This window comes from Leuresthes tenuis, unplaced genomic scaffold (assembly GCF_036924035.1).
Source record: "Leuresthes tenuis unplaced genomic scaffold, fLeuTen1.0.hap1 SCAF_5, whole genome shotgun sequence".
NCBI lineage: Eukaryota > Metazoa > Chordata > Actinopteri > Atheriniformes > Atherinopsidae > Leuresthes > Leuresthes tenuis.
Window position 1 is genome coordinate 31912906 of NW_027325359.1, and position 121771 is coordinate 32034676.

The 121771-nt window shown below is 40.5% G+C and overlaps 4 protein-coding genes across 5 annotated transcripts; 1 reads left to right on the forward strand and 3 right to left on the reverse strand.

Moving 5' to 3' along the window:
- Window positions 1-3814: 3814 nt before the first annotated feature.
- cpne2 (copine II) lies at window positions 3815-62381 on the reverse strand. The gene is made up of 16 exons (XM_072386671.1): window positions 62168-62381; window positions 56736-56929; window positions 44193-44372; window positions 43864-43938; window positions 40997-41068; window positions 40307-40390; window positions 40034-40123; window positions 39766-39864; window positions 38018-38104; window positions 35663-35722; window positions 20462-20595; window positions 18957-19011; window positions 18542-18593; window positions 15618-15751; window positions 10216-10452; window positions 3815-5058 (listed from the first exon to the last, which is right to left on the reverse strand). The coding sequence occupies exons 2-16, from the start codon at window positions 56910-56912 to the stop codon at window positions 4951-4953; spliced, it is 1644 nt and encodes a 547-aa protein (XP_072242772.1). The 5' UTR covers window positions 56913-56929; window positions 62168-62381; the 3' UTR covers window positions 3815-4950.
- Window positions 62382-65388: 3007 nt separating this feature from the next.
- On the reverse strand, window positions 65389-96265 carry nlrc5 (NLR family, CARD domain containing 5). The gene is made up of 56 exons (XM_072386675.1): window positions 96186-96265; window positions 94706-95055; window positions 93702-93749; window positions 92439-92528; window positions 91468-91659; window positions 91136-91290; window positions 90559-90690; window positions 89174-89489; window positions 88630-89077; window positions 88315-88477; window positions 87503-87633; window positions 84854-85085; window positions 84524-84765; window positions 82988-83071; window positions 82822-82905; window positions 82637-82720; window positions 82448-82537; window positions 82200-82250; window positions 82090-82119; window positions 81449-81532; window positions 81131-81214; window positions 80899-80988; window positions 80441-80521; window positions 80065-80148; window positions 79399-79482; window positions 78993-79082; window positions 78796-78831; window positions 78662-78691; window positions 78485-78568; window positions 78327-78410; window positions 77334-77423; window positions 77069-77128; window positions 76681-76767; window positions 76465-76548; window positions 76238-76327; window positions 76050-76115; window positions 75235-75318; window positions 74909-74992; window positions 74669-74755; window positions 74499-74558; window positions 73347-73391; window positions 73127-73210; window positions 72951-73034; window positions 72784-72867; window positions 72488-72562; window positions 72204-72287; window positions 72035-72118; window positions 70669-70755; window positions 70474-70557; window positions 69308-69391; window positions 68009-68092; window positions 67845-67928; window positions 67683-67760; window positions 67295-67378; window positions 66937-67020; window positions 65389-66808 (listed from the first exon to the last, which is right to left on the reverse strand). The coding sequence occupies exons 2-56, from the start codon at window positions 95037-95039 to the stop codon at window positions 66727-66729; spliced, it is 5820 nt and encodes a 1939-aa protein (XP_072242776.1). The 5' UTR covers window positions 95040-95055; window positions 96186-96265; the 3' UTR covers window positions 65389-66726.
- Window positions 96266-103223: 6958 nt separating this feature from the next.
- LOC140307689 (myosin heavy chain, fast skeletal muscle-like) lies at window positions 103224-113493 on the forward strand. The gene is made up of 40 exons (XM_072386673.1): window positions 103224-103267; window positions 103556-103777; window positions 103853-103996; window positions 104094-104250; window positions 104343-104370; window positions 104451-104559; window positions 104647-104739; window positions 104820-104883; window positions 104970-105068; window positions 105159-105262; window positions 105386-105524; window positions 105648-105766; window positions 106009-106158; window positions 106245-106415; window positions 106521-106824; window positions 106958-107022; window positions 107114-107201; window positions 107301-107418; window positions 107506-107629; window positions 107860-108000; window positions 108083-108334; window positions 108424-108666; window positions 108750-108926; window positions 109006-109151; window positions 109241-109331; window positions 109418-109807; window positions 109909-110035; window positions 110129-110247; window positions 110329-110525; window positions 110744-110927; window positions 111025-111190; window positions 111280-111404; window positions 111513-111821; window positions 111906-112109; window positions 112190-112315; window positions 112398-112568; window positions 112671-112775; window positions 112874-112969; window positions 113074-113205; window positions 113393-113493. Exons 2-40 carry the CDS (start codon window positions 103571-103573, stop codon window positions 113411-113413), a joined length of 5805 nt encoding a protein of 1934 aa, XP_072242774.1. The 5' UTR covers window positions 103224-103267; window positions 103556-103570; the 3' UTR covers window positions 113414-113493.
- Window positions 113494-114919: 1426 nt separating this feature from the next.
- Window positions 114920-118207, reverse strand: LOC140306700 (protein NLRC5-like). 2 transcript variants are annotated; one of them, XM_072385296.1, is made up of 5 exons: window positions 117869-118207; window positions 116868-116915; window positions 116397-116486; window positions 115426-115617; window positions 114920-115249 (listed from the first exon to the last, which is right to left on the reverse strand). In XM_072385296.1, exons 1-5 carry the CDS (start codon window positions 118200-118202, stop codon window positions 115020-115022), a joined length of 894 nt encoding a protein of 297 aa, XP_072241397.1. In that variant the 5' UTR covers window positions 118203-118207; the 3' UTR covers window positions 114920-115019. The 2 variants fall into 2 exon arrangements, with proteins under 2 accessions (XP_072241397.1, XP_072241398.1); XM_072385297.1 differs by having other exon boundaries at window positions 114922-115250; window positions 115433-115617.
- Between the last annotated feature and the right edge of the window lie 3564 nt (window positions 118208-121771).

The window sequence follows — 121771 nt, forward strand, 5'->3', positions numbered from 1 at the left end:
AACATCTCCAGAGAGTCGCCAAGAACCCACAGAGAAGATGGCACCCCCATATTTGAGGGGGCACCAAAGGATCAGCCACCTGTCTCACGTCCTTTCATTAACTGGAGCTGTCATACAGGTAAATAGCCACTAGAGGGCAGCATAGGGACAAAGACAGTTTTAATTTTCTGTTTTTATTTTTGTCAGCTACTGAGACAATTTAGTTTAGTTTGCCTGAATTTTTTTTTCTATTTGTACAACCTGATCCCTGCTTTCAGATGTTCTATCACTGACTGAACCACAAAATTAAAGTTGTAGTGTGTAACCTTAAAAGTGGCATAATATAACTTTTCATGCCTTTAGTTTAACACAATTTTCTGAGCTCTTACCTGTCATTAAAAATTGGGCGTTCAAAGTAGCAACGAGAGTGAGGAGAGGACCGGTGTTGTGTTGAAAACACACCTAATCCACAAAGCAGCAGGTTGTCTGAGTTACAGAACGTAACTGTTCAACTAGAAAGCTTCAGTTAACAAAGTAATGTGGGAACAATAATGTTCATCTTTCAGAGAGTAACAGCAATAACTCCTTAGAAGGTGGTGTACGTCATCTTCATTAGCTAAGCTGTTAGCGTTAGCTGCTCCTAAAGGAAAAAGTAAATCGATAAATAAACCATGAGGAATTATTTCTGCTCTAAATTGACCCGGGGGGTGAATGTGAGCGTGGATGGTTGTTTGTCTCTGTCAGGCCCTGTGATGGACTAACGACCTGTCCAGGGTGTACTCTGCCTGTCGTCCAATGATAGCTGGGATAGGCTCCTGCCCCCCTTGGATTAAGCAGTTATAGAAAATGGTTGGATGGAATTATTTCTCAGATACTTCCATTTCCCTGCTCTAAGGTTCAGGCTCTGAGAGTTGGAACTGATCCCTGTTTGTGGTTCAGTTTCTTCAGGCTCTTGCTGGAACATTAGCCTCAGATATAGTTTATCCACTGGGCTCTTATGTCCTCTAATGCTGCTGCTAGATGCAAGATGCATGCTCCTCAGTACAGCTGACAGCAAAACATTTCCACCAGAAGCTGGCTTCATCCGTCCAGCAGGGTGGATGTGGAGCATGAGACAGGCTTTAATCTACGGTGCGTTTACACACGTTACCTGTTACATTATGTTACTTTGACTCACATATAAAACAGGTTTCCAGGACTGCCTTGGTTACCTCTCTCTGGTGTGTGAGGAAGATTCTTCGTTTACAGGAAGAAACTAGAATCGGTTGGATAAATATCACTGAAACCAACCTAATGCAGTTCCTTTAATCCTATCAACACGTTCAAGCCTCTGTATTAAAAATTAAAAACAAAAAATATGAAATATACCAGATATTCTTTTAAATCCAAATGTTTCATGTCACCTTTGGAGAATTGCATCGGTTGCATTTGTTAAAACAGATTCAGTCAGACTCAGTAAAAGATGAGGTTAAAACCATATGAACACAGGTTAAAGCAAATGAAATAAGAGAAAACCAAAAAACAAAGACTGAAGATGACATCACTGCTGAAAAAAGAGGTAATTTGAGATGTAAAGTGTTGAACTAAAATGTTTTTTAACGATCAAATTACGACACGTGAAAAAAATCAACCAAATCACTGTTGCATTGTTTTTTTAATCTGCTGTTCTTTCAGTCACCGCCGAGAGTTTTGTGTAACGGTGGCTGTCTGAATGCTTGTTGTGGTTCTGCACAGCTGTGGCTCAGAGCCACACAAACAGCCGTGAAATTAATGTGCGACGTTGGACTACAACAAAACAAATTCAGATAACTGGATTAAGGGATGTGCATTCAGTCCTCATTTAGACCTTGGCAGGAGAGTTGTGCATCTATAGCTGAGCTCAGTTCACTGATTAAGATTAAAAAACAGGGTGGCAGTCAATGTGCGAGATATTGAAATATAAAATCACTAAGGCAGTGTGATTAAACAACCTGAACAGTTCGGTGTTGGATAAACAGGTTCTGTGGGTGTGTGTTGCTAAAGGTATGAGACTGCCTCAAAGCTTCTGTTGGTGCAGTGTGAAGATGAGACCGGTAGATCATTTTATCCTGTGTTCCTGTTGAATAAGAAGGTTTGTTACAGGTCAGCTCATTGTTATCTGTACGGCAAACACGGATTTCTGGGTGTAACTGAGAGATGAAGCTCAGCGTCACTGGTGAAGTTGTGAAGGGAGTTGCCTTGACAACAAAAAATATACGACCAACATGCACACAAAAGGAAAAAAAAAAGATACCAGTTTTGAGTCATACGAAACATCTGTTGGAGCAGTAAGTTCAGAGCGGTTTGGGTCAAAGGCAACAGCGCAGGCTGGCTGATTCGATGGAGTTACTCCCTCTCTGTCATACTTATAAATTAAATTTCCTCTGCCCAGTCCGTGGCAGTAGCAGGATGATGTTCGCTGTCTCTTGGGTCCAAGCCAAAAAAACCAAAAGGCCCAATAAGAGGCGAGTCATGTGGATTTAAAGACAGACAACTTTATTCCTGCACAACAGCACTTAGTGGCTGTTTGTCTCTTTACAGTTTTCATCTCTTTCTACTTAGTTTGGTTTCCAGGTGCTAATTTTTCTGCCCTTCTTTGAATAGTTTTGTACTTCTTAATAGCTGTTATATTCATTTTGTTTTAATGTGTAATCATTTACAGCTACGTGGTTGTTTTGTATTACAGCTTTGTTTTGGTCAGTGATCCGCTTCTCCTTTAAACTAAACTCAGGATGTTAGACCAGGTTCCAGGTTTAGTAGAGGTTAGGACCCAAAAACAGAACTTCCAGAGGAATAGGGTGAAGAAAGATGGTGATGATTATAGGTTTCTTTATCAAAACTAACAGAAGGCGCTGCAAAGGCAGGGTAGTAACCAAAGACAGAAAGTAAAGAGCTAACTAACAGGACTGGCTGCTGGAAGGACGAATGAAAAAGAAAGAAAAAAACTGACATGGAAAGGAAAAGCAGGAGGACATATACTGAGGGAGTTAACCGGTGGCATGAGGCAGGTGGTGATAACTGGCAAACTGATGTACAAGTGGATCAGAAAACAGGAGTAACTTAGAACATTGAACAAATTGAGGAAATAAAACAAGAATACAGGACATGAAAAGATCAAACATGAACTAAATCAACCGCAAATCCAACGTAAACCAACCACAACCAAAAACATAAGAACAATAGAGCTGGTCGGTCCCGAAATCACTCGTTATCTTCGTACTGAATCAGGAATCACGAGTCTGAGGTCTCTAACTCATTCCTGTGAGTCCTCTGGCTGACTGCTGCTAAGTCCACAAGTAATAAGTCAAATATTGTAATAAACAAGTGGTTAAACCCACTGCTTTGTTATGTGGCTGATATATTTTATCCACGTGTTGTGACGAATATTTATCATTATCAGTAGTGGTCAACAGCACTGACTCAAAATTCAAATACCCTTTAGTCACTTACTGTCACTTACTGGTTTAGGCAATAAAAATATTTTGGTACATAATTATATCCCTGAATGAACAAACAACTCATGGACACATTTTGGGAAAGAGTCTCAGTCTTTTAAGAATTTAGCTTCTCAATGTGGTCATTTTGGGTTTTATTTTAGTCACTCTCGTTCTCTTTGAGATTCTTTTGTTTGTCATTGTAATCATTTAGCATCTCTTGGTCATTTTGCTTCTGTAGACATTTTGCATCTCCTTTTGGTTGCTTTGCTTACCTCGGAGGTCATTTTGCATCATCTTTGTGACAATTTAGCACGTCATTGTCGTAATTCTGTGTCTCTTACCGCCATCTGTGCTGATGTCCACTGAGACAAAACAGGCCCTTTAACTTTTCCTTCACTTTATTAAGTGTGAACATAAACACATCTTTAGAAAAATCAATAGAGACACATTAGGTACAAATATGCACAGCAATACACAATAGTTTAATTACACATTTCAGCACCGCATAAAAAGTACAATAAACATGGCAGAAACATTGTTTTATCATTACAGAAACAGCATAATATAAATGTACATTCGATATATGCATATCAGAAACTCCTCTGCTCTTACTGCCTCCAATCAGTAAAACATAACAGTTTTATCTTTCTTTATCAGGTAACATTTAGTTTAGTTTCAACAGAATGTCAATTATTTGCATCCAATAAATAATTTCTAAATACAAAAACATGCATTTGTGATGATCAGCATCAGTTTGTAAACAGTTAATATAGGCAACATGCAGGATCAACTTTTTTTTTTTTAAAAACCAGCAACACAGCTCCTTATTGTTCACATAGTATCCTACATCCATCCTGTGTTAGTGCTACAGCTGCCACTGTGGCCTCATTCTTCTACAATTTAATTATTTTTGAGCATTAAAGACGCTCCTCAAATTTACAAAAAATACAAATAAAAACCATCCCCCGGTGAAGCGTGAAGAAATAGATCTCTGTTCAAACTCAGACTGCGAGTCTGCCAACAGCACAAAAGCAAACAGCCTCCATCACATCTGCTTCCTGAAAAGGATCCACACGACAACTGGAGAGGATTCAACCACCGATACTGTTTACACAAGGGAGCTGTATGTATCACATGGTCTCCATTACAAGACACACACATGCAAAAAGCAAATAAAAAGAAAAACTTTTTGAAAAACTAGATCCTGATGGATGGAGGTATTTTTCATCCCCAGAAAAAGGGCAGAGCTTTACCTGCATGCGCTCCAAAGGCCCTCTCCACAACATCATCACAGATCTGTTTGTTGATGGATTCACACTGGAAACATTCTTTAACCAGTAAAACTTTACAGATAAAATGGAAAAGATTATTTTTTTCATTTTCTTTTTTTTAGTTCCACATCTCATTTTTGGTCACGGCTGACATACACACTTTCATTCTGTTTTGTTTTCCATTAACGAGAAGAAGGTTTTGTCAAGCTATTGTACAGCATGTGGGCTCTGGTCCTCAGGGCGGCTCACTCTGGCGCCGGGTTAGTGGGCGGTAGATTCCGCTGCTTAAAGTACTGAGTGACCTGCTGGGGCAGCTCAGCCAAAACTGATTTGGCAAGTGTCTCCTTTGGTGCCTTCAAGAGAAAAAGAACAAAACAAAACATTAAAATTCCAGTGTGTTGGACACATCTCATGACATCCATCCATCTGTCCACTTTCTATACCCGCTTAATCCAACTCAGGGTCGCGGGGGGACTGGAGTCATCGGGCGAGAGGCGGGGTACTCCCTGGACGGGTCGCCAGTCCATCACAGGGCCACGCAGAGACAAATCTACGCTCACATTCACTCCCCAGGTCAATTTAGAGTCACCAATTAACCTGACATGCATGTTTTTGGGCGGTGGGAGGAAGCCAGAGTATCTGGAGAGAACCCACACATACACGGGGAGAACATGCAAAGGTCTCTGTGATTAGAACCAGGAACCTCTTTGTGGAACCCATCTAATGACAACTAGTGACAAAATGAAAGATTACAAACCAGGTGATTGGAGATCATTCTATTTTGTTTCAATAAAGACTAAAGACTGTTGCAAAAGCTACACAAGCATCTATATATATGAATATATAAGTATGGCTGACAAGTGTCACCTGAGAGCTATTTTGCTAAGTAGTTGTAATTCAACAGAAGAGCCCCAAGGAGTAAAACCAACAACAGCTGTGGTGGACAGCCACGAGAGGAAAATGGAGGGAGCTCTGCTTTGGTAATTGCTTTAATCTCTGGGAATATCTGGGATATCAGCTCCTATAAACGGTTAATGAGTTATCTCGTTTAAAAGAAACAAAGGTCATCTGAAGAAAGCCAATGAACTTTATGGCAAATCAGTAGAAAATGTCTTCTTTCACAAGGGGACTTTGTGGAAAATCTCCACAATAAGTGGGAATGCTGCTGACTACTGAGTTCTCACATGCCACCCCTCCAGAACATCTCTAGAATCTTTCAGGACTGCAGTGTATGTGTGAAAGCATTTGGGGCTTTCTTCTGTTAGTCATCCATGCGATAATTAAATGCATTTGCATGATGCCCGTCTAGCAGCTGGCACAGCCTCAATCGAACAACGAGTAGCTGCCTCGTGGTCCATCATTATTTCCTCAATAGACGTGCTTTTCATGGCTGAGAGAGTCTTCACACATTCCCGGCATCTGAGAAATCCCAGGAAGTCCCAGCGGATTACGTTTTTTTATTAAACCATAAGAAAGCACTTAGTGTGGCTAATGTGATGTTTAGCTTGATCCAAAAATCCCGATACTCTGGGACAAAGAAAAAAAAAGCTGTCATGCTATCACACTAGTACCTGGCTTAGGTGTCCTGTTTGTCGATCACCTTAAAAAAAACACAACCTGCTCTGACTGGTTGATTTCACAGGCCTGAGCTGGCAACGTCCATCATTCCACGTCAGCTGCAAGGTGCTTTGAGCTTAAAACCTTTTAACTGGATGATGCTTGAACAGTCTGAAAATGCCTGCTGTGAATCGCATCTTCAAGTGTTTTATTCCCAAGTTGCTTTATCGATCAAACGTTGCTTTTCTCATTCTTTGAGCATTTTTCTTTTCTTCAATTGAAATATTTATTCAGAATGTTTTTTGATGGAAACTTTCAGTAACCCTGGTTACAAACAGTCCGTCTTATTATCACTTTGCTTGGTTCTGACTGCAGCTCATCAGCATTTCTAATAGCTGTTGGAAAGTAAGAAGTATTCCTGTTTTCTGATCAATAAAACTGAAGATAAAAACACTCCCTTTGTTACTAAACTACATTAAACTCTTCACTAAGTCGATTTTGATGCTAGTTGTTTAATTAAATTTTATTTGCTATAGTTTTACTTAAAGGTGCACTACAGCACAATCCTTATAAAAAAAATATGATTAAAATATTTCAAATAGTGGAAAGTGGGCTCAAAGTATTGTCATTACAGTCATTGTTGTCTTCTGTATCAATGCTGAAAGACTTGTTGCTTGATGTAAGCGTGTGAAACATTTAAGCCACACAAAAGACAAAATGTGTGAGAAACTGGAGTTGAGTACGGTGTCTGGGTTGTTTTGTTGTTTCATGAGGACACGGGCTCCTGATTGGGTTCAATTTTTCAGTGTGACATCACTTTGGTCCTGATAATGTCTCCTCTTTCAAACCAACCCATTCTCAATCCCAACACACTGGTTTTGACCCTTAAAAGCATCACTTTTGGACATGCTAGGCTTCGCTGGATGAAAGATGCTATTCAGTTTCAGGTGCATCATTGTGTACTTTAACACCTAACCATGGCGTTTTTATAACCTTACCCAAGTATTCTTAAAACTTAAGGCTGGGTACGTGATTTTGTGATTCCATGCATGGGAAGCTTTCCCATGCATGGAAATTTAATCAGTCTACAGCAAACTGTAGAGGTTTGTGTTCATTCTGAACTGTTTTTGTTTTGTTCTGAATGGTGACTGATCCCAGCCCGTGTGCAGATGGCGTGCTCAGTTCATGTGATTATAAATACTGGCACGCCCGCTGTCGGCTTCGGACCCGGTAGACCATGATGGACAAGTGAGGATGATGAAATTTATGTCACACAGGCCTCAGGCATGAGTGGATGTGGAAAACACAAACTGCCTTCAACCTTAACCAAAGTTTTTAATGTGTAACAAAGTATTGCAGGAGCAGAATGAAAGTCATGAGTCACATTTTGGAATCAGCTGCTTATCCCCCTCCTACTCTCTGACCTCCTTATGCTGTCGGTTTTACTTAATGTGAAGCGAGCATTGTAGAATAATGTTTTCCTGCTGCCCGTTTTCTTTTTGCACAGCTAGTGTGTCACTTACTGATCAGAAAGATAACTGGGAACATGTTGCTGTCGAGCAGTTCTCCCTGTATCCGAAAGTGATGCTAAAGAGGTACCTATGCATTGAAAACTGGCTCAAAGGGCTCTTGACCAAGTATCAGTTCTTGGGAATGAAAATTTGTCATTCAAGGGATTCTAATCATACATGGGCTGTGCGTGCAGGGCGTACAGTCTGAGCAGCAGAAGCATTCTGTTTATTTGTTTTTGGGTGATGCATTTTACTCTCCTCAGTTGGAACGTCAGTGAGATGTTGGTGGCAAACAGTGTGTCACGGATAGCAGGGAAACTGACCCAAAAGCAGAACTAAGAAGAAGGAGTAGGAGTTGAAGACTGGAGATAATCTCTGAAGCTTTTAATCAAACAAAAACGAGAGTACACAAAAAGGAGTGGAGTGAAACCATGATCCAACAAGGCTCAACAGAAGACTGGGAGTATAAATGATGAGGGAATGACAAGGGGATTGAAACCAGCTGACACAGCGGGCCAAACAGTGTGCAAAGTTTTCAGAACTTTAAACTACTTTGCTGGGCATCTACATCACAAATGCTGTCAATACATTTAGCTTATCATTTAAGAGTCTGTCCACACACCCAAACCATTGTTCTCTGCATGCTTTTACTGTTAAAACATTTTCTTTTCTTTTTGTTTTACTAAAGCAGAAGTTATGAACTTTCGGTCTTATGTCAATAATTAGTAATGAAAGTTATCCTGGCAGCACAGGACCTCATTTCGGGTCGCTCTAATTTCTACATTTCCTCTTTGTCTCAGCTTCATTTAGCCTGTTTTAGTTTGTTGCCGTCTCTCGCCCTCCCACCAACAACCTGGAATGAAGCCAGTAAACACTGTCTGTTCTTCCCACTACAGTGGAAGTCAGCTCGCCCACCACCAGCCCACACAAACACAAACTATATGCAAAATAAAATGACAAAAACACCCACGATGCACTAATGAGTTCTCCTATGGACAGCCTGAAAATGAGCACACGCTAATTAACCTCCGTGCTCACCTGCAGCACACATGCACAGACCCTCAATAACATAAACACCAGTCATACGCTCATCAGATCAGCGGCTCTGCTGAGGCTGAGATAACCAAGCAGTTACCCTCAAACAGCCAGTCCTGTGAGCTCTCTCTGTGTTGTAAGTGATAAACTAGAATCTGAAGCAACAGGTGGCCATTTACATTTACACTCAGACAGTATGACGTCGCGTTCTCAGGAAAAGCCTCACATTGCTGATCTGAAATGGAGTCAAAGTGAAGCTTAAATAGTTTGGTGAAAGAAGGACTTCAAACCTCACTGGGACTGTGGGCGATTTATTTTCACCATTCTGGGTCCCAGACAGGAGGGCATTACAGGAGTGTGTTATAGAAGTATTCATTAGTGTCATTGTGTTGCTCAGAGAGAAAAATGGCCTAAATCTGCAGGTATTTTTTGAGTGATAAAAATACTTTTTTTCACAACAATCTACTCATAAGCCTTGAAATTAAAATCAGAGTCAAAGATCACCACTAAATATCTGACCTCTTGGTTTTGATTCATTTCTCTTTCTCTGAGTATTTGAACCAAATTTTATCATTTCGTGGCTGAGCTGCAAGAAGTTCTGACATCCAGGCTTTTATATCTACATCACTATCAATAACAAGTGAGTCCACCGGCCACATAAAGCTGGATTTTAGCAACACATATTAGCGAGCATGGCCTGTACAAGCTCAAAAGTAATGCCAGGAATATATTTGCTTTTAATTATGGATATGCATATTCATCATGGCTGCCTTGCGTCATTTGTGCACATTCCCAAAAAAATAACCGCTCACTCCCAAGCTACAATATGTAGGTGAGCTGTAGGGGCAGTGTTGGGGCCATACTGGACCGGATGTAAGGTCGGCAAAAATGGGGGAAGTTTTAAAGACGAGCTTGTAGAGAAAGTCTGCAATTACTGCAGTCTTTAGGATGTAACGGAGTAAGTTGTTTAGGTAGATTAGCAGATTCCTGGCCTTAAGGTCCTAAAATGAACCTGTTCAAATAAATATTTTCATGCTGCTTTTATTCCCCAACTCCTGAGGAAAATATCTTCAGTCTGTTTGATTCCAAGGAGGTACGTTACGTATATTTTGAGCTTGGTTGTTGAAGACTTTTCCATGCATCTCTTTCAGTGCTGCTTAGTCTAAGTCAGTGTCTTTAGTCTGAAGGTGGAATGATTTGATTAGATGAGCAATCTGAGTATCAATGTCATCAGCAAATTTCAACCTATCAGATCAAGGAGGCATCACAACCGAAGCAAGTATGTGAGTATGAGCTTTAATAGTTGACACACCCATAACTGATGGCTTAGAGCCTGGCAAGATGGATACTTTCTAAAAGTAAGCCATATTATTATGAAATAAGGAACAGATGGAGAGGAATACTCACGTTACGGAAATCCCTGAAAGGGACGAACTGCACAATGTCCCGGACAGCCTCTTCCCCAGTGTTGGACCTCAAAACACTGGCGTCTCCATCTAGGAACTCCATGGCAGCAAAATCTGCGTTTCCAACGCCGATGATGATGATGGACATGGGCAACTTAGACACTTGTACGATGGCGTCGCGCGTCTCATCCATGTCGCTGATGACACCGTCTGTTATAATGAGGAGAGTGAAGTACTGCTGCAGAGGTGAAGAGAGGTGGTGGAAAGGATGAGAGGAAGAAGAAAATTAGAAATCAGAATGAAAGTTTAGAAATTTGGCTCCATTCATCCACCGTCAGTTCCTCAGAAACAAAAGAATCCAGAAATGAACAGAATGATCAGAAGTGAACAGCTGGGACCAAAGCTTCAACTTATGCTTACCCGTGTTTGTACATCTAACCTCTTTCTGTCCAGTTTGTTTTAACTCGTGTCATATCGTGTCTGAGTTTGAAGACATCCTGTGAACTCAACCTGATTTTTCTGTCATTCTTCTTTTCAAACAAACACGATAAACAACTTACTTTAAGGATCTGTGTCCCATCAACAAAATACATTTGTGGGAGAAAGAAGTCTATTTTTGTATGAAATTCTGGCACAAATTTTTGTTTTAAAGACTCCATATATATATGAGCTAAGCCATTGCTGTGCAAACACAACATACCAAGCAGATCAATCACAGTTGTTGATGTCTGCAACATGAGGGCTCGGTCTCACAGAAAAATGCGAAATAGTCGTGAAACATATGACTTTGTATTTGTATTTGTGCTGATGAAGATTAAATCTGTACACACCTGCAAAATAATTTGTCAGTAGGACATCAGGTTTGTGTGTCTGGCACACTTTCTGTTCGTGGGTCAGCATAGGCAGCCAGTAATCCAGAAAAAAGAGATTTTGACTGGATAAATCATTAGGCTACAGTGTCTGTTTTAATGCAAACTGTTAGATTTTCCTAAACATAACCACCTTGTTTTAAATACATTATCCAAGTTATTGTAATTTGTAAAAATGTGAGGAAACTGTGACTTAAAGTGATTTGAAAACACCACTGGTCACCTCATCGTGTGTAGCATCGACTTTTTCACCAGTTAGATGTGATGAAGCTGCTGATATGTGACTAACTGATTAGTTGTAACTGGAGTTATAGCATAAAAATACACACAAAGAGATAGATTAGGTTTATATGAAGATTTCTGCTTGTAGTTACAGTCAGGGAGGTGCACACTGAGGAGTGGGCTATTATTTAATAGCTCACTCTTTAGACTGTGAGTAAGGGCAAGCTGGCATCATGGAGCACACCACTCTAACCAAAGACGGTGCGGACGCTGTGACGTTGGCTTAATGCGAAGCCAACACCGATGTGGGTCTGATCCTCCTCTGTTTGATCTGAGTGAATTACAAAGAAAGAACAGCGGTGGGTAATTGAGGACGTCTTTTTTGCTCAGATAAGCCGCAACTGTGAAAAGGGCTTAAGGGTTTGACAGCTGGAACGTCGGCTCTGTGGACCTGACAGGAAAGAATGAATTCAGCTGTTGTGAGGCAACATAACGGCCATTTACTCTGGGTACAGTACAGTAAAGTTGTTTTGTAGAAAAGGCTGTCCCCTGACTTTACACACACACTTCCTTCTGTACTGTGCTGAAGTCGACACTTGGCTCTTTTTTGCACGCAATGTGCAGCATACTTCTGGTCTGAGGTGTTTTTCTGTGTTTTCTTTGACATAAACACAAAGAGGCATAGCACAATGCAAATGGTTGATAAGAACAGACAAGGTGAAGACACACACTGTCTTTACTTGGAAGAAAATCAAGTCACACACACACACACATGCAGCACAGGAATGGCACTGAAGCCTGGCTCTTTAATGTGCTAGCAGCAGCGCTCATTAGAGAATCATTATCACACAGGCAGACAGGGTCGCTCACACACTGGGACACGCACAGGACTGCACTGGCCTGCAGCATGAGCGTGTATTTGTATGTGCTCAGAGTCTGCAGGTTCTCTCATTATGTGAGGAACAGAGCAGCGGCAGATTTGTGTAGCCTAAAACCTTCCCACCCACTTTCTCCAACCACTACCTCAGCATGTGGTCCACGCACACACACTTACGCTGCAGCTGTCACATCTCATTGTGTGTTACTCATTCCTATGTTTGAACTCACTGTAATATAAAACAAGAAAAGGGTCTGCAATCATTTCCTTACAGAAACAAAGGGATTCTGGCACACATCACACAGACGAGTACAATCCTTTGTGTGTATTTGTTCTCCACATGGTGACAGGGTACAATTAGGGACAAAAAGCACCGTGGGAGCATAATGATACCCAGCTACTGCATTCTCCTCAGATATATACGGGAGACATGCCGCTGGATATGTACCATTTGTTTAAAGTCTGTAAATTCAATGCTTCTGTGAGCGTCACCCATCTGCACACATGTCAGGTAGGTTATACAAATTACATGAAATGAGCACGACCTCTGAATACTACATTATGTGGTGGAGGCAGTTAATGGGTTAAAATGACATGTCAGTAACATGGAAAGCAACAAGCTTGTCCTCCATAGATTGTTTGGTGTTAAGAAGTCACGCTCCTTTTACAAATTCTTCCTGTTTGGTGCGAAAAGACCTAGATAGGTCCTGGTTTCTGTTCCACACAGGGTCAAGGTATCTTGTAGTCCCTCGCCTTAGGGGTCTAAATGTATCATATTTGTCTCGACCCATTAAAATCCCAACAATAAATCCCTGAGGATCACTAGACTGTTCAAGACCAGTATCCAAGAAGGTCTTTCTGTATGTCTTTGCCACTCTTTGTTAAAGAACTCAAGGTCTTTTTCTTAGTTTCCTCCTGGACTATGGCCCACCTTGAAACGCACTTTTTTTTGATAAATAGATATCAGGACACCTGTGGTTCAGAAGATCAGAAGTCATCCAACTTTCATGAGATTGGTCGCTCCATCCCTGGCTTCTCCACTCCGTAAATCTAAACGCCAATGATGTCCTCAATGGTCTGTGAATGTTTGTATGATATAGAAATGTGTATAAATGAAGTGTGAAGCATTTGAAATGGTCAACAAGACCAGAGTGTAAGTGAGTAGTGAGAGCAGCTTTATTGTGTCATCTGGGCTTTATTTTGTCTTGTCATTTCCTGTTTTCTTTTGAAAGATTAACTCGCCTCTCGTTTCAGGTCACTTGTCCTTCCTCATGTGTCGCCAGTCTGATTGTCTCCACCTGTTCCCCACGTCCCTCCATATGTACTTATAGTCTCCCTTTGTCCTGTGCCAGTCTGTTCGTTACCATCCTTGCTTTACCACTGAGTCTCCAAGCCTTGATTCATAGCCATTTGAGTTCTGCTCCTTTTTCCTCCAACAGAGTGATTTTGATTTGTAAGTTTTTATTGTACCACAGATTTAGTTAGCTCATTTAAGATTTCATAGCCTTTTGTTTCCTTCATTCGGAGTGATTTTTGTTTTGCTTACATTTCATAGTGCCTCCGGTTTTCAGGTACTCTTACTCTTCAGTAAGAGAGCCTTTTGATATTGATAAAGTTTATAGTCTTTTTGTTTTCCTCCTAGAGTGGAGTAATTATTGTTTTTGATCATTTTTATAGCCACACTTCTTCCTCTGTATTTATTGGAAGAAGTGTGTCAGAGATATTTTCATAGCCTATATTTATTTCTCCGTCTTGAAGAACTACAGTAGTGAAAATAAAGACTACTTTGTTATTTGAAAATCCCTGCATCTGTGTCCTGCTGGGTCGTGACATATTGGGAATTCAGCTGTATTAATATACACTTAAACTTAAAGTACAGAGTCCATCTAAGTCTATATGTGGTGGATTTCAACATCCATTATATTTTCTAAGTGTTTAATTCTGTTTGATTTCTTTCAGTTTTGGCCAGACTGACATGTTTGCATGCATTTAATAGTCGTGTTTTAGTCCGACTAATAGTATAGTGTGTTTCATTCTGCAAACAGATGTAGATAGGGCAGAAGTTGTCACTCTAGTCTGACACGTATTAGGTGGCACTGTGATCCACATGCCACCAGCCTGAGCCAACAGATGCACACACTTCTCTGTCCCATCAGCCATAAGAGAAGATAAATCATGAGCACAAACTCCCCTGACAGGCCTGCACTACAAACATCTCCTCAACTACTGGTGAGTAAACAAAGAAGGTTCAATGGTTCCTTTTCTTTAAAAAAGTCCACATCTAGTGCAATAGAGCAGGAATGGGGCATAAAAATTAAATAAAGTAAACAAAAAACAGGCAGAAGATCTTGTAAATAAGATGAGGATGAAGCAGCCAGTAGACTATACAGTCATTGAACCGTCAAATTTAACTGAGAAAGGTACAATTCTTTGAGTAAAAAGAAGAAGCTCTTCAAAATCACTTTGGAAAGAGGCAGTAATGAGCCTGCAATACTGAAATAAAATGGGGAAACTATCTGAAGAATTGTGTGGGATTTTCCAAATCAGCGGTAGTCTGACAAATGTGTGGCTGTCTTTCCTCGTCTAATTGTTGTACTAGAATAAGGAAAGGATGGATATATGGTCAAGTGGGTTTATTTGCTTAAATTAGCACACAAACTACAGCTCTTGAGGTACTGTTAAACCAGCTGTGGACTGAGGACAAAGGTCTTAAACATCTGGTCTCCAAGATGTCACCTTTTATAGTGGAAAAAAAACCAAAACAAGGAATTTGAACTCTAACTTCAAGAATTAGAAGTGAGTGTCCAAATCCTCGTTCATCTCCCCAGAATATAGACTTTGCTGGTCATTAACAGTTCATGTTCAGTAACATGTTAATGAGTAACCCGAAAATTCACACTAAAAAGATATTCAGTATGTTGACACCGAGGGCTCCTAAGCCAAAGATCTTCTTCTCCTTCTTTAGACTTATGCTTATCTGTAAAAACTGAACCTGATTTAAATAGATTAGACATTTTAAGCTGGGTCCTTGCTAATAAAAACAAAAGCGGATCAGAAGGGAAGAACTCAAATGTAACTATGAAATCTAAAAGACGTAAATCATCAAAATATCAATTTGAATTTAAGAATCTAAACAATATAAGCCCTTTTAGAGGAAAGCTAAGTGTGCTGTAGTCTGACAAAAAAAGCCCAAATCATGTTGTTAAGAGCACACCGGCACACTGTTTATGGACAGGTGTGTCAGAGGAGGTTTGGGATAGATTTGAGGTAATGGTCTCAGCATCTGTGTCTGGCAATAAAAAACATATTCGGCCTAATACATATGATATAAACAGCACAGAAGAGCTGAGTCTCAAATACAACCTGATTTTACCAGCAGTTCTACTCAGCAGGTTCACTGAAAGGCAGAGAAACAGGAGAACTGTTGTCACTCACCGCTGCTTTGTCCTGTTGAAGGGCTTGGGTGGCAAAGCGTGCTACGTGGTTGATGATTGGAGCAAAGTTCGTCGGGCCGTAGAAACGAATGTGAGGGAGGCAGGCAGAGTAAGCCTCGGCAATGCCCTCCACACCTGGAGATGCAGAATGTCCCGTGACGGGAGAAGAGGAAGGCATGATGAGAGGGAAAAATGTGTAAAAATAAGGGCCAGAAACTTTGTTTTTCACCTACACTGCTGTTTCAGACTACATTCAGACATGATTCATTTGGGAAACTCGACCCTCTACAGCTACCTTAAAGGGGAAGTTCATTTTTTTTAAACTTGGACCTTATTTCTGGCATGAAATACGTTCATCTACTCACTGATAACAGTTTAGTAAAAGTCGACCCTCTGCAGCTACCTTAAGGTTAATGTGACTGAAACTTAAGCCTTGCACAGTGCTGAAGTGTCTCTTTATGAGATATCAGTTTTCTTCACATGCATCTAAATTTGTTTGAAATATACACTTTGTACAACAAGAAAGAGAAAAAAAATACAGTTTAAGATATTTCAAATAGATGAGATCAATAAAACATTTGGTTGTCAGATTAGTTAAGCTATATATTGCACTTATTGTAACTGCAGTCCAACTTGAGGCTGTACGAGCCAAAAAAGAGGCCGTTTGTGAAGGCAGATGTTTTAATAACAGCAAGTGGTGCATCCATTCTGAAGAAATACACTTTACTTAATGTTTTTGACCCAAAGACAGTGGATGGCTTAGAATCTACACATATTTAATGTTTTGACTCAGATCTTCTCGAGCAGAAGGATCAGTGTAAACTAATTTATTTAACACGATTCCTGTCTCTGTCAGGCGAAAATATGTGTTACCTAATTTTCTTCTGGGTCTCACAGTAGCGCTCTCTGCAGTTGGCATTCAAATTGTTTGCTCTTGTCAATACACACATTTGCGTCCCACACGTTTTACATACTGATGGACAGCAACAGATGCAAATGTATACTGTACAGGATATTAGGTGTATTTACTTTGTGGGTCGTTGCAGAAAAATGCAGAATGACGACAATCTAAAAGTCTATGTCAAGATATAATAAAGAATGAAAGGCAAAAGAATGTGTAGTTGTATAGCAAATATGCATTTCTTTAGTTGCATCTATGAAAAACAGCAAAGATAACACAGTTTGACAGACAGAAAATAGGATTTCTGCAGCAACAAGGTGATTCCCAAAGAGCTATTAGCTGAAAACTTGGCATATCTCAGCATGGTGTGCAGTGTGTCCTTAAAACATTTGAGGAAACTGGACAAGTGGAGGACAAAAGAAGAAGTGTCAGGCCTAAAAAACTATTTATGAAACTACTAAAAGATTCGTCTAAGAGGATTCAGGCTGTGTTGCCAGGCTCTTTGCCTTATTTACTATATTTACATCCATGTTTGCATGTTTCAGTAAATCACTGCTCCTATTCCCTGCTTTCATTGATATGTTGTTCAAGACATGCACTGTACCATACATACAAACATATATACAAAGAAAACATACAAATGCATAGACAGATGGATAAATCCATAAAATACATGAACACAAGAAGCATAACGAATGACAGTGAAAGAAGATCTTTAGATTGGAGTGAAAATGAGCAGAAGTATCGTACTATCTAATGTCAGCTGGTAAAAAGAAAAAGTCTCTTATCGCCTGCAAATAATAAATGCAAAGTGGGAATGTGAGGAGCAGTTTGGTGCCATGGTGAGCATCAGCCTTCTTACTGTTGTTAGTAGACAAATATCCAAAATAACACGTGTAGGTGATGTGTTAAAGAGTTATTTACTCAGCGCAACACCTGCTGCTGTCCCATGATCTGCAGATGAATGTCTGTCTTTCAACACTAAGGGTACAGTAAAATTGTTTCATTAATTCTTTTTTTTTCCTTCTTCCACAACCACAAGCTACCCCAGCCTCTCACCAACTGCACACCAGTCATAGCGGGGTGGGGATTCAAACCCTGGTTTGGGTAGGGGGTAATGAAAGTATAGAGGGTGCCAGAGGTGGAGGCAGGTCAAGGCACACTAGCAGGTTCAGCAGACAAACTCACCTAAACAGTCCCACAGTCACTAAAAATGCCAGCAAAAACGAGGCCATACAGGCCAACTCACCTGAAATGGCCACCTGGTTTCAAAAGGCTCACATGGGCCACACCCTCCACTTAAATATATCCTGGATTTCTTCCTTCCAAGAGTCTGTTGACCCTAAGTGCTCCCCCTGCTGGACCCCCAGATACTATTGCTTGGCTTGACTTGGCTTGACTTGACTGCCTCATCTGACACTTCCTTCACTATTTTCCTCACACTCTGTCCACTTACACCCAACTCCCTCAACAATGAGACAACATACTTCGCAACAAATCCTCTACATCCTACTTCCACTGGACAGATCCTAACTTTCCATCCTCGCTGCTCTGCTTCTGCCCCCAACTCCACATACCTAAGCTTTTTCCTTTCATATGCCTCCTAAATCTACCTGCATCTCCCAATCACAAGCATCCTCTAAGCTGCCTTGCCTCCTTATTGTCTTATTAACTTTCTCCCCCTCTTGAACAAAATGAATTGCCACTCTCTTTACCTTAGACTCTCCTAAATTCACCTGCCTTCGTTTATCTTCAATACCTGCAGTTAAGCTTCTTAATACTTGGTTATGTCGCCACGTATACCGGCCTAGTGACAGACTAACCTAAATATGCCTTAGAGTTGCAGTACCTGAACATAACGGGTCTCCATTTACCCAGAGTTTTAGGTTCTGGGGAATTGGCAATACATCATATGTTGCCCCTATCAAAAATGAACTTTACAGCAGACATGATAGGACGCACTGATACTGTCAGAGGTATGGTGACATCTGCGTGACATCTGCAGCTTCGACACGACAACTCACCTGAACAGAAAGGGTTGGTGGGGTTAAAGTTGATGGCAAATTCATGTGACACCTACAAAGACAACAAAACATTAATTTTATGCCAATGCTTCAATAAACAGTAAAATACTGGAAAAAAAAAACTACAGTCCACTTCTCCCACATCTTCCCCCTCCCATCTTCTCTCCATCTCTGTACACTCCGTCTTTGTCCTTTTTCATCAGCTCAGCGCCATGGCAACACAGATGGGTTGACAGTTGCGTAATCATCTGAATATGCACGTATGATGCTTACAGTTTTATCTGCGTGTGTAAAATACATGTACAGCACAGCCTTGCTTTGGCTGTGAGCTTGCACATGACAGCCCACCCATGTTGCCGTCCTTCCTTGCTGTGTGCGGCACACAAAACACGTCACAATCGATACACACACTTACCTTCCAGTCTGGTGGGAGTTGGGCTCCAAATCCCAGAGCAGGAAACATTTTGTCGCTGAGGAGGAAACCATGACAACAGATTGGAATGTTAGTTGATTTTATTTTTTCTCACAAATGCAACAAGCTGGAGTTTGACAGCAGAAGAAATCCTGTCACCTTGTTCTGATTGAAACACACTCAAACATTTCCAGAAAAACAAGAGAGCCAGAAGAAAAATGAAGCGAAAAAACAGCTTGTAAGAGAAAGGGTTTGTCTACAATGTTTTTTAAAGTGAAGGTCAATGTATTGTCAGTGACAGGCATCATTTACTGTGTATGAGTAAAAAAGAAAGGAAAACCAACTGTGTGTTGTGGACAGCTTCTCTGTACCGTGATGCTTGCCAAGCTACTAAAATAACATCCCAACCCGTTCATGGTGATGTCCTCCACACCTGTCTCTGCTGCACTTCAACTTTCTAAATATTTGTCGACTTATTTTTATTCTATTTATTAATTTTGTTATTGATCTATATAATAATAATAATTTGCATGGCGGCAATATAATTTCTGCTTGGGGATCAAAAAAGTATTATTTAAATGAATTGAATTAAATTGAAATTATGAAATAGATGCAGTGATTTATTGAAATATGTCCAAACATAAATGTAATTACAGTAAATAAGGCAGAAACAGAGTTTTTTTATCAGTTCTCAGCAGCTTTAAAGTGAATATCTGGTCTGAATAACCCTCTGAGACCAGCTTTCTGTCATTTCTTTAAGGAGTCTTCAGGAATAGTTCTCCAGGCTTCTTGAAGGACATCCCAAAGCTCTTCTTTGGATGTCGGCTGCCTTTTGTTCCGTTCTCTGTCAGATGATCCCACACTGCTTCAATAATGTTGAGGTCCGGGCTCTGGGGAGGATTCATCCCTCCATAAGACCTGTTGCCACTGATTTTCAGTCCACTTCTTGTGTCATTTGGCATAGCTCAGCCTTTTCTCCCTGTTTCCCTTCCTTAAGAATGGCTTCTTGACAGCCACCCTTCCATGGAGACCATTTCTGATGAGGCTTGGGCCAACAGTAGATGGATCAGCTGAAGGTCCAGATGCATCTCTCAGGTCCTGTCAGGTCTTTGCTGGATTTTTTCCTCTTTCTTAAGGACATCACTTTCAGATCCTGTTCATCTGCTGTAGATAGTTTTTTAGGCCTGACACTTCTTGAGGAAACACATTGACATTAGCTCTGCAAAACTCAAGTACTGAAAGATCTATGCTGCCGTCTGTCTTTGTGGAGACACCAACAAATCCTTGTGTGTCTCATGTGGTCTCAACACACTCATCTCACTCCCATAGGTGCAATACATCAACCAGCCCACTCATCTCTTTCATAGTTTTCTACTTGACCTTAGACACAAGAAAAACACACTCTTACAAAAAACACAAGTTATTTAACAGTGAAATGGACCATCTTAATGTAGTTTCATCTGACTGAAATCAATGCAACAACCCTGAAATCTGTTTTCATTACTCACGTGTCATAGTCTTGTATGATTTGTCCAACAGCTAAAATGGCAGAGAGGTACTCGTTGCTTCCCAGCGGATTGATGTAGTGGAGGGAGGATGGCTCTCGAGGGTTCCCATTAGACGCCGTGAAGTCTATACCTACCTATTAAAATAAAGAGAACGCAGAGATTAGAAGGCATCTTAGAGATCCAGTGTGTTGTTGAAGTGCCATGTTCATAAATCTGTGATCTTTGTGAATGCACTTGTAATGTTCTAAAGGATGTGTTGAATGACAGTTGGGTTAAAACGTGACAAGTTTCATTGGACATAAATTAAAAGTGTCACTGGAGGAGCCGCTGTTAGAGTTTTCCCTTGATGCAACACTTCAAGGACAGAAGGAGACATGCGGCAACCATACAAGCTGTGAGTTTAATATGTTTTATAGTTAAATTCTACAGTTTCCACTTTTAGAAATTTAACTTTTGAGGTGGTGGAAATGTGCTTGTTTAAAACTGATTATTTCCACCTTAAAATCCCACAGATAGCAGAAAACATCAGTGTCTGCTGCTGATGTATTGAGAAAAAACAGTTTCCTTGGGCATAAATGAGAGAAAAATGGCGAGATCGTTGTTATTATTAATTTCTATAGGTGAGTATTGGCCATATTTATTATTCTGCCAGGAAAAGAAGATGCACATTTTTGAGCACACATACTTCTTCAGAGCTGGATGGATTCTCTACTCTGGAGGCAGAAAGCTGATGTTCATGTCATGGTTATGCAGCATTGCACTGGGGGATGCATAGAGGTTCTGACAAGAGTCCATGACAAAGAGTCAGAGTCTGTTGAGCCATGTATTCCTTTAACTCTCAGCAGTGATGATTTCATGAGATTCTTCATCAATAAAATTGTTTCTATCAGAGAGAAGATTAATGGAATCCTTCCCATTATTATCACTGATGTATCATCAAGTAGAGCAGCTTTAGAAGTGTCGTTAGAACCTGATTTGTATTTAGACAGCTTCTGTCCCGTTGATCTCTCTGAGCTAACAACAGCAATAGTCTCTTCTAAACCATCAACTTGTATGTTAGACCCAATCCCAACCAGACTGTTCAAGGAGGTTTTCCCCTTAATTGACACTTCCATATTGGATTTGATCAATCGGTCTTTGTTGATAGGATATGTACCTCAGACTTTTAAGGTTGCTGTAATTAAACCTTTACTTAAAAAACCTACTCTTGATTCAGAAGTGTTGGCTAATTATCGACCTATATCCAATCTCCCTTTTTTGTCTAAAGTTCTTGAAAAAATAGTTGCAGTTCAACTTTGTGATCATTTACATAGAAATAATCTGTTTGAAGAGTTTCAGTCAGGATTCAGAGTGCATCATAGCACAGAAACGGCACTGGTGAAAGTTACCAATGATCTCCTGTTAGCTTCTGATAGCGGACTTGTTTCTGTGCTTGTCCTGTTGGATCTCAGTGCTGCATTTGATACGATCGATCACAGCATTCTGTTACAGAGACTTGAACATGTTATTGGGATTAAAGGAACTGCATTAGGCTGGTTTAAGTCATATTTATCTGATAGATTCCAGTTTGTTCTTGTAAATGAAGAATCTTCCTCACACGTTGGAGTAAGTCATGGAGTTCCTCAGGGTTCTGTGCTTGGACCGATTCTTTTTACTTTATACATGCTTCCATTAGGTAACATTATCAGACAGCATGGCATAAATTTCCATTGTTATGCTGATGATACTCAGCTGTACTTATCTATGAAACCAGATGAAACCAACAGGTTGGTCAGACTACAAGCCTGTCTTAAAGACATAAAGACCTGGATGACTCAGAACTGTCTGCTTTTAAATTCAGACAAAACTGAAGTTGTTCTCTTTGGACCTGAGCGCTTCAGGGACAAATTGTCTAGTTATATAGTTACTCTAGATGGTATTTCCTTGGCTTCTAGTTCTACAGTGAGGAACCTTGGAGTTATTTTTGACCAGAATTTATCATTTGACGCACATATAAAACTGGTTTCTAGGACTGCCTTCTTTCACCTTCGTAATATTGCTAAAATCAGGAACATCCTGTCTCAGGGTGATGCAGAGAAACTAGTTCATGCATTTGTTACTTCAAGATTGGACTACTGTAATTCTTTATTATTGGGCTGTCCCACATATTCTCTGAAAAGCCTCCAGCTGATCCAAAATGCTGCAGCCAGAGTTCTGATGAGAACTAACAGGAGAGATCATGTTTCTCCAGTTTTAGCTTCTCTTCATTGGCTCCCTGTTAAATTCAGAATAGAATTTAAGATTCTTCTTCTCACATATAAAGTTCTTAATGACCGAGCTCCATCATATCTTAAAGATCTCATTGTAAGGTATTTTCCTAACAGAGCACTTCGCTCCCAAACTGCAGGTTTACTTGTTGTTCCCAGAGTTTCTAAAAGTAGAATGGGAGGTAGAGCCTTCAGTTATCAGGCCCCTCTCTTGTGGAATAAGCTGCCAGTAAATGTCCGGGAAGCAGACACCCTTTCCACTTTTAAGATTAGGCTTAAAACTTTCCTTTTCGATAAAGCTTATAGTTAGGGATGGCTCAGGTAATCCTGAAAGATCCCATAGTTAAGATGCTATAGGCTTAGACTGCTGGGGGACCTCATCTGTCACACCTGTCCTCACTTTACTCTCTTTTTTCCCCCTGTTTAATTTCACAATTGATTTTATGTACATGTGACATTATTGTGGTTATTAACGTATGTTTCCCTGTTCCAACAGATATCCTTTGAATGGCGTTATGGTGTTTTTCCCCCCTCTTTTCCCTCTTTTCTGTCTTCTCAAACTCCAGCTGGTCGAGTTGGATGGTCACCCTTCCTGAGTCTGGTTCTGCCAGAGGTTTCTTCCTGTTAAAGGGAGTCGTTCCTTTCCACAGTCGCCACAGGCACGCTCAGGACGGGAGATTGGACTGAAGACAACTTTCGGTGCAATCTGTTGGTTTCCTTAGCTAGGATATTAATTTTTTGAATTGGCTCTATATGAATTAATTGGATTATGATTACAATGAATTGAATTCCAATTGGCTTGAATTGGACTATATTACTTAAGTGCCTTGAGATGACAATTGTTGTAATATGGCGCTATATAAATAAAATTGAATTGAATTGAATTGAATAGAGTATTTTTCTATTCTATTCTATTTTGATCAAATGAGAAATCATTCCAGTGTGCAATGAAGCTAAGCAACAAACCTGGGTAAACGTCAGAAAATATAATATAATGCTGTTAGTGTTGAGTGGGTTGCCTCCATAGGAAGATAAAAAAACCATCCTCTCAACCCTAGCAGCACCGGTCATCTAGTCTGTAACCCTTTTTCGCTGTCCTGCTGAAGCTCTTCTCTGTAAAGTCTGTCGCTTCTTTAGTGATGCTGAAATTATGATCATTGCGTCTGATTTGGCCATGAAGTGGAAAGAAAGAGACCTTTTCTGAATAGGAGGCCAACTACAGTGCTGTACTTCTGTTAAGCCTCAGTTTGAGTTAGCTTGAAAAACTTGCATTCAGATATGTATTAATCAAATTGGCAGTATTGAAAAAGCTAATGTCAGCTAATCGCAGACATTACAAGATGGTGATGGGCTGCTCTTGGTTCTTCACTGAAAAGTATTTCTACTTTTTTATGAGTGAATGACATAAAACAGCAGAGATCAGAGTTTAGAGGTACTCAGTGACCCCATCCATCCATCCATTTTCTATACCGTCAATCCGTCGGTCGGGTAGCGGGTGGGCTGGAGCCTATCCCAGCAGTCATTGGGCGAAAGGCGGGGTACACCCTGGACAGGTCGCCAGTCCATCACAGGGCTACTCAGTGACCCCGATCGATAAAAAAAAAAAGACTTCATCATGACTCCAATCACTTCTAATCTTTGGAATTTTATTGCAAAGTTGCACATAAAATATGCTGACAAAACATTTTTCTGTCTTTTATATGACTAAAACCCACTTATTTTTGTGATTCTCTTTCCAGTTAGCTACAAGCGCTTTGTGTATTACAGCCATGTGTAGCTCTGTACTGCCACCTGCTGACAAAATCAGGTAATGCATTCTCTATGTAGCAACATTTCAGCCGGTTTGCCTGACAGTTGGATGGAAGCACAGCTGTTTTTATCCAGTGTGAAGCAAAAGTCTGCAGAAAAAAGAAGAGAAACTGGAGAAGTTTCCATTCACTCGTGAAGCAAATCCAAAGCGATCTTTTTAAAAGCCGCAAAAAAGAAACAAAACAACCAAGACACGTTTCCACTGACTGGACTGGAGTGAAAGAACTAGTCTGTGTAGTGTTGCCAGAAGGTGGCAGGATAGGCAAGGTCACTAATGGTTGTAACTCAGTTGAGGAAGTCGTAAACGGAAAAAAACTTTGAGCAGGAAAAACAACAACAGCTGCGGTGGACATCCACAAGAAGAAATTTGAGAGAAAATTTCTTCTTCTACAGGAATTACTTTAATCTCAGGGATGTAATAAAGCATCTGGGAAGACACACAAGTTTATTGTTTGCCAACTCAGTCTGTAAAACAGCAGGTCAGACACATTATCTTAATTCTATTTTCATTTTTGCCAGGTGACTTACAAGTGTTTCAATCACCCATACTGCACATAAAGTCTTTCTTTGAAACAGGGGAACCTGTTTGAATTATTTTTACCATTTTCATCAACCTGTCTCATTCACATCTTCTAAGTACGAGCCACGGCAGTGGTTACCTGGCTGGTATTTGAGCTGGAATGTCTCATTATCTTTGCTTAAAAGAACATTTGTGGTCCGATTTTAAAGGAGTCTTGCTGGGCTCTCACTCTGCATCACTGATAGAGCTTATTTAAGGGTCTGAACTGATATGATGTGTTACATTTGTGATTCATTATAAGAGATACCGATACAGAAATTCAGCTTACATGACTGAAATGCCTTAATCACTTTTGTTGAGCCTCGAGGACATGCACAATTTATTATTTATAAGTAACACTGAGTGTATAATTTTATTATGGAAAACTCAAAGGGCTGTTGTACAGCTGAGTCTACATAAAAAGCAATGGCCCTGAAACCATACAGAGGTATATTTTTAATAACCTTGAGGTGACATCATGATGACATACAGACAGTATCGACAAACACACACAGATGCTTTAACAACTGTAGCTGACACACATGAGGCAGAGACACAGAGAAAACCAGCCTAACACAGCTCTATATTAAGAGTGACAAGCTTTTCCTCCGGCGGGGAGTAGTGGCTCGTGTGCTGGCAATAATCTGAACAAGAATCTCCACCTTCTCCACCGACCATCTCATTCATTCCATCTGGCTTTGTTTGGAGTCCCATTGAGTGTTATGTAACAACAATTTTTTGATCCAATAAAGATAACGGTAGAAAAAAGGGTGAGACGTGTGAGGGCAGGAGAGAAAACTGGAAACTGGGGTGAAAGGTTAGAGATTAACGAGCAGAAGGGGCAGTGGGAGCAGCAGGAGTGACGAACAGGAAGATACAAGGTGACAGAATTAGGGTGCTTTGGCAAATTTTGTGTAAGTGTGGACATGAGAGCAACATGCAGCTTGGTTCAGGTTGTAGATAAACTAGGAGGTTTCTCACTAGTTCAAATTAATTCTTCAGCTTGATGAGCATAAATTTTCTACCAAGAGTCCCGATCTTCAGGAAAAAGAAGAACAAGGACCTCTGCGGTGGATTGTCTGTTCCCCACAATCCTGATCTAAACATTATTAAGTCATTCTGGGATAATATAAGCACACAGGCTAAATCCTCCGAAAAAATGATCTGCACAAAAGTTACCTCGAGTTGGTGGAGTCCTGTTTTATTCAACCAAACTACAAAAATACATCAAATGAAACCTCAAAGTGTTACAATACACCTTAAACTCTCTGAGTCTCATTTAGTTACTTTCTTGAATTATTTGCAAATCCCCGAATTCTTTTTCTATCAATATTTTTCACAGCAAACAATTTTTAAAATTTTTTTTAAAAACAGGATTCATTCCAGGCTGCACGGTGGTGTGGTGGTTAGCACCGTCACCACACAGCAAGAGGGTTCCAGGTTCAATCCCTGCCTGGGGCCTTTCTGTGTGGAGTCTGCATGTTCTCCCCGTGTATGCGTGGGTTCTCTCCGGGTACTCCGGCTTCCTCCCACCATCCAAAAAACATGCATGTCAGGTTAATTGGTGACTCCAAATTGTCCGTAGGAGTGAGTGTGAGTGTGCATGGTTGTTTGTCTCGTTTGTCTCTATGTGGCCCTGCGATGGACTGGCGACCTGTCCAGGGTGTACCCCGCCTTTCGCCCGATGACTGCTGGGATAGGCTCCAGCCTACCCGATTAACGGACTGTCGGTATAGAAAATGGATGGATGGATTCATTCCAGAGATAATGGGCTCAAAATCTTAAATGCAAGACTCAACATCGAATTGAGACAAATGTTTAGAGACAACAAACTAAAGCCAAAAACTTAAATAGTTGGTGCAATTTCTGTAGAACAGTAATGTTACAATATGTTGTTGTCAGTGTCATACTACCTTGCTTTTGTCATATTATTGATATGGACAGGATGTTTAGAGCTTTTATCGAGTAAAATATTGTCCAATTTTGACTCACTAAGCCAAAAGATTTACACTTTTCTTGCTGAAAGCCTCCAAATAAAACGGGCACCATCAAGTGGCCCGTAGACTCCAACCGAGTGCAGTAATGTGAGGTCACACAAAGCAAAAAGAGCAAAATATTGTAGGACCCAAACTGGAGTCGTCATCACCTGACATCACCTTTTGCAGCATTTCCCGACACGTTGGTGTGTTCACAGCAGACGGGTCTCATGCAGAAGCGCCTCGAGATCACCCGACTCTGTTTTGTTTTAGTTCAGATCAACAATCTGTATTTCCTGAATTTTCTCACAGTAGGGCTCAGATGATGTTGAGCCTTATTCCCTCCTATTCCCCACGGCTAGATTTGATGTTGGTCTGTGTTTGATTTGGTTGTGCGCTCGACAGGTGAGTCATATAGTATTTTTCATTTAATTTGCACATTAATAACAAATATAAGACTGCTGGAAAAAAATCTATCTATCTATCTACAGATCTACATCTGTTTTGTATTATGAAGCTGAACATGTATGCCTCCAAAGTGATACCTGATGGAGCCATAAACCCCTGAACTAACAGTCTGACAGACGCTATTAGTGTGACGGCTATGAATTTGTTGAAAGTAGGAAATGAAGCCATTCTATCTCCTACTTTTTGTTGCTTCAGGCTGTCAGTGACTGCTACCGCATAAGTAGGCTAAATACAACATAAAAACGCAGTTTTAACAAGCAAATATATTGTGATTTATATATATCTCATTACTGTAGATTTCACAGCGAGGCAGAAAATGCCTGTAGCTATATTAAACAGATTCCACTCTTACCAAATTACTGTGAAACACCTGGCGTGACTTTTCTCGGCAGTTTCTTGTTTAATATCAGCCAATTCTTATTCCAGAGAGGATGGAGGGGAGGGTGGGTGGATGAAGGTGTTAGAGCCTGTGTGAACATCTTATTCTTTCTCACTCTGAGAGTGACAACCAGAAGCTGCTGTCCCCTGCCGGATTTTTAATGTGGGAAAGTCTGCTTCAGGCTGATGCTCTTTGATTCTTTTGGTTGTATTTGTGCATTTTTTTTGTTTAATGAACCACAATTAATCCACTGTACGTTTTTAAAACAGTAACAATTATAGCATTGCACCAATGGAGCTCTCACAGCGGCTGTTGGGAGAAGCCAAATACTAAGATTTCACAGTACAACAATATCTTTCAATCTGATGGTATTTCATACTCTCTTACATTGTAGATTTTTGAGTGATGAGTGATAGATAAAACCTTTAGGAGGTCTGCTCAAATACACAAAAGTAATACGAGTTTTCATAATTTCATAGTTTCAAACATCAGCATCATACTAAGAAACTCTGACCATGATTGTTAGAATCTGTGATCTGGACACTGTCATTGCTACACTGTTCCAAGGTGATGCTCAACCACAGTGTCGATCGCTCGTTTCACTCATAATGTATAAAGTAATTATATAAACACATTGAAAAGGTTGAAAACTTGATTGGTGAGGGTGTCAGGATTGGGTGTAAAAGGAGCATCTACCAAAGGTTTAGTCTTGCCAACAAGGATGGGTCATGGCTCACCACTTTGTGCCAAACTCCATCAGAGAATCATCAACAAGTATAACTACAACTATAACAAAATATAACTTTCAGCATCTACAGAGCAGAAAATTGTGAACAGATTCAGGGAGTCTGGGGAAATCTCAGTGTGGAAAGGCCAAGGACAGAAACCACTGTTGGATGAGCTCGGAGCCCTCAGGCAGCACTGCATGAGAAACCGTCAGGCCACCATGATCAATACAGCCACATGGGCTCAGGAGGAGCTCGGAAAAGCATTTTCACTCAACACAGTCCACGGCTGCATCCAGAAATGTGAGCTGAAGCTGTATCACACAAGGAGGAAGCCATATATCAGCTCTGTGCAGAAACACGGCCCAGTTCTCTGGACTCCAGCTCATCTCAGATGGACAGAAAGACAGTGGACACGTGTTCTGTGCTCAGATGAGTCCAAGTTTCAGCTGCTTCTGGGAAAACTGACGTCTGCTTCTACAGAGATGAGAAAGAGCATCCAGGCTGTTATCAGAGAAAGGTTTAAAGCCAGCGTCTGTGATGGTATGGGGCTGCATCCGAGTCCATGGCATGGATGGCTTCATCTGGGTGAAGGTACCACTGATGCAGAGCTGGATGTTGGAGCTCTGGAGAGACAGATGCTGCCATCAAGGTGCCGTCTTTTCCCGGGAGGTCCGTAGTTATTTCAGCAGGACGATGTCAGACCTCATTCTGCAGGACTTCCAGCAGCGTGGCTTCATACACACAGAGTGTGTGTGCTCGGCTGCCTGCCTGCAGTCCACATCTGTCTCCTGCTGCAGATGTTGGAGCATCATGAAGAGGAGAACCAGGGACTGTTGAGCATCTGAAACCTTGGATTAATCAGGAATGGAGACAGATTCCTGTGAAAAACTGCAACAATCAGTGTCCTCAGTTCCCAAAGCATTAAAAAGTGTCATTAAAGGAAGCTGATGGAACACGATGGGAAAAATGACTCTGGAACAACTTTTACTGAGTGTTGCTGTTTCTGTTTTCTAAATACAGTGAAGTTGGACTGTAAAAATACTGAAAATCATTTGGTCTTGTATCTGTTAAATAAAGTTCAAACTATTTAAAATCTCACAGATTTATGTATCTGCTGCATTTTAGTACATCATTTAATGTTTGTCACACCGATTTGACACACCTTTTATACAATCATCTAAAAATGTTCTCTTGACTCACTAAAATCAGTTCCCACCAGTTTTCTACACAACTCTGAATGATATCAAGCATTAGTTACGAATAATAACTTTTTCAGTTGAAATGAGTCTTTCAAAACAGCCCGTCAGCAGTTGCAGGCCGTTGCTTTGTGTTGGAGAGAGTACTGGAGGAATGTTGCTCTCTCCCCACCAGCTCCCACAGCCCACAAGAGAGACTTCCTCCTGCTGGAGATTAGGATTAGAGCCTCAGTAAGACTGATTGAACACCGCAGAACAGCTTTTCTGCATGTGTGTTTTTGTACACAACCTCTTCTGTGTGTATGTGTAAAAGCGGCAGTGTGTACATGAAGAGATGTCATTCTGTGATTGAATGTCTGCGAGAGATTATGCAGAGTGAGTCAAAATCATTCAGCAGGGAAGGTCCATGTTTGAAGATTTGTGTGTGTCTGCGCATCAAAGTTGTGAGTGAGTTTGTGCTCACGTTTGTGTATGTAAATGAGCTAAAACGGAGAAGCAAGAAGTATCTCTGTTGAGACAGCATTAGGAATATGAGCGTGTGATTTAAGAGCTGGCATTCTGTCTTAAATTCGCTCATTATATGTCAGGTGCGGTGTAGAGGGAGGACCCGGATGCAGAATTACAAAAGAAAAAACTTGATTTATTTAACAAAACAAGAACCAAAGGCACGGCTGAGTCGGAAAACAATAAATCTCTTAAACTGTGGAATAAATAAACAAGACAAGACAAGACTAGACTATGGAAACTAAAGGCAAAACCTGACCTGACCAAACCTGAAGAATGTGAATTCGTGGCATGAACTGAGGGAAACCTGGAAACTGAATACTGTGGGGAGGTGATTGGTGATGGGGTGCAGCTGTGAAACATGGACAGGTGACTTAAGTGAACCTAATGTGACAAGGGAAAAAACATGACAAGAAATAAACCTAAAACCTGAAAACAAGGCAAAAACAAAACTCAAAACATGACATTATATCGCCAACTGAATGAGAAAATGTTCCCAATTAAATCCAAGTCTTTACAAACAGAACAAGGAGTGAGCACAGCGGCCTGTCAGTCAGGAAATAAAGGCAACTGTAAACCTATATTTCCAAAATGTTGTGTTAATACTATGAAATTTTCAGAGCTGTGAAATAAAGTGTTAAATTTTCAGTGAGGGTCTGATTCTGGATCAGTACAGACAGGAGGGTGTTTCTCATTCACTTGACTGGATATAAAGACTCCTAATGGCTGTAAACTTCAAAGCTCTTGACAGCTGGTCAATAACAGCTCCCCATTCTGGTTTTTAACAGGTCATCAAAAGCTGAGCGGTGTATGGGAGGAGGAATTAGCTGCTACTAAAACCATTTTATCTCCCAATAAATACAGGGATGATCCGACACTCAGCAGTAAAGTGGCACCTGCATTACAGCCTCTCAAGAGTGAGGAATTTTGATTCAATGTCTCACATAGATGCATCGTCAGGTGAAATTTGGCTAACAGCTGCCTTAAGCTTTCCATTCCTACACCCATTTTACAGCTTGTGATTTCAAACGATGCACAGAAAATATCAGCTTAATTAAATTAAATTAAACCCACGCACAAACCTTCAAGCTGCATATTTCTCAGAGTAGCTGACAGTAAGCTGTACAAACAGCACTGGCAAAAATTCAAAATGTCACATCAAATCTAAACTTACTCTCTTTTCACTAGATTTTAGTTGGTGTATCTCCTCTTATCACCTGGGTTAATTCAATCTAATGTCTCACAGATCGGTGTGTCTTCTTTTCGCTCTAATTCATCACTCCATGACCCTTCAGACTGATCTATTGCTTCTGTGAATAAAAGTTAATGCCCCCTAAAATTCGCCCCCGGTACCACATTGACATATTTTGTCATTGGTGGGAATGCATCCCCCACATTTCTAACCACCAGTTGCCACAACATGACTGTACTGAAACACTGAGGCGAAAAGCTGCATGTCCATGACCCAAAGGCTGTATCCACACCAGCTGATGGTTCATTAAATCATTTGTAGTAGTAGCAGTGGTACAATGAATGTGATATTCAATGAGACCAACATTTGTTCAAACTCAAACCTGTTTGGCTGCCAAAACCAACATTTACACAATGTTTTGATCTTCTTACAGCAACATGCACACTGCAAACATGCAGCCACGTGTCACACATGGACAATTGCTGTTTGATCTGTGAGTTTGATCATTTGAACAAAAAAATTAAACATAAACATAAACACACATTACGTCATTCTGCTTTAATTCTCTGTTCTTAATCTGCACTCAGACATAATCAAGAGCACAGAGCATCACTATGGCAACAACAACTATCCTCTTTGCCTTAAAGCCTCATTTCCAACAAGACGAGGCGAAAAACAGCCTGTGACAGTGGCGACGGTCATTGTCTGTGTCTGAACTTGTGGACCAACACCTTGAGCAACGTAGAAGATCCAGGTGATAAGAGCAGCAGGTTTGGAGAGGTTAAAGCTTCCAGTATCCAGACAGAAATAAGCTTTCGTCTTGTTAAATGTTCAGCTGATTGAGAGTCAACATTTTATCAGGTGATGGATCAGTTGAGGGTCACTACAGCAAACATGTGATGATAACACAGTGTAAGTAATTCAATCATTTTACTATTTCCCTTAAAAAGGAACTTACAGCTGGGAATACAACTCAAACCACTGGTTTCTGACTCAGAGCTGTTCAGCATTCTGCTGGATAAAGCTCAAATTATACCGTAGCCTCATGACTACGAAGGTCCTCGCAGACATATTGTGACGTGAACATCTGCATGTAGTAATTTCATGCCCAATTGGGCCACGCACTGTATGCTCAGTAGAATATAAATAAAACGGTGTGTGCAACCAGTAGGTGTTTAGGAAGAAAACATCAGAGCCTATAGTCTTTTTTTCCAAAACCGAATTAGATTCAGTTAAGATTTCCTTTGATGAATAAACTTTGGACCATTTTTAAAACAACATAACCCCAGGACAGGCTTTTACTTTCTCCCCAGTAATTGCAATCTCAAAGCATCCTTCATGTTAACCTGTTGTCTTGAAAAATTTTGTATACAGTCAGTTTCCTCATCACTAATTTCATCAGTCCAGCAGAACTTCACCTCGACATTCTTCCTGAATGAACTCCAAACGTTTCACACTTAAAGTTCTGCAGCTTTGCAGCTTTCTAAGTGTGGTTTAAAGTGAAAGGCAATCGTCAATCATCAGGAAGTTCTATTGATTGCAGATAAACATCAGTCATGATTACAACAAAGGACAGAGCAGAGGTGAGTCTGGCATGACAGAAATAGCTCTGTTGAGACAGAGAAGGCACTGTATTTACCAGATGAGGGCTGTTGTTGTGTGATGCAGATAATTTCACCCTTCTCAGTGGTTATTCATTTGAGCGCACTGGCCAAGCAACAGGTGACTATTAGCTACGTGTTTTTAATCCATCTAGACTGTTTTGGTGCAAACTGCAAGGCTTTTGAGATACCGGCTGCTCCTCTCTTATAAAATGTGCCAAAAAGTAGATTAAAAAAATTCAACATTAATGTCTCAAAGAAAAATGATTAAAACCGGGTAACGCATACACATCCACAGATTTGTGAGTAGTTTAATTTAGGAGCTATTTTCTCATTTATCAAACGAAAACCATCAATTGTATCACTACACAGAGAGTAATGAAAACTCTTTAAGCCACACTTACATGAGCTTTTACAATATATGTTGGAGGATTTATATCATTGCAATAATGCTACACTTACATTTAACCTCCAACAAACACAATGTAACAACTTAATACAGTATTTCATTTACATTAAAGCATAAAAACATCAGCTAATCTTGAAGCAACGTAACTCAAAAAAGCTGGGACCTGTCCATGTTTCCCACTGTGTAGCATGCCCTTCTTTTAACAACATCTGTAAACATCTGGGAACTGAGGAGACCAGCTGCTGGAGCTTTGGTAGAGGAATGTTTGATATAGGATTTTAGCTGCTCAGCAGTCCTGAGTCTTCTTTGTTGTATTTCAAGTGTTTTCAGGTGGCGAAAGGTCTGGACTGCAGGAAGGTCAGTCCCATCCAGTGCTGGATGGGTGCAGATGTTGCTATAAAACCTGTTTATACCTTTCAGCACTGATGGAGCCTTTCCAGATGGTCCGGAGAAGACAGCAGTGTTTCTGGATCATGTTCACATGTGGCTACTTCTCTGCCTGAAGGAGCTTTAACCTGCATCTGTGGATGTTACGGTGAGCTGTGTTCACAGACAGTGATTCCTGGAAGTGTTCCTGAGTCCATGCAGTGATTTCCAGGACAGAAATCTGTTCAGGTCTTTAGGTCTGTTTTTAATGCAGAGCTGCCTGAGTGCCTGAAGGTCACGGAGTTCTCTTCAGATTCTCTGAATATTATGATGGTATTATGGAATATTTACATTGTGGAACATTTTTCTGCAATTACTCCACAATTTTTTTGCTGAACTTCTGCTCATCTCTATCTCTGAAAGACTCTGCCTCTCTTAGGTGTTCAACTGACCTAGCAGGTTGGAACATGTTCCTCCAGCTGTTTCTTTGTACATCATTGCATGTACATGTAAATATCAGAATGTTTGCATGTACATTACCACAAAAAGGTACTAACAATACAACACATCGTGGTCATTGGTGGGGACAGTGTTTTGTGGGGGATCATTGTTTAGTTTAAATGTCGTGTACATGTTGGTTCTCCACACAGCCCATGGCTGTACGTCTTCACCCCACTCTGTCTGCTTCCTTTCCCATCTACCTACTGTAATAAAGGCCACGAGTATTGTGAATCCTCCTTGCACTGAAATTCAGTAACAACTGGTTATTGTTGCAACTAAGGAGGAAGATTAAAAAATATGCATGGTTGCGCACGTGTTCACACTCAGTCAAGTTCTTATAAGCGCATCCACCAACATCGACTCAATTTTTCAGTCAGACGACAACAAGACATAAGTCATGTCCAAAGCTATGCTTGTATATTTGTATATGTTGTTTTAGATGGTAGCTCTTAGCTTAGCCTCCTACTTGCCTTTCCAAACAGAGAGGGCTTTGATGTAGATGAGACACTGACTGCTCACATGCACTTCACACAACTCCACTTCAAAGAAAGGAAATATCCCCTTAAGGAAAATGACACAATATCAAGCATGTAAGTCACCACATAATCGGTTTTCTGCAACATCTGGAGCCTGTTTCTAGCTCACAAATCTGGGAAATTGTTGCAGAGATAGAGAAGAGGGAAAAAAGCAAAACTGTTAGTGTGTCTGTGTGTGTTTTCCTGCCAAGAATATAACAATTTGATGTATGTGAATGATTGTTGCTGGCCATTAAAAAGGAAGACTTTCCATCGCTCACACAGTTACACAAAAAGGAGTGACATCATCAGGGACACACGAATTTCTCCTGAACGGAGACAAAAATAGACCATGACTCTTCTCTTCCTCACGCCTCCCTCTGGTAAAACACATCTCCATTTCTTGTTTACCTGCTCTATATCCATTCCTCTGTGTTAATCTCACACTGATTTTCAATCTTCGTGTCATCATTTGCATTCACCTGTAATGTTTCCACATTGCAGCATTTTACAATACTCTATTTCTCCTCTCAGATGCACTAATTTTCTCTCACTCTCTACCTCCTGCCTGCCCCTCACACTTTTCCTCTCTGTATGTAAATCATTGCAATCCAGCTGTAACCCTGGGAGATGAAAATAGAAAATCAGAATGCTTTCCATCCGTTTTTCAACAGCAGAGCATGTGGAAACATGTATCTCATTAACACATCACTGCAGAGGCAGAACAACGGGCGTGCTGACATGATACTCACTGTAAACATGAGCTGACATCCTCCCAGTATATAATCCAGAAAGGTGTAATCCCGTGTAATCTAAAAAAGACACAAGTGGTTAGGGTTGATGTGTGATAATTTGCAGGTCATCAGATATATTATTAATCAATTAAAAAACTCATTGACTTGAATGAAAAACCCTAAAATGTGTATTACAATGAAAAACAGCCTGTTTTTCTAATATAATATAACATAATTATCTTGTTTGAGCACAATTTCCACTCCAGTTACAATGAATGTTTAGCATGGATTTTACTCTCATTAGTCTAATCCCTGCTGCCAGCCAACAAATATAATTACTGTATTAGCAATTTTCTTCATTTGTTTTACTGAACGTGTGTGTCCGTACAAAGGCTTTTTCATCATGAAAGAGGATGAGGGAAAAGAATCAATTATGAAAGCTTGTCACACACACACGGCTTTAATGTTGGTCCAACAGCCAGCTGAAGCCTCCGTGTTTCAGCTTTATGTGTCCTCTGTGGGGCTCCGAGCTACAGCACTAATTATTCATTTGCAGGTAGTGGGAAACGCCCAGTTAGACGGCTGTCGTCTGAGTGTGAGAATCTCGCATAAAGCAGATGTTTTTGGAAGCTGAATTATTTTACAGATTTATGTGCAGAGTTATTTCTGTTTCCATCAGCTTTGTATTCGATGTGATAAAAGTTATTGTGCTGATGTTTGAAAACAAAATACATCTCTTGGCCAAAAACAAAAGTATCTTTTATCTATTTTGCCATATGGCCAAATGGACTTTTGGGATTTTTTATTTCAGCTATGAAACAAATCCACCTTCTTATCAGGTCTCAAAATGACGCAAATACAACCTCAGATGAACAACACATTTATTAAACTGTGTCATTATTTATTAAACTGAAACAAAATGTAGAATCAGTGTGTGAAAAACTAAGCGAACCCCAACTGCTTCCACAGGAATTAAAAGGGGAAGTAGCAGCCAGGTGCTGCTGATCAATGCACTGATTAATTGATCATCAGCCAGAGTGAGCACCTCTATAAAAGCAGAAGTTTGCAGCATTCAAGTGTGTGTTAACCCGATGCCAAGGAGGAAAGACATCAGCAATGATCTCAGAGAAGCAGCTGTTGCTGCCCATCAAACTGGGAAGGGTTATAAGGCCATTTCCAAACTATCTGGAGTCCATCATTCTACAGAGAGAAAGATTATTCACAAGTGGAAAACATTCAGGACAGCTGTCAATCTTCCGAGGAGTGGACGTCCCAGCAAGTTCACCCCAAGGTGAAAAAGCCAAGAGCTACATCTCAGACTCTACAGGCCTCAGTTAGCACGTTAAAGGTTAAAGGTCATGACAGCACAATTAGACGAAGACTGAACAAGGATGGCTTGTTTGGAAGGGCTGCAGAAGAAAGCCTCTTCTCTCTAAAAAGAACATGGCAGCACAGCTTAGGTTTGCAAAGCTGCATCTGAACAAAGCACAAGACTTCTGGAACAATGTCCTTTGGACAGACCAGACCAAAGTGGAGATGTTTGGTCATAATGCACAGCAGCACGTTTGGAGGAAGCCAAACACAGCATATCAGCATAAACACCTCATACCAGCTGTCAAGCACGGTGGTGGAGGGCTGATGATCTGGGCTTGTTCTGCAGCCACAGGACCTGGGCACCTTGAAGTCATTGAGTCCACCATGAACTCCTCTGGATACCAAAGTATTCTAGAGTCAAATCTGTCCCACAGCTAAAGCTGGGCTGAAACTGTCTCATCAACAGGACAATGATCCCAAACACAGCAGCAGATCTACAACAGAATGTGTGAAAAAGAAAAGAATCAAGGTGTTGCAGTGGTCCAGTCAGAGTCCAGACCTCAGCCTGACTGAAATGCTGTGGTGGGACCTTAAGAGAGCTGTGCATAAACCAATGCTGCAAACCTCAATGAGCTGAAGCAACGCTGGAAAGAAGAGTGGGCCAAGATTCCTCCACAACCATGAGAGAGACTGATAACGTCACACAGGAAACCATTACTGCAACTCACTGCTGCTGAAGCTGCTGCTACAAGCTGCTGGATCAGGGGTTCACTTAGTTTTTCACACATTGTTTTTGCTTTGCAATCTAAAAGCTGAGATTTTTTTATAAAATCTTTCTAAGACAATACAAATACTCAAAAGGGGAAATGTGCACATCAGTGAAGTGGGAAACGTGTTTTATATGCGATTCCACAGGTCTAATGTGCCAGGCTAATTATAGCCTAACAGTGAGAGCTCTGCAGTATCTGTCCATAACAGTAATTACAATTTAAATGCAACCAGACACTGAGGCTGTATGCTGCATAAATGATATTGAAACCTGATCTCCTCCTTCCTCACCTTACAGGACTTGACAACAATAACTCCTGAGTTCTTATAGTTCTTCTTCTTTTTCTGTTTCTTGGGATTGATACAGTCAAACTCCACCTGTAGAGATAGAGAAGGTGAGAGCAGAAGAAAGAGGGGAAACAATAAATAGAAACAAGAGTGGAGATCATAGCAGAGATGGAAAACGGCGATGGGAAGATGTTCGGAGAGGCAGTAACTGGTATGTTTCTAAATACCACCTACGGTAACTTCCACTTGATTGACAGACAACTGCAGTGCAGTGATACAGTATCCTCTTTATATTGCCCCTTGAAAATGAAAGAAAGATGAGGAATGGGGTTGCCTTTAATACAGAACACAAAGCCTCACACTTTAGATTGGAATGTGTTTGATCAAATGAAATGTTTGACACAGTGACAAGCACATACACGCTCCACAGAAACGCTTTAAGTCACTGATTCATACACCAGGTAGCTCTAAATGCCTCCAGTGTTACTGGAGCTCAGCTAAAGACTGTTTTACATCTCAAAAGCACCTCTCATTTTGTCATCTGTCGTTTCACACTCCAGCTCTCTCTGTCCTCATCCCCCATCTCTCCATCCTGCTTCTGTTGCTATTTGCTTGTTATTCTGCCCCCCCATACACACACACACATCATTACCAAACATGAAGGGTCTCAGTGTGAGAACAAGTCATGAGGCTGCTTTGGCACATGCGCACACACAGAGCACACATCGAGCTGCTAATGAATGAACTGTTCTCTGATCTGTGCATCTTTATAATCTTTAGTAGGCCAGAATAAATCTCAGGAGAATGACAAAACTGCTTGAGTGATCGCGATTATTCCAGATAGACGTCACTAAATCCATTTAAACACCAGATAAAGCAGTGTGAGGCAGATACATGGTCAGTGAAATAATGATGCTGTTCACTGGCTGATGGCACAGAATGATTCACATTTATTTTACCCAAGATCAGACACATCGAGTTATTTTTAAAGTCTCTAAATCAAACCATTCGCCCCCTGTTCCAACTAGATTCATTAGTTTAGCTTTACTTTTTATCTAGAGAACAGGGGTCTGTTAATGCAATGCTTTGTCAGCATTATGGTAAAAATCCTAGAGCTGTCACTCAGTTTGATTTGAAAAAGAGTCGTATTTTGACTCTTTTTGTTTGTGAGTGGGTTCATCTATGGAAGCAGTTATTATTAATTTTCTGTACTCGCTTTAACCCTCTCAGGATCACAGGAGGGGGTGAAGCCTATCCCAGCTGCCCCCGGGCGAGATGCAGGGTCAAACTAGACCTTAGGTGTTAAAAACATTCCAAAACATGCACGTTTTTTAACTGTTTTCAGACCAACGTGGTCACATACAAAGTGATAGGGCTGTGTTATGTCAGAGTGGTTAAAAGTTTTCTGCTTTGTGACCACACAATGGATTCCTCTTAACTCTCAGTTTTGAGCTACCTTGTGTCCTCTAACTGCTTCTGACCCAAAAATCAACCTCAGCATGAAGGACATCTCAACCCTGAGGCTTTCTGGAGCATTCATAAGTGAGGATGCACAGGTGGATCCTTTGAGGACGTCTTTTCGGTGCCAGTGACGTATAAAAGTGGTTTGATGCATTAAAGTTGCAATGCTGGTTTAATTTGAGAAAAATAAACACAAGTTGTTTGGAATGCTGACTTTTATTAGAGTTTGGGTAGATTTCTGGAAACATTCAGGAGTTTGTGCATGGATAAGACAAAACACAGCGTTTTACCTCCACTGAGTTCTGGGCTTCACTCATCTTTGCAGCTGTGGTCTGAAACTCTCCAATGAAGTCGTGGCCTCCATCGTTATCATAATCATAGCATAGCACCTGTCATTGAGCAGAACACATCCCATCATGCATCATTGTGTCCTTCACGAGGTCTGTACAGATTCTTTTGGCGTCTTTGTCCAAATGTCCCTTTTACACATTAACATACATAACTTTATTAATCCTATCAGTTCCAGGACCACAGGAAGCTCAATCTGTCCTCACTAACCTTGATATTTCTGTCCACATCTCCATTGCAGAGAGAAATGAGAGGCACAGTGAAAGGCTTCCACACTGGATCTAATGTGTTCTTTATGACCTGAAGTCACAGAAACAGACACATTATCGGTAAATCACACGTTGCAGCTGAAGCCACGATAGAATAACCAGAATTTGTGTCTGTAATGACAGTTACAACCCTCTGTATGACCTGTTACAGCTGACAATGACAGCTCAGGTAATGACCAGATGAAGATGCTTTTTGTCCCTGGCCGTGACTCACCTCTGTTCTGTGCACCAGCATCCATTTACCATCTTCTCCCTGTTTGTGAAACTCCAGGTATGGGTCTGACTTACCAAAGAAGTCCTGCAGAGAACACAGTCAACATGTCTTTGAATATAATCCAAGTTTTATTGTAATTTTTATTCTCCAATGACCCCTACTGCAGCACTGACAAAACGTAGCCTAAACTCCAGCATGCATTGTTCTTTTTGTGTCCTGGTGGTTTCACAGAGGCGTGCACAGCAGGTACACACCTGCGTGAACTGAAATCATAGAGACATTCTTTCTCTCAGGTACTCCAGTCAGCTCGAATTCAGTTCAACTGAAGCAACGAGAGCAGCTGCTGCATGCAATCAGCTTGGCGAAAGGCACAAAGAAGCACCATAACTTTGGTCCTCCTCAATAGAATCACTGTCAGAATTTCATATTAAAAAGTGTCTTCTATTTAAAACTCCACTGGCCCATGTGATGAATATACATTATTTGTGAATTTTCAGAAAATTTTGTTCCACTATTGATCGCCCTAGTTTGCGGACAAAGGTGAAGAAAGTGGAAACCTTTACAGTAAGTTTTGCCTGTGTGGGCTTTGTTTGTGCATCGAATGTAGCTTGCTTTGCTTGAATAAACTGAAATGAACGTGTGTCGGTATTTGCATCGTGGTGTGTGCGTGTGGGTGTCCGAGCTGCCTACCTTCTTATCCAGTTTACGCCCACTCAGGGTCAAAGTGATGATTCTGTTGTCAGACAGCTCCTGTGCTGTTATCTAAAGTAACAGAACAACACAACAGTGGTTACAGCACAAATACCAGCAACTCAGAACGTTCACACATCCTGACTGTCATAATGACCAGGAGCTACGTCCATACCACCGACAACTGTTGTAGATGCACTGCAGAATGCTTGTGTCAGCAATAATCATTCACTTCTTTTTAATGGGATTTATATTTGTGGTCAGCCGGAAAAGGGTGGAATGCTCTCTTCGGGTCCTTCCCCAAGTGGAGGAGTTCAAGTATCTCGGGGTCTTGTTCACAGTGAGGGACGAATGGAGCGGGAGACTGACGGGCGGATCGGTGCGGCGTCTGCAGTGTTGCGGGCTCTGCACCGACCCGTCATTGTGAAGAAGGAGCTGTGCCAGAAGGCGAAGCTCTCGATTTACCGGTCAATCTACGTTCCTACCCTCACCTATGGTCACGAGCTGTGGGTAGAGACCGAAAGAACGAGATCGTGAATACAAGCGGCCGAAATGGGCTTCCTCTGCAGGGTGCCTGGCCTCTCCCTTAGAGATAGGGTGAGAGCCTCGGTCATCCGAGAGGGGCTCGGAGTAGAACCACTGGGAGGAGACCCCGGGGAAGACCCAGGACACGTTGGAGAGACTATGTCTCTCGGCTGGCCTGGGAACGCCTCGGGGTCCCCCCGGAAGAGCTGGAGGAAGTGGCCAAGGACAGGGACGTCTGGGTTTCTCTGCTCAAGCTGCTGCCCCCACGACCCGACCCCCAGAGAAGCGGCAGATGGATGGACATTTGTGGTCCTTCTTGTGGTGCCGAAAAACAAACGTTCAAGTTTTGCCTCATTCAAAACTAATTTAGCTGCAGGCAAAAGACAAGTGTTGCTTTCAGACTTTGACTTATTAACAGCAAAGCCCACACTCAGACCCACAGAATATCAAAATTTACATGTAATAAGAATAATTAGGCGTCCATAATCAGGGACAGTCAAGTGCATTTCAAACAAAGGGAGATGAAAATGAAATCCCTAAGCCTTACTTTCTCTGACAGAAGTAAAATGACTTTTTATTGTAAATTGAGTGTTTTTTCTTTAAATTTCTGTACAGCATCTAGGCCAAAATAAAAACTGCTTTTACTGCAAAACATATTATCCTCTCTTATATCACATCTGTTACAATGAACATCAGAATGTCTGCCAAAGCAAGGCTGCTGATGTGACTGAGGCACAGCAAATGTTTTAGAAATGACAATTCCTTACAGCAGATACAGTTGAAGCTTCAAATGGAGCTTTATTCAAGCTTTTAGGTTGGAAATGCATTAATTCATCCCCATCCAGTACTGGACAAACATCCCTATCCAGAGCCTTGAGATGACATTTGTTGTAATTTGGCGCTATATAAATAAAACTGAATTGAATTGAATTAAATTGAATAATCTTTAAGGTTATAAAGGGTTCTAAATTAGGTGTGGTTTGCATCCTACTCAACATAACGTGTACAGGTGACCATACATTGGCCTGGTGCCTGTCCTACGTGTTCACAAGCTGACACACTGACGCCTGTTGAAGCCGCTTTTATTATTTGTTTAGAGGACATGACTGTAATCTCATCACAGCAGTTATGATGCGTGCATGGAAAATGGGAAGATAAGATCCACTGCTTACTGGAAAGAGTTTTAATAGCAGGTGTGAACAGATGTTGTTGGAGTTTGTGATCAGATCATTGTCGCTGTTTTCACACATGCACAACAGTCGCTTGAGGCTTCTTTTTTGGGCCGCAACCCAAGTAAAAAAAACCAAAAACAAACGATGGGGGGGTAACACATATGTAAATGTAGCAGCTAATCCTCTGGAGCATTTACTGCGAGTGAGCAGGTGTGTGCGCTGATAAAAGTTAGTGCTTCATTCTCTTTTCCCCTGATCTGTGTGCTGCTTTTTGGTAGACACAGCTTCATCTTCTCTTCTTAACTTATTGTAAAGGAAAATAGCTTTCACAGTATGCTTTTTGCATGATGTCCTGTCCAAGCTGTTAGAGCTCATCTCCCACGTGTGAACACTGTCGGGACCCAACTGCCCACACATTCTCCTAAACATCTCTGTTGTTCATGTGTCAAAACAGATTCAGACACATGTTCATCCAAGGGGTGTGAACAGCAACCAAGAAGTTAAGAAAGAGCCTATAAAGATTGAAGGGGAACAGTCGGCGTCCTTCGGAAGATGTTTAGATAACTTGCGATCGTGTAGATCCATATAACGGAGAGAACGTAGCATAGATGATGCAGCCTCTAAATAAGGCATTATCTGTCTTTATTTCACCAATACTTTAAGAAGAATGAATGAATGAACGTGTGCTATAGCTCTGTTAGCTCATAGGTGCTGTTATGTGGCTACTTGCAGCTATAGGAGAGCTAACGGAGGGATTTCTACACAGGCACTCTACTGGGACCACTTCATCCACACGCCCCCCCTGGAGCACAGCTTATTTACTCCGTGCTCTGTGACAGTCGACTAACTTCACACGGAGTTTGCTACTGATAGTTTTGTGCAACATGGCAGGATATTTATCAGGTTTGGACAACGTGAATGATGACTTTGAGTAAGATGGATGTTCTTACCGGAGTGAATGAGCTGTGCTGCAGCCATGCGTGTCGATGAAGTGGTCCCAGTAGATGGATTATATATGGATCGTTATATGGATCGCGAGTTATCTAAATAGCATCTGAAGGACGCCGACTTTCTCCAAACTGTTCTCGGTGAGTAGATGAACGTATTTCATGCCAGAAATAAGGTGTAGGTTTAAAAATACCGGAGTTCCCCTTTAAAGTGAATTTTTACCGTGATGGATCCTTTGCCAGCTGGCTTCCCATTGGCTAAGATCAGCGGTCTGTGGAGCTTCTTATTGGACACAATCTAGTGGAGAAAAGCAGGACATGAATCATCGACTTCATGTATAAATCAGACAAAAAACACAGAAATAAGGGGTTTGAACTGCAGGATGTCTGTGTCATGTGCCGTCTGCCATATTAGCCTGAGGCTAATCACCTGAATCATTCTAGTACAGTTTAGCAGCCAGCAACAATTTCAAACACTAATACTTTCCCCTAAACAATACTTGTAAACCTTTCTTTTTCAGATCTAAGTGAAGAGAATAAATTAGTCTGTACCACTCCCAGTGTACAAATGAATTCTCCCAGGAAGTCATGTTCGTAGAGCTGTGTGGCGCACTTGTCCTCATCAAACATGGCAAACCGAAGCTTCTGAATCTCCTCGAAGTGATAGTCCACCTGAAACTTCACTCCAAACACTGGGTTCAGGTTGTTTATGGCTGTTTCGGTGCGTCCGAGCTAGAAGACGAGCAAGGAGAAAGACTTTAAAATTAATTTATGTTCTGTGCTTCATCGGAAGCTGAAGGATAACATAATTTAGTTAGCTAACATACCTTCTCATCAAACAGGTAACTGCACTACCTCTAAGTTTAACAGTTGATATTTATTCACATGTAAAATTATTTACACTATAGATTCAGTGTTTCTTTTGAATCTTTAATTTCCCAACATACAAAGCAAAATTCATTCAGCCCCATATCATCACCCTCCCACCTCTGTGTTTCACTGTGAGAACAATATATTTACTATGATACTGCTGTTCATGTGCGGCACACTTTGCCAGGTTCATGCTAGTCATACTAGAACCATCTGTGCAAAACAAGTTTATCTTATTTCATCAACAAAATGTCTTAAAAATTGTTGTTTTTCATGATCAATAGCAAATTTTAATCTGCCCTTCTTAGAAGAAGAGCCAGGAAGGGTTTTTATCTCTATATCTTCCAAAGAGGCTGACATTATGCAATGCTGTACACACAGAAATTCTGAGTTTTAAGTGTTTGGACATTTTCTAGTTTTTCACTCATTTTCAGTCCAGCCCTTTTTTATCTAAGCCACTTAACTCTGACCTATGAACCATTCAGGCAGAAAAAAGGCTCCGAACTCAAGGGATGAACCAGTGTTGTGTCGATAACAGACAACTTAGCAAAGAAGCCATTTTAAATTGGATCTTTAGGCACTTTGTTACTAGCAGCCTGTCACAAAGACACATCATTTGTTCCCATTTCTTTAGTTGCATCTATGAAAAACAGCAAAGATAACACAGTTTGACAGACAGAACATAGGATTTCTGCAGCAACAAGGTGATTCCCAAAGAGCTATTAGCTGAAAACTTGGCATATCTCAGCATGGTGTGCAGTGTGTCCTTAAAACATTTTAAGAAACTGGACAAGTTTCTGAAGAAGTGTCAGGCCTAAAAAAAACTATCTACAGCAGATGAACAGGATCTGAAAGTGATGTCCTTAAGAAAGAGGAAAAAATCCAGCAAAGACCTGACACAGGACCTGAGAGATGCATCTGGACCTTCAGCTGATCCATCTACTGTTGGCCCAAGCCACAACAGAAATGGTCTCCATGGAAGGGTGGCTGTCAAGAAGCCATTCTTAAGGAAGGGAAACAGGGAGAAAAGGCTGAGCTATGCCAAATGACACAAGAAGTGGACTGAAAATCAGTGGCAACAGGTCTTATGGAGGGATGAATCCTCCCCAGAGCCTGGACCTCAACATTATTGAAGCAGTGTGGGATCATCTGACAGAGAACGGAACAAAAGGCAGCCGACATCCAAAGAAGAGCTTTGGGATGTCCTTCAAGAAGCCTGGAGAACTATTCCTGAAGACTCCTTAAAGAAATGACAGAAAGCTTGTCTCAGAGGGTTCAGGCTGTGTTGGAAAATAAAGGAGCTCAGACCAGATATTCACTTTAAAGCTGCTTAGAACTGTACAAACTTACAAATGACTCATATCCCATATTTACATGTATGTTTAAACATTTCAATAAATATCTGCAACAATTTCTTTTATTTCTATCAACATATGGAGAAATAAAGGAAGACTCAAGACTTTTTCTCATTACTCAACATGAATAACCGCTGTCTCTAAAGCTTGTCTTAACTTCATGAGCTAATGAAGTAGATGAGACTAATCTGAGGTTTCACACAGCAGCATGCAACCATTTATCAAATGGTAAATGTGCAATAAAAAACTAAACAAATAGCAATAAAAGACCAGGAGCTTCAAAAATGATGCAGAGTTGTGTGATAAATCTTTATCCACAGCAAGGGTCCATTCATATTACAATCATTTAAGTCAATGTTCCCCAACGTGCTGTGTTCACAGACAGACTGGAGTTAGTGGGAGTCTATCTGCAAACACCACGAGAGTCACGTTCTTTGCTCTGACTCCTCTAAACAAGGTGCTTGGATGACTAATACTCACTGGCCTTGATACTCTTCAGTCTGACTCATACGGGACACACTGTGTTTATCAACCATTAGATGAGGTCAGTGCTTGTTTAGCCTGTCACCACTTCTGAACTGGAGCAGATATAAAAAGCAGTTTAAATGGCCACTGTACTGATGTGATGGAGATGACGGCTGTGAAATAAAAACATCACGGTAATGAATTACATCTGCCTGCACGTGTCAAACTAAACAATGTACATTGTGAGTTGTCTTATCTGATTGCATTGTTTGGGATGTGTAGAGCAGCTACTGCCAACACAGGGAGTGCTGATTACACCAAAACCTATTAGCTATAAGAATGACAATATCCTTGTTTAAATGCAGGATTATTGGTTTCCACACTGTGAGATGATGATGATGCTCTGGGCATTCAGAAATGCATGTAACGTGTAAATGCCTTGGCTAAGTAGCCAGAACACAGCTAAATTTGAAAACCTTTGCTTGGATTCAAATTCCAGGTGTATTAATGGTTCAGTTTTAAGAGTTTATCCAATGATGGAGTTCACAACAGACATATTGTGAGTCTAAAAATCCCAAAACAGTCAGCCCAGTAAAACAGGGAGGCAAAAAAACAGAAGTCCAAGAAACCAAAAAAAAACATGTTTCAGGGAAAAAAAAGCAGCTTTAAAGTTGTAATTCATGTTTGCAGGTTGGCCTTATGTCACTTGAATGCTGCCCTAAACAAAAGGCATCCCTAATTTCAATTAAATTCTATTCAATTCAACAATACTTTAGTAATCCCTGATTTTCTGTATTTTTTTTATTAATCCCGACAGAACTAACTTCACTCCTGCTCAAATCTGTGTCCTGTTGAACCTTTGCCTTTCCACCACCTCTTTCAAATACTGTTTCTACAGCCAGAGGCACAGCTGCACTTTACATGGAGGATGTGGAGAGCAAAGCACTGAGCTCATACAAAGGAACAACACCAAGCCACTGCTTCAGATATGTGGACGAGGCTTTCACGGAGCACGTCAATTTAGTGGACAGAAACTTCAAGTTCGCGAGAGAGGATGCAAAAGAACACAAGCTGTCTTTTTTGGACTGTGCTGTGCACATTCAAGAGGATGGAGGTCTTAACACTGAGGTTAACAGGAAACCCGCACACATACTGACCTGTACCTGCTTTTTGACTCACATCATCCACTAGAACACAAACTGGCTGTCATCAGAACTCTACATCACTGGGCTGAGAGTGTATATACTGAGGCTGAGGGAAAACAAAAGGAGAATCTGCTCTCCAAGAAAGCTCTTCAAACCTGTGGATATCCAAACTGGGCCTTTGTCAAATCAGCAAAGACGAATGGACCAAACCACACTGGTAGAGAAGCTAAGAAGAACAGACGCAAACATACTGTAATTCCATATGTTCCATACTCAAACCCAAGATCATCCTCAGACAGAGACTGGTTCACCCAAAGGACAAAACACCCAAACACAAACCGAGTGGTGTCGTGTATGCAGCGCAGCGAGGAGCGTGTGGACCTTTATATAGAAGAGACCCAACAACAGCTCCACAAGAGCATGGCACAACATAGGAGAGGCACCTCTTCCGTGCACCTACATCTCCAGGAGAAGGGACACTCTGAGGACAGTAATGTACACATTCTGGACAGGGAAGACGGATGGTTTGAGAGGAGTCTGGGAAGCCATCTATGTTATACTGGAAAAACCATCTTTGAACAGAGGAGGTGGTCTCAGGTATCAGTGCAGCACTGCCTCTCCTGCCCAGGCACTTCCTTAACCATTCACACCTTGGATCATGTGACCAAAACTTACCTTTCAGGTAGGTAGACAATTCAAAGGAGATAATGACTCTAACAACACGCATATTGGTCAGGGGGTTCAGTGACCATAACGACCCTCTCTGTATATAAGCTGAAACTCCCCACCATCTAGTTTAGAACTGAAGAATCTCCTCTTCAACTCATCTTGATTTGGGGCATAATTCCAGGAAAGCTGAGTTAGCTGCACTAACAGGTTAACAACTTCCCTGTTGCTATGGTTATGCATCATGAGAGATGTAAAAAAAATAATTAGCAGCAGAAGTACTTCCAGCAGCACCACATCCAAACCAGATTTCCGTGTTTTTACAGAAAAAAGCTCAACAGAAAATTTTAAGAAGATGCAAAGTGAGTTTTTTTTTTTTTTTAAAGAAGAATTGTTAATAGACTTTAATTGTTTTCTGTTTTACAGGTGGATGAGTGCCTCTGAATGACGAGATGACACAAAATAACATGTCACGGTATCAGCTTTGACTGTTTGGCATTGAGCACGAAGTCTTCTTTTCCAAGCTCAGACGTTTTCATTCTCCTTAACTTCTGGAAAAGGCATTTGAGAAAATTCTGAAAAATGTTCTATTCAACAACCATCCAGTTAATGACCCATTCAGAGAATAATGGTTCTGCTACTTAGCTGTTCTTCTCCAAATTACACCCTATTTTTGTGATGCATTATCTTTTTCTTTTCTTCTATTTGACAGCCAGACTGTTTTCAGGAGAAAATCTGCATACCACCAACACTGTTTTACAGATTTAGCTGTTAGTATCACCAGAACGGGTTCGATTAGAAAGAAAGAATATTCATCCAACATACCCTCATGAATGATTTTGTCAAAAATACCTTTACATTACTGACTGTGGAAAATGTTATGAGTGAATATCTGAGAGAAGCTTCGGAACCTAAAGGGGTTTTAGCTTTAGCTCGCTCCGAACGCTTACAGCACTTATCCTTCTGTCTGACGCATGGAAAGAGAGTAGAGGAGAAAGGCTGCACTCCACCGCTTCCACACTGAAATTACTGGGACATCATGGCAGCCCAGCGGGCTGAAGTGTGCAGCTCACATGTGTGTCACAGTGAATTTGAACCTGGCTCACTGGGCTATGGAAATGAATCAGACCCTTGCGGCACTTCATCCTCTTTCCAATCTCTCTTTCATCTGCTCATGTTTGCCATATTGCATGGATGAGGCAACAAAAGAACCAACAAAACAGGTCACTGAAACTGTTTCGACAGAGGAATTGTTCTCAGGAGTACGAGCAATGCCAGACAGCAAAATGAGCAGCTGGATGCAAATCTAAAATTCCCACAGGGCTGCAGTAATAATATGTGATTATTTTATAGTCCAGCCGCCTTATTTACAAGGAGGGGAAAGACACTTGTGACGACATGTTTGCTAAACGTGTGCATGGCTTAAAGATAAGCATGCATTAGGAATTAAAAATGAACCCTGCTAAAAAGGACCAAAACAAGCAATCAGTACAAATCAATATAAACTGACAAGTGCTTCAACTTATGATGTATATATATACTTTTTGGTTTTACAACACATTCTTTCAACGATAAAATTTTGAAACATTAACCCAGTTTTTGCCGGAACGCAGTCAAAAAAAAGTCACAAAACTAATATACAGTTGCTATAATTTACCAAGAGGCTTTTTGAAAATGGCACATTATTGACAAGTGGAGATTATCACTAAGAATAAAGGTTAAATCAAATGAAATCTTCTCCAAAAAAGATGAATTTCTTTCTCAAAATTGCTGCCGCATCATCTTCAATGAGCCAACAGCTGTTTTAATATTTAATGTATTCTCTCTTATAAGTTGGATTTACATGTAAACATTCTTGATGTAGTCATTTCAAAATGTAACCAGTGCAGCTAGCTTTTGACTGACTAAAGAAGCTTAGAATGTTGTGCATAAAGGTTACATCACCCAACTGTGCAGCAATAAAAATGCATGGCCCTCTTCTGCCATGTGTGAACCAAGCCAATCGTGAACGAGCCTGATATGATCGAGGCCTGTTAAAAGGCGACTCCGGGAACTGTCGGGATAGATCTGAAGGTTTAGAGCTGGGCTCATTGCGTGTTCAGATCATGAGAATATGGACATTAGTGTCCTGGACCACCTCTGAATGTGGCCAGAGTGATCAGATGTAAGCAAATACTAAATCTATCTCGAGTGAATTCACATCTGTATTCAGTGCTTTTCATGTCTGATCGGATCACCCAGGAGGGATGTCAGCAACGGGTCTGAGCTGGGTAAAAAAAAGACACTTTACCGTTCAACCTCCAGTGTCAACACTTTGAACAGCCCCATTTTACATCAATTTACAGCTACACGTGTGTTTGGGGACGTCTCTATAAGTCTGCTGGTATATGGAAATCTTTAGGCCACGCCACAGAGTCTAAATTGGATGACGTTCTGGGCTTTGACTAGAACTTTCCAGAACATTTAAATCTTCTCCAGGGTCACAGGGTAACCTTGGCCACAAATTTACTGGCAGACCCCGCCCTTGACAAACAGCCCCACAGACGGTGTTAAAACAGCTTATTCAAATAAAGTTAATGTAAGACTGAAAACAAATAAATACATTTGGACAAGAAAACTGGGTTCTCTTTGGAAAAGGTGTTCTATTTAAACAACTCCACAAGAGAAACTAGCATTTTGAATAATTCATTGAGCCAGAAAAATATACATTTTTGAAAGTCAGATTGGCTTGGCCTCAGAAGGTACAGGTGCCATTAAACATAACATTTCAAAGGACTTCGGTTTGGCCATTTCACAACCCTCAATTTCATCCATCTGAGCCACTCCATGGTGGATCGTTGTCTCGTTATGAGGTCGACTTCTGATTCAGCTTTTACTTGCACGTGATGAGTCCTCACAGCATATGAGAGTGCTGCTGCACTTCCTGTAAGATGTCCCAGTCCCAAAGAATAACATTTCCACCACCGTGCTTCATAGCTGAACATGTCTACTGTAACTGTGGCCAAACATTTGAATCATTGATTCATCAAAAGGCCTTCGTCTGTGCCTAAAAGCCTCCAATGCAGGTCAAATGTGATTCAAGACTCAAGCGTTAATACTCATAAACACAGTAGAAGTTAAAAACACATTTCTGTACAATGAGATTCTTCCTTTGCTGTCCACAAGAACATCCAAAGGTTGAAAATGTGCAAAAAATACAATAGGAATTAAAATACAAAACGAATATACATACTTGAGTATATCAATAGGAAATAACACTTCTGTAGCTGTGTATTTGTGCAGAAGTTCAACAGAGGGCAATAATAACATAAATGTATGAGGTGCGATAATGATATAATTATCCAGATGTGTGCAGTTCACTGAGGTAGAGAAATATGTGTGGAATCATTTTAATTCTGTAGCTCAGAAACCTGCAGTTCTCCGACAACAGCCGACACTCTTGGGCTGAATTAGACTGAAATCTGCTCCATATGCTCAATGACTTTCTTTACAGTTGAACGATTAATTTCAAATCATTTAAAAATATCTAGGCACTCCCACAGAGATCCGCAACCTTCTTTCTGTGCCTTTGAAGGCCTATGGGATTACGCTAGAAGCTAACACGATAACAGCCGACATTTCACAAGCAAACAGAACAGCTGACCCAAAATGTCACAGGTTTAGATACAAAAGCTTCCACCTGGCACTCCATAAGGAAGTTCTGATCACTGGCACCAAATCTGAAAACCCTGACTCTGATTTTATTAAACTTAAAGAGTGACTTTTATTTGAATTTATATGCTCAAATGCATTAAAATGGGCAACTTTTCATGAGAAATATGTTTTTTATTATTACCTTCATGCTGGTGTTTAATTAAACTGGACTTTAAGTGCAGTACTGATTTGTATAGTTTAGAGGTGTAAAATCCAGATATTTGTTTATCACCCAGAGGATCCTGATGTGGCTCCTTAAACTGTGACCTAGATTCACACTGAGTGGGACATTTTGTGCTCTCTGGAGGACAAACCCAGTTTGGTGTCACTTACAGGGTGACATTTACACAGCTACCTCTGCAATAAGATCGGCCTAATTTAAACTGATTTATTTTCAATCCCTGGAATAAAGAAACATGACAAACACAGGTGGAAAAAACCTAATTTCTATGTGTCTCATACAGCAGAAAGGTTACACAAAACATGGCTCAGTATCATCCAACAAATAACGTTTCAAGCCTACACAAGGCTGCACTTTGCAGTCTGTAAAAACGTGTGATTTTAAACCCCACTGCATGCGAGTTCTCACTTGTAGTGTTACAAGCTTATATGTGCGTTCATAGCAAGTGTAGAGATTAGGATTTGGACTTGAAGAGGGAAAAAGGAGTCACAGGATTTAGAAAATTGCCCAAGTAGGCTGCTAACTGGCTGCCATGTCATTTACATAGCTGAGATTCATGTTCTTGTGGACCCATGACAATCTTCCAAGCCTCTCTAGCACCAGTTGTCATGTTTTTATTCATTTACTTGGTGTCGCTCTGTTCTCAGTGACAGTCTCAGCTCTTTGTCTTTCAGCTCTTCTGCTTTTGTCTTTCTCTGATCCTTCCATCTCCATCCTCTTCACCTTTGTCTCCTCTGCCTCTCGCCCTTCCTTTCCTCCGACGAACCCACCTGCTTCACATGCCTCTATCACTCAAGACAGATGGAAATAGACAGAAATTGAGACGGAGGGAGACAGAGAGGCGTCAGGAGTTGCAAAGACGTTCGGAGAAAGGAGCGGAGGGAAAACAAAGCTAACAGGAGGGGATCAGAGAAAGTGAGAAAGCGGAAAGTGTGAGAGAAGCGGCAAGCTGTGGATAAAATCCGAGAAAAGGATCGGGCCTCGTTTCGCCTCCTCCATCGCTCCCTCGCTCCAGGAGCACTAAGCTTTTTGTTTCCCCTGCCGTTGCCATGGCAACTCTTGGCAATTTCACATCGGAGCCACATGCCCTGCTGACCGACAGCGAGCTGCAACCTGAGGCACTCGCCTACACACACACACGAGTGTGCACACACAGAAAAGCCAGATTGCCCTGTTGACCAGCTGTTCGTCGCTGAAAAGCCTTGAAGTCTGCATGCCACAAAACTTCTTCTTCTGCATCTTCAACTTGGTGCTCATTAATTTAATTCATTCATTTAATTGTTTCTACCTCGTAAAAATCCAGCATCATGTCAAAGTATTCAGAATTCTATATTCAACACCTGAATCAGCTGAACTGGTAGATGCTTTAAAGCCTCACCTACATGTTACATTACATCAGAGGTGTCGTGCTCGTGATGAGCATCTATTTCTGCCTCAGTAGCTAAATCAAAGGTCCACCAGCCTCTTAAATCAAAACAAACAGAACTGAAACCAGAAATTTCAACAACTGGAGCTGTTTCCCATCTAAAAGCAACCCTAAGAGAGTGTAGAAACTCTGGAAGGGGATCTCATTGTTTAGGAAGGATTACTACAAATATTAATTGCCCCTCTGTCAGTTAAACTCACTGATGAGCAACTCCTGCAGGACAGACAGAGCAGCAGAAAAGCTGTTATTTCACTGCAGGCTCTGCTAAATGATGGTTGCTTCTAAACACGTGATGTGGGAAAGTCTGATGTGGATGTTCAGATGTTTTTGGACATTTCTACTCCATGAAGTCCACATATTCTTTCTTCAAATACATATATTCCTTTTCACTGTGTCCTCATGGTAATGTCTGGTCTGACTCAGCAGACCTTTCATTAAGAAACATTAAGAAATTACTATACATTGAGCACCCACACTGTCCTGTCAGCAGCAAGATGAGACGTTAAAATCTCCTGATTGTAACTATTTTATCTGACTGTCCTCATGTTGGCTGATTGCTGATGATATTAACATTCATCTGTATAAAAACAGCCATGTTCAAGCAACAGAAAATCATATTTACATACATCTTTACTTGTTGTTTCCTCTCTTTGTGGAAGTTCTTTGGAGCCCCCATACTGAGTCACTCTTTTAAGGTTTCCACTCTTTTAAGACGTTACCTAAAACTACAAAAACGTGTTAAATTAGTTGCGCTTTATTTATGACTCATTGTTACAATGCTGCGATTTACTCAGGCACAAGTTAAAAAACCAGAGTGAGAATTTGTCAATTCTCATGCTCCATTGATGCTCAAAATAAGGACATTTACTGCATCTCCTCCAAAGATCTTTGTTCAGTTTGTGCTCACAATTGTGGAGCCGTTACTGATTGGATTAGTTGAGGTAGAACTTTGAAAGTCGAGGGTTTAATGGCAGAATCTACTCTAATGTTTAACTTACTGCAATTTCATGTAAATTGATACATTGATATAAAAGAAAAGGGTTTAGTTGCAAAGTCAAATGCCATTATGGATAAAGCCACTTGTACAGACCCTGCTCACTAACCTGAGGATCATGGTTTTATGCACGCACTATGTAATGTCTCAATCCATTTCTACCCAACATATCCCCACACCAAAGGCCAACAGTAATTAGATTGGTTTGATAAATGGACCATGAAAAGGTGGTTGGGTTCTGCAGGGGATCTGACTTGTGGATAAACAGATTTGGACCTGGCTATTCAAAAAAAAAAAAGTCCAGAATTTGTAACTTACAAACTCCTGCATGGTGCATCCAATCAGTCCAAAAACATATGCATGCATGCATCAGGTTCAGTAAGCCAGCCCAGCGTGTGGATATATGTCATTTATCTTGTTATTTGGCACAGAAATTCAGTTTTTCCAGGCATGGTCCCGCTTCTTTTCCCTTTCTGCTCTGCATCTCTTTCCTTTCTCTATCGGATGTTGTTCTAACTTGTTAGCTAAATCAAACAAAAGCTAAATGGGTTAGGTAGTTAAATACCTTACAAGATGCCATCACTATCCCAACATGCCACACGTCATGATGCAACATTCACGTCACAGCCTTGTCTCACCAGAATAACTTTAATGTGTACACTTATCATCACAAAGGGAGTTTGTAGAGGGTGATGTTCCTCAAGCTGGTGTTTTCTGTCTGGCAGCGTTCACATGATGTGATGAGAACTGAGACATGTGAATCTAACTGTCTAACGATGTATTTTGTGCCATAAAATGTACTGTGAATCTATCTAGGATTAGGAATCTGTTCGATATGATCAGGTTCCTAGAAAGATTCCTAGAAAGAGGAATATGGTTTAGAAAACATCTCTATTCTAATCACTCAAACAAATAGGATAATTATGTAGTTTCCTCAGTGATTAAAGCCTTCCTCCAGGACCTGTCAACAGTTGTGCTCAGGAACTGGACCCTGGACCGGATGATTTCTTACAGATTCCTGTTTGCAATTAGGTTTTAATTCCCGACTCTAATGTTAACCATTAACTCTTAACACTTAACCCAAGCCATTCACAGGTAAGAGCAGAGTAGAGAAGTAATGAATCTCGAGTGGGAGGCAAGTAGACACGTGCACAGAGTGTGGAAAACATTTTTCAGGATTCACTAGGAGTCTGTTGCACAAAAGTGTTCAGAATATCATAACAGTCTGTATATTTGTGCCCTCTTCTATCCCTTCTTATGATCGTTTGTGCACAAAAAAGATGAGCAAGAAGCAGGAAGTTGACGTCGTATTGAAGAAACATTGAGACTTAGGATGTCATCGTGCTGAAAAAATTAATTCTATGCAGGGAGCAGGTAAACAAACACGTAGTAATTTAATTATTCTTAAGTCCTTACGACATTGGACAAACTATAAAGCTAAAAAGATCAGTTTTCACATTATCCAAGTTAATTTTCTAATAAACTACAATGTGAATACATCTAAAAACCTTTTTTTGCATGAAAGGTTCTTCATTTCTCTGTTTCTTTCCAACCTACACAACATTAAAGCAGCAGATCTAATAGGAAAAGTGGTTTCACCTCTGTTTAATTGTGCAAAGAACTAATTGCATGTCAATTTTAAATCTCCCTTTCGAACTGGCTTGAAAAAAGGGTTTTAAACTTTCCCTGCATCACTAAAATGCCTGCATCACACATTTCTACCTGCTTTTTGCATCTTATCTTATATCCAAATAAAGATTTACTGTAATGTAATATCTAGATATCTAATATCAATCTGTAACATAAAGCATGTCTGCTTGTGTAACTATATGGTGCCTTTAACTGTATCTACAGCACTTGTCCTCCATTGCAATAAAACTCATGAATTTAGCAGTGTTCTTTTTGGCTCAGCATGCCGTGGCTGATGCCAGATGGTCAAGACATCATGAGTTTGGATCTGCTTCACAACCTATAGGCCACTGCTGCCAGAGGAACAGACTACAATCACAATCCTCTTGTTGTTTTCTTTGCTGTTAGAGTTAGTGTTGCAGACGTGGCCTTGCAAGCGCTTTCTGTATCTCTTTTATCCTATTTTCTTCCTCCTCCCTGCAGCTTAGACACAGCATGTTAAAGCACCAGGCGTCATTACTTATGATCCAAAGACTAATTTATCAAATCTCAGCTCAGTCTGCCGTTTAAGCCACTGATTCTGCACCATCTTCCACCTGTTCTCCCTCTTCTTCGGTTCTGCCTTTCTCTGTATTATCATTCTTTCTTTATCCCCCCTACCGTTACCGCACCTCCACCCAGTTTCCATCCACTTCATGGAAGAGAACGCAGAACGGGTCCGACTTGGAGGCTACATCTCGGTCCAGAAGGTTGGCTGCGGTGACGGACAGCTCGACCCGAGTGATGCAGTGCTGAGGTCCAACACTGCGGGTCTGACCAGCAGGGGCCGAGCCCAGTGTGTAGGCCATGATCTGAGGTCACGTCTCTGAGGGAAAGAGAACAGGTAGAAATAAGTCCAATGACCCTGAGTTTCAAACATCCCACACTGGTGGCTTCTCAGCTGATCATAGGAACTCTTTGAGATGTCTTATCATTGCAACATTCTGAGCATTTGGACACATAAAGATCAAAACAGCAGGCTTCAACTGGTCCTCAGCAGAACGATCAGGAGAAACTGACAAGCATGTTGAGCCAGACATAGTAAGCAACCTTTCATCCATTAGACTGTTTGAAAACCAGCTTCTTTAACCATTTTTTTTAAGTTACATTCAATCCAAAGTGTGCTGCTATAGAAAATAAATCTTGTTTCAAAACACTGGTTGTCATACTTACCCCAAATACACCAAACAGGCAACTATTAGACCAGAACTCCAGAAATGCCCCATCTAGAACTGGGGTAAACTAATTTAATGTCACGATTTGTATTTTTTGGTCATGTTTTAGGTTTTTGTCTAAACTTTAGGGCTGCTTGGTGGTGTGGTGGTTAGCACCATTGCCTCACAGTGAGAGTGTTCCAGGTTTGATCCCCAGCTGGGGCCTTTCTGTGTGAAGTTTGCATGTTCTCCCTGTGTATGTGTGGGTTCTCTCTGGGTACTCTGGCTTCCTCCCACCCCCCAAAAACATGCATGTTAGGTTAATTGGTGTCTCTTAAATTGCCCCAAGGAGTGAGAGTGTGTGTGTGGTTGTTTGGCCCTGTGATGGACTGGACCTGTCCAGGGTGTACCTTGCCTCTTGCCCAATGAAAGCTGGGATAGGCTCCAGCACCCCTGCGACCAATGGATTAAGCAGGTATAGAACATGGTCTAATCTTTAGTTTTGCCATGTTTTCCTCAGTCACTCTTACCCTGCCATCAGCTTCCCTCACGTCACCTGTGTTTCTCCCCTCAGTTGCACTCAATCACCTATCACCCTCCTCAGTATTTAGTCCCCAGGTTGTCTCATGTCCATGGCCAGATCCTTCGGTCATAACGGTGGTGTGTGGCGTGGTGGTGAGGAAGGACCCGGATGCAGATATTCCAAAAAATAAAACTTGATTTATTTAAACAATCCAAACAAAAGGCGCGGCTGAGCCGGAATACAAAAAACACTAATCTATGAAAAGACTTGACAAAACAAAACCTGACTTTGACAGCAAGAGTGACTTTAGCAAGGATGACAAATGTTTGCCTTTGTGAAGAAAAGCAGCACCGTCAGTGAAAATTAGTGCGCGCCCCGGTGCCCATCATTGCCAACCTGAACTGAAGCAGATAAAAAACCTGCGACTACAGCACAGTCATGTGACACGGGCCTGAGTGCCAATTAAACACCTTCACATAGCACTCGAAATCCAACGTGTTAGGGTGTTAGAGTTAGGAGAGGCGGTGTTCTTCTCCGAGATCAGTCTTCAAGAGGTAGAGAGGGATGCACCGACAAATGAGAGCAGTCTGGACCTGGTTGGAAGGGTTGGCAGTACATGAGAGGAACGCTGCGGTCCAGAAGGAGCACAGGTAAAGGTAGCTGCTGGGCTGAAACACTGAAGTCAGTCTGTAGGCAGGATCAATGACTTGAGTTTGATTCAAGCAGCCATGGGTAGCAACTTCAGCTCGTTCAGTGCTGGAGGGACATGTGACCTTTTTGGTTGTTGCAAAACCAGATGTGCTGACATGTTCTGGACCATCTTTCTTGAAAGAATGCCCATTGAACTAGGATTCAAATCTTTACCCGACTTTCCCATTTCAGAGAGCACAGATAGCAGGATGGGGTGGTTAACAACATGACAATTTATCCGTAAAGTGTAAGAAACCAGTGAGAATTATTATTAAAAGCATCTCAGATTTTGTCTTTAAATGTCTTGTTTTTTTCAAACAAAGAATCAAAAACCCTAAAATATTTAGTTAACTGTCATTTTAGAGGCAGGAACTGGTAAAAAATTGACCCATCTGTTAGTTATCAAAACAGTTTAAAGCCCTTTAAATTTGTGTTTGCTGTCTATTCAACTGATTTTTCAACACAAAACTACAGCAAAGAAGCATCATGATGTAGTTGTTTTCAACTATAAGTTCCAAAAGCTTTGAACAATGCCAATAAAAGTAAAAACAAATCAACATTTTTAGGTAATCTGTGTCCAGCAGCAGCCGAAAATGAGATTATCGTTTGTCTTTACAAGTCTGACATTTTACAGGAGCCAGTGTTTTTTGTTTGCCATTGCAAGCTAAAAAAAATCATAAATTACTGGAAACACTGCTGTGGAGGGAAAATAAGATGCTGGCAACACACTGGGGGTGTGTATCTGCTGCAGTCATTCATAGAGGCTGATTAATACAAAATGCTGTTACAGAATGGTTTGACATTTGTTGAGGCGAGGCAACATTTTCAAGTCTTACATATTCGCATCAGAAAGGCAGGAAGAAAGTACAAAAGTGAGTCTGAATAATCAATAAGTGCCTGTTACAGTGAGTCACCTGTGGTGTCAGAGCCACTCGAGACTTCAGCCTAATCAGACTAATGATCCCGTTAGGCTAAAAATACCCAATGAATGAGAACAAAACACATTAAGCCACACTGGATGGGACATGGCTGCCCTCAGAAGACCCCCGATCACGGCCAGGATTAAACATCACACACGTGCAGTGCCCTGAGACCAGATCAAAGCCACCGCAGAACCACCGAAAAAGAGAATGGACAGGAAACACACACTTATGCATGCTGAAACACTTCCTTGGTGTATCTAAACTGTTTGTTATAAACAAAAACAGCTTTCCAAAAAATAAACCCTCATGTCTACACAGGTTGTTTTGTTCTCACCGCGGTATGCTAAAGGATGCTGTCTGTTGCTAAGATACAAATGTGTCATAACCAGTGCTCCTCCCGTCCACTCCTGTGATGTCACACCGCTGGTGGTGATGTACAGAGAACACCAGCATCTTTGTGTGCTGACTCCATCGTTCATATTTGGTGAAAAGGCTTGTTTGGTCTGGCTGAGACACTTTTACTCACTTGCTCATCGCTAATGGATTCATTCAGTGTCATTCACTCCTGTGTTTACAGATAAAATTAACAATGCTGCTCCATCAAGGGGCCGGTTACAGAGGAGACAGTGAGATAAACTCACTGGTTTGACAGATAAACAGCGCTTAGATTTAACAGGCAGAGCCAAACAAACAATACTGAAATATAACTTCATATATTAAGTTATAAAGCAGCTGTAAATTCTATAAAAGGAATCAGGAGATACACACACATTCCTCATTTGTTTCAGTTGATCAGATCTGAGTTATGAGCTATGAAGCATCTTTTCCTCGACGCAGCGAGCACAAAAGGTTAATCTAACCTTAGCCTGTGGTTCCCATAAAGTTAGACTGATTAGAATCATAAACTGATGTTTAGACAGAGTTTTCATGACATCATTCAGTAGCAGAACGTTCCCTAAAGGTTTGGGGAACTCCAGCGTTCTCTCAGTCGTGTTGTGCTCTTTACACAAAGTTACTAATTGGTTGTATTTTGTCAGACCAGCGCAGTCATAATTAAAGCAGTCTGATTAAATACAAAACTTTTTTGTCCATCTTATTCAAAGTCGTCGTTCACGTTGTCAAAATCTGATAAATATCCTGCCATGCTGCACAAAACTAGCAGTAGCAAACTACGTGTGAAGTTAGTCGACTGTCACAGAGCACGGAGTGAATGAGGTGTGCTCCAGGGGGGCGTGTGGATGAAGTGGTCCCAGTAGAGTGCCTGTGTAGAAATCCCTCCGTTAGCTCTCCTTTAGCTGCAAGTAGCCACATAACAGCAGCTATGAGCTAACACAGCTATAGCACACGTTCATTCATTCATTCTTCTTAAAGTATTGGTGAAATAAAGACAGATAATGCCTTATTTAGAGGCTGCATCGTCTAAGCCCCGTTCACTCCGTTATATGGATCTCGAGTCATCTAAATATCTTCCGAAGGACGCCGACTTTCGCCAAACTGTTCTCGGTGAGTATCTCATGCCAGAAATAAGGTCTAGGTTTAAAAATACTCGAGTTCCTCTTTAAGGGGGAATTCACAGGGATGCAATGCTTTAACTCGAAGATGGGCGGTTCAAACTGTTGCAACAAGTTAGGACACGTTTCATTTCAGGCATTTTGATTGGCTGAAGTGGGCGCTGTCTCTTGAAAAGTTGAACAATTCCAAACTTTCCATCACAAGTTACACTTTCAAAGTAATGGACCCAGAATTCAATACACCAACGCACGACGTAGCCTCCAGTAAAGTGCACGAGAAACAAGAGCTCTGAAGGGTGAATTGGGCTTTATTGGCACACCACTTAGTAAATGCATGGAGGGAAGAACTATGATCAGGATGTTGTTGTCAGAGTACCTGACAAGGTAGCTGCTTTCCTGATAGGCTGCAATCTGTATGAAGCATGAGGGAAAGGACAGGGCCCTAAGGAGAGCTAATGCTTGATGTGATGTTTTAAGTAAATCAGCTGAAACTGCTGCGTTTAAGCACCTGGGCGGTCAGGTCCTGAAATCATGACATAATTTAACACTGTCAACATTAGTAAAAGTTTTTACAAAGGAAGGTAGATATAAATGTTAGAGGAACGTTAATAAAGGTTGTCCAAAGGTTGTAAAATTATAGATACAATCACTGAAAATGCACCAGTTTCCACAGCTAAGTAAATAAAACAGGAGTAAATAAATAAGTAGAAACAGAAAATGTTCTTGTTGGGAGCTACAGTTTCTGTGCGAAAGCATCCCAAGAGGCCTACACAAACTATACCAACACAATGAACCTGGTACCGATCCTGCTGAAGACATCCACACCTCAGTCACTCTCCCACAGCCATCTCTCTGCAGGAGGAGACCCTCTGAGGGCGGCTCACACTTTACTGCACACGCTCATTAAGTCTAATTACACGTCCTGTCCGCTGTTTTGGTGGAAAACTGCCCCAATAGTAATGAAGAGCAGACTGCAAACAGCAATCATACAGAGATGTGTCAACTTGAACTGAACACTGATCAAACCCCCCGCTGCAGAGTGGGCTTTGTTTCCTGTTCTATTAACATGTGAGATTTTCATCAAAATGTCAGTGATCTTTTCCACATCCTTCCGTTTTTAAACCGCAGTCTGAATGCACTTTTGACTCTTGTGCGTCTCTACAGCTCCTCTGCGCCTTTTCAAAATCAAACAAAACACCATCCTGGAGTTAAATCTCCACAAATGTACATCACAAAAGGAACAAAACGTCGAAACTGACTCACCTCAGTAAATGACGAGCAACTTCTAAACCGTTTTCCACTTGACAGTTTCTATAATTACTACGCAGAGTAAAGAGGAAGAAAAGAAAGCTCAAAGGCACTTTTTCTACAAAGGAGTAAAAACTGGAGTTGACATCTTCAGGATGAGGTTGAGTATCCAGGGAGGCGCAACAGTGTGTGTGCGTAAATCATCCACAGAGCCCGGACTGCGCTGTCTGCAAAGCGCAACGGACGGAAAAAGCTCCATCAAGTTACCAGCATCAGCTTCACACCGGAAGTACAGCACGTTTTCTTTAGAAATAAAAGCTCCAATTCAGATAGAAGAAAAGCGCTTCCGTTTGAGGTTAAATCTGTGAGCAGGTGCCGGTGAATCCAAGATATTTAATGTCTCGTCTTGTTTGCTTAATTCTATTTGTTCATATAAATTAATTTCCAGATTTCAGGCTACAACACATTAAAAAAAAATTGGATCCAGCACCCTCTTCTTCCTCAGCCAGGCCTTTGGAATGTGTGCAGAATGTGGTTTTCCATGGTCTGCTTGAACAATGCATGGACGTCCCTGGAAAAGATGTGGCCTTGAAGGCAGCATATGTTGCTGTAAAATCTCAGTGAACTTTTCTGCATTAATGCTGCCATCACAGAAGTGGAAATGAGCTTTGCCGAGGGCCCTGATCCAACCCCATACCATCACAGAGCCTGGCTGCAGGGACTGGATGCTGCTTTTGCTCTTTGCTCCATTTCTTCCAACAAAGATCTGGAATACTGATGGGTCTGACCACAGTACACGTTTCCACCGTGTGACGGTCCATCCCAGATGCCTCCGAGCCCAGAGAAGTGGACGCCGCCTCTGGACGAGGTTAACATCAGGCTTCTTTTCTGCACAGTGAAGCTTTCGAATGGAACTCTGTATTGCAGTGCTTGACCAAGGTTTCCACAGTAATCCCTTGTCCATGTGCTTCTATCAGCTATCGATGAATGAAGGTTCTTGATGCAGCGCCGTCTGAGGGGTCAGAGGTCACGGGGGTCCAGCTTAGGCTTGCTCCCTTGTCCTTTACACTGAAACTCCTCCAGATTCTTTGAATGCCTTAATGATATTCTGTACTGTAGAGGGAGAAATATGCAGATCCCTTCCAGTCTTTCTCTGACGAACATTGTTTTTAACATTTCAATGATTTTCTCACACATTTGTAAACAAACTCGAGATCCTCTGAACGTCTTTGCATCTCATAAACTTAACATATAGTGAACGCTGCTTTGGTAACAAACGTTTGAAATAATGTTTTTAGGTCATTACTTGCCCTAAATTGTTTCCCACCTCACAATTTTTGGAATATGTTGCAGCCCTGGAATGCAAAAACAGATGTACACAGTCAAATAGATGACTATGGTAACGAGAGTCCAGACAGAAATTGTTAAATTTTTACTTCATGTGTTTTATTTCTTGTTCATAGATCTTCATGTTTGAATTTTAAATTGCTTTTAAAATGCCGGGGTGAGTTGAATGTCTGACAGAAGCTTGATGTGGCAGCAATTCTGATCCTGGGAAATTGATTTTGACCACTTTAAAAGACAATATTAGACTTATAGTTGTACAGTCTCTGCACGTGTCCTCTGATGGTCACGATGCATCTGTCAAATAAATCGAAGCAGCACAAGTCGTATTCAATTCAATTCAATTCAATTTTATCTATATAGCGCCAGATTACAACAATTGTCATCTCAAGGCACTTAAGTAATATAGTCCAATTCAAGCCAATTGGAATTCAATTCTGATTCAATTCAATTCTGGTATTCTGGTGTTGCTGTTCGTTGTTTATTAGTTTTTAATGATTTATTTCATTGCTTCATTTGGGGGAGGTTGATCAGATAAGTGTTTTGTTGTCGTTTGTTGTAGGAGTTTTTCCGTGGTGAAACGTTTCCATTTGGGGGGACGCTGGCGGAGGTCAGAGGCCGGTTGGGGACGAGCAGTCGGTGACGATGAGATCCCACTCGGAGCTGTTTTGTGATGCACTTTTAGTTTAAACCAGTATTATTATCAGAGTGAGAGCGGCTCGCAGTCATGAATCTGTTTTATTTTGTTGTAAAAGGCCCATCGCCCCCCCACCCACCCCCCTTTCTTTGCTTCTTCTTTGGTTTCGGAGGAGGGATGCTACGTCAGGTCACCTAAACTGGAGCTTGAGCGCGTTATGTGCTTCATAAATGGTAGAACTGAGGATTATTTTGTGAAGCCTGTCAGCCATATACATAATTTTTTAATCTTTTAATAAGTTTTTTGTGGGGGAAACTACTGACACTGACTACTAATGTACATTTCCACCTTTTGGCCATTTTCAGTATTACAACCACTGTTTTTTCACATTTAAATTTTGCTCCTTGTACCTGAGAGTTGAGCGATTCCTGAGTAAGTCCAGATATAAAAGCTCTTAATCCTTGCTAGCCACTGTGAGCGTGTGTGGAGTTAACTCTTATTCGTCTTATTTTGAGAGGATATCGTGCATCTGATGGAGTATTTCTAAAATGTGTTGGGTGATAAACGCTGGAAACAACATCATCTTTAAAAAGATTTTCATTTTACACACAATGCTGCATTTGTTCTATCAAAGAATCAAACATCTTAGAAAATAAAATCATATTCATATGCAGCTTCTGGGAGTACTTCAGAGCTGATTTAGCTTATGCACTCTTCTTATTTAACTAAAATGTTGAATGCATAACATCTAACAGAAGAATATTGTTTTATAGAATGTAAAAGTAAATATCCAGAATCCTTTCAAAGCACCACTAATCACTCTGTCCAGCAGCACAAATACGTTTTATATAAAAACATACAACTGATTTACTTACTGTAAAAGAAATGCTGTGTTGTAAATGTTGACTATATTTTAAAATGAAGAAGTGTGGGCAGTTTGCTGCTGTTAAGGAGCACCTCTGACCGAAGAGCTCCATCACAACTGCACCACCAGATTTAACCACAAGAGGGAGCCATAAGAACATATATGAGGTCCTCACTGTGGGCACCTGTGAGGTCAACATGCAAAATATGCAAAACCTGCAAAAGGTGCAAACAAGCTGGCTTCATCTTCTTCACAAACTCGATGTCAATGATGAGTAAAAACTGTAAGATGTTTAAAATTGTGTGTATTAAACATTTTCAGTGGATTTTGAGATGTAGACAGACAAAAAGCCTGTTAAAATGTTAAAAAAAAATCAGTATCCATCAGTAAAATCAGTTTTGTTTAGTTTATGCTCTGTTGGCATATCAAAGAGCTTCATCTTTTAGCATTTAAGATTACAGAAATGACAAGAATCAAAATCAAACTTCAGCTAACTGTAAATATAGAAATAAAGAGCTCACAATATGATATCTGAATAAAGACAAAAACTGCAGTTTGCGGGAACTCACATCATGACCTGAACACAAAACTAAAAACTCAATCCAGTGTCAGTGAGAGAATGGATGGAAGAATGGAAAAGAACACAATAAGCTGCTTGAGTTTCATGATTCAAAGTGAGAAACTAAAGAAATCTCACAGGGACGTCTGTGACTGCTACACAGTGAACTGTTCCCTGTTTTGAGACGTTAAAAATACACAGTACCTAATAATAAATGCCAATATCGTTTCAGAATGTACAAAGTGAAAATGAAAAATCTGTATGAATGACAGATAAATAATTAAAAACATACATATTTCTTCTTTTCCAAAATCAACAGCAGAAATAAATACGCAGTTTTGATAGAGACCACAACCTAAAATGATGATTTCTGTCCTGACTGAGAGTTTGTGAATAATTGTGTTTTCACTTATGTGGCCTCTAATGTAAACACACCACAGTGCAAAATGACTCATTAAATCAGAGTCTACATACATATCTAAATGAAATATCCTCTGTCCCGGCCGCTGACACATAAATCAGGGCGGCCTCTCGTCTCGCAGCAGTTTGGACCGGTGGAGTAGCGTGCACGGACCCCAAATAACAAGCACTCTGTGTCTTTTAATCACAGATGGATGGATTCTGGAGAACCTCTCTAATTCAGTGATTCCAAAATGCTCGTAATTATTGTGAGATTATTGTGCTGTATCAGGGCAAACACAGAGTTACCTAATGGCGAGGAAGACTTTTGTCACAGGTGTGGTACACACCGTGCACGTAATACTCAAAACTCAACCCAATCATCGCCACACCCAGTGTGGAACATAAAATCTGTGAAAAAAGTTGGCACCAGAGTAAAAGGAAGGTGCTGCATCATCGGTTAATTACACCTCTTTACTTTAGTGAAACTTTAGGCTGATAAGTGCAGTCATACTCAAAAACATCTGCTGTCTCACTCCGTAAATAACACACTCAGCTGTGAACCTGTGCTTTCATTCAGGGTTCAGTAGAAAATCTCTATTCTTAAACTCAGAAATGGAAAAAAAATTAATTTCAAACGGAGGGGGGGGTGTTTCTCCCATGGCTGCTCAGCAGTTTGGGGCAGAAGCTGCGTTATCCAGCTGTGTTTCACCTCTGCAGACGCTGATGGATGCTGATTTCGTCTTCACTGCCCAGCAGCACAGATCACATTAGGTGGATGAGAAATTCAGCCTCTTCTCCTTCTGACTGAGCTTCTGGGCTTCACTTGTTGACACTTTGTTCCTCCACAACCTGAAAGCACAGAGGTGGAAAACTGGACATTTTCAACACTAAAGGAGTAAATAGAAAACAGGGCACATAAACAAAGAAGGTGCTAAAAGTACAGGTGTGACCGTGTGAGCTTTTATGAGCACGCTGACCTGATGACTTCCGGAGCAGGGCAGGACCTTAATGCTCTAACAAGGGCCTCCACTCCTATCACACTCACACTGTTGCTCTCCAGACTACAAGAAATAAACACAGGCAGACTTCATAACTTTGAGCATGGCACATAAAGTTAGAGTGAAGCATATTTTAAGGAACATCTAAAATATGCTAAAAGACAGAACTATGTTGAAGTGTTGAGTTGGATTACCCACGATGCATTAACTCAGAACAACTCTTTCCCCAAATGAATCACATCTGAGCAGTTTGGTTCGGTCAAAACAAATCCATCTTACTTCAACCCTAAACATTAATCTCATAGGGGTTCGTGCATGTGGGCTTTATCAGACTCACTCTATGCGGGTCATCTTGTGGCAGAAGGGCAGAACTCCACCCAGTTCGAGCGCCACATCGTCACCGCAGTTATTCCATCCCAGACTAGAACCAGAAGAAGAGAACTGATGAATGACGGCTTTAACACTGTGCTGAAAATGTATGACGATCAGTGCATGATGTCTGGCTTGGTCACGTTGTTTTGCGACAGTGTCTACAGTTACAGCAGTTTCACGTCTTGATCTCATCAAACCAATGATACCATTTAAAATGTCACCTCTACTAATGAGAGGTCACATGATTAAGACCAGCTGTAAAGGTTTTTAAATACACAGAAGTAATAAATAAACTTTACCTACATGTGCTACCCCATCAGTTTATTGGCTTTATGCTCATTTTTCAATCTTACCCCACATCCTGTAGGAGGGGACAATGAGCCAGACTGGCAGCGACGGCACTTAGCTCAGAAGTCCCAACGGAGGTCAGACTGATAGTACAAAAGAAATAATCGGTACATCGAGTCACACAGCAGAACTGTAATTCTCAAAGAAGTAAGAGCAACGGGACTTACTTAATCCTGCTGAGTTTCTTCAAGCTCATTACTGCTTTGGACAGACTTACGGACCCCTCATTCCCAAAACGGTTTTCTGAAATACTAATAAGACACACGTTTAAGAAGAAAAACACCTCGGATTAACTCGAGTTGAAGAGGTAAATTCTGTGTGTGCAACTTACTCTAAGACAGCAAGCTGTGTTAGTGATGGGAGAACAAGGGCCATCCTGGCTGCAGTAAGGTCACCGAGACAGTTACTGGACAGACTGGAGCAGAAGAAAAACAAATATTTTAACTCTATTCTGCTCTTCTACAAATACACAGAAACAACTCCACAAATCGAACATGAAAATGAGTAAAATATTCACACAAAGATCATAAATAGGCTTATAATAAGTGCTGATTGGATCTAAATGTTACAGAATTAGGATTCTTAACTGTATGATTAAGAATCATTTCACAAACAGATTAAAAAACACTTTTTTTTAAAGTTCACTTGCTTCACGTCTCTTCAGGCTTTTTTACTGATGACGTTTGTTGTTTAGGAGGTCGCAAGATGCATGTTAGTTTGGAATTTGGAGCACAAATAAAGCAGGAGGATGTAGCAGGGAGAGACACCAAGCTAACCTACACCTGTACAGTGGAGGTAGCAATGAAGGCTTTGATTTTTTGATACAGACTGAGCCAAAGTAAATCACATCATTGCAGAGTAAAACTGTACAAAGACACAAAGCTGAAAGTTGAGGAAGCCTTGGCTCAAACATTTTCATTACCAAAGAGGAAAAAATAGACATTGTTGATGCAGTTGCAGCATATTTATTAGAGGAAAGCAGTGAATGTAATCATCTATGATGGATTTGGACATTTTGTATCATTAAAAACCTGATTTACCAAAGATTTTACTACATTTGTGCCACTTTTTACCAAAACACTAAGTGTTCTGAACTGATTTGGAATTGAAGTGATTCATAATCAAATCATGACCTCAGAGACGGGAAATTAACTTATGTGATAGTTATGGACAGCCTTACTAAATGTGAACTAAGCCACACACACCTGTAGTTCACATGTCAGCCATTACAGAGTGTTACGCTGGTGTTGTCATGATTAATGGCAGAGCTGAAGGTGGGAGAGGACCCAAACGCAGGACAGGTGATTGAAAAGGAGCACTGGTTTATTAAACTAACGAAAGGTGCTGCTACAGCAGGACTGAAAATAAAAGCTCTAACTAACAGAACAAAGAGGACTGACAATCCAGCACTGAACAAAGGAAAACCTGGAGCTGAGGGAAGTGATAACAAAACAAGGATCAGGTGTGGAACTGAAACTGAAAACCAAGTGTAGAAAACTGCAGTAAAGCTAACGGAAATGAACCAAAGGACAGGATCTTACCAGAATAAAACAGGAAACATGAATAAAAAGGAAACCCACGTGTTCCATAAATAACATGCAGGCATGAGACCTGTATAAAATGTTCTTACTGGAGCTCCTGCAGGTGGCTACAGCTCCTCAAAGCATCGAGCAGCTTCTCTCCTGACTGGTCACTGATGAGATTCTTTGGGAGACTGGAGGACACACAAGAAAAATGTAGGCAAGTTAAGTATTTGGACACAACAACCAGATGTCAGCCATATGTTGTTGTTTTAAAAAAAATAGCTTTAAGAGTTCTTAAATTGTTTGAATGCTGACATCACATTGTGTTCTGAAATAATCCAGATTTCACTAAATAATAAATAATGACTCTCTAATAATTTGCAGCTTGATTGGAATTCAGATTATTTGTATGATCTCCAACTTTTCTGTGTGTGTACGTATTGATTCAAGACGGGCTCCAAAAAGTACTCATGAGGGAGAGTGACAGCGACAGATCAAGGAAGACAAAGGTCACATGCTCTGGTGTTTGAGTTTGCTCTGTCCGTGAGTGGCTGGTGAGAAACTTTGAGCCAGATTCAACACATGACAGTGAACCATCCAAATTAAGATGGGATTTGACTATAAAACAAACAAATATATATGTATTTAAGAACAGAGCTCTCAGGCTTGAAATATCAACATAGACATAGTGTTTTTTGCACTGATAGAACACAAAAAAAGATTGTAACTAGACGACATGTAATGGATACTTTAGCTGCAATGCCACACACTGAGCCAAAAGACCTTATGTGGTTGTCAGTCCAACTTAGGGAGGGAAGCCCCTGCTGCCCAGAGGGAACAGCTGGTCTCTTTGAACAGTTGGTGTTTTTAAAGAGGGGGATGGAAGTCCAACAAAATGGTCAAGACTGAGTTACATTTACATCACAAGAGTTTGACCACACAGCACATTTATAATCTTTAGCTACAGCTTAACAATACTCTTGAGTTGGGTTGAGATAGCAAAGCAGTAGATTATTGAAAAGATTAAGTTGTTTGTAGTGGTTTATCCATCAATAAAACACCCCATTAAAGTAAAACTTAGATTGTATTATGATCAACTGACTTGATCATAATACAGCATAATACAGCAGAACAAGTACTTATAAACATGATGAAACAAACTAAAGACACACTTTAAATCAAACTAAGTTAACAACTCACAGCATATTATGTATATTCAACTGGAATAAATATAATCCGAACATTCACAACAACGGCATCGTGATGGTGTTACCTGATCTTCCTGAGCTCCTTCCAGATAGGAAGGACTCTGGTCAGCTGTTCTATCCCTTTATCAGCCATCCTCCAGCACCCCAACCTGAGAAAAACACATCCAACCCTGCTGAGGTCAACTTCTTTCTAAGATAACGACAAGTTTGTTACATTTGTGAATGTGCAGCACACACTTTGTAGATGGAAAAGAACTCACTCTAACTCTTGTGTTTGAGTGATTGCCTCCATGCCAGCCAGGAGATCCAGCACACAGTCAGCTTCTGCTTTTATTATTTCATTCAGCCTTTCACACACAAACACACACATGAAATCTTATGGTTAAACCAGAAAATCTTCTTTGAAATGGTTATACTAGTTGTAGAGATGTTTCATCTACACTGGGGGTAACTCTAGCTATGCTGAATGAAGAGCCATCTCGGATGATTAAGATTTACATCTATTTAAATCTGATACGCATTTCTGGATTGTATAAACAAATGCTGGCTATGTTCTGAGGTCGCCCTTTGTACTTTACACCTTCACACTATGAATAAGATGGAATGAAAAATGATAAATTCTCCCCACCCCCAAGGGGAGACGTGGGACTGTCAAATTAAACCCTAATAAAATACTATTAAGTTATCTGGAGCTGATGACATGCTGGTATTACTAGCTGCAGCAACAGTGGCTGCAATGTGAGCTGTGAGCAGTGTCTTTGGCAGCAAAGGAGGGAACAATTGCATTACGTCGTGCATAGCCTGAATTATTAGCGCGGTGCAGCCATGAGCCAGTAAAGTGTGTCAGTTTGGCTGCTGCGGATGAAGCAAAGATGTCTGCCAGTAGCAGGCTTAGCTCCATGTCGTAAAATCTGTGAGTAACAAGTTTATGTGTTATAAAATGGTTGTGAACTGACTGTGAACTGCCATGCAGAACCGGACTGTGGAGTTAAACCACAAAACAACCCTGGAGAAGAGCTCAGGCTCCACAGTAATAAGATGACAATGAAGTGGACTGATTTTCACTCAGCAGATCAATCAGTTCAGTGATCACTTTAAAGTGGGACGTTGTACAAACTTACACCAGAGACAGCTGGGATTAAAGAATAAAAGAATAGAACACTTTTACTGGTGAACTAGGCTAGATGAGGCATTCTTTCTCCCTTATCTTCATCATGCCAAGAACTGGTGCAGCATTGTCAGCAGCAACAGCCACTAATAAGAGGCACTCTTCGTTATTTATTGCAACTTCTTTAAAACTAGAAAGTGAGGACAGGTTTTTATATTAAAACTGTTCTATTCAGATTTCAGATGTAAAGTTCTTGGTTCAGTTTTTACAAACTTAGTTTTGTTCATTAAGATGGATAATTTGTTCTGGTGTAAGACAGAGAACATTAATTATTATTTAACAATTTGAAACTTAATTTTATGGCTATCATAAATCAACTGTTGTGCCAAACTAATGCAAAATGCGATGTCTCAAAAGCTAAGATGCTGATTATTTTAACGCTAAACTTAATTAACAATATAGAATAGGGTTAATAGTCTGGAAACAAATGTTTTTACACATAACAGGCTGTTTCTTACTTGAGGCTTCGTACAGAGGTGATATTTCTGAGCGCTTGTGCCAAACACATTTGGCTTTCCTCATTCAGCTGCACAGAGTCAAGACTTGGGGATAACACAGAAACACAAATGAATACACAGAGATCATAAACATGCATTCATTAACAGTTCATAACAGTTCATGTCTTACCAAAGATCTTCCAAACTGACGCACTGAGTCAGTGCATCGATGAGCTGCAGCCCTCCAGCTTCTGACCATACACAATGGGACAGACTAAAGTGGAAGATTTAAATGGAATCATTCATATACTGAACCAGCATATTTGAAATGTTTTACCCAATCTTACAATCTTATACGTTCAAATTCTTAACATTATTCTTTAGGACAATAGCAATTATAGCTACTTACACAGTAAAAACAGTTTAGATAACACTTAGATAAACCATTCTGTACACCAACTTGTAAATGCTTACTTCAGTGATCGAAGGCGGGGCAAGAATGTGGACATACACTGAGCCGCTGTGTCACTAATCACATGACCTGACAGACTGGGAAAGATAGTAGGAAAGACTTATTCCACAAATTAGGAGAACATCTGAACAACAAAATTAATCAAAGATTAAACAATAAGTCAATCAAATACATTGTCAAAATACATTATGATATCTGAACAGCTCAACAATTAATGCTCTGATCTCCCAGGTCCTTGAACGACTCATGGTACACTAACGATAAAGAATGAGACAACAGAACAAGTTTGTTTTCTTACTTTAAGCACCGAATGGATGCAGACTGCAGGAGGGTCTGTGAGATCTCCTCAGCCACAGAAACTATACTCTCTTTGATTCCAACACTGCAGAGGATAAAGCAAAGTGCTTATCATGCAAAGACCTTTAAAAATATGTCGGTTAAAGAGTTACATGTGAAAACGTTCACCTGAGAGAGGTGAGATTTGGCAAGCTGGGCAGAAGGGAACAGAGAAACTCAGCTCCATCAATGTCGAGTCTGTTGTGGGAAAACCTTTAACAAGTTGGTACAAAAAATAATTTTAATTATTCCTTGAATTTTGTGGTGTTCATATTATGTTTATGCATCAAATAGAAAGCACTAACTCCAGCTTTGTCAGCAGAGGACATTTTTGGATGATGCTCCCCATAGATACGAGCTGGTACCCCACAACAGCGCAGTCCACAAGGCTGAGGAGAAGAGAGATCACTGTTGAACACTATCCTCATAAAAACAGGCTTTGTGTAAGATGACATTCATTTTATGTCTTTGAGGCTAACAAAGACTAAATGTGCCAAATGTCATCATCTAAAAATGAAAAAGTACCCAATATTTGTTGCCATTGATTGAGGTGGAAGTTCAGATGTAACACTGGAGAAAGACAAAGAAAACAAACAAAAAGCATCATCAGACTGTGTCCTTTTGCACAGAGCATGGTTGTGAACATCTTCCAGCTTCAGTTTAAAAAGAAGAACACTGTCTGCTGAACATGGGTGCAGATCCCAACATGTCCCCCCCAGTTTCTGAAAAACACGAATTGTCCCCCCCAAGAAAAATACCCTAAATTATTCAAAATTGAACAAAATGTATTTTCAGACTTCACATTCTTCACATTTTAGATTCACATCAAGAAGATATGATTGAAATGGTGGAACAAATAAAATTTGACAAATATATTTCTGTGTCCACATTCCATCTCTGGTCTCCTCCACTACAATGCAAATGAATGGGTAGTTTCTCACATCAGCGTCTGTATGTATTACGTCCCTGTGTCAGCGGGAAATGGTCCGTCGGTCAAGGACAAGATCGTCAGTGTTTTTTACACTTATAAACTTATAAACTGCACATCGGTCTGCATCAGCCATCTCAGACTGAAGAACAGGCTCTCACTGGGACATGGGCAAAAGCATTAATGATGACACGATTCAATCGCTGAGTACGAGCTCGGTACAATCTTCGCCCCATTCAGAGAGGCTGGGATCCGCCTGACCCTGGATTCACACCGAGCGCAAAGCCAGCGACGGAAGTGGCCAGTTGCCATTCTTTTCCAATGTATGAGAGCGAAGAGGCGCCGCAAAAGTGAACGTGGCGGTGAGAGTTGCGAGCGGTGAGTGATGCGGAGGGGGCTTAATGCCCCGATGTATCCATGACAGATTTTGGAATCCAGTGCACACATAAAGCGCACCGGATTATATGGCGCACGGCCGACTTTTGTGAAAATTTAAGGCTTTTAGGTGCGCCTTATGGTGCGGAAAACACGGTACTTTTTGAATGACATGGCGAGCTTCTACGAAGTTGTGGAATCGAAGACTTTGTCACCTAACAGAGTCAAAGGGGCTACACTGTTAGGTGAGTTATGAAGCACATATTCTCCAGATTTTTAAAGAAGACGTTTCAGTCTACGTTAAACTTCAGTCTGTCACCACCCAATCCTGACATCAGATCTCCACCCCTGCTGCTGAATTAAATGTTTCTAACCTGATTGATGTCAGCTCAGTGGTTTTCACCAGTGACAGGTGCAATATTCTGTGGTGAATCCTAAAAGAATCATATTGACAGTGTTAACATACATGCTGTATATGATGATTTGGGGCATTCTGCAGGGAGTCTGAATATTTTTCATGGAGTTAAGAGTTTTTATGCATCACCTGATAGTTTGAATGTTGCTGTTCAGCTCCAGACAGCGACACAACAAATGCACAGCTTCCTCAGCACTGATCCAAGACTCCTCCACGCTGATGAAAAAAAAGCAAACGGCAACACATTATTTCAACAGTAAAGTGTTAGTCATCTGTTCAACATTAGTATGTTTAATGAACAGACTGAAGTTTAACGTAGACTGAAACGTCTTCTTTAAAAATCTGGAGAATATGTGCTTCATAACTCACCTAACAGTGTAGCCCCTTTGACTGCTCTTTAACTCTTTGACAAAGTCTTCGATTCCCTCTAACTGCAGCAAATTGTTCTTGAACCTGAACCAATCACAATAAAAACACTGAACAACTTCACACACTCAGGCTATAGAGCCAGGACCTGAATCAGTGGATTTACCTCTGATCAGGTTCTGTTACTGAAAGCTCAGTTAAAAATAGTATTTCTAACCATTATATAAGTATTAATTTATTCACTGAATACTGGGAAAGTGCAATTACATCATTTCCTGCATTTCACCCAAAGAAACTAATAAAACAAATGAATGCGAGGATGCTCTTACTGCAGTTTGGTCAGACTGGGACAGCTGGACACAAGCTCTGCTAATCTGACCAGATGATCAGGCTTCAAATTGCTTTCTCTGACACTGTAGGACAAAAAAAAAACAAAAGTCAGAATTGAGGAATGAAAAAAATGATTACATAAGGCTGAACAGTATAATTGTTCATTCTAAGGTGCACTGAAACCTTTTTATTGTAACACCACACTGCACACTAGCAGACTCTCTGATGCCAGTAAAGGATGTGAAACTGCTGTAACTTGTAGCTGCATGAAAATCCCCACGGGTATAGAGGGACATGGGGAATGTTTATGCTTGCTTAAGATGATAAAGAGCTTTATCACTTCCTGTTTGCTTCAGTTATATTGCTAAAAGTCTTAATGTACAAAAAAACCCTTCGGACTGATATTTAGTGAAAAACCCGAGCGCATGAGTGAGACATCTTCATCAGAAGCAGCTTGTTTATGCATCCACACAAACAGAACACATAACTTAAATTTCTTTACAACCTCCCTCTGAATTCAAAAAGAAAACGAAATAAAATATATTGTTGTCAAAGGTCTAATTCTTAATGTAATCTGTCCATAGAACGTAACAAAATGACTCCGGCTTGCTCAGGATGTGATCTACATACTTTAATTGTCTGTGCCTGTGATGAGGGTTTACACTAAGTACTGAAACTAGTAGCAGGTCCAAACATCTGCACATGCCTCAAGCTTTTAGTTTTTTTAGTAAAAAAAATAGGAAACCCTCACACACAATACAGTGTTAAGCACATCAAAGGGACACAGTGGTATTGTGGTAACAGTAATACTTACCTCAGACTTTTTTCACAATCTCCACTTTGTCTGAACCAGATGAGACATGTTTTGTCTTCTCCCAAACTACCAGCAAACACACCACGTACAAAGATAGACAGAAATGGATATGTCATTCATTCAAAAAGCCATTGATTTTCCATCTGTGTTGACTGTTGTTTGCTGAATACTGTAGCACAGAGACACACCTGACTTCCACATCAGAAACATTAGTGCAGGTATACAGTGTGCTGGCCACATCCAATATGCCCTGCTGGGTCAGTCTGTTGTTACTGAGACTAAGATTAAAAAGAAAAAAATAATCTATTGTCACAGGTACAACTACTGTTAAAGGTTGATCTCAGTATACTTTTTACTTTTCATCTAAAACTTAAGATGCAACTGAAAGAGGTACGTCAGTATCCACATAGCTTACTTGACATAGCTGCTGATTTTAAGCCTTGGTAGAAAATCCACCAAAACCTTCACGCTTTCTTCTTCCAGTTGGTTACCTGACAAACTGCAGTCAAAAGGAAGACAAGGAATGCATCAGTTCAGTACATGAAAGCACATAAGTATGCATGTGCACATCGGTTTGTAATGTTATGAGTAAGAATACGTTTTTCTGTGTGTGTGTGTGTGTGTCTCATACTCAAGATAAGACAGTTGCTGGCCCTGCTGCAGGATATCAAGGAGTCTCTTCATTAAAGCAAGGTTTTCGAAGCAAAAATGTGTTAACCTGTGTGCACAGATAGAGAAAAACATTCAGCTATAGAGTCACTTATTCAGCTGATTACTTGTGGTTCAGAGTTACTGTCAAACTTCTTTCTTCCTCTTTACCTCCCCCACTGCAACTGTCGTTAATTTCAAATAATTTTTCATACCAACCACATGGCAGCTGGACTAAAAGAGAAACTAAAAGAAGAAAAAGTCTGAAGCTGCGTGACCAATTAATCCTGAGACAGTCTTAGAAGGGAACACACTTTGTGTTTTTAAGACATATCAGTAGACTGATAAGATAAGGTGACGTGATAACAGACCTGCAGCTCACTTGTTGTGCTGTCACTTCATTGAAATTGATGAAGGATTCACTCTGTGGACTAAATGGAGAGTTCAAAGCAGCGATTAACAAAAAGTCATCAATCACAGATGTAAATATAAATAAACATAGAAGATTCAAAGAAATTCTATAGTGATTTATCTGTTAGTTATACCGATAGCTGTGGTTGACTGAAGCGAAAAGCTAAAACTTTTGAAGATGATATTTTCTTTTCATGATGAAAGCAACACAAGTTAGTGCAGTACCTGAGTTCCACTGATGTGACTCTCTGGTTGTCAGTCAAACAGCTGATCAGTATCAGTGCATCACTTGTGGATGTGATGCTATTGCTAACACTGAGGATAAAGAGAGGGGACGGTTAATTTACACAAACCAAGCAGGTGCTGATAAAATCTTTTCAGTCATCCTAAACCTTGATATAGTTTTATCAGTTAGACTCTGCTTTCAAGAACTGCTTTCAACTAAAATGGTAATTGCCAGATAAAATAACTTTATGATGGAAAAGTCTGGAAATCTTTAACCTGTCCTATTTTCACCTATTACTATTTAGGTGAAAATTATTGACAAGCCATGATGCCATCAACCACAAAAGAGCACCAATTGTCCTGGCAGACAAGTATTTGACAAAATTATGAAAAGGATCTCATTTTTGGAAGGTCTTGCTCTAAAACCTCATGACAAGTGAGGTGTGGCATGAATAAAAAGTGTCACATAATGTCTGGGGAGGGGAGTAATGTTCCAAAGCTAAAGTCGAGCCACAGATTTCACAAAGTAAATCCTACACCAACAGCGTCTTTTCTTGGAACAAAAAATGCTGTTCCAAGAGCAGATAGATCTCTGGTTGTTGTTATTCTCTATTTCACTGCACTTTTTAAATACTCAAGCATCAGATGAAATGACTGTTAAGTGCTGAGATGTTACTACATATAGCTCTGGTTTTCCTGCAGCTCTGATGACCCAAATAAATGGTTACAACTTATTAAAACTGGATGTTTTAAAAATATTACTCAACAATAATGCCTGGAAAAGGAGAAACTGCTGTGTGCATCCTTTCCATAATGTTGGAGATATATTATATTATGTTCTGCAACAGATTCCAAAACAAAAACGACTTCCATCATGTAACTTATGAGGTTGTGAGAACTGCTCATGCTCAAACTAAAACGTTGTCCATACACAGCTCATACTGTATAATGTCCATGGTGATGTTAATCAAAATTAATATGTGTAAGTCTTACTTGAGTCTCTGCAGCGACGACATCTTTGGCAACACTTTGAGCAGATTCTCAATTGCTCTGTCAGCAAATGAGCAGCGAGAGAACCTGACACAACACGAGTACATAAATGTATGTCCGTTCAACCATAGATTTAAAAAATATACAACAATTCAGCTTACTCTAACTCCAAATAGGAGCGACATTGGACCAATCTTCTGCATACTCTGGTTATATCTGATGGTAGGAGGCTGCTGTTCTGCATTCTGTAAAAAAAAAAGGACAATTCTTCGTTACAGTGATGCCGGAAGAGTTTTAAATAAAACTGTCACCACTGCCTATTTATCAGCTTTCTCTACCTGAACATCTTCATCTGCTCTTTGCCATCACTAAAAAAGGAGAAAAAGAAGTGTAACATAGAACCAACTCATTAACAAGCAAATCAAAATAAAGACAGAAATATTAAGAAGTTTGTTAAGATGAGTTTTACAACCTTTTGTGCAGAATCACCTGGTCTTTGCCTCCATTACTTAATAAACAACAGCACAGAAACAGATCAATTAATTGTACATTTAAACACAAACACTTGCCTGCTTAACAGCATTTGGTAACTGCCACATTTCATACAGCTGTTCTCTGTTACTGCTCTGATAAAATAATTTAATGGCTGAAATGCAAATCATCTAGTACCTGATGTGAATTTGTGTTAAGCTTGTATGTGAGCATAAAGCACCAGCCAGCATTACGACTCCGTCCATGCTGATGTTGTTGTTACTGGAACTGAAAAAGAGAAAAACAGAGTCAGTAAGACAAAGTGTTTTGCCTGAATAAGACATTCATGCTGTAGATTGCTTTAGTGTAAACAAAGCATCTGTTTGGAACCGGTTTGGTGAGATAACAGCGGTGATGCTTTTTCCAGCTGACTTTGCATATTTAACAACACAAAGCAGAGTCTGTAAAGCAGCAATAGTAAGAAATTCAGATACTAGATTCCTTATACTTGTATGTCAGTATTTTGATATTCATTTAGCTAAAAAGCTCTAGTAGGTAGGTTTTACAACTGTTACAATATAGTCATTATAACTGGTGAACTTACTTAATTTCCTGGATTTTGCTGAAGCAAGTCATGACATCCAACAACTTTTTCAGACCTTTGTCACCCAAATGGTTAAAGGACAAGCTGAAGATAGAGAAAAGGGACTTACTTTCAGAGACAGAAGAATTACACAGAATTATACAGTACAACACAAGAGTGCTCCCAAATATGAAACCCTTGAGTAAAGTTGGACAGAAGAAAATAAAAACACTAAAAATCTTATTGAAAGTCATTTAACGTGGCTGTTGCCATGGTAATGGAACACAAATTACATCTTTTCAAGGCCACTTTTAGCATAATTTAGAAAAAGCAAATCCTCTTTATTTTGCATGAAAAACTACGTGTCCATAATCTGAAAGAGAGTAAACACAGGTTTACGCACAACAAACTGTCATAACTGACATAAAGTACACGAGTCATTAAAGCAGCAACAGTTACATGTATGGTGCACACTGATTATAGTCTGGACACTGTTGTTTTCAGGCTGTGGTTCCTATCCCCATTTGCATTTCAGTACAATAACTCTCTGACCCTGTAGTTAGAATACACCCTCAGCATAAACTGCACAACAAAAGGAAGGTCTGGACTACATTTACATTGTAAATGTGTACTTTTGTGCTTTGGTTTTGATTATATTTGCATATTCATGTTTTTCGTGTATCTTACTCCAGGATAGTGAGATCAGAAGAGGTTCCCAAACTTCTCCAAACTTTATCCAGATCAGCAGGCAGCAGATTACAGCAGTTTAGACTGACAAGGGCAACAGCTTCGTGAGTATATGCACAATTTTAATAAGATTCAACAACCTACCAAGCAAGCTTGAACAACATTCCTAGCAGAACAGGTGAAACACTTCATACAATCTGTTGGTTTCCTTAGCTAGGATATTATTTTTTGAATTGGCTCCATATGAATTAATTGGATTATGATTACAATTAATTGAATTCCAATTGGTTTGAATTGGACTATATTACTTAAGTGCCTTGAGATGACAATTGTTGTAATTTGGCGCTATATAAATAAAATTGAATTGAATACAAACCATAGCTTTTTAGACATTTCAGTTGCAGGCTTCTCTGTCCCTCCAGGGAACACTATAGACACCTGGAGAGGTTTTTGTAGTCTGAAACATAAAGCAAAAATACAGTTAAAAAGCAGAGGGGATGACTACTTTTGTGAATTTAGATAATCATTTTCTATCCCAGCAGTCACTGGGCAAGAGGCATGCTACACCCTCGACAGGTCGCCAGTCCATTACAGGACCAGACAGAGACAAACAACAAGCCACGCTCACACTCACTCCTAGGGTCTGTTTTAGAGCCACCAATTAACCTGACATGCATGTTCTTTAGCAGTGGGAGGAAGCTGAAGTACCTGGAGAGAACCCACACATACACAGGGAAAACATGCAAACTCCACACAGAAAGGCCCCAGCCAGGATTTGAACTAGGAATTCAACTATAGCACACATGCAGTGTTCATTATTTGTATTTTTTGTACCTGACAAGCAGCTCCATCACAGAAGAACAGTCAGACAGCAGAGCAGTCAGAACCACCAAACAGTCCACTGATAAGCAGCTGTCATTCAAGCTGAGAAAAGACAGTGAACACAAACAGCTGATAACACTCTAATGCTTCACACAGTTGTTTAAACGTGTCTATTAATCATTAAAAATAAAACATTGCACCAAATGCGGTTGTAAATTTGAGTGTAGCAGAATTAGAGCCTTACATGATCTTTTCAGTGATGCTGAACTTTGGCACAAACTGAATCAACACCCTCAAAGTTTCCTCATGCCACTGGCCTCCAGACAGACTACATTACACACAGAGAAAGTATAACATATGCGTCACAAAGTGACACAATTAGCTGATAGTCAGATAAAATATCAGTTGTGGTGACCTGCTTACATTGCAGTTATTTAATAGTTTAAATTCATTTTGCAGAAAGTAAACAAAGGACAAAAGAGTTAGTCTGCTTCATTCAGTACAGCTTTACTCTGATCTGTGTCTTTACTAAAACTGCACAGGTCTATTTAATATTACTTACTCCAGGACAGACAGGGCAGGACAGTTAGCCAGTGTCTTGACAAGGTTTTTCATCTCAGACTTACTCCACTTCTGATTCAACAAGCTGGAAAAAATTACACCGTAATTATAAAAATATAAAACGAACTATAAAAACCTGCAGCTATATGACTCCACCAACTAATCTCAGTCAATTCTGTGTTATGGTCCTGAAAAACAGCAAGGAAAGTGTTTTTGGAGAAAATGATGTCATACTTAAGTTGATCTCTGATCATATGAATGCAAAATTCAATCATCAGATTACTTTATTCAACCCAGGTCGTTTGTGTTAAATTGTCATGTTGGCACATAAATTATGGCCAAAGGCGTGTTTGAAATCTAAACAGACTTTCGTATTCAGTACATTTAGCTATAATATCAATGCTACGACACAGTTCCTCTCACATATGAATAAAGTACTCTGTCTGTGTCGTAATACAGCTTAACTCACAAGCTAATTTTTAGTTCAGATTAAGTGATTCCCAAAACTCAAGGTAACTGCTATTCTGCTTACATCCATTTAACATCAAAGAAAGAGCAAAGTTCCTCAAGGAAACTGACAAAGCAACAAAGTTTTATACAGCAATCAACATGTGATAAAAAACGTATTGTGTGTTATCTTACCTGATAGTTGACGCTTGCTTAGTTTTAAGGCTGCAGACAGGAAAACCAAAATGTCAGAATCTTATGCTCATTGGTACTTTTTATTTGTTTTATCCAACCACAAAACTCACCTATTTATATCTGATTTTTGAGAGAAAGTTACTGTAATTTCTTTTATCCCACTGCGAAGGCAAAGACAGAAATATCTGTTACATCATAAGTGTTTGGACTAGATTTAATTTTGACAAATTATTTTGATAGACTGTAATCTGTGACCGAGAAGATATTTGTGGCTGAGATGCTTTAAATGAGCTTGTATAGTGAACTGTTACCGGCACTGTGCATGTGTGTGTGTATGTGTGAGTGAGTTTGGTCGTACTCTGCATGAACATGTTGGATGTTAAAACAGGAAGACATTTTCCCAACGAGACAGTCCAGTGCTCTCAGTGAAGTGTTGTTTCGTCCCAGCCTGCACAAACACAAGAACGTCCGCAAATACAAATCTTCCAGAAGCAGCAGAATTGAGCTACTCTACTGAAATAAAAGTCCATGAGAAGTATGAACATACGTTACTGAGGCCAGGCTTTGTAGTTTGGGAAAAGATTCAGCTACGTGCATGATTCCTTCATCCTGCAAATTGTTGTCACTGAGACTGCAACACACACACAAAACAGCAAACATTAGCCGAGTTAACTTTTAGTCGTGCAAACACCTGTCACAGTTTTATCAATGGGTGAAAGACAGAAAACATACTTGATCTCAGTGATGTGGGGAGAGTTCTGGAGACCAGACACCAAACTCAGAGCTCCTGAGGCAGTCAGACTGGCACCACAAAACCTTGTGAAGAAAAAGATTGACTCATTCAATTCAAGATTAGTTCTACATTTCTATCAGCACAAAAAGAAAGTCTGAAACTTACTCTAGCTTTTTCAGAATTTTGAATTCAGGCAAAATAGACGACAGCTTTTCTGCAAACTTGTCACCATACTTGCGGCTGCGAAAACTGAAAAAAAAACCAGATGGATACAGAACGTATTAATATAACTATCAATAAATACAACATATTTGTTAAATGCACAAAAAAAGAAGATGTAACAGAACCTGAGAATTTGTTTGTTCTTAAGGTCAACCTACGATGTTGCCTGTCTCAGACACTAGTTAAAGAAATCTTAACATTTTTCCTGATTAACAAAACTCAAGTAAAAAAAAATATATATATATATATCCATGGAATATTTACTTTATTTGCTTATATGGCAAATAAATAAATAAATAAATGAGCAATTAATTGGATTGTCCCATAAACAGAGCTCCAGGCTTCTTGTTGGTTTGACAATGTGCTCGCCCAGCACAGTTGAATAACTTTGCATGCTGCAATAGGAGTTTACTGAGCCTCATGTGGTGCAGAACGACAAAGCAGAGGTCAGAGCTGCCAACTAACAACAAGAAGTTTCAGGGTTCAGACTTTCCTACAAAAAGTTTGTTCCGTGTGCTTTGTCCCACATTCAGAAGACAAGAATTGTAGGTTAGCTTTAGGTTAATTTCAAATAGGCAAAGCGTGCATCATGGTATGTCTCTTTGTTTCAGCTCTAGATTTGCAAGCTGTCAACATCTGTCACTCTCTAAAAGATAAAGTGCATTTAACTCATGGATAGTAAGTCTAATGTGACTACTTATTCCCTCACTACCATCAGGCCAGCGTTGTTTTCTGCTCACTGAAGATTTGTTTTTCACACTATTCTGACAATATTTGGTAAGTGCTTGGTGCAAAAGCTTCAGTTTGTTTTATAGAGCACTTTGAGTACTTTGGTGCCTTTTGCTACTTCAGCTGATAATTCAGCTGATCTTGCCTAATGAAAGTCATGTAAAAGTTTTATCGCAATGAGACCAAGTGACATGTTAAAATTTTATCTCAAGGAGTAATCTGTACAGAACACATGTACACACACGCCACCAAGAATGCCTTTTAAGTAACATGGAAATCTGCACAATGTGTGGGAGCACATTCTACTTTAAGCTGGTCAAATAAAATTTAATTATCCGAACTCTGACAGGTGGCCAGTCAATTTCACCGCCCTCTTGTCAGAATGGTGTCATCCGAGCCGGTCATCTGAGGAATGTCAAAGGCTCTTTCTGGAGCCACATTCACTTTCACAGTGCATTGCAGTCTCAATAAATGTCTAAAGGCTAAACGTGGGTTTTCAGATTCTTCACAACTTCACACCATGCAACAATGTCAGCTTAAAAGTGCACCCATGCTGCTCCACTTCTCACACAGTAATTCAAAGTCAGGAGCAAAGTCAGGCAATGCAAAGTAAATGTTGAAATATAGTTAATAAAACCATTTTAAGTGACAAATACTACATACAGATTTTTATTTTGATGAAAAAAGAACAGCATCTATTGATTCAAATATGAATACTGTTGAATGTGTAAGATGTCTTTGTCAACCCACCTGAGGTAGTGAATGTACTGACACCTGGACAGGACATCTAAACACTCCAGCTCCATTGAGCATGCTCCAAAGTCCAAACCAATGCCATTATCACCTACTGAGTTAACTACAAATGCCAGAGCATCGATATCACTGGGTGATAGCCCAAAGTTGCGCAGCTCCAGAGTGGGTCTCACACTCACAACCTGCTTTGCCAACTCCTGGTCCTGGCTTTCCTGAACACAGTGGCAGAGTTGCAGGATCTGTGAAAACGTAACAAGGAAAGTTCAGTAGAGAAGAGACAGAAAAAAATATGTCTGACGTATATCAGGCTTTATTTTGATGTTCTACCTTTGGTCCAGTCAGAGTGTTGCTCTGACACAATGCTTTCAGTAATTTAAGAATGAGGGCTTGTCGTTTCTGGACCCAACTTTGAACGCCTTTTAAACCAGAAGCTCTGGCTATTTCAACCAGAGCTTTCGTGCAGTGTGGGGACGCCAGACCACACACATACAGATACAGAGAGTCAGTGAACACTGTCTTCTGGTCTGATTTGGTTGTCCAGCGAGTTTTCAGACTGAATCTGAGAGAGCAAAGGAAGTGGGGGACACAAAGACAACATTACATTTAGCTTATGATGAAGGCACAATATTCCAGTCAGAAGAAAACAGACACATGGTCTTACAACAGGTGCACTGTCCTGCTTTACTTTCCAGCTATATCACATGATTATTGGAATGCTTTGACACTATATTAATACACCTTAATGTCACAAGCAGAAAAACAAACTGGTGGTTTTATAAAGTCCAGTTGTATTTAAAAGAAAGAAATGGGGGTTTTATTTGGCTATGCACTGATTGCAAATTATGAATGAATAATAAAAGGATTAAATAAGACCTTTTACGTCAGCGTTCACTATGGGATGACTTTTGGCTAGCACACAAAGCAATAAATATATATTTGGGCCACAAGACACTCAGAGTAAATATGTGTAAGTAAAGGGTTAAACTCAACATATATTGGGTCTCATATAGGGCTAAAATAGGATTGATGCAGCAGTTTTCACAGATAAGTTGCAGGCTGACAGTAATGCCTCTACTTCAAATATCATCATATACCACATCCATGAAAACGAACGATAGCACAGGCCAAGCAGCTAGTGGATTTTCACCATGCAAATGTGAAAAAACAAGGTGTTATGACACCACTGATCCTTTTATAAGGACAACACCAGAAAAAGCATGGCCTGGGATGTAATTTCAGGAGCTTTGGGAGTAGAACATGAGCGATATCATGCAGTTTAAACGCAGTTTTGCCGGGCAGACGAAATGCTCCATTACTGAAATGTTCTCGGTGAGTTATGAAGCTGTGTGGACAGAGCACAACCACATCACTATAGACGTGCATGTGGTGGAATCGCAGTGTGAGAGTTGGCTATGATAGAGCAAAGCCCTGAGAGAGTACAACTTGATTTCAGAAGGAAGAAAGACTTCTAGTACAGCAAACACCTTTAAACATCTGTACTGAATAACACCATTTTATGTTTTAAAAAAAGAAAGACTGGGATTTGAATTGTTAATAGCTAAAAGTGAGTTAGTCTTTGTAAGCTGTGCTTAGAATAGTTTTCCTGTCATCTGAACACCTAGTTGACTGATGCAGCAGCAATCTTAACGTGGTACCATTTCGAGAAGTAAAAGTCAGGTAGGTAAAACAACTTTTAAAACATATCTATGTGCATGCGTCTCATGAGCTCCTGGGAATGCCCCGTCTCACTAGAACTATCTGTCGTGCCATGTCTCATTTTATGTTTCCCCAGCTCAACGGAAACCCGAGCCAGCACAACTGTGATTGGATGCTATGCTTTGTGCCTGCATCAGTGTATTTCTGATCTCCTTTTAGGGACGTCGGAAACATGGTCGTCTGCTCAACTTACACTGCTCATGTTTCCTACATGGCCACATTTATACCTGGTGTCATTCTGTGATGAGACTAAGGGTTCTATTTTGAGTTGAAGCTTAAAGATTGATTAAAGGTTGATTGTTAATTGTAGTATTTTGTGCTAATGAGATTTTCTCTTCTTCATCCTTACGTGGCAGTTCTATAATTTGGTAGCAGTTCTCATGCTGTATCAAATTTGGCAGTACCCTAAATGGCCAAGAGCTATATGTTTGGTATTTTGGGACCAAGCACAGACTGTACCGGGGGAGGAGAGGTGTGAAAAGTTCAAGTTTCATTCAACCATCGCAGTATAAGGAAAGGCTTTGGTATTAATGACCCTGCATCACATCTGTGATATATTCCGAGAATATAAACCCAGCAGAGCTCTTAGAAGAAGGACTCAGGTCAACTGGTTCAGTCCAGAGTCCAGACTAAACCTGGAGAAGCAGCATTTAGCTGTTATGCTGCAAACAAGTGGAACAAACTGCCAGAGGAGATTAAACTGTCACCAAATGTAGACATTTTTAAATCCAGGTTAAAAACATTTATTTTCTCATGTGTCTATGCATGAAATCTGCACTGTATCTTTTAACTTATCTAGACTGTTGCTTGTTTTTGTTTATTTTAATTAATTTTAATTATTTTAATTATTTTATTTCTTTCTAGTCATATTCTATAACACATTTGAATGTTTCTTCTGCTCCCTGCTGCAATGCTCATATTTTATGTAAATATGCTTATATTTTATGTAATATCTTTGAATTGTTTTGTACATGAAATGTGCTATACAAATAAATTTGACTTTGACATATACGTGGGTTACATTCTGTAAAGTACAAATAAATTAATCTCCAGTAAACTAATACATTATCATAATAACAAAATTAACATAAAACTTCCAAGATTGTGTAATAAGTAGTATTGAAAGGAGCAAACTCTGATCCAATGTGTGTGCCTCAGAATTATGACCTGAACAAATGTTACATGAAAAAGTAGTCAGCTTGGAAATCTAACCATGCTCTTTCCAAGTTGCATTTCCCTTCTTTTGATCAATTTCTTTACCTTTTCTTGAGCTGTGCATCACTAACATCATTACTTGTCATGATTCTTAGTGCTGCCAAAAACTCCTGCACTGTCAGATGAATGAAGCAGAAGGCGTCGACAAGCACCCCATCATGACGTCTGAGCTCCACCTGACAGGAAGACGAGGTTTTATACGGAATTAGCTATGTCACAAATATGACAAAGACCCAACAGTGAGGCCCGCCACTGTCAGCAGCTGTTATAAAAACCGTAAAATGACTGAAGGTGATATATCTTATTGTGAGTATGAAAATATTTGCAGCAGGTTTTCATTGATTCATTGCATGAGAATGTTAAAAATAGACAGCAGGAACTATCAAGCCAGTCAGTAACTATAAACGCTTTTCACATTGTGAATATCTCGTGTTAATAACACGGCTAAAAAAGGTAAAACATTCTGCTCATGCTGTACATAAAAAAAAAGTCAACCTATTTTTTCTGTGTGCAATTTGGTTTGATATTTTAATAAATTGATAAAGAAGTTGAAAAAAAACGACAAAACTAAAACTTTTAAAATTTTTCTTGATCACATATTCTGTGATATGTTTCTATAAATTTTACAGTTTGCAGGTTTTAATTAATGGTCTGACTGACCTGCTTTTCCAAGTTTAGAATTGATGCCAAAGTATTTGAATTATCAAACTAGAAATAATTAAAAGTATGCACACACACCCTAAATGACAAACATCTCTTCAGAAATAGTCATGCATACGTTCAAACATCCTTCGTACAAAATTAATCCCCAGCACATCCGCAGATATATGGACAACAATGACATATGTGTGACTGACCTGTGAGAGGAGCCCTGTCTGAATTGATAACTTTAAAACATGCTTTGGAATGTCTTCTTCAACAAAGAGGATCTTGTTTTCCTCTAAGCCCCCCCATGCCAGCCGACTCAGCTCACACAGCTCAGATCGATATTGGCTCAGTGTGGTGAGTGCACCCACAGTGCTGCCCATAGAAACACACAACGAATATGTTAACGTTTGCGGTCATGCAACCAAAGATGTGTGAAGCTGCGAAGCAACAAACTTTTTTATCCATTGGTTATGACACTGAAATGTCTTCTTATGTATGATATGCTGTGCATGAGTGTTCTTTACCTGTGAGGAAACGCTGTGGCCTTTGGCCTATCATTTCTTCTTTCTTGCTCAGGGTAACGCCTGAGAAATGCAGCCACAACAGCGAGGTAGACCTGGGTACGGGTGGTGGGGACTTGGACTGATGCAGAAGATGACTTTGCTCTGCCATTTGTACCATCACTTCTTATGTCTCTGCTTCCTTCAGTGGCTCTACTTTGCTCTTCTTTTTGTGGATGACTCTCCACTCTGCTGCCATCTTCACCTCTTTCTTCGTTTTTTTCTGAAGTGTTTTTCGTTGCCCTACTTCCTGTTTCCTCTAGCATCTGCGTGTGTAATTCATTTACGCATCCCAACAGTAAATTCTCCACACAGATGCAACAGATGTTGCAGAGGGCAGGGAGAGACGACATGGCAAGGAAGTATCGATTGGAAAGAAGGAGATCTGCTGCCTGCGCTCCAAGACGACCGTCTGTCAAGTGTAAAATTTAAAAAAGAAAAAGTAACAACATGAAAACTGAACAACTATGTTTGAAAAGAGTCAAATTGAGCAGAATACCATTTTTACCTTTTTCACCAAAGTAGTTGCCCACATACTCCTTGATCTCATGGTGGTCCCATCCCAGCAGGCTCCCCACTTTGTCTGAAAAGCCGTCCAAATCTATAACCTCACGTACACGACAGGTGACCAGTATGGTACTTCCTGGAAGAAGCTGACGACTCAACAACCCTGAGATGAGGTCTGCCACAGGCAGAGGTTTTTCTAAGTCCAGTGGTTCACTCTGCACTTCTCGTCTGTTGAGTTTCCTGTGAAACTCATCATAGCCATCCAGCACCCAACAGCTCTGCTCTGGATTGGAAAGAAGGTAGTCCACAATACCTTCCTGTTTCAACAGAAAAATAGTGTGAAAGACTGCTATTATTTACCCCAAAATCTGCTCAACTACTTTTCTTCTTTGCCTTCTGTCACGGTTTCTGTTCTGTTCCATGTCTTGTCTCGTCATTTCCTGTTTTATTTTGAAAAAAGCACTAACTGTCTCCTCTCGTTTCAGGTATCTTGCCCTTCCTCCTGTGTCAAGCGTCTCATTGTCTTCCCTGATTTTCAGGTGTTTCCACCTGTTCCCCTTGGTCCCTCATGTGTTCAAATAGTCTGTGTTTCCTTGTCTCGTGCCAGTATGTTGTCTCCATTCGAGCTGCATGACCAGCCTTTGTCTTGAGCCATAGTTTACCTCGATCCATAGTTCCATGAGCCTGCAGTGAGCGATCCTCCTGCAGAGCATTCTTGATTTGTAATTTATTCTTATTCATAGCCTTAGTTTATTTATTCTATACGGTAAGTTTATTAGCCTTGTTTGTTCCTCCGTTTTCAAGGAGAGATTTTTCGTTGTAACTTTTCATCGTCACCTCCTTAAAGGAGAGTTTTAAGTTTATCGTTAAAGTTTCATAGTGCCTCTATTTGTTAAGAGTACATCTTTTGTGAAATCCGCCTCGTTAGGAGAGCGTGTCTTTGTTTTGTTAAAGTGTTCATAGCTTTTCTGTTTTCCTCCCAGTTTGGAGACATTTATGTTTGTTAACTTTCAAAGCTGCGCTCCTCCTCCGCCATAGTTACTGAGGAGAGCGCTAAGGTTTTTCACAGCCCAGTTACTTTGCTCTGCATGGAGATCGCCCTGCCTTGCTGTGCTCTGTGAGCTTTGTCAAATAATAAAACCCTCTTGGAATCCAAAAAGACCCTGCGTCTGTGTCCTGAGTCCCCTGGAAACTGACACCTTCGAGAATTAAACTACTATAAGCTTAATGAATGCAGACCTATATGACCTTTCAATCAAACTGAAAATGGTTTCAACATGGATTTCAGTGCTGAGCTATACTGCAGCAGCTGTTGCTATAAATGCTTTCAGGCGTTTAAAACTTTGCTATTACATATTTGTAAATACGCTAAAAGTACCAACCTACCTTTGCATATTTGCCCCCGTTTGGAGGGAGGTAGTGCTGAAACAGCAGCTCAGACAGGGAGAGAGGGCAGGACAACAAGCTGAGCTGACGAAACTCCAGCAGGACAAACAGATAGGAAGAAGGGATAGGACCCTGGATAATAACAGAGGCACAAGGATGTGAAAAAATCTGTTTACAGGTATTGGAGAGCACCAAATATGTAGAAAAGAAATGTGAACTGTTCTATGTGCGAAACCTGGTTGGTAACTTGGGTCTGAAGCTAATTAAAAACTAAAGTAGGATATTCAGGTGAGCAATCTTGTTGCTGTTATTCCAAATCAACAAAAATGCTTTTTTGTGTTTGAATCCTCCATTCTATTCTACAACTACACATCACTCTCCATCAAGCTAAACTACTTTGGGGACAGTAACATTCAGTTTTACTTTCATTGTTTTTGTCCTTAAAAAAGCTCTGTGGGTGTGTGGCATTATTCAGCTAAACCCTGAAGTTAAATCCTAGCAGCTAAACACGAACTTCATTTGAAATGCAGATTAATCTTTTATAATACTGATGAAATAAAGAACTACTTAGACTTACTAGTCCATTTGCCCACTGCTGTCCTAAACAAGACATTAGCAGCGTTTTTCCTGATCCAGCCTCTCCAACAAGTACTGTCACTTTTCCTGCACATCCCTGTAGGAAGGTCTCCAAAGTCAGTCTGGACTCCAAATAGCCATAATCACCATCAGGCTCTGAGTTTGGTGAAAAAAATGGTGAACTGTTGTCACATAGACTGTTTTATCATGTACACTTTTTAACATGTACATTTCAATTCCATATTCAGCTTTTCAAACGAATGAACTGAATTAGCAGGTTTTTACACAAATTTAGCAAATTTCCTGTTGTACAATAAAAGTAAGAGGAAGTACCCTGAGCTGGTGTTCTGCTCCCTCTGTCTGCTGAGCTCGGGGTCTGATCAGGCCTGTCCCTGCCTCTGCTTGCAGATCTTATGTTGACCCACACTTTCTCCAGCTGAACCTCCTTCACCAGCCGCACTGTCAGTCTTCTCCACCGCCTCAGCAAAAAATTCACCACCTCAGTAATGTACTGCTCCCAGTAATCTGCGGGTATAAAAAGTTATAAAAACACACTATTAATAGAGTGCAAGCCCCCTGAGTAGCTTCACAGACGCACCGTCTTATATTTAATGAAGGTTGGATACGCTCTATTTTTGTCATTAATTGGAGTTGAAATTATTTTCGCCCAACATTTAGAAAACTCTGAGCACAAAAAAAAATTGTTTGAAAGGTTTAAATAAAATAAAAAACATTAATGTAATCTAGGGCACGTTGTCAAATACAAAGCCAGTCAAATTCTGAGCTATTCAAGTCAGCTAGTTTGGAATCACACACATCTAAACCCGAGAGCTTAACTGGCCGTTGTAATGTAGTACTGAATCAAATAAACATAGATGAGATGCTTGGTTAACTCCCACTTCAACACTATAAAAGTGAACTGATAACATTTAGTGAAAAAATGTATTGGATGTTTGGGGTTTCATCTTAATGTTGGCAGCAAACATCAAGTCTGGTATGTTAGTATGTAAACTGTAATAATTTCCAGGCATCAGGGGCAGCATATTATAAAATGGGCTCCAAAAGTTAAACCCAATTCCACATAAACATCTATGAATCTATGTGTGATGAAAAGTGGATGTAATATTTTGTGACAAAGTCCTTCCACTGATAGTTGTACAACTACTGCATACTCCAAAATGTTTCCTTGTGTTTTTCTTTCAGATGGAAAAGATTTAGGTTGTTGCAGCCATTTGTCAGCTTGGTTTGTGCAAGTGAATGTAGCTAAAATGTCACATGGTTTAGATGTTGTGTGTATGCTCCACCTATTCGTGGGCGTTTGATGAGCTGCTCGTCTGAGGGTGGTGTTGATGACTTCAGATCCATCTCACAGGGGGTTGAATCATTGCACCCTTCTACGGTAAAGATGAGCACATGAAAAACAAGCATTGCCCAGTGAACATGGAAATGATCAAGACAAGCAGTGCACCACAAGAATCATCTTCAATTCTCTCTTTTCTAGTTTTCAAAAGATCTTTAAATCAAAAAAGAATTTAAGAAAGGAAAATCAGGGGATTTCCAGAATGAAAAGAAACTAAACTATAAAACAGACTCATAATTATTTTCTGCATGTGTGCCAATAAGTTCAGAACATCTACTACTTTCAATTTCACTTGTTTGTTAGAGTGTTTACATCTGCTGTGAGGCCTTTTGTCACGATTTAGGTTTTGATTCATGTTTTGTCGCATCATTTCCTGTTTTATTTTGAAATTCACTAACGTTCCCCTCTTGTTTCAGGTATCTTGCCCTTCCTCCTGTGTCAAGTGTCTGATTGTCTTCCCTGATTCCAAAGTGTTTCCACCTGTTCCCCATGGCTCCTCTTGTGCTCAAATAGTCTGCGTCTCCCTTGTCTTGTGCCAGTGTGTTGCCACTTGTTATGTACCTCACTCTTGCGTCCTTGTTCCACAGAAATCCACAGAATCCACTAGCGATCCTCCTTCAGAGCCATCCATGTTGTTTTTTCATAGCCATAGTTTATTCCCACTTTAAGTTTCATAGTCTTTTTTGTTCCTCTGTTTTTGAAGCCATTTGTTGTCACCTTTCATAGAAACCTCCTATAGAGGAGTGTTGCTTTTTTTTCTTTTTTTTAAATTATTGTTCATGTTTCATAGAAGCATCCATGAGAAGGAGAGAGTTTTGTTTTCTTATAAAGTTTCATAGTGCCTCTGTCTTCAAGAGAGCGTCTTTTGTTTAAGTCCGCCTCATATGGAGAGCGTGAAAGTTTATTTTATCTTTTCATAGCCTGTTCTGTTTTCCTCCTGGCGTGGAGAGAGTTTTTGTTTGATAGCTGCACCCTCCTTAAATATAGTTATTGAGGAGAGTGCTTAGGATTTTCACAGCCCTTTGTTTTGCTCTGTTTAGAGAACCTCAACCTGATTATAATGATAAACACTCTTGCCTTGAAACCGACCCTGCACTTGTGTCCTTTGGTTCGTGACACCTTTACGATAAAACCAAACAGCAAAGATGAAACTAACGTGAAATAAATAAACACAGCTCATGAAAAAAGGTTACAAAATCTGTACTACCTGTGAGAGACTCTGAGGATGGATTCTGTTCAGCAAGCGCAGCGTCAACTACACAAACAGAAACTTATGCTGTTAATAATGCAGTCAAGCAAAATCACAGTGAGAGGCATTATCACTATGAACATTATCATTTTTACAATCCATAGTGTGCAAATGGCACTGTCTCTGTGGCTTTAAGTGGCAAATACCAAGCAACTTAGGACTACTAAAAGAACAGAACATCAGTTTGACCTAAAATTGCTTAGAAAGAGTTCAACAAACACAAAAAAAGGTTTGAGGTGTTCATCCAGTCTCCATTTTCCTCAGATACCAATTTGATGGGATCTGAAGGCATCCATGGAAAGGAGGCCCAATCATCAAACACTCCAGCCCACAACCCACAACCCACTGGGCCCAAAGGATATATTGCTAACATAGCAACCGGTAGAAGACAACCTCAACAGATATTTAAGAGTTCTTTTGAGGAAGACCCACACAGTATTAGGTGGGAGGTCATAAAGTCACGACCTTAATTGCCACTTTATGCCCTTTATAGTGCAAAGATGTCATATTTTTTCAATGTTTTGCAGTTATTTCTCTGTTTTGCCAAACCCTGAGATATGTGTATAGAATTAAAATGAACCATAATCCAGCCCACCAATCGGAAGGTCGGTGGTTCGACTCTGGCTTCCCCAGGATACATGTCGAAGCGTCCTTGGGCAAGACACTGAACCCCACGTTGCCCCCCCAGTGTATCATTGGGGGTATGAATGTGTGTGAATGATTAGAAAGCACGTAGTTATGTGTATCTTAAGACGTGCTGTATGAATGTGTGTGAGTGGGGTGAATGTGGCATGTAGTGAAGCGCTTTGAGTGGTCAGTTAGACTAGAAAAGCACTATACAAGTACAAGTCCATTTACCATTACAAGTTACTGTGAAATTTTTGCTGTTACATAAAAAAAGAAACCTTCTGGTCGAAGATCAGCATTGCTTGTCAACATTCACAGCATTATTTCGTACTCACTGTCGGCATATCCAGTCACTGATATGAGCCTCGACTCCAGACGCATGGGGAGGTTTTCACAAAGGACACAAACAGTCTGAAGGAAGTTGCGGCAATCTGTAGCATTTGCCTTCTTGTAGTACTCCAACATGGCTTCAATATGGTCTGTTCCTGATGCTGCTGTAGGGCTGGTGGAGGCTTGCTGATTGTGCCACCCAGTTTCACCGGGCATCATTTTGCAGAGATACGTTATGACTGAGGGCGACTGACTCCGAAGGATATGGGACAGTTCTTGGGATTCCTGAGCCAAGACGGAGTTCACATTTCCATCATCAGGGTCAACCTCCTCATCCATGGTCAGACTCCATCAGCTGACACACAAAAACAAACATATGAAAAAAGAAGTCTTATCACAATGAAGAGAATCATTTCACAAATGAGGAACCCTTTAAAATTTGTAATGACCACTAATGTTTATTTATTCGAATAAATAATCCATCCATCCATTTTCTATACCGTCAATCTGGTAGCGGGTGGGCTGGAGCCTATCCCAGCAGTCGTTGGGCGAAAGGCGGGGTACACCCTGGACAGGTCGCCAGTCCATCACAGGGCCACATAGAGACAAACAACCATGCACGCTCACACTCACTCCTACGGACAATTTGGAGTCACCAATTAACCTGACATGCATGTTTTTGGATGGTGGGAGGAAGCCAGAGTACCCGGAGAGAACCCACACATACACGGGGAGAACATGCAAACTCCACACAGAAAGGCCCCAACCAGGGATCGAAACTGGAACCCTCTTGGTGTGACGTGACGGTGCTAACCCCCACACCACAGTGCAGCTCCCGAATAAATAATCCAAAATAAAATACAAAACAAAGTCAAAGATCATTACAAAGAGAGGGACACTTTGCAAAGTAGAGTTAAGCAGAATAAATTTAACTAAAGAAGCAGGAAGCAGCCATGCTCCTCAATCGTTCACTGAACATCTGGCAAATGGCATCTTTTTTGTCATAACTAATGAAATGAATGAAAAAAAGAATGAAACACGTGCATCGACTGACTTCCTTGCAACTTTAACAAAATACTAGTTTAATAAGTTATTTTTCTTGGCGAAGGGTTTCAGTGTTTCAGTTATTACACAGGGTACATGTATTTGTCCTTTTGACTAGTTAAATTTTGTGCGTTGAAACTATATTTGGTCGTCAGAGCAGCGTTTAATGCCTGTTCATGCAGATTCGCACTTACATGTCTTACTTCAGGTTTTCTAATAGATATGAAGACATTAAGCTTTTAATCTCTTCGGGCTGACTGTGCGCTTTGTCACCTGCTCTCCGACACCGCGTCCTAAAATAACTTTTCTAAGGTCGTTTAAGGTAACGATCATCTGCGTCACTTGTAAGCAGCCCATTAAAACCGATTTTAAGCCGCCTGGGCTGCAGCTGCTCTTCCTTTATATGTTCTAAGAATCGACAGACGTAAAATAAGGACTCACCAACAACTCTTGTCGCAGACTGCATCACACTGCAGCCAGAGTCTTTTTTATTTGAAAACGAAACCTTGGGAAGAGGGACATTGTTTTAGTTTCGTTTTTAGGCGGTAGCTGATCCTGTGCCACTGCTGCAGGGGCACAATGAGGAGAGGAGAGGTTGATTTAGATGGCTTGTTATTACTGATTAACTAGCCACGCTGATTATATGTTTCTAAGATAAATAGAATAAAGACATGTCGTACCAGCTAATGATGATCATTGCTAAAGACCTATGGAAAAGTGTTGTGCCACGCTGCCATCCCCACAGAACGGCTCCTCCTCAGCAGGAACCGAGCCAGTGCCATGACTCACCAGAAAATGTAGTTTTATCAGAACCAGATCAAAAAGGCCAGAGCGTGACAACTGGCTGCTTTTTGACTCAAATCAGACTTGATTTAATGTCAAGTAATGCATTTATTCATAATAATCGTTTAACTTTATCTTTAAAATCCTACATAATACCGTTCCAAACTGGTGGACTACAAGCATGTGTCAAAGATATACAGACCTGGATAACTGAATTATCTGCTTATAAATTCAGACAAAACTTAAGTTTTTGTCTTTGGACCTGAGCGCTTCAGGAGGAAACTGTCTAGTTATACAGTTAGTCGAGATGGCATTACCTTGGCTTCTTATACAACAGCGAGAAACCTTGGAGTTATTTCTTACCAGAACCTGTCCTTTGACTCACATATAAAACAGGTTTCTAGGACTGCCTTCTTTCACCTTTGTAATATAGTAAAAAAATTAGACACAACCTGTCTCAGAGTGATGTAGAAAAACTGCTCCATGCATTTGTTAATTCAAGAGTGGAGTACTGTAATTCTTTATTATTGGGCTGGCCCACAAATTCTCTGAAAATCCTCCAGCTGATCCAAAATGCTGCAGCCAGAGTTCTGATTAGAACTAACAGCAGAGACCATATTTCTCCAGTTTTAGCTTCTCTTCATTGGCTCCCAGTTAAATTCAGAATAGAATTTAAGATTCTTCTCCTCACATATAAAGCTCTTAATGACCGAGCTCCATCATATCTCAAAGAGCTCATAGTTGGATATTTTCCCAACAGAGAACTTTGCTCTCAGGCTGCAGGTTTCCTTGTGGTTCCCAGAGTTTCTAAAAGTAGAATGGGAGGCAGAGCCTTCAGTTATCAGGCCCCTCTCTGTGGAACCCCAAGATCCGACCGTGCAATGCTCAGAGAAACTTTGAAAAAGCCCAGAGCTACATCTCAGACTCTACAGGCCTCAGTTAGCATGTTAAAGGTTAAAGTTCATGACAGCACAATTAGAAAAAGACTGAACAAGTATGGCTTGTTTGGAAGGGTTGTAGGAGAAAGCCTCTTCTCTCTAAAAAGAACATAGCAGCACAGCTTAGGTTTGCAAAGCTGCATCTGAACAAAGCACAAGACTTCTGGAACAATGTCCTTTGGACAGACCAGAGCAAAGTGGAGATGTTTGGTCATAATGCACAGCAGCACGTTTGGAGGAAACCAAACACAGCATATCAGCACAAACACCTCATACCAGCTGTCAAGCACGGTGGTGGAGGGCTGATGATCTGGGCTTGTTCTGCAGCCACAGGACCTGGGCACCTTGCAGTCATTGAGTCCACCATGAACTCCTCTGGATACCAAAGTATTCTAGAGGCCATCTGTCCCACAGCTAAAGCTGGGCTGAAACTGGCTCATCAACAGGACAATGATCCCAAACACAGCAGCAGATCTACAACAGAATGTGTGAAAAAGACAAGAATCAAGGTGTTGCAACGGTCCAGTCAGAGTCCAGACCTCAGCCTGACTGAAATGCTGTGGTGGGACCTTAAGAGAGCTGTGCAGAAACCAATGCTGCAAACCTCAATGAGCCGAAGCAACGCTGGAGAGAAGAGTGGGCCAAGATTCCTCCATGAGAGAGACTGATAACACAGAAAACCATTCCTTCAACTTACTGCTGCTAAAGGTGCTTCTACAAGCTGCTGGATCAGGGGGTGGACCTCACACATCTTTAAATGTAATATTTACAAAATATGTAAAATAGCAAAATCATGTAATGTTTACTTTATGTGTCATGATCCCAAAATCAATCTTCTGTTATGATCATAACATTCTTCTTCTTTAACCAATGTTAACTCATGAAGTCCTCTAATGAAGGGCAAACTCTGTGCTCCCCCACACTCTGTGCTCCCCCACACCCTGGAAACACGCCTATTTCAACAAGCACATCATAGTGGCCTTCATAACTTCTTAAATTACATGATACAGTATTATAGGCCTTCAAAAAATGCTGAACAGACAAGACACATGTCCCCAACTGTATCACGAGTTAACTGACAAATGAATAAAAATACAACTCCTCACATAGGCTGGGCTCAGAAAACAAAACTATAGTATATACTATAACCTGTTATTATTCTTTCTATTCAACTGAATATTTGCATACACATTTATTTCAGATGCTGTGTTGTAAGCTGTGTAGTAAACATATTTGAAATGTGCCAGGGTTTCTTACTTTACTGAAGCTTAGACATTGTAACCCAGCAGAAATATAAGCCATGAATGTATACAATTGCCTGACCGAGACCCACTATAATCAAATCTGAATGATGTTGAGTTTTGAGAGGACATTTCAAATGAGGAATACTGATCTTAATTTGACTATACAAGTCAAAACAAGATATTAAATCACTGGAATCTTTAGATGTATGAAAATAGAATAAGATGCTCTTTGCCCTTTCCTGAAGAGCATGATATAAAAATGATTTGCACTCATCCCATGGCTCAGTACATATAAGGATTATTATATGGGCTGCCAACTGTTTACTCCTTCTATTTCCTTTCAAACATGTAGCCTAAAAATTTAGAGGATTATAAAATGGTTCAAATAACTGCTTGGACTCCATGAAAGGTAGTAAGAGTTCAGTAGGGGTCCTCAGGCAAGACCCCTTTACCCTATCTGCCTACCTGTAAGTCGCTTTGGATAAAAGCCTCTGCTAAATGCATAAACATAAACATAAACATAAACATAATCACTTAGTTCTTAGAGATTAAACTTTTAAAAATATAAATAAAGAAAAAACTCTTTGGCTGTATCAGTGCCTCAGAACTTTGGCTATTTTAATAAAGTAAATAGAACAGCTAAGAATTACCAAAGGTATTTTCCTGGCTTATATTGGCTGTTTCATCAAATTGTAATAGTGATAATAGTGTAATAGTCTTTATTATCTGAAAACGAAACCTTGGGAAGAGGGACATTGTTTTAGTTTCGTTTTTAGGCGGTAGCTGATCCTGTGCCACTGCTGCAGGGGCACAATGAGGAGAGGAGAGGTTGATTTCGATGGCTTGTTATTACTGATTAACTAGCCACGCTGATTATATGTTTCTAAGATAAATAGAATAGAGACATGTCGTACCAGCTAATGATGATCATTGCTAAAGACCTATGGAAAAGTGTTGTGCCACGCTGCCATCCCCACAGAACGGCTCCTCCTCAGCAGGAACCGAGCCAGTGCCATGACTCACCAGAAAATGTAGTTTTATCAGAACCAGATCAAAAAGGCCAGAGCGTGACAACTGGCTGCTTTTTGACTCAAATCAGACTTGATTTAATGTCAAGTAATGCATTTATTCATAATAATCGTTTAACTTTATCTTTAAAATCCTACATAATACCGTTCCAAACTGGTGGACTACAAGCATGTGTCAAAGATATACAGACCTGGATAACTGAATTATCTGCTTATAAATTCAGACAAAACTTAAGTTTTTGTCTTTGGACCTGAGCGCTTCAGGAGGAAACTGTCTAGTTATACAGTTAGTCGAGATGGCATTACCTTGGCTTCTTATACAACAGCGAGAAACCTTGGAGTTATTTCTTACCAGAACCTGTCCTTTGACTCACATATAAAACAGGTTTCTAGGACTGCCTTCTTTCACCTTTGTAATATAGTCAAAAAATTAGACACAACCTGTCTCAGAGTGATGTAGAAAAACTGCTCCATGCATTTGTTAATTCAAGAGTGGAGTACTGTAATTCTTTATTATTGGGCTGGCCCACAAATTCTCTGAAAATCCTCCAGCTGATCCAAAATGCTGCAGCCAGAGTTCTGATTAGAACTAACAGCAGAGACCATATTTCTCCAGTTTTAGCTTCTCTTCATTGGCTCCCAGTTAAATTCAGAATAGAATTTAAGATTCTTCTCCTCACATATAAAGCTCTTAATGACCGAGCTCCATCATATCTCAAAGAGCTCATAGTTGGATATTTTCCCAACAGAGAACTTTGCTCTCAGGCTGCAGGTTTCCTTGTGGTTCCCAGAGTTTCTAAAAGTAGAATGGGAGGCAGAGCCTTCAGTTATCAGCCCCCTCTCTGTGGAATCCCAAGATCCGACTGTGCAATGCTCAGAGAAACATTGAAAAACCCAAGAGTTACATCTCAGACTCTACAGGCCTCAGTTAGCATGTTAAAGGTTAAAGTTCATGACAGCACAATCAGAAAAAGACTGAACAAGGATGGCTTGTTTGGAAGGGCTGCAGGAGAAAGCCTCTTCTCTCTAAAAAGAACATGGCAGCACAGCTTAGGTTTGCAAAGCTGCATCTGAACAAAGCACAAGACTTCTGGAACAATGTCCTTTGGACAGACCAGACCAAAGTGGAGATGTTTGGTCATAATGCACAGCAGCACGTTTGGAGGAAACCAAACACAGCATATCAGCACAAACACTTCATACCAGCTGTCAAGCACGGTGGTGGAGGGCTGATGATCTGGGCTTGTTCTGCAGCCACAGGACCTGGGCACCTTGCAGTCATTGAGTCCACCATGAACTCCTCTGGATACCAAAGTATTCTAGAGTCAAATGTGAGGCCATCTGTCCCACAGCTAAAGCTGGGCTGAAACTGGCTCATCAACAGGACAATGATCCCAAACACAGCAGCAAATCTACAACAGAATGTGTGAAAAAGAAAAGAATCAAGGTGTTGCAACGGTCCAGTCAAAGTCCAGACCTCAACCTGACTGAAATGCTGTGGTGGGACCTTAAGAGAGCTGTGCAGAAACCAATGCTGCAAACCTCAATGAGCCGAAGCAATGCTGGAGAGAAGAGTGGGCCAAGATTCCTCCATGAGAGAGACTGATAACACAGAAAACCATTCCTTCAACTTACTGCTGCTGAAGCTGCTTCTACAAGCTGCTGGATCAGGGGGTGGACCTCACACATCTTTAAATGTAATATTTAAAAAATATGTAAAATAGCAAAATCATGTAATGTTTACTTTATGTGTCATGATCCCAAAATCAAGCTTCTGCAACAGTCCTCTTCTTTAACCAATGTTAACTAATGAAGTCCACTCTGTGCTCCCCCACACTCTGTGCTCCCCCACACTCTGTGCTCCCCCACACCCTGGAAACACGCCTATTTCAACAAGCACATCACAGTGGCCTTCATAACTTCTTAAATTACATGATACAATATTATAGTACAGTATTATATAAAAAAATGCTGACGAGAGAAGACACATGTCCCCAACTGTATCACAAGTTAACTGACAAATGAATAAAAATACAACTCCTCACATAGGAGAAAACAAAAACTATAGTATATATATAACCTGTTATTATTCAGGACTCTTTCTGTTCAACTGAATATTTGCATACACATTTATTTCAGATGCTGTGTTGTAAGCTGTGTAGTAAACATGTTTGAAATGTGCCAGGGTTTCTTACTTTACTGAAGCTTAGACATTGTAACCCAGCAGAAATATAAGCCATGAATGTATACAATTGCCTGACCGAGACCCACTATAATCAAATCTGAATGATGTTGAGTTTTGAGAGGACATTTCAAATGAGGAATACTTGAATTTGACTTTAATTTGACTATACAAGTCAAAACAAGATATTAAATCACTGGAATCTTTAGATGTATGAAAATAGAATAAGATGCTCTTTGCCCTTTCCTGAAGAGCATGGTATAAAAATGATTTGCACTCATCCCATGGCTCAGTACATATAAGGATTATTATATGGGCTGTCAACTATTTACTCCTTCTATTTCCTTTCAAACATGTAGCCTAAAAATTTAGAGGATTATAAAATGGTTCAAATAACTGCTTGGACTCCATGAAAGGTAGTAAGAGTTCAGTAGGGGTCCTCAGGCAAGACCCCTTTACCATATCTGCCTACCTGTAAGTCGCTTTGGATAAAAGCCTCTGCTAAATGCATAAACATAAACATAAACATAAACATAATCACTTAGTTCTTAGAGATCAAACTTTTAAAAATATAAATAAAGAAAAAACTCTTTGGCTGTATCAGTGCCTCAGAACTTTGGCTATTTTAATAAAGTAAATAGAACAGCTAAGAATTACCAAAGGTATTTTCCTGGCTCATATTGGCTGTTTCATCAAATTGTAATAGTGAACTGAACTGATTCAGAATATCAGTGCTGATGTAGGAAAATTTAATTCTAAGAAGTCAGAATACACAAGTAACATTCATTGGATTTATTTCAAAGGTGTTTATATCATTACATGTTGGCTACACCGTAGCATCCTTCTTGATGCTATCATTTTATTTGCCTCCTGAAATGTGAAACCCTGAGTTTATTAGCTATTTAGATTGCATGGATTTTTCTAAATTTAGTCTCAAAAATCAGCCGTCATTGCAACCTTATTTGGCCAGTTCGCCTGCATCATTATTTGCCCTGTAAGCAAAGTAGATCGTTTATAAGGAGTAGAGGAGAAGCCTCATAGTGTGGTAGAAGACCAGTGAAGTTACTGCTTGTGGTGAGGTTCACAACTATTAAGACGAATAGCATTTACATGTCTTCCTAGTTTGATAAATTAAGAGTATCAAGTGTTAGACATACTTGAATTTAATGCATCCTATTTTTTACATAACTTGAACCAAAAAATCTATATTTCTTGCAATTTTTATATGAAGTAAGCAGAGTTACAGTTTTAACAATTAAGTTTTGGTTGTTTATTTTGCTTACTAAAACATGTTTTTTTAACAGGGTGGTGGAGCAAAAACATTCTTCTTACATAAGGAAAAGGTAAGGTGTGTAATAGAGCTTTTTTTATTTTTAATCCATAGATATGTGTATTTAATCAGGGGACAAATGTGTACATCTCCAATTTCCAAATTATCAAAAATATAAAGGCATATAAAGTAGGAACCACAAGCTCATTACCTAAGCTGAATGCTAATTCTAATAAGACATTGCTTGCTGCAGATCAGTTAACTGTACAGTTAAAGAACAAGCCCATAGCTTCTGGTCAATGACAGCAACAGAACACTTCTGTGAGTAAGAAACTTCTTGGACTGTTGTTATGTGACTTGATACAGACATACGCTACCACCATGAGTACGGACGCGGAGATGGCCTTATATGGCAAAGCTGCCATTTACCTTCGTAAGCCAGAGAAGGAGAGGATTGAGGCTCAAGCTGCACCATTTGACGCCAAAAGCGCCTGCTATGTGGCTGATGTCAAAGAGCTGTACTTGAAGGCAACAATCACCAAGAAAGAAGGTGACAAAGTCACCGTCAAAGTCTTGGTCAACGATGAGGTTGGTACAGTAAAGTCACATTCAACTGGGAGTTAATCGTGATCCCTTCTAACTGTGACGGATTTCCTGTTGTAGGAGAGGACAGTTAAAGAAGCTGACATCTCCCCAATGAACCCTCCCAAGTTTGACAAAATTGAGGACATGGCCATGATGACCCATCTCAATGAAGCCTCTGTGCTGTATAATCTCAAAGAGCGTTATGCAGCATGGATGATCTACGTAAGATGAACTCACTAAAGAGCAAACAGAAACATTGAGAGTCACTATAGTTGAATCTTAAACACTATTAACTTAAAATGTCGATTATTTCTTTCAGACCTACTCTGGGTTGTTTTGTGCAACTGTGAACCCCTACAAGTGGCTCCCAGTGTACGATTCTGAAGTTGTCAATGCCTACAGAGGCAAGAAGCGTATGGAGGCTCCACCCCACATCTTCTCTGTCTCTGACAACGCTTATCAGTTCATGCTCACTGGTATGTCCTGAACATGAAAGAATTTGTTCATACAGAATTTGGTGGTTTTGGCTGACATGCATAGTGAATATCTCCATTTCTCATTTTAACAGACGGGGAAAACCAGTCTGTCCTGATCACGTAAGTCTCACATTCGTTGACTTTATTCATATTAACTGAATATCCTGATCAAATACTAACAAGTCTGTGTCTATACCCAGAGGAGAATCTGGTGCTGGAAAGACTGTGAACACGAAACGTGTCATCCAGTACTTTGCCACCATATCTGTTGCCGGAGATAGTAAAAAGAAGGAACAAACCAATTTCAAGGTGTGTTATGACAACATTTCTGAAAATACAGAATACTTGCAGATGAAAATCTTTTTCTGATGTAATTTCTTTAAAACTGGATTATAGGGGTCACTGGAGGATCAGATCATTGCAGCCAATCCCCTGCTGGAGGCTTATGGTAATGCCAAAACTGTGAGGAATGACAACTCTTCACGTTTCGTAAGTATGAAATTGTTTCTCCATGTTGCTAAACATTTCCCATGTGGATGGACTTTTAACGATTCCTTTGTTCCAAACAGGGTAAATTCATCAGAATTCATTTCGGCACAACCGGCAAACTGGCCAGTGCTGATATTGAGACATGTAAGTAGTCATGTAATAATGAAGCTGAATCTATTTAACACAGTCTTAAAGGAGCAAAACATGAGACTAATGATCAACATTTACAGATCTGCTGGAGAAGTCTAGAGTGACATTCCAGCTTCCTGATGAGAGAGGCTACCACATCTTCTACCAGATGATGACAGCCCACAAACCTGAGCTGATCGGTAAGCAGACTGAGTTTTTGCCGTGTCAAATGGAATCTCAGTCATCCTATAAAACAACGTGTTGACCATTTCACCCTTTTTGATTGTTAGATCTGGCACTCATCTCAACCAACCCCTATGACTTCCCCATGTGCAGCATGGGTCAAATCACTGTGGCCAGCATTGATGACAAAGTTGAGCTGGAAGCCACTGATGTGAGTGATCTTCTTCATTCAAGCATCAGTTATATTGTGGAAGTTGACTGGTGCATTGTAATTGCCTTTTTAGGACCATGTCCTGAAATGATTATATTTCACGTGGATCATTCTTTTCAACAGAATGCCATTGATATCCTGGGCTTCACTAATGAAGAGAAGTTAAGCATCTACAAGATGACTGGTGCTGTTCTTCACCACGGTAACATGAAGTTCAAGCAGAAGCAGCGTGAGGAACAGGCTGAGCCAGATGGCAATGAAGGTGAGTACATGTGGGATATCTGCTCTGAATATTTGCAACCACATTAGTATATGTTCATAACAGACAATCACTGTGTCATTCTGTATGCACTTACTATAAATGTTTACTATAAAATGTTTTTAGAGGCCGACAAGGTTGCTTACTTGTTGAGTCTGAACTCCGCTGACATGCTGAAGGCTCTGTGCTATCCCAGAGTGAAGGTCGGAAATGAGTTTGTCACCAAGGGACAGACAGTGTCTCAGGTAAACAGGAGCAACTCATGTCAATAATGCCATTATTTAGTAAAATGTTACTGATGCTACTTCCATATGGATAAAACATTCAACTTTAGTAGATAACAGGAATGTCAGTTTTCAGAGATGCTGTTTTTAATATAAACTACATATGTTGTGAATCTCACAAGCCTGGAAGCAGATTTGGAGATCTATCTGTTTACAAAACAGTTGGCCGGCATTCATCAAGTCATGGTCTTGTTTTACTTTAGGTGATGAACTCTGTCACTGCCCTGGCCAAGTCAATCTATGAGAGGATGTTCTTGTGGATGGTCGTCCGTATCAACCAGATGTTGGACACTAAGCAGCAAAGGAACCATTTCATTGGTGTCCTGGACATTGCTGGCTTTGAAATCTTTGATGTAGGCCTAATTCCTCTAATTCAACATCCAACACTTTTCATGACAGTGGGTTTTCTTACTAAAACGAATGATTTGTCCATTCATAGTTCAACACCTTGGAGCAGCTGTGCATCAACTTCACCAATGAGAAACTGCAGCAGTTCTTCAACCACACCATGTTTGTCCTGGAGCAAGAGGAGTACAAGAAGGAGGGTATTGTCTGGGAGTTCATTGACTTTGGTATGGACTTGGCTGCCTGCATTGAGCTGATTGAAAAGGTATACTTTAAACTCATAATTCTATATTGTGAAGGTATTGCTAGAGTGTGACAGAGGGGTACTGTTGATTCATGACACACCTTATCTCTTTCTCCTTTAATCAAGCCCATGGGCATCTTCTCCATCCTTGAAGAGGAGTGCATGTTCCCCAAGGCTACTGACACTTCCTTCAAGAACAAGCTGTATGACCAGCATCTTGGCAAGACCAAAGCCTTTGAGAAGCCAAAGCCTGTAAAGGGCAAGCCTGAGGCCCACTTCTCCCTGGTGCACTATGCTGGTACTGTGGATTACAACATCGCTGGTTGGCTGGACAAGAACAAGGACCCACTGAACGAGTCTGTCGTGGGGCTGTACCAGAAGTCCTCATGCAAACTGCTGGCTCTTATCTATCCTCCTCCTCCCCCTGAGGGTATGATTTTTGATAACGTAAACTTCACCTGGAAGATTCTACTTACTTTATATTTTTGTGTGTGTTTAATGTAAATTTGAAGTCTCATATTCTAACACAAAGTTTCTAATTGATATCACATTCTGAAATACAGAGGCTGGCAAGAAGGGAGGCAAGAAGAAGGGTGGCTCTATGCAGACTGTGTCTTCACAGTTCAGGGTAAGGTTTGAAAAATACATAGTCTTTTGATGCTCACATCCATTTTTCTTTGATTTGATGAGAAAAATTCCCTGCTTTGTACATACAACAGGAGAACTTGGGCAAGCTGATGACAAACTTGAGGAGCACCCATCCTCACTTTGTGCGCTGCCTGATTCCCAATGAGTCCAAGACTCCAGGTATGAAAGATATATTCTTTTATCGTCGGTGTGTACTGGTTGGATTCATTTAATTTTGTTTTTGATACTTACCCTTACTGAGAAAATCTTATTCTCCAGGTCTGATGGAGAACTTCCTGGTCATCCACCAGCTCAGGTGTAACGGTGTGCTGGAGGGTATCAGAATCTGCAGGAAAGGTTTCCCCAGCAGAATCCTCTATGGTGACTTCAAGCAGAGGTACAATTTCTATGTTTATTACACTCCTGTTCTTGAAAAACTATAAAAATGAAATGATAATCGAGACCATCAACTCTCTCATAAAAGATACAAGGTATTGAATGCCAGCGTCATCCCTGAGGGCCAGTTCATTGACAACAAGAAGGCCTCAGAGAAGCTGCTTGGATCAATTGATGTCAATCATGACGAGTACAGATTCGGACACACCAAGGTAAGCGCGATTAATAAATTCATTGGCTTTAGTGTACTTACTGACATGATAAGTTTTTCAATAGATATTTTGTTACAAAGAATAATATGTTAAAATCCCTTTTTTTTATCGTGTAGCATCAGTCTATTTTACTGAAAAGTTAGAAGGGAAACAGGAGGGACAGTTCTGAGTCTTTTTGTTGTTTAGTATATATAGCAGACATAAGATGTTTCAATGCTTTGTTTGTTCAGGTGTTCTTCAAGGCTGGTCTGCTGGGTACCCTTGAGGAGATGAGAGATGAAAAGCTGGCAACTTTGGTCACAATGACTCAGGCTCTCGCCCGTGCTTACCTCATGAGGAGGGAGTTTGTCAAGATGATGGAGAGGAGGCATGTGGAAAACAGAAAACTATGAACATACAGTCATGGTTGAAATGTCCATTTGTCTATAACAGAAACTTTGTGTCCACAGGGAGGCCATCTATACCATCCAGTACAACGTGCGCTCATTCATGAATGTGAAACACTGGCCATGGATGAAGGTGTACTACAAGATCAAGCCTCTCCTGAAGAGCGCTGAGACTGAGAAGGAGCTGCAAAATATGAAGGAGAACTATGAGAAGATGACAAACGACTTGGCTACTGCCTTGGCCAAGAAGAAGGAACTGGAGGAGAAGATGGTGTCTCTTCTGCAGGAGAAGAATGATCTGCAGCTGCAAGTGGCATCTGTGAGTAGAAATCAATCAGGAGCTGTACTTTTTTTTATTGTGTTTGTGGAATGTTAATGTGCAAATCTACTTTTTCAAACGTAAACTAGGAATCAGAGAATCTGTCAGATGCTGAGGAGAGATGTGAGGGACTTATCAAGAGCAAGATTCAGTTTGAGGCCAAACTCAAAGAGACAACTGAGAGACTGGAGGATGAAGAGGAAATCAATGCTGAGCTTACTGCCAAGAAGAGAAAGCTGGAGGATGAATGCTCTGAGCTCAAAAAGGATATTGATGACCTGGAGCTTACCTTGGCCAAAGTGGAAAAGGAGAAACATGCCACTGAGAACAAGGTTTGGACATTTTTAACTGTTTGTGCAGATCAGGTAGAACAGAGTGCTATCAAGTGATAACAACATCTTTCTTGGGCATGTAGGTGAAGAACCTGACTGAGGAGATGGCCTCTCAGGATGAGAGCATTGCTAAACTCACAAAGGAGAAGAAAGCCCTTCAGGAGGCTCATCAGCAGACTCTGGATGACCTGCAAGCTGAGGAAGACAAAGTCAACACTCTGACTAAAGCCAAGACCAAGCTTGAGCAGCAAGTTGATGATGTAAGTTTAGAAAGTTACCTGGATTTCAAAACAAGATTCTTATCGAACCTGATAACAACAATCCCACATCAATTTTCAGCTTGAGGGTTCTCTGGAGCAAGAGAAAAAGCTTCGCATGGACCTTGAGAGAGCCAAGAGAAAGCTGGAGGGTGATCTGAAACTGGCCCAGGAATCCGTCATGGATCTGGAGAATGACAAGCAGCAGTCTGATGAGAAAATTAAGAAGTAAGAGCAGATCCTTTTTTTTTTTTTCAAACTCCAGTGGGGTTCTAGACATGCATGAATTCTCACAAAGCACATTCATATTTTCATAGGAAGGACTTTGAAATCAGCCAGCTCCTCAGCAAGATTGAGGATGAGCAGTCATTGGGCGCTCAGCTTCAGAAGAAGATCAAGGAGCTTCAGGTGACTGATCGATTGTGTTGAATCACACAGTAGTCTATATTCAAAGTTCAAAGATTACTGAAGGACAACATATCCACATCCAACAGGCCCGTATTGAGGAGCTGGAGGAGGAGATCGAGGCTGAGCGTGCTGCTCGTGCCAAGGTTGAGAAGCAGAGGGCCGACCTGTCCAGAGAACTCGAGGAGATCAGTGAGAGGTTGGAGGAGGCCGGTGGTGCCACTGCAGCTCAGATTGAGATGAACAAGAAGCGTGAAGCTGAGTTCCAGAAGCTCCGTCGTGACCTTGAGGAGTCTACTCTGCAGCATGAAGCCACTGCTGCAGCTCTGCGCAAGAAGCAGGCTGACAGCGTTGCTGAGCTGGGAGAGCAGATCGACAACCTGCAGCGTGTCAAGCAGAAGCTTGAGAAAGAAAAGAGTGAATACAAGATGGAGATTGATGACCTCTCCAGCAACATGGAGGCCGTTGCTAAAGCAAAGGTACACAATGCATTAATTTGTACTTTATTAAATCAAATAAATCAAGACATGTCTTAGTTTAGGTAAACTCTTACTGATTCCATTTCTGTCCTCCACATTAGGGTAATCTTGAAAAGCTGTGCCGTACTCTGGAGGACCAACTTAGCGAAATTAAGACCAAGAATGATGAGAATGTTCATCAGATCAATGACTTGGGTGGACAGAAAGCTCGTCTCCTCACAGAAAATGGTACGCACAAGACAGAATTTCACTGCAGACAGCGTCAGTGTATGACCACGAAAATGTACACAAACTAATCTCTGGTGACCATTTTCACACAAGGTGAGTTCAGCCGCCAGGTTGAGGAGAAAGAGGCCCTCGTCTCTCAGCTGACTAGAGGCAAACAGGCCTTCGTACAGCAGATTGAGGAGCTGAAGAGGCAGGTTGAGGAGGAGGTCAAGGTAAGACACATTTAAGTGTGTACTGCTCTCACTTGTTTGTCATTTAGAAATTTTATTAATTAATTTTCATGTTTCAACCAGGCTAAGAATGCTCTTGCCCATGGACTGCAATCAGCCCGCCATGACTGTGATCTGCTGAGGGAGCAGTTTGAGGAGGAGCAGGAGGCCAAGGCTGAGCTTCAGCGTGGTATGTCCAAGGCCAACAGTGAGGTGGCTCAGTGGAGAACTAAATATGAAACTGATGCTATCCAGCGCACTGAGGAACTTGAGGAATCCAAGTGAGTAACTCTCAAATCAAACAATAGCTTTTAGTTTAAAACCTCTTGCTAGCATCAGTATGCTTTTATCAAATCTATACACTTTTTCAAATTTGTGAATTAGAGCATCACATTAAAAAAAAAACAGAACTTTTTTTTTATGTGTTCATTTTAATCTTTAATAAACTAACTGATACGTATATCCACTCAAAGATCAATCTCTCTTTTTTTCATTCAAGGAAAAAGCTGGCCCAGCGTCTTCAGGAGGCTGAGGAACAGATTGAGGCTGTGAACTCTAAGTGTGCTTCCCTGGAGAAGACCAAACAGAGGCTCCAGAGTGAAGTGGAGGACCTCATGATTGATGTGGAGAGAGCCAATGGGCTTGCTTCCAATCTTGACAAAAAGCAGAGGAACTTTGACAAGGTAGCATCTATGGCCTTGGGCGATAAAGACGTAAACCCATGAATTCATTTTCCATGTATCATTAAATAACTCAAGCGTACAAATTGTTTTTATCTAGGTGTTGGCAGAGTGGAAGCAGAAGTATGAGGAGGGTCAGGCAGAGCTTGAGGGAGCTCAGAAAGAGGCTCGTAGTATGAGCACTGAACTGTTCAAGGTGAAGAACTCCTATGAGGAAGCCCTGGATCAGCTGGAGACAATGAAGCGTGAAAACAAGAACCTGCAACGTGAGTTCTGACCAGATTGTGTCTGCTCATGGTGTTATTTTTTGCTTTTACATGTAAAGATTAAAAATTATTCAAACATGTCTTTGCAGAGGAGATCTCCGATCTGACTGAACAGATTGGTGAGACTGGCAAGAGCATCCATGAACTGGAGAAGTCCAAGAAGCAGGTGGAGACAGAGAAGTCTGAGATTCAGACAGCTCTTGAGGAGGCTGAGGTAAATTTTTTCGTGCGAGTTCCTCTGAAAAGAAACGTCCAGTTATGAAAACACCCTCTGTAAAATGTTTGTGGACAGAGTAAATACTTTTGTTTTTGATAACGTTAGGGAACTCTGGAGCACGAGGAGTCTAAGATCCTGCGTGTCCAGCTGGAGCTCAACCAGATTAAGGGTGAGGTGGACAGGAAGCTTGCAGAAAAAGATGAGGAGATGGAGCAGATCAAGAGGAACAGCCAGAGGGTGACTGACTCCATGCAGAGCACTCTGGATGCTGAGGTCAGGAGCAGGAACGATGCCCTGAGGATCAAGAAGAAGATGGAGGGAGACCTGAATGAGATGGAGATTCAGCTGAGCCATGCCAATCGCCAGGCTGCTGAGTCCCAGAAACAGCTGAGGAATGTGCAGGCACAGCTCAAGGTATTGTCAGACACAGAGCCGTGGCAGGGACCCAGACGACCTTGTGGTATGTTTGTGACTTAAGTGTTGTTGTTTTTTTTCCAGGATGCTCAATTGCACCTTGATGATGCTGTCAGAGCCCAGGACGACATTAAGGAACAAGCTGCTATGGTGGAGCGCAGGAACGGTCTGATGGTGGCTGAAATTGAGGAACTCAGAGCTGCTCTGGAACAGACAGAGAGGAGCCGCAAAGTCGCTGAGCAGGAACTGGTGGACGCCAGCGAGCGTGTTGGACTCCTGCACTCTCAGGTGAATAATCTGACAACTTCTCTGAAATTTCACAACTCTAAACCATTCAAAAATTAATTTGTCTAAATCTGATCTTTTAGAACACAAGCCTTCTGAACACCAAGAAGAAGCTTGAGTCTGACCTGGTTCAGGTCCAGGGTGAAGTGGATGAAAGTGTTCAGGAAGCAAGAAATGCCGAGGACAAGGCCAAGAAGGCTATCACTGATGTAAGTTTAAATTCAATTTGTTTTCCCTTAAACTGCTATTAAACTTTGAAAACATTTCATCCTTAAATGTTATCTTTTCTAGGCTGCTATGATGGCTGAGGAGTTAAAGAAGGAGCAGGACACTAGTGCTCACCTGGAGAGGATGAAGAAGAACCTCGAGGTTGCCGTTAAGGACCTGCAGCACCGTCTGGATGAGGCTGAGAACCTGGCCATGAAGGGTGGCAAGAAGCAGCTCCAGAAACTTGAGTCTCGGGTAAGAGGATTATGTTGAGATTTCTGAGGTGGAACAAATCTATAAAAAACATACAAAAACTCCCAGATACTAATTCACACATTTTTTTTTTATTTTCTGAAGGTTCGTGAGCTGGAGGCAGAGGTTGAGGCTGAGCAGAGACGTGGTGTTGATGCTGTTAAGGGTGTCCGCAAATATGAGAGGAGAGTGAAGGAGCTCACCTATCAGGTAACCACATTAACACTGACACAAACACTATATATTATTCTAATACCATCCTTGTCTTTACAAAAATGAAACATTCAAATTCACATTTTCTATTACAGACTGAGGAGGACAAGAAAAACGTTGCCAGGCTGCAGGATCTGGTTGACAAGTTGCAGCTCAAAGTGAAGGCCTATAAGAGGCAGGCTGAGGAGGCGGTAAGGAAAAAAGTTGTTTCATACGACTACTGGATGTATCGCATATGTTGTCGGTCTTCAATTCCTCTACAACGTTAAGCATTTTATTCTGTCATGTATTCCAGGAGGAGCAGGCCAATGTTCACCTGTCCAAGTGCAGGAAGATCCAGCATGAGCTGGAGGAGGCAGAGGAGCGTGCTGACATTTCAGAGTCTCTGGTCAACAAGCTGAGGGCAAAGAGCCGTGACTCTGGCAAGGTAAATATATTTCACTTTAATGAACGTGTAAGTTTGTTAAAGCAGATAGAATTCAGTGTTTAGGCTTTGTTTAAAAACTGTTTGTGTCCTGTTTAATTGATGTACGGTTTGATCTGATCAAACTTAAATCTAAAACAATGTCACAGTCAAACATCACTGATCCATTTCTTTTTCTTTGTTTTTACAGGGAAAGGACTCTGCTGAGTAAAGTACATTGTGTTTCATTACGTTGTATCATATAATATGATGTCATTCATTCTGAAACAATAAAGAATATTGCTGCTCTTACACCGCTGTCTATATTACTATATTTTTCTTTTCCATTCATGAATAATAGCCCAGACTCGAGTCAAAATAATTCAGTAACATTTTAGGTTACATGACCAAATAATTCTTGGTCAGAAATACAGATTAGTTTGTTTGGAGAAACACCAAATATTAGAGGAACACATCATAAGGATTTCAACACATTGATTTGAAAATTGTAAAACAATTTACTGAGATAAATGTGGCATCTACAGCTAAGAAACTGGTCCAGATAAGTAATGGAACTGGCAATATGGCAAAAGCAAAGCAAAGAGGAAATGTGTGGCAACGATCTTAACTTAAAAAAAACATATAACAATAAAGAAAAGACAATTAATTATCTTTAATCAATTACCTGCTCTACTATTTGAATATATGAGGGACCATGGGGAACAGGTGGAAACACTTTGGAATCAGGGAAGACAATCAGACACTTGACACAAGAGGAAGGGCAAGATACCTGAAACGAAAGGGGCAGTTAGTATTTAAAAAATAAAACAGGAAATGAGGAGACAAGACATGGATCAAAACATAAAACGTGACAGAGCCCCTCCCCTCAAGGATGGCTACCAGACATCCCTATAGGGTGGGAGGGAGGGGCTCTGGTCTGACGGCCAGACCTCCGGCGTCATGGACGACCCTCCAGAGCAGCGAGGAGAAGCGAGATTAGACGTGAGCCAACCCGGGTTCCCACTGGCGAAGGCAGCGGCGAATCCGCTCGGGCTCCCACCGGCGAAGGCGAGAAGAGACGTGAGTCAGACCGGGCTTCCACTGGCGAAAGCAGGGAGACAGAAGAACCCACCCAGCCCACTCTCGGCGAAGCCCACAGACAGAGTGTAAAATTTAAAAAAGTATAAAATTTAAGGTAGACTTGCACATATGTTTACACTTATAAAGTCCACTTCTACAGTAACAACTACCTTCCTGTTTCAACAGAAAAATAGTGTGAAATACTGTTATTATATTATTTATTTATATTATTTACCCCAAAATCTGCTCAACTACTTTTCTTCTTTTAAAATTAAACTAAAATAAGCTTAATGAATGCAGACCTATATGACCTTTCAATCAAACTGAAAATGGTTTCAACATGGATTTCAGTGCTGAGCTATAAAGCAGCAGCTGTTGCTATAAATGCTTTCAGGCGTTTAAAACTTTGCTATCTATTACATATTTGTAAATACACTAAAAGTACCAACCTACCTTTGCATATTTGCCCCCGTTTGGAGGGAGGTAGTGCTGAAACAGCAGCTCAGAGAGAGGGCAGGACAACAAGCTGAGCTGACAAAACTCCAGCAGGAAAAAAAAGGTAGGAAGAAGGGAAGAACAAAAATGCTTTTTTGTGTTTGAATCCTCCATTCTATTCTACAACTACACATCACTCTCCATCAAGCTAAACTACTTTGGGGACAGTAACATTCAGTTTTACTTTCATTGTTTTTGTCCTTAAAAAAGCTCTGTGGGTGTGTGGCATTATTCAGCTAAACCCTGAGGTTAAATCCTAGCAGCTAAACACAAACTTCATTTGAAATGCAGATTAATCTTTTATAATACTGATGAAATAAAGAACTACTTAGACTTACTAGTCCATTTGCCCACTGCTGTCCTAAACAAGACATTAGCAGCATTTTTCCTGAGCCAGCCTCTCCAACAAGTACTGTCACTTTTCCTGCACATCCCTGTAGGAAGGTCTCCAAAGTCAGTCTGGACTCCAAATAGCCATAATCACCATCAGGCTCTGAGTTTGGTGAAAAAATGGTGAACTGTTGTCACATAGACTGTTTTATCATGTACACTTTTTAACATGTACATTTCAATTCCATATTCAGCTTTTCAAACGAATGAACTGAATTAGCAGGTTTTTACACAAATTTAGCAAATTTCCTGTTGTACAATAAAAGTAAGAGGAAGTACGCTGAGTTGGTGTTCTGCTCCCTCTGTCTGCTGAGCTCGGGGTCTGATCAGGCCTGTCCCTGCCTCTGCTTGCAGATCTTATGTTGACCCACACTTTCTCCAGCTGAACCTCCTTCACCAGCCGCACTGTCAGTCTTCTCCACCGCCTCAGCAAAAAACTCACCACCTCAGTAATGTACTGCTCCCAGTAATCTGCGGGTATAAAAAGTTATAAAAACACACTATTAATAGAGTGCAAGCCCCCTGAGTAGCTTCACAGACGCACCGTCTTATATTTAATGAAGGTTGGATACGCTCTATTTTTATGTCATTAATTGGAGTTGAAATTATTTTCGCCCAACATTTAGAAAACTCTGAGCACAAAAAAATTGTTTGAAAGGTTTAAATAAAATAAAAAACATTAATGTAATCTAGGGCACGTTGTCAAATACAAAGCCAGTCAAATTCTGAGCTATTCAAGTCAGCTAGTTTGGAATCACACACATCTAAACCCGAGAGCTTAACTGGCCGTTGTAATGTAGTACTGAATCAAATAAACATAGATGAGATGCTTGGTTAACTCCCACTTCAACACTATAAAAGTGAACTGATAACATTTAGTGAGAAAATTTATTGGAGGTTTGGGGTTTCATCTTAATGTTGGCAGCAAACATCAAGTCTGGTATGTTAGTATGTAAACTGTAATAATTTCCAGGCATCAGGGGCAGCATATTATAAAATGGGCTCCAAAAGTTAAACCCAATTCCACATAAACATCTATGAATCTATGTGTGATGAAAAGTGGATGTAATATTTTGAGACAAAGTCCTTCCACTGATAGTTGTACAACTACTGCATACTCCAAAATGTTTCCTTGTGTTTTTCTTTAAGATGGAAAAGATTTAGGTTGTTGCAGCCATTTGTCAGCTTGGTTTGTGCAAGTGAATGTAGCTAAAATGTCACATGGTTTAGATGTTGTGTGTATGCTCCACCTATTCGTGGGCGTTTGATGAGCTGCTCGTCTGAGGGTGGTGTTGATGACTTCAGATCCATCTCACAGGGGGTTGAATCATTGCACCCTTCTACGGTAAAGATGAGCACATGAAAAACAAGCATTGCCCAGTGAACATGGAAATGATCAAGACAAGCAGTGCACCACAAGAATCATCTTCAATTCTCTCTTTTCTAGTTTTCAAAAGATCTTTAAATCAAAAAAGAATTTAAGAAAGGAAAATCAGGGGATTTCCAGAATGAAAAGAAACTAAACTATAAAACAGACTCATAATTATTTTCTGCATGTGTGCCAATAAGTTCAGAACATCTACTACTTTCAATTTCACTTGTTTGTCAGAGTGTTTATATCTGCTGTGAGGCCTTTACGATAAAACCAAAACAGCAAAGATGAAACTAACGTGAAATAAATAAACACAGCTCATGAAAAAAGGTTACAAAATCTGTACTACCTGTGAGAGACTCTGAGGATGGATTCTGTTCAGCAAGCGCAGCGTCAACTACACAAACAGATACTTATGCTGTTAATAATGCAGTCAAGCACAATCACAGTGAGAGGCATTATCAATATGAACATTATCATTTTTACAATCCACAGTGTGCAAATGGCACTGTCTCTGTGGCTTTAAGTGGCAAATACCAAGCAACTTAGGACTACTAAAAGAACAGAACATCAGTTTGACCTAAGATTGCTTAGAAAGAGTTCAACAAACACAAAAAAAGGTTTGAGGTGTTCTTCCAGTCTCCATATTCCTCAGATACCAATTTGATGGGATCTGAAGGCATCCATGGAAAGGAGGCCCAATCATCAAACACTCCAGCCCACAACCCACAACCCACTGGGCCCAAAGGATATATTGCTAACATAGCAACCGGTAGAAGACAACCTCAGATATTTAAGAGTTCTTTTGAGGAAGACCCACACAGTATTAGGTGGGAGGTCATAAAGTCACGACCTTAATTGCCACTTTATGCCCTTTATAGTGCAAAGATGTCATATTTTTTCAATGTTTTGCAGTTATTTCTCTGTTTTGCCAAACCCTGAGATATGTGTATAGAATTAAAATGAACCATAATCCAGCCCACCAATCGGAAGGTCGGTGGTTCGACTCTGGCTTCCCCAGGATACATGTCGAAGCGTCCTTGGGCAAGACACTGAACCCCACGTTGCCCCCCCAGTGTATCATTGGGGGTATGAATGTGTGTGAATGATTAGAAAGCACGTAGTTATGTGTATCTTAAGACGTGCTGTATGAATGTGTGTGAGTGGGGTGAATGTGGCATGTAGTGAAGTGCTTTGAGTGGTCAGTTAGACTAGAAAAGCGCTATAAAAGTACAAGTCCATTTACCATTACAAGTTACTGTGAAATTTTTGCTGTTACATGAAAAAAGAAACCTTCTGGTCGAAGATCAGCATTGCTTGTCAACATTCACAGCATTATTTCGTACTCACTGTCGGCATATCCAGTCACTGATATGAGCCTCGACTCCAGACGCATGGGGAGGTTTTCACAAAGGACACAAACAGTCTGAAGGAAGTTGCGGCAATCTGTAGCATTTGCCTTCTTGTAGTACTCCAACATGGCTTCAATATGGTCTGTTCCTGATGCTGCTGTAGGGCTGGTGGAGGCTTGCTGATTGTGCCACCCAGTTTCACCGGGCATCATTTTGCAGAGATACGTTATGACTGAGGGCGACTGACTCCGAAGGATGTGGGACAGTTCTTGGGATTCCTGAGCCAAGATGGAGTTCACATTTCCATCATCGGGGTCAACCTCCTCATCCATGGTCAGACTCCATCAGCTGACACACAAAAACAAACATATGAAAAAAGAAGTCTTATCACAATGAAGAGAATCATTTCACAAATGAGGAACCCTTTAAAATTTGTAATAAATAATGTTTATTTATTCGAATAAATAATCTAAAATAAAATACAAAACAAAGTCAGAGATCATTACAAAGAGAGGGACACTTTGCAAAGTAGAGTTAAGCAGAATAAATTTAACTAAAGAAGCAGGAAGCAGCCATGCTCCTCAATCGTTCACTAAACATCTGGCAAATGGCATCTTTTTTTGTCATAACTAATGAAATGAATGAAAAAAAGAATGAAACACGTGAATCGACTGACTTCCTTGCAACTTTAACAAAATACTAGTTTAATAAGTTTATATTTTTCTTGGTGAAGGGTTTCAGTGTTTCAGTTATTACACAGGGTACATGTATTTGTCCTTTTGACTCGTTAAATTTTGTGCGTTGAAACTATATTTGGTCGTCAGAGCAGCGTTTAATGCCTGTTCATGCAGATTCGCACTTACATGTCTTACTTCAGGTTTTCTAATAGATATAAAGACATTAAGCTTTTAATCTCTTCGGGCTGACTGCGCGCTTTGTCACCTGATCTCCGACACCGCGTCCTAAAATAACTTTTCTAAGGTCGTTTAAGGTAACGATCATCTGCGTCACTTGTAAGCAGCCCATTAAAAGAATCGACAGACGTAAAATAATGACTGACCAACAACTCGTGTCGCAGACTGCATCACACTGCAGCCAGAGTCTTTATTATCTGAAAACGAAACCTTGGGAAGAGGGACATTGTTTTAGTTTCGTTTTTAGGCGGTAGCTGATCCTGTGCCACTGCTGCAGGGGCACAATGAGGAGAGGAGAGGTTGATTTCGATGGCTTGTTATTACTGATTAACTAGCCACGCTGATTATATGTTTCTAAGATAAATAGAATAAAGACATGTCGTACCAGCTAATGATGATCATTGCTAAAGACCTATGGAAAAGTGTTGTGCCACGCTGCCATCCCCACAGAACGGCTCCTCCTCAGCAGGAACCGAGCCAGTGCCATGACTCACCAGAAAATGTAGTTTTATCAGAACCAGATCAAAAAGGCCAGAGCGTGACAACTGGCTGCTTTTTGACTCAAATCAGACTTGATTTAATGTAAAGTAATGCATTTATTCATAATAATCATTTAACTTTATCTTTAAAATCCTACATAATACCGTTCCAAACTGGTGGACTACAAGCATGTGTCAAAGATATACAGACCTGGATAACTGAATTATCTGCTTATAAATTCAGACAAAACTTAAGTTTTTGTCTTTGGACCTGAGCGCTTCAGGAGGAAACTGTCTAGTTATACAGTTAGTCGAGATGGCATTACCTTGGCTTCTTATACAACAGCGAGAAACCTTGGAGTTATTTCTTACCAGAACCTGTCCTTTGACTCACATATAAAACAGGTTTCTAGGACTGCCTTCTTTCACCTTTGTAATATAGTCAAAAAATTAGACACAACCTGTCTCAGAGTGATGTAGAAAAACTGCTCTATGCATTTGTTAATTCAAGAGTGGAGTACTGTAATTCTTTATTATTGGGCTGGCCCACAAATTCTCTGAAAATTCTCCAGCTGATCCAAAATGCTGCAGCCAGAGTTCTGATTAGAACTAACAGCAGAGACCATATTTCTCCAGTTTTAGCTTCTCTTCATTGGCTCTTCTCCTCACATATAAAGCTCTTAATGACCGAGCTCCATCATATCTCAAAGAGCTCATAGTTGGATATTTTCCCAACAGAGAACTTTGCTCTCAGACTGCAGGTTTCCTTGTGGTTCCCAGAGTTTCTAAAAGTAGAATGGGAGGCAGAGCCTTCAGTTATCAGGCCCCTCTCTGTGGAACCCCAAGATCCGACCGTGCAATGCTCAGAGAAACTTTGAAAAAGCCCAGAGCTACATCTCAGACTCTACAGGCCTCAGTTAGCATGTTAAAGGTTAAAGTTCATGACAGCACAATTAGAAAAAGACTGAACAAGGATGGCTTGTTTGGAAGGGCTGCAGGAGAAAGCCTCTTCTCTTTACAAAGAACATGGCAGCACAGCTTAGGTTTGCAAAGCTGCATCTGAACAAAGCACAAGACTTCTGGAACAATGTCCTTTGGACAGACCAGACCAAAGTGGAGATGTTTGGTCATAATGCACAGCAGCACGTTTGGAGGAAACCAAACACAGCATATCAGCACAAACACCTCATACCAGCTGTCAAGCACAGCGGTGAAAGGCTGATGATCTGGGCTGGTTCTGCAGCCACAGGACCTGGGCACCTTGCAGTCATTGAGTCCACCATGAACTCCTCTGGATACCAAAGTATTCTAGAGTCAAATGTGAGGCCATCTGTCCCACAGCTAAAGCTGGGCTGAAACTGGCTCATCAACAGGACAAAGATCCCAAACACAGCAGCAGATCTACAGCAGAATGTGTGAAAAAGACAAGAATCAAGGTGTTGCAACAGTCCAGTCAAAGTCCAGACCTCAGCCTGACTGAAATGCTGTGGTGGGACCTTAAGAGAGCTGTGCAGAAACCAATGCTGCAAACCTCAATGAGCCGAAGCAACGCTGGAGAGAAGAGTGGGCCAAGATTCCTCCATGAGAGAGACTGATAACACAGAAAACCATTCCTTCAACTTACTGCTGCTAAAGGTGCTTCTACAAGCTGCTGGATCAGGGGGTGGACCTCACACATCTTTAAATGTAATATTTACAAAATATGTAAAATAGCAAAATCATGTAATGTTTACTTTATGTGTCATGATCCCAAAATCAAGCTTCTGCAACAGTCCTCTTCTTTAACCAATGTTAACTAATGAAGTCCTCTAATGAAGGGCAAACTCTGTGCTCCCCCACACTCTGTGCTCCCCCACACCCTGGAAACACGCCTATTTCAACAAGCACATCATAGTGGCCTTCATAACTTCTTAAATTACATGATACAGTATTATAGGCCTTCAAAAAATGCTGACGAGAGAAGACACATGTCCCCAACTGTATCACAAGTTAACTGACAAATGAATAAAAATACAACTCCTCACATAGGCTGGGCTCAGAAAACAAAACTATAGTATATACTATAACCTGTTATTATTATTCTTTCTATTCAACTGAATATTTGCATACACATTTATTTCAGATGCTGTGTTGTAAGCTGTGTAGTAAACATGTTTGAAATGTGCCTGGGTTTCTTACTTTACTGAAGCTTAGACATTGTAACCCAGCAGAAATATAAGCCATGAATGTGTACAATTGCCTGACCGAGACCCACTATAATCAAATCTGAATGATGTTGAGTTTTGAGAGGACATTTCAAATGAGGAATGCTGATCTTAATTTGACTATACAAGTCAAAACAAGATATTAAATCACTGGAATCTTTAGATGTATGAAAATAGAATAAGATGCTCTTTGCCCTTTCCTGAAGAGCATGGTATAAAAATGATTTGCACTCATCCCATGGCTCAGTACATATAAGGATTATTATATGGGCTGTCAACTATTTGAACCATCTATTTCCTTTCA

Bases quoted from the DNA above. Each gene is read 5' to 3' on its own strand.
- cpne2 (XM_072386671.1), bottom strand. From the start codon at position 56,912: ATGGCCTACACACTGGGCTCGGCCCCTGCTGGTCAGACCCGCAGTGTT. The intron at 18,594-18,956 runs GTAAGTGTGTGT...TTGTCTTTGTAG, and splicing joins AACTCCCACCAGACTGGAAG to GTGTCACATGAATTTGCCAT. The intron at 10,453-15,617 runs GTGAGTGACAAC...TCACCTCTGCAG, and splicing joins TTCAACAGGACAAAGCAGCG to CAGTACTTCACTCTCCTCAT.
- nlrc5 (XM_072386675.1), bottom strand. From the start codon at position 95,039: ATGGATGAGGAGGTTGACCCTGATGATGGAAATGTGAACTCCGTCTTG. The intron at 69,392-70,473 runs GTAACACCATCA...TGTGTCCTCCAG, and splicing joins AAGGAGCTCAGGAAGATCAG to TCTCCCAAAGAATCTCATCA. The intron at 67,021-67,294 runs GTGAGTCTGATA...TATTTCTTGTAG, and splicing joins CACAAGATGACCCGCATAGA to TCTGGAGAGCAACAGTGTGA.
- LOC140307689 (XM_072386673.1), top strand. From the start codon at position 103,571: ATGAGTACGGACGCGGAGATGGCCTTATATGGCAAAGCTGCCATTTAC. The intron at 103,997-104,093 runs GTAAGATGAACT...TATTTCTTTCAG, and splicing joins ATGCAGCATGGATGATCTAC to ACCTACTCTGGGTTGTTTTG. The intron at 110,036-110,128 runs GTACGCACAAGA...TTTTCACACAAG, and splicing joins TCGTCTCCTCACAGAAAATG to GTGAGTTCAGCCGCCAGGTT.
- LOC140306700 (XM_072385296.1), bottom strand. From the start codon at position 118,202: ATGGATGAGGAGGTTGACCCCGATGATGGAAATGTGAACTCCATCTTG. The intron at 116,487-116,867 runs GTAGTACAGATT...TCTTTACCGTAG, and splicing joins ATCCTCAGAGTCTCTCACAG to AAGGGTGCAATGATTCAACC. The intron at 115,618-116,396 runs GTGGAGCATACA...TTATACCCGCAG, and splicing joins CATCAAACGCCCACGAATAG to ATTACTGGGAGCAGTACATT.